Source organism: Monodelphis domestica, chromosome 2 (assembly GCF_027887165.1).
Source record: "Monodelphis domestica isolate mMonDom1 chromosome 2, mMonDom1.pri, whole genome shotgun sequence".
In the NCBI taxonomy this organism is placed as follows: Eukaryota; Metazoa; Chordata; class Mammalia; order Didelphimorphia; family Didelphidae; genus Monodelphis; species Monodelphis domestica.
This window is the reverse complement of record NC_077228.1, coordinates 17,400,404-17,522,299: the sequence shown is the minus strand read 5'-3', so window position 1 is coordinate 17,522,299 and position 121,896 is coordinate 17,400,404. Positions and strand designations below refer to the sequence as shown.

Genomic DNA, 121,896 nt, shown 5'->3' with positions numbered 1-121,896 from the left:
AAATATGGGCAGCCGAAGAGGCCCCGGGGGGTATTTAGGCTGCTGCCTCCTCCTCCTCCTCCTCTGCACATAACTGGCCAGGATCAGGAGAATGGCAGAGAAGAGGACGAGGGTCTGCAGGGAAGGGAGCACGTTTCCTAGAGGGAGCTGCATCCTCCTCCAGCTCCAGCACCAAGGCCAGCCCAGCCAACATAGTTCTTCTACAGCAGCAGCAACAGCAGCAGCAGAGGGGCCACCAGGAACAAGAGTTCCAGGGAGAGATCAAGCCTGAGCTGTGTCAGTTCCCTGGGTTTGCTGAGAGGGCGGGGTTTTGTGAGCCAGCCAGTGAGAGCTCCAGGAAGTGCGAGCCTCTCTTCCGTGCCCCACCCCGCCGCCCTCAGCCAGGACGTGCCTGCAGAGAGTAAAAACACGCCTCCCCAGGAAAGGAAGCCAGGGCTTGTCCCCTGGGAAGTGGAGAGATTACTTGGCAGGAGTGACCAGGGGAGGCACCCACACATGAACGGACCCTCTAGTAGGTCCCATATCACAGAGCCACAGCTTTGGGGCAGGAAGGACCCCGGAGAGTCAGCCTCTGCTTTAGAAGAGAAGAGGAAAAAGTCTAGACAGATCAGGAATCTGACAAGGGCACCCAACTCTGTGTAGGTTTCAGAGCCTGGTTGGAGCCCAGCTCAGCTGACTTCAAGGCAGCCTTCTGCTCCCCAGGACAAGCTGCCTCTGAAAACAGGCTTGAGAACTAAGGTAGAAGGAGCCGGGGACCCGTGAGGGCTACGTGGGGTTTCATGAACTCGACTGGGAGTAAACAATTCCAGCTTTATTCAAATAATTTCATTGAAGTAATGTCTGATTAGAATAAATGGTGATAATTAAAATAAATTCTAATTCAATTAGAAAAATTGAAATGAAATCTGAGCACAATTAGAATACAATTGTCATATAATCAGGAAAGAGGATATAACTCATAAAATTCCAATTTAACAAAAGTAAATTTGAATTTTTGGAATAAATTCATACTTGTATGAGTTTTCTTTTAAAGCTAAAACCCCAGTCATATTGGGTGATGTGTTTTGACAAAAGCTACTTCCACATCTATTGAAATCATCATTTGATTTCTATTAATTTTGTTACTGGCATGATTAATTATGCTCATAGTTTCTCTAATATTGGACCAGCAATGCATCCTTTGTTTAAATCCTCCCTGGTCTTAGTGAATGATCCTTGTGATATATTGGTGTAGTCTACCAGCTGGTATTTTAATTTTAGATCTATATTCTTTTAGTAAATTGGTTTATAATTTTCTTTTTGGTCTTCCTGGCTTAGATATCAGAATCCTGTTTACTTCATAAAGACAATTTGGGAGGAATCTTTCTTTGCCTATTTTTCTCAGTGCTTTATATAGTATTGGAATTAGTTGTTCTTTACATGTTTGGTAGAAACATTTTTGGTCCTGAGGATTTTTTCTTAGGTGTCTCATTGATGGTTTTTTTTAATTTATTTTTTATAAAATGAGGTTATTTAAGTATTCCATTTTCTCTTGTGTTAATCTGAGCAATTTCTGTTTTTGCAAATATTTATCCATTTCACTTAGATTTATTGGCATATAAGTAGGCAAAATAGTTCTTATTTATCGATTTACCTTTTTCTGCGTAGACAGTGAATTAACACCATTCATTTTTGATACCAGTCATTTTATTTTTCTTTCCTTTTTAAAATGAAATTAACAAATGCCTTATTTTCTTCATTTTTTATAAATCAAATTCCTACTCTTCTTTATTAGTTCAAACCTTTTTCTTACTTTTAGCTTTATTAATTTCTCTCTTCACTTTCAATATTTCCCATTTAGTTTTTAGTTGGAGATGTTTGATTTGCTCTTTTCCTAATGTTTTATTTGTACATCCAATTGATTGGTCTGATTTTTCTCTATTTTGTTGATGTAATCCATTAGAGATATGAAATTACCCCCAAGTATTGCTTCGGTTTCAATTCACAAATTTTGTTATACGACCTCATTGTTGCCTTTCTCTTTAATGAAATTACTGACTCATCTCTATCATTTGTTCTTTGACCAACCCCTTTTGTAGAATTAGAATATTAAATTATTTTTTAATTTTAAATTTGGCTTTCATAGCCACTATTTATTTTAATTTTTATTGTATTATTATCTGAAAATGATCCATGAATTATTTCTGCTTTTCTCCATTTTGCCGAGAGGTTTTATGCCTTGTGGCCCCTTACTATACATTTTCTTTAGTGAATCACAATACATTTTGCTCCACCCCCTTACTTTTACTATGTTTTTGTCATCTTCCCTTACATTCATTTCTTGTAAACAGCATATCACAAGATTCTGATTTTTAATCCATTCTCTTGTCTGCTTCTGTTTTTTTTTGGGGGGGGGGCTTCATTGCATACACATTCATAGCTATCAATACCAATTGTGTATTCCCCTCTTTCTTATTTTCCCTTTTTATTCTGCTCTTTCCTTTTATTCTGTCTCTCCTCACAATTTTTTTAACCACTGCCTTTCCCAGTTCACCTTCCCTTTTATCCTCTCCCACACATAACTTTTCTATTCCTTACTTTCTTCTCTAAAGGATATGTTTCTATCCAGAACTGAGTATGGTTTGCTATTCTCTCTGATTCAATTCTGATGATAGCAAGGTTTAAACACTGCCTTTCACCAACCTCATCCTCCTCTCCACTAAAATAGATTTTTCACACATCTTTAGGTAAGTTAATTTATCACATTCCATTTCTTCCTTCCCTCTTCTCTCAGTATAAACCCCTACGATACCCCTCAAATTTTTCTTTTGGATTTCATAGTATCCTAGTCAATTTACTACTACAAACCCCATAGTCGTATACTCCTTCTGATTGCCCAAATAGTGATTTTAAAAATTTAAGAGTTAAGTATTTCAGGTCTCCCCTACAGGCTAAGCATGGGTGGTGTCTCTCGAGGAAGAGCACAGATTTTGTAGGGGACAGGATTAAAGGTAAGGCCAGGTAGGGAGTCCAGACTCAGCTGGGTGTCTGGGGGAGCCTGGAATGTGAATCTCTGAAGCAGGCAAGTGAAGTAAATGAAGAGCTCAGCCCGAGCCAGCTTTTCTCCCAGGCAGACCCTCTTCCCTGAAAGGCAAAGAGATTAGGAATCAGTGAATCCTCCAAAGCATGGCACAGACAGTATGTCAGGGTATTGTCTCAAGGGCCCACATTAGGGAGTCAGATCACCTAAATCAGAGCACTGAGGAGAACCTTCAAGGTCATCTGGCCCAACATCCTCCATTGACCAATCAGGAAACCACTGGTTTTAAGTGACTTGTCCAAAGTCACAACCTAATAAGTGCCAGAGGGGGAATTTGATGCCAAGGCTTCTCAATTCCAAGCCAGTCACCAAACTCTGAACAGTTGAAATAATGCATCTCCAAGCAGAGTTCCTTCCTCTGACACTTACTAACTGTGTGATACTGGACAGTCACCACCTCTTGGTGTTTGAAACCATTGCTTAGGTCTGGAAGAAACAGAGAAGGTACCAGCCTGCCTTGTGAGAATACTGTGTTTGGCAGGTCTTCCCAGGGAGATAAGACTGCAATGGCATTGAGTCTGCTATCTCAGAGCCAGCTTGACTTGAACTACTGACTTGACTGAAGGAGGAGGCTTTGGAAGAAGGAGGCAGAATGTGGACAGACCCCATTAGCTTGGAATTCAGTGGGAACCTTAAAAATTCTCAGACCCTACTTCATAAGGTTGGGTTAAGACCATTCCCCACTTTAAACAATGAAGTAACTTAGATCAGGAATGTGAGACCTCTACTTCACCATACTTAAGCATGCCTAAGGGAAGATAAAGTTATAAACTCTTTGCTGAACAATGAAAGATACTTAAACCCATACTTATAATAAGGCAAAAAGTTCTTAAGCCACGCCTATTTTTAGGACTAATACAAAAGGGTGCTAAGTACCTATAAAGGTCAGGCAACTTGTGAACTTACAAGGAGCAAAGAGGTGAGAACTTACTCAGAGATTCTAGTCTACACAGGTTTGAATTACTCAAAAGATTAGTCTTCTGAGGTGTAAACTAAGAATGGTCTGTCCTTTGAAAAACATCTACTGTGATTGGTAGATGGGAGAACTTAGGGGAGGTGACATAGGAGAAAATTCCCTTCATAAGGAGATGAAAATCTGAGATTAAGAAACAGTCTCTTGAGAGAGGCTCTTGAGGACAGTCTGAGAGAGGCTGTCTCTGGCTGGAACTCCCTCTGAAGAGACTCTGTCCCTCTGAATCCTTGCTTGGACAGATCTTGTGGTGAGTGATAAAAGACTGACTGATACCTCTCTTCCTAGGCTGGCTCATGCCTGCCTAGGCTGGTATAGTCATTTTCTCATTATTTCCTTTTTCTCTCATTCTCTCCTTTTCTTTAATTCCATTTTTGTATTAATTAAAATCTCTATAAAACCCAGCTGACTTGGGTATATTTGAATAATTGGGAATTTTTCCCTGGCAACCACGTTATTTATTGATTTAAAAACAAGACAATGTAGTGAAAACATATTTTCTGCAGTCACAATTTACTCATCCACTCTTATATCTACTACAATTTATATCTTCCACTATTTTAATCATTACAAGTTATGGCCTCAACTATTTTAATTATTACATCAGCCTGGATGATATCTAGGAGCTAATTGCACAATTGGTCACCTGCCAGGGGAGCATGAAGAATACTCCCCACTCCTCCAGCTCTCCCAAAACTCATTATTTCTGATGAGAGCATGTCCCGGTGCAGCCATCAGGAGACTGAGCCTGTGTGCCAACCCCTTCAGTGCCATGACAAGAGCTGGTCTCAGCAGCTGTTTGGTGTCATGGAAAGCAAAGATGGCTTAAGTAATAGTCCTGTCACTTTACAGCACCCCAGAGAGCCCATCCCTGAGGCTGTCCTGGTTCCTCTGAGACATGGCAGGCAAGTCAGCTGCCCTCCCTCTGCCTTCCTCTTTGCATTTGGAGGAAATGATCTGGTAAAGGCTCAAATCTAACTGGACTGAGGGGAAGCCCCTGGAGCCAGGGAGAGCACAGTGTATGACTCACCTGCTGAGAAAGGCAGAAAGGACTCTCTTTTCTTAAATTCACCATTCTCCAGAAAATGTTCTGGGTTGAAGGTTTCAGGGGTAGCCCACTCCTTGGGGTCCCTGTGCAAAGAAGTCATATTGGTCACCACTTTGGTCCCCTGTAAATAAAGAGAAGGGAGTGAGTCCAAGAAACTTTGATTTGGAATGGTCCTGGTCACTCTCTCATTTTCCAGACTAGAGAATGAGGGTCAGAGAGCAAAGGATGTCCAGAGACCACAAAGCTTTCTAATGGCTAGATAGTAATTGGTTATGTGACCCTAGGTAAGTCCCTTCCCTTCCTGCTTTAATTTCCTTACTTGGTAAATGTGGTGATTACAGGTCCCCCAACCCTTGTTGTTGTTAAGACAATGGAGATGATATTTATTATGGGCTACAAATGCTCATCCTATGCTTATTATCATTTCTCTGTTCTCTGTTCCTCACAGTGTCTGACACATAATTATCAACTCAGTAGATGAAAAAAGAAATGAGTCTCAGATCAGAAGACCCATGTTTTATTCTCAGTAGTGTTTAACACCTGGTACACAGAAGGCACTTAATAATCATATATGGAATTGAATTGTGTGGATGATGGAAGGGAATGCATAAGACCTGCTAAGGCTTTATGAACCTCCGAGTTATATTAACATGATTTCTATTCAGTCTCCAGAGCCTAATGTTTCTCCAGTAAAAGTAGCAGCCTGGGTTGGAGCTGATGGCCCAGGAGAAGGTACTCACCAAGCCCCGGTGGCCAGTTGGTTCCCTGATACACAATCTGAAGGTTTCTGTAGTCAGTGTCCATCTGAGTCTACTTGTTCACCTTGCCAGAGACCTCATTGCCATCTCAGGTGATATTGGTTGTTTAGTTGGGACAACCTGGGGAAAGCCCCAGTAGAGCCTCTGTGCTTGTATCATTCTGGTTCCCAGAGCCAGGAAGGTCATCTCCCTACTCTGCTCTCAGTAGGTGTCAAAGATGCCCAGAGAAGCAAGGCAGTCTTTGATGGTGGAAGAGGGCAAGTCAAACACTGGCTATGGCAGATACTCCTTGTGGGCCTGGGCACTGGGGGCGCATTCCTTCTCCTCAGCTTTGCTCTCATTACTGACATGATCCTGAATTCTTCACCCAGTTCTGACATTCTGAGTTCTAACACTCCTCTCTGCTGACATTCTCTCTTCCAAGGCCCTTCTCAGCACTGAAAGACTATTTCCTAGCAGTCCATGTCTGAGGACACTTTCTACACCCAATTTTCTGTTTTATTACTATTACTAATAATAGTTCTCATTCATCGAGTGCCCCTTTTCAGAAGAGTAAACTGAGTCCCAAAGAGGAACATTCAAAATGTAAAAAATGGGACCCAAGTAGATGTCTGAAAACTCAGACTCTGGACACCTAGTCCAAGGCTCTTTCTTGTCAGACTGGGGAAATCAATGACTAAGATTTGAATCCAATGATCTTTCCCTCTGTGTGCCAAGGAAGGCATTGAAAATCGTCCTAGTAAAGCTTAGGGAACCCTCAAAAAATGGAATTAAATTTGTCAAGTGAAATAAAGTTACAAAGCAAATCACTTACATGGCATTGATTTATACACACATGTGCATTCGCACGCACACACAGAAACACACACACACACACAGACACACACACACCCCAGGCTCATGAATGCTAAGGTGAGAACCCTTGTAAAGTTGATGCTTTTTCTTGTACCTTCTTCTATCCCCACCTCCAGGCAGGTGGAAGTCATGGAACCACTATAAGTTCCTGAGAGAAAAAGTCATTTACCTTTGGCATATGGTATCCTGCCACTGTGGTATCAACTGCGGCCACCCTGGGTGGATTGAGAGGAATGATATTGCCCATTCTCTGGACTTCATGGACGGCCGCATTAGTGTAGGGCATATTTTCTCTATCAGCCATGGTGGGCTGCCGGGACTGGCCAACCACCCTGTCAATCTCAGCTTGTATTTTACCTGGAAAAAGAGGAAGACAGTTTCTTTGAGAGTCAAATAATAGCTCATAAGTATAAATTTATAAAGTATTTTATAAATATTCTCTCATTTAATCCTCACAACAATTCCAGGAGATCAATACAATGATTAACTCCATTTTATTTTTTTTCTTTTAATTCTTTTCCTTTTGTCTTGTAATCAATACTGTGTATTGGTTCCAAGACAGAAGATTGGAAATGGCTAAGCAATTGGTGTTAAATGACTTGTCTAGGGTCACATAGCTAGAAGGTGTCTGAGGCCAGATTTGAACCTAGAATCTCCCCTCTCTAGGCCTGACTCTCAATCCACTGAGCTACCCAGCTGACCCCAGAGTATCTCCATTTTAGAGAAGAAGTGGACAGAATTTAAGTAACTTTCTCAATTATTCATTTAGGATATATCTGAGAGTGGATTGGAACTCAGGGCTCTCTTTCCCCACATCCAGTTTTCTCTGATCAAGTGTGAGAAGCACATTTGTACCCATGATTGGATTGGATGGAAGTCTGGCTTGACACTTCACCAAAGGTACAAGACCCTGTGGCAAGTAAAGTGGAGATGTAGTATATTAAAGATAAATAAGGACATTTTTCTTTCAGTGAATACTTTCTGGAAATTGTCACCATGGAAGTCATTCTACAATTGAGCATTTCTATTTGAAATATAAGGGAAATTTTCATGTTTAATAGGACACAAACATTATGAAGTGTTAATTTTTGTCAACACATAGCTTTCTGATGAACAAATAATCATAGTGCCACTAAAATAATTGAAAAAAAAAACAAAAAATCTAATGGGAAAATTTACACTTTTCATTTAATATATTAATTTCTTTTTAAGAGTCTGGATTAGAGAGAAGTTTGTGTTTTCTTGTATCTGGGAGCTGGATCAGACACTCTGCTTTTACATTTCTTTGTCCTTACTTATTCTGAGGGATGTTCTTATTTAGCAAAATGTGATTAATAACTGAAGTGGACAAGGATTCTTTTCCTGTCTATAGGCTCATCAACACTGGAGGATGGAAAGTGGTGGACAGGTTAATAGGCTACCTCCTAATTAGATATTGACCAATTAGCAATATCTTGGGATGTTCTAGTATTTATGGAGTACTTTATGTTTTGAAAAGCGCTTTAAGCACATTAACTTGTCTGATTTTAAGAGCACCCATATGAGAGAAGGGCTATTATTATCATTATTTATGAATGAATATACTGATGTTGAATGGACTTATAGGTTTTGCTCAGGATTACATCATTAGTAAGTGCTTGAGGCAAGATTTGAACTCACATCTTTCTGGCTTCAAATCCTATACTTTATTGTCCTGACCAGCAACTACCATCTGATGGGGGGTTGAAAAAAATTTTGGTGTCAAAAAGGGTGCTCATGATTGTGAAGGATAGGAATCACTGCTCTTTTCCAAAGCCAGTTGAATCAAGATGATGTACGTAAGTTACTTTGCAAATATTATGTCTCTACATGAATAGATCTTTTCTTCTGGGCAGAATCCTAAAAGGATGTATGAAACTTTCATAGCCTGGGACTATCACCATACCTTGAATCTCTGGATAAAAGGCCATATACAGCAGAGCCCACCTTAGAGTGGTTGATGTAGACTCTGTTCCAGCAAAGAAGAGGTCCAGGGTGCATGAGACTAAATTGTTTTCCTTTAAATTAGAGCTGATATTACCCTTAAATAGAAAGGCAAATGCTAGTTGGTTAATTTAAAAAAATTCTATCTCTCTTAGAACATGAGTAACTAACCCCTCAAATACAGGACTGTAAAATATGAGGGGGACAGAATTTATGTTTCCCATTAGCTCCCAAGAATACAGTAAGTGTTCCTAAGAATTAGAGTTCCCATTTCTTTTGGGCTGGGAAAATTACAGAGTATTTCTCCCTCAAAACCCATAGAGAGAGATATTATTCCAACTTTTGGGTAAACATGGTGGCAGTCTAGACATGGCTCGCTTCCCCTCCTCAGACCCAACAATATAGATGACCTCAAAAGACCCCCAATAAACTATTCTCATGAGAATCGAGGGACTCTACAGTAGGGCACAGCTTTGAAGGTACATGGAATTCGGACCTTTCCATACTATAAAGGAGCAAAAATCTCCCAGCTAAACTTGAGCTGATCTACCCTCCCCCACCACACCTATGGAGCCATAGTTAGAGTCAGTGCCCCCAGAATCAATAAGTGAATGAGGGGCACCTCTGGACTGAGGAAGGGGTACCTCTAGGTCTTGGGAGCTAACTAAGACCACCAAGGACATACCCCTGAGACCAGTTATACTCGAAATTCCGGCAGGAGGGTGGGTGAGCTCAGATCTTGGGAATTCAGAAACAGTGCCATAATCAACAACTGTGCACCTCTGTAGTGAGTTAGGGGCATCTCAGTCTTGGGAGCTGAATAAGACCACCAAGGAGCTACCCCTGAGAGTAGTAGCACTCTAAACACTTGCAGGCATGGGAGCGCAGAACATTGGCTCCCATTGGAAGGTAGTGCAGCTGCGGACATTCGAGTGTTTGACTCAGGCAAAAGACTTGCTCCTTAATTCCATAGACAGAGAGCCAGCCCTTCTCACTCATATTTCTGACTGGAAAGGAAAAGAAAAACAACCATAGAAATGGCAAACAGTGCCCAGGAATAAGTTTCCAACACCAAGAAAAGCAAGAGGAAGGGGTTGACTTTGGATAATTTTTATGGAGGAAAAATACAGACTATAGAGGAAATAGCAGAAGAGAAACCCAAATAAATGCTCCAAAACCTTCCAAAAGAAATGGAAATTTTCCACATGCTCTTAAAGATTTTAAATTGGAGGTTATCAAAGGAGAAAGCCTCCTGGAATGAAAAATGGGAAATAATGAAAAGAGAATAGAACAATCTAAGGGAAAAGAACTCCCAATTGGAGAAACAGCTGGAAGCCCCCCAAATCAGGGTAGACCAAACTGAAAAGGAAAACCCATCTTTAAAGACCAGAATTAAGCAACTGGAAGACAACGGTCTTGCAAAACAGCAAGAATTAAAAAGCAAAGTCAAAAGACTGACAAAATAGAAGAAAATATAAAATATCTCACTGACAAGGTGATAGATCAGGAAAACAGTAGAAGGAGAGATAATCTGAGAATCTTTGGTCTTCCTGTAAAGTCAGAAATAACCAGAAACATTGACATCATAATATGAGAAATCATCCAAGAAAACTGCCCTGATGTTTCTTGAACAAGGGAAAAACAGGCATTGAAGGAGTACATCAAACACCCTCTACACTAAATACCCAAAAGACAACTCCCAGGAATTTAATTGACAAATTACAAAGCTTTCAATTAAAGGGGAAAATTGTACAAGAAGCCAAAAAGAGACAATTCAAATACCAAGGAGCACCAATCAGGATCACACAAGACCTGGTGGCTTCCACACTAAAGGACTGCAAAGCCTGGAACACAAAATTCAGAAAGGCAAGAGAACTAGGTCTTCAACCAGGAATCACCTATCCATCAAAACTGACTATATACTTCCAGGGGAAAGTATGGGCATTCAACAAAATAAAAGAGTTTGAAGTATTTGTAAAGAAAAAAAACTTGAACTGAGTGGAAACTTTGCTATCGAAACACAAAGAGCAAGAATAACATGAAAAGCTAAACATGAAGAAATGGAAAAGGAGAAAAATGCTTTTTTTTTATTCAAACTCTCTTCCATAAGGGCTACAATTAGATCAAATTATGCATATTAACACATGGGGAAAATGTTATTTGTAAATCTCAAAAATTGTATTCATAAATATAGTAATTAGAAGAATCACTCATAGGGAATGATTGGAGCATTAAGGGCTATAAGATGATATGTACAAAAAAGAAGAAAAAAAGGGTGGTGGGGAATTGATGATGGTACTAAGAGATACATGAAGAAATAGAAATAAAATAAATAGAATAATCTTTTCCACCCAAAGATACACATGGGAAGTGAAGGGGAAGAATACTTTTATAAGGAGAGGAAGAGAGAGCTAATAGGTAATACTTAAGCCTTACTCTCAGTGAAATAAACTCTGAGAGAGAAGAGCATCTAGATCCATTGGGATCGTGAATTCTATGTTATCCTACAGGGTAAGGGAGAAGAGGAAACTAAGGGGGGTAGGGAGGAGGGAGTAGAAAAAGTGAGGGAAGGAGGGGGGGAAATTAACAGACCCCAAAACATGAAGGAAACAAAAGGGAGGGGGAAGCATATCAAGGGAGGGAATTAAGGGAATTGATTAAAAGTAAATCACTGGAGGCAGAGTCAAGATGGTGGCTGAGGAGCAGCAATAGTTCAGACCTCTGAAAAACCTTCATTACCAATCACAAACTAAATGCTCCTAGAGGACTGAAAATCCAACCTAACAACAAGACAGAGCAGGGGAACCCTTCTGCTGGACTCAATTCAAAAGGTACACACCCCTCCCCCCAGCCAGAATCTGAGAAACATTGGTTCTAAGGGAAAGGCAGAAGGAAGGTCCAAGGAACCCTTCCACCCAACCCAGAGCTCTGAGCCCCCAGAAGCAGAGGGAACCTCTGGGCAAGCAATGGTGCTGGTCTGGAGGGTTTACCTTGTGAGTAGGATTGTGCTAGGCTCAGAGTGTCCAACACAGGCAGCAGGGAAGTAGCCAGAGAGAGATTGAAGAGCTGGAAGCTCCAGCAGCTGGGTCCTTCCATTTAGCTCCAGTCTTACAGGAGGTTTTTGCCTCGGAGCACATCCAGACCAACCCAGTTGAACTTAATCCCTTCAGGAGCCCTCAGAGCTCAGGGAGGTCAGGACCCCTTCCCCCCAGAGAGCTGGGACTCCCTCAAGGACAGGAACCTCTGGGTGGGCAAAGATACTGGTCTAGAGGGTGTTCCTTGCAGGCAGGGCTGTGCCAGGCTCAGAGTGTGGAACTCAGGTGGCAGGGAAGCAGCTGGAGAGAACTGGAGAGAGCCGTGGCAACTGAGAGCTTCCATTTAGCTCCAGCCTTCCAGGAGTTTTTGGCCTGAGAGCACAGACAGCCAAACCCAACTGAACTTAATCTAAACAAAAGCCTCCAGAGGACAGGGAAGCCAACATTCCTCCCCAAGAGGCTGCACAGAGAAATCTGAAAAAGCTTCAAGAGGGAAGACTAACAGAAAGCCCCAAAAGCAAAAAAATAATCAGAGGAGCAAGAGCACAGACAAATATGGGGAGCAAAGGAGGGGTAAACTCGAGGAAACAATAGAAAAAGAAGAAATTACAATAGACAGCTTCTGCACAGGTAATGAGCAATGAGTGAACAAAACAGAGGGGAAAGGATTAGCAAAGGAAAAATCAGAAATCCCAGCAAATTGGATGCAGGCTTTGGAAGAACTCAAAATGCAATTCAAAACACAATTAAGAAAGGCTGAAGACAATTGGGAAAAATTTTAAAAACTAAGATAAGGCATCTTTAAACAGAAAATAGTGTCTTGAAAGCCAAAATCAAACAGCTGGATAATGAGCCAAAGATGAGGTGAAGAAGATGAAAGATGAGAAAAAGGAGATGAACGATGAGGTAAAGAGGATGAAAGATCACCTCCAAAGAAAATCAGCCCAAAATGACAAGGATGACCAAAAAGCCATGGATTAAATCCAGTCTTTAAGAACAAGAATAAAACAACTGGAATTATGTGACCTCACAAGGCAGAAGGATAATATAAATCAAAACCAAAAGAATGAAAAAATTGAGGAAAATATGAAGCATCTCGTTCACAAAACAGAGGATTTAGAAAAACATTCAAAGTGAGACAATTTAAGAATCATTCGTCTACCAGAAGACCATGGTGAAAGAAAAAGCCTGGATATTATACTACAGGAAATTATTTAAGAAAGCTGCTCTGATATCCAAGAAGTAGAGGGAAAAGTGGAGATTGAAAGAATCAACAGATCACCTCCTCTACTAATCCCCAACTGACAACCCCCAGGAATGTTATAGCCAAACTGAAGAACTGTCAGACCAAAAAATATATATATATTACAAGCTGCCAAGAAAAAGTCATTCAGATACCATGGAACCACGGTGAGGATAACACAAGAGCTGGCTGTATCTACACTCAAGGACTGAAAGGCATAGAATATGATATTTTGGAAAGCAAGGGAACTAGGTCTAAAACCAAGAATCAAGTACCCAGCAAAACTGACTATATTTTTACAGGGGAAAGTATGGTCATTCAACACAATAGAATTAAAAGAATTCGTAATAAAAGACCAGACCTGAACAGAAAATTTGATGTTAAAGCACAGAACTGAAGAGAATCATCAAAAGGTAATTAAAAAGAGGGAAAAAACAAAAACAAAACAAAACAACAGAAAAAAAATTTTTAAGAGACTCAGTAAGTTAAAATGACATGTATCCCTATAAGAAAAGAGGTCCTTGGTAACTCTTAAAAACTGTTATTATTACCTGGGCAGCTAAAAGTATCACACTTAGAGGGAACAGTGACAAATGGTATAGGATGAAAGGACAAGACATAAATAGGTATATAGATATATGTATGTATAAATACATACACATGTTTATGTATATATATATACACATAACTATAGTTATGTATATATATACATATATATAACTAGAGCTAAAAAAGAGGTTAATACTAAAAGAAATGAGAAAAGAAACAAATGGGGGTAAATTTAGATGTCACAAAGAAGCTTGTGATGGGAGGGAGGAGAACATCAATACACTGGAAGTGTAAAGAGGTTGAAGATAGGAAATACTCTGCTCTTAAATGCTTTCAATCCATTGGGGCAGAGAATAGATTTGTGCCCTATAGGGGAATAGAAGGGTAAGAAATGGACTGGCGGGGAGGGAAGCAGTACAAAGGAGGGAGGGGGGAGGGGTAATTTTAAGAAGAGTACAGGTAAAATAAGGAGGGGTCAATAAGAAGGGAGAGGGTCAGAAAGGGAAGTAAAATAAGGGTGGGAACTAGGGGGACTGATTAAAAACAAACATTGGTGTAGAAGGAAATCAGGAAAGAAGAAAAGGCAGGACCAGGAGTAGAAATCAAAATGCTGGGAAATACACAGCTAGTAATCATAACTCTGAATGTGAATGGAATGAACTCACCCATAAAATGCAAGCGAATAACAGAATGGATTAAAATCCAAAACCCTACCATATGCTGTCTACAAGAAACACACATGAGGAAGGTAGATAAAAATAGGGTGAAAGTAAGAGGATGGAGCCAAATCTATTGAGCATCAACTATTAAAGAGAAGGTAGGAGTTGCAATCATGATATCGGACAAAGGTAAAATAAAATAAATCTAGTTAAAAGAGGGAGGGAAGGTAATTACAACCTGATAAAGGCAGCATAAACAATGGGGAAATATCTGTACTCAACATGTACGTACCAAATGGCATAGCATGCAAATTTCTAAAGGAGAAACTTGAAGAGCTAAAGGATGAAATAGGTAGAAAAACTATACTAGTGGGAGCCGTGAACCTTCCTCTAATGGGAGCCTGATCCTCTTGAAGGATGGTTCAGTTTTAGGAAAACCATCCACATAATTGACCATATTAACAAGCAAACCAACAAACATCACATGATTATCTCAATAGATGCAGGAAAAGCCTTTGATAAAATACAACACCCATTCCTACTGAAAACACTAGAAAGTATAGGAATAGAAGGGCTTGTCCTAAAAATAATAAACAGTATTTATATGTATATATATATATATATATACATATATATATATATATATATATAAAACCATCAGCAAACATCATCTGCAATAGGGATAAACTATAAGCCTTCCCAATAAGATCAGGAGTAAAACAATAATGCCCATTATCACCTCTATTATTTAACATTGCACTAGAAACACTATCAGCAGCAATTAGAGAAGAAAAAGAAATTGAAGGTATTAAAATTGGCAACGAGGAGACCAAGCTATCACTCTTTGCAAATGATATGATGGTTTACTTAAAGAATCCTAGAGAATCAACCAAAAAGCTAGTTGATATAATCAACAATTTTAGCAAAGTTGCAGAATACAAAATAAACCTGCATAAGTCATCAACATTTTTATATATCTCTAATGAATTTCAGCAGCAAGAATTAAAAAATAATACCATTTAAGATCACCCTAGACAATATAAAATACTTAGGAATGTATCTGTCGAGACAAACATAGAAATTATATGAACACAAGTACAAAACACTTTACACACAGTTAAAACTAGATCTAAACAATTGGAAAAACATTGATTGCTCATGGGTGGGACAAGCAAACAAATTAAAAATGACAATTCTACCCAAATTAGTTTACTTATTTAGTGTCATACCTATTGAACTACCAAAAAAATTCTTTACTGAATTAGAAAAAAAGCATAACAAATTCATTTGGAATAACAAAAGATCAAGGATATACAGGGAAATCATGAAAAAAAATGCAAAGGAAGGAGGACTTGCAGTCCCAGATCTCAAACTATACTATAAAGCAGTGGTCATCAAAACAATTTGGTATTGGCTAAGAGTCAGAAAGGAGGATCAGTGGAATAGACTTGGGGTGAGTGATGTCAGCAAGACTGTCTCTGATAAACCCAAGGACTGACCCCAACTTTTGGGACAAATATCCAATATTTGATAAAAACTGCGGGGAAAAATGAAAGACAGTGTGGGAGAGATTAGTTTTGAATCATTACCTTACACCCCACACCAAGATAAACTCAGAATGGGTGAATGACTTGAACATAAAGAAGGAAAGTATAAGTAAATTAGCTAATACAAAATAGTATACATGTCAGACCTTTGGGAAGGGAAAATTTTTAAATCAAGCAAAATGTAAAATCAATAATTTTGACTATGTGAAATTAAAAAGTTTTTTGTAGAAACAAAACCAATATAACTAAAATCAGAATGGAAGTAACAAATTGGGAAACAATCTTTAAAACCCCCAGGAGAAAACCAAATTAGTGATCCTAAAAATTAAGGGAGAAATTAATAAAAATCAAAAGTGACAGAACCATTGAACTAATAAATAAGACTTGAAACTGGTATTTTGAAAAAAACAAACTAAATAGACAAAATACTGGTCAATCTAATTTAAGAAAGGAAAGAAGAAAACCAAATTAACAGTATCATATATGAAAATGGGAACCTCATCTCCAATGAAGAGGAAATTAAAGCAATCATTAAAAACTATTTTCCCCAATTATATGGTAATAAATATATGCCAATCTGGGTGATATGGATGAATATGTACAAAAATATAGATTGCCTAGATTAACAGAAGAAGGAATAGAATTCTTAAATAATCCCATATCAGAAAAAGAAATTGAAACAGGCCATCAAAGAACTCCCTAAGAAAAAATCCCCAGGGAGTGATGGATTCCTTAGTGAATTCTATCAAATGTTCAATGAACAGCTAGTAAGAGTCTGAGGGCAAATTTGAACTCAGGAAGATGATGAAGTCCAGAGCTTTATCCATTCTGCAACCTAAGTTCCATTTCAAATGATACACACTTGCAACAAACACACTGACCATATATTTAATACCTCTGATTCAAATCCAAGTGATACTTGAAGTTAAATCCTTCTAAAATGTACCAACATCTGCTCACCTGACTTCAATCCATGACATTTTGTGTCAAATAATTCCACTCAGAGTTATTCCTCCATTATTTCCAACTGAACTTTGCCTCATAATATTCTTCCACCTTATTCTGCCTTTTGTGAAGAGGAAGAGACAGCTAATCTTTCCTCCTCACTGATTTGAGTTGTGAAAAAATAGCTACTATGTTTCTTGAAGACTTCTATTATCTAGACTAAACATATCCTTTTGCTTTAACACAAACCTCATAGGACATGATTGGAAAGGCCCCCATCATGCTGGCTTCCCTTCTTTCAATCTTCTCCAGTCCCAAAATGGAACACAATTCATGTGTGGTCTACTGAATATTTCAGAGTGGATATATAGATGCTTAAGGAAACATTCAGCTCTTAGACATTTGGGGACTTTGACATTAATAATGTCCAATACGATGGTGAAAAGAATATTTGTCCCATAAATTTAACAGCAGATACTGGTTCCATCTCTACACAAATTCTCAGAGATATTATATTTTGATAGCCTGTATAATCAATAATTTATTTTATGGTATTTTAGTGTTTACAAAGAATATATACACAATAGAAAAAACCATAACAAAGTTCATTTGGAAGAACAAAAGATCAAGGATATATAGGGGAATCATGAAAAAAATGCAAAGGAAGGTGGCCTTGCAGTCCCAGATCTCAAACTCTCTTATAAAGCAGTGGTCATCAAAAGAGTTTGGTACTGGCTAAGAGACAGAAAGGAGGATCAGTGGAATAGACTTGGGGTCAGTGACATCAGCAAGACTGTCTCTGATTAAACCCAAGGACCCCAGCTTTTGGGACAAAAATGCAATATTTGATAAAAACTGTGGGGAAAAATGGAAGACAGTGTGGGAGAGATTAGGTTTGGATCAACACCTCACACCCTACACCAATATAAACTCAGAATGGGTGAATGACTTGAACATAAAGAAGGAAACTATTAGTAAATTAGGTAATCACAGTCTAATATACATGTCAGACCTGTGGAAAGGGAAAGACTTTAAAACCAAGGAAGACATAGAAAGTGCCAAAAAATTTAAAATAAACAATTTTGATTACATCAGATTATAAAGTTTTGTACAAACAAAACCAATGCAACCAAATTGAGAAGGGAAGTAACAAATTGGGAAACAATTTTCATAACAAAATCCTCTGACAAAGGTCTAATTACTCAAATTTATAAAGAGCTAAATGAATTGTACAAAAAATCAAGTCATTCTCCAATTGATAAGTGGGCAAGGGACATGAACAGGCAGTTTTCAGCCAAAGAAATCAAAACTATTAATAATCACATGAAAAAGTGTTCTAAATCTCTCATAATCAGAGAAATGCAAATCAAAACAACTCTGAGGTATCATCTCACACCTAGCAGATTGGCTAATATGACAGCAAAAGAAAGTAATGAATGCTGGAGGGGATGTGGCAAAGTCAGGACATTAATTCATTGCTGGTGGAGTTGTGAATTGATCCAACTATTCTGGAGGGCAATTTGGAACTATGCCCAAAGGGCGATAAAAGAATGTCTGCCGTATGATCCAGCCATAGCACTGCTAGGTCTTTACCCCAAAGAGATAATAAAGAAAAAGACTTGTACAAGAATATTCATAGCTGCTCTCTTTGTGGTGGCCAAAAATTGGAAAACGAGGGGATGCCCTTCAATTGGAGAATGACTGAACAAATTGTGGTATATGTTGGTGATAGAATACTATTGTGCTAAAAGGAATAATAAAGTGGAGGAATTCCATGGTGATTGGAGCAACCTCCAGGAAGTGATGCAGAGCAAGAGTACCAGAACCAGGAAAACATTGTACACAGAGACTGACACACTGTGGTACAAGAGAACGTAATGGACTTCTCCATTAGTGTCAATACAACATCCCTGAACATTCTGCAGGGATCCAGGAGATAAAAACACTATCCACAAGCAAAGGACAAAAGGTGGGAGTAAAAACACCGAAGATAAGCAACTGCTTGACTACAGGGGTGGAAGGTACAGGAACGAGGAGAGACTCTAAATGAACACCCTAATACAAATACCAACAACATGGAAATGGGTTTGAAGCAAGGACACATGTGATACCCAGTGGAATCATGCATTGGCTAGGGGAAGGGAGGGGGGAGGAGGGGAAGATAAGAAAAGGATCTTTGTTTCCAAGGAATATTGTTTGAAAATAATCAAATAAAATAATGTTTAAATTCGAAAAAAAAAAGAATATATACGCAATATCTCTATGGAATTGAGGGCACACAGGATTTTATAGATGAGTAAAGTAATATGCAGAGAGATGAATTAGTAGGGTTGAAATATCAGGGCCAATAATTAATCTCAATCGGAGTAGGGTACTACTTAGGAAACAGAAAGAGCTGGGTTCAAATCCCACCTCAGATTCCTATTAGCTTTGTGGGCAGGGTCATTTGATTAATTACTTTGTTCTTCAGTTTCTTCATCTATAAAGGCAGAGGGCTGAATTAAATGAGCTCTAGAATCTTTTCGATATCCAAATAAAAACTGGATTTTCTAGAACCACCACAACCTACATACAATTCCAAACAACCCCACCACCATACATACACTCCACTTAACTTATATAAAATTGAAATTTTATTTTTATTCAGGACATCCTCAGGTTGTCTATGAGGAAAGATGCTCAAGTTATGAGGCAGATGTAAATTTTGAACATATTAACCTATTTGTCCCTCCCCATTTAAGGCCTTGATTTTTTTTCCAGCACATTGTGCATGTTTTCTTGTGTTGTCTCCATTACCTTGGACAGCTCCTTCAGGTAAGCATCAATGAAGTCCTGGGCTTCCTCAGAGTTTTGATCTTCCTTGTGTTGTTTGATCATATGGGCCACAAAAGACTCTAGTTTCTGGAATTCTCTAAAGAGTTTTTTATGAGCTCCTGGCAAGCATTTCATTATCCTAGGAAAGCTATCGAAGAACTAAAAAATATAAAAGAAAAGAGAAGAAGGAGAAATGAGTGCCCTTTCCTTTTGAGCTGTGTTATGCCTTCAAATTTCTTATTCTAAGTCTGGCTTGGGATTTTACTTTTTTAGTGTGTCATCAAATTTAACCTTCCAAACTCATCCTCCTTTTAACTGCTGCTGCATATCCCATAGTATTAGACTCATAACCTCCAGCTTGGCATTTATCCAATTATGGTTTTCATATACCAGACCCCTTGGCCATGTATTGATGCACCTAATTGACTTTTTTGGTAAGGATTACTCACTGATCAACTGGGAGGCAGAATGGATGGTGTGCTGGAGTAAAATTCAGGAAGATGTGAGTTAGAATTTCTCTTAAGACACATTTACTGTGAGAAAAATCATTGCTTTATTCCTCCCTTTGTTTCCTTTTCTTTCAAATGGGGATAATAAGAACAAGTAGCTGAATGGGTTTTTGTGAGCATGTTGAGTAATCAGCTAGTTCACAAATATTTATTAATCATTTAGTATGTGTAACATCGACTATGTGCCAGCCACTGGGCTAAATGCTAAGGAAGGGAAAAAATACACACCCAGTAAAAGATTGGTCCAAAATGATAGTGATGGGAATGAGCTCATATTCTAATTGGTAATCCAACAGGTTAATAAGTAGATTCTTGTGAGATATATGTAGGATACTTGAAATGGAATTTCAGAGGGGAAGGCAAAAAGTACTAGAGACATTGGGAAATGCATCTTGCATTTGAACATGAAATTTGAATTGATTTTTTTTTATTCAAGTTACAAATTTACTCATAATTTTTCCAATGTTACATGATTTATATTGACTAACAACCCTCTTCCTTCCCCCCTCCCAGAGTTGACAAGCAACTCCACTATACATGTATTATCACTGAAATCTATCACGCAAGATCTATTTTTATACAATTCATTAATTTAAGAGAGTAATCTTATAAAATCAAAACCCCAAATCATATACCAAAAGAAACCAATGGTAAATCATGTTTTCTTTTAGATTTCAAATCAAACAATCCTTTCAATGGATGTGGATAGCATTCTTTCTTATAAGATCCTATGCATTGTCTTGGAACATTGCATTACTTTTAAAAGCAGTTAATCATATTTGATAATCCCATAGTGTTTCAATTACTATGTCCAGTGTTCTCCAGGTTCTGCAGGGAGGTCTTTTCAGTTCTTCTATAAATCACGCAGTTCTTTCCTTTATAGAATAATTGTATTTCATCACCATAGGCTGTCACAATTTGTTCAGCCATTCCCAAATCAATGGATACCTCCTTTTTTCCAATTTTTTTTTTGCCACTACAAAACCACAGCTATAAATATTTTTGTGCAAACAGGTCCATCTCCATTTTTTCATCTCTTTCTGATACAGACCTAATAGTGGTATTACTGGAACAAAAAGCATGCATTCTTTTAAAGTTCTTTGGGGGTACCTCATAGTTGTATTGATGTGCATTTGTTTAATCTACAGGGACTTGAACATTTTTAATAGGATTATTGACATATATTTCATGTAAAAACTGCCTATTCATATCCCATGACCATTTTAGGAATGACTTGGTTCCTTACAAATTTGACTTAGTAATCATATATTTGAGAAATTAAACCTTTATCAGAGAAACTTTTTATAAAATATTCTTCCAGTTTGTTGCTTTCCTTCTAATCTTGGTTACATTAGTTTTGTTTGTATATAAGCTTTTTAATTTAATATAATTAAATTATTCATTTTACATTTCGTAATGTTCTCTGAATCTTGTTTGGTCTTAAATTCTTCCCTTCTCTATAGATCTGACAGGTAAATTGTTCTATGTTCACCTAATTTACTTATAATATCATTCTATATGCTTAAGTCTTATACCCATTTTGAACTTATTTTGCTAGAGTGTATGAGATATTGATCTAAACCTATTTTATACCATGCTGTTTCCAATTTAGCCAGTAGTTTTTGTCAAGTAGTGGATTCTTACACTAAAATCTGGGATCTTTGGCTTTAGCAAACACGGCATTGCTGAGGTCATTTACTCCTAGTCTTTTCTATTGATCTATCCTTCTATATCTTAACAGTACCTGCCTTATTTGATAATCACTGCTTTGTAGTATAGTTTAACATCTGGTAGTGCTACGCCACAATCTATTATATTTTTTCATTATTTTCCTCAATATACTTGGTATTTTGTTCTTCTAAATGAATTTTATTATTTTCTCTAGTTCTATAAAAAGATTTTTTGGTAATTTGAGAGGTATCACACCAAATAAGTAAATTAATATGAGTAGGACTGTCATTTTTATTACATTAGCTTATCCTACCCATGAGCAATTAATGTGTTTTTTTTCAATTGTTTAGATCTAGTTTTATTAGTGTGGAAAGTGTTTTGTAATTGTGTTTATATGATTCCTGTTTGTTTTGGGAGATAGATTACCAAATACTTTATATTCTCTAGTGACAGAGGCATAAGAGATTTTAGACCCACTAATGAAAGCAGCCACAAAGGACATATTTTCAAGTCTGACTCAGATTGGGCAAGGCCATCTCAGGCTACAAGTTGCAAAAATAACTTTTGATAAAATCATTCCTCAAAATTAGTTGAATAAATCTGGCACAATAAAGCTTTAGGGTATGAAAGGATATCTGAGGCTTATGAATATATACCTTGAGCTGGGGTTAAAAATATTCTTGTATAAGATAAACCAAAGAAGTCTTTGTACCTTGAATATAGAGTGGTTTCAGAATTTGCTGCCACTTAGCTGCCATTTTCACTGGCCAAGATGTGGAGATGAAAAGGAAAAGAATTCTAGTCATGAGGAATAAGTGCAAAGACTCCAAGTTTGGAGAAAATATATGTAAAACTTTTTACAAATCTTTCATATCAGCACTTTAGAAATTATCTTTCTCTCTCACTGTCTCTTCTTTCTGTCTCTCTCATTCTGTTTCTCTAGAAGTCTTTGTATCTCTTCTCTCCCTCTTTGTTCTTTCTTTTTCTCTCTCTCTATCTTCTGTCTCCATTCTCCTCCTGTTGCAGTGCTGTGGATAAAACCCTGGTTTCCTTCAAAACTATGCCTAAGTGATAGCTTCTAAATGAAGCCTTTCCTGGTCCTTCTGGCTTCCAATTCCTACTCTACCAAAATGATTCCCTTATTTTTATTTGTATTTACACTTACTTGAGAGCATGTTTTCACCATAAGCAGAAGAATGTAAATCCCCCAAGGTCAGAATCTACTTCACCTTTGTTATTATATCTCTATCACCTCACACAGTCCCTGACATAGAGTAGGCGTTTAATAAATGTTAATCAATTGATCATTTAGCAAAGGATGTGAGAAAAACATTACTTGAACAGTGTTCTAGAAATGCTTAGATCCCTCAGGCATGGTCTTTCACATCATTGTTTCCAAACATCCTTTTCTTTCTTCATTTCTTTTGCTAGTCCCTTTCTATGCTTAGAGTCTCAGCTCTTGCCAGCCTCTCACAGGCTTGCTTGTTTCTTTTCTTCTGAAAGGAGGACAGCACCCATCAGACAATTTACCTCTGTTCAGTAAGGATGATAGTCTATTTACCTGACACTCCCAACTGGTTTGAAGCACCGAGATTTGATTCAAGCTCTTCAGTAGCTCCTGAAACTGAGAATCATGGTATTCAAAACGATTCCCAAAAGTGACAGAACAGATGATGTTGGAAACAGCATTGTTGATATGAAAGTGTGGGTTAAAGGGCTTTCCTGTGGAATAGAAAAAGAATGGGCCACTCATTGTGTCACTCATGCATGTTAGAGGAGCCCTGCATCACTTTCTAACTTTTTCTCTTCAACCATTTTTCCTCCACACCCACTTCCTCCCACACATAGCTGTTTTGTTATTATTTTCAACAATCACAGACTGCTTAAAAAGTTTGAGAAAAAAGAAGAGAGCATGCCCATTTTAAAATGTTTTTGTCAAGGCTTGGGATTTACTTGGACTATATTGTTTCAACCTAGGTTACCTGTGTGAGTTTAGATGAGTTACTTTCTCCCTCTTTGCCTCTATTTATTAATCAGCAAAATGAGGTCTAGACCATAAGACTTCTGAGGTGTCTGTCAGATATAGAATCTCTATCTAGGATTCTGTGTCTGATAGATCATGTCTGTAGTTTCATAAAATTTTTTCACCTATGTGTAATATTTATCAGTCAATATGTGCCTGTCTTTCAACTCACATATGTGAGCACAAAAAAATACCCATCACCATATGGATCTGTAGGCAACTTGCATTCATGAGTGTAGACATTACAGAGTTGATATTATAATTAGAAATACTGAAATGAAAAGAAGATTTATGAGAAGGTAAAACAGGAAGGGCACTAATATGAGGTATTATGTAGAATACCAGATCTGAAGCTTGGAAGTTCTGAATTTCAAACCTCCCTCAGGTATTTCCTGGCAGGGTTGATCTTGTTTAGAGTGTCTTCTCTTGGTTGGTTATTTCCAGCTATATCTTAATTGGACATGGACATTTGCATGTTGTTTCCCCTGAGATATTTGCAAGGAGAGTCACAGTCTTTTTCCTTTTTTTAACATTTATATAATTTGGTACAGGAATTTGAATATAGTAGGCACTTAATATTTACCCACCCAGTAAGTGATCTTAAGCAAGTGACTCAATTGCTCTACTCCTTTGTTTACCCATTTATTCAAGGATAAGGTAGGTGGGACTTGATGTTCTTTAAGGTTCATTCTTACTCTAAATCTGTGATAATAAGAGGAAATAACAGAAAAGCCAGAGAAATGCAAAGTGGAGGAGGAAGGGAAGGAGGAAAAAGAGAAGGAAGAAGCAAAGTATGAAGAAGAAAATACAATAGCCACAACAACATTGTGAGAAAAGATAACTTGGAAAATTGTAATAACCTGCACCAAGAAAATCACAATCACAGTTGCTGAGGGCTGTGATGGTGTGAGTTATTCCCTTCCTAACTAGAATGTAATCGATTTATGCTAGTAAGACACATGTTTCTGGTCATGTAAGAATTTATTTTGCTGAGTATGTGTATTTGTTATGAGAGTTTTATTTTCCAGTCAGAAGAAGAAGTAAAGAAAACAAATTAGTAAGTAATTGAAAATAGCATGACATATATATCTATTTATTATGTGAATGAATATATAACTATATATAGGTAAATATGTACCTATATAGTCCAAAAAAGAAAAGAGCAAAGAAGGTAGAAGAGAAAAGTAGAAAGGGAAGAACAAAAGGGAAGACATCTAGAACAGGAAATGAATCATTGAGTGGAAAGGAAGAAGAAATAAAAAGATTAAAAATCACAGCAGAAGAGTATAGAGGAATGGGTATGAGTACTTGTTTGTGTGTTTATACAGAGTTTTGAGTGACCAATCAAGGTAGAACTTCATGTGTGCCATTTTAAGAAATGAGAGATCAAATAGTTGGTGAGCTCCCATAGATGACTATAACGGCATTAAAGAGAATGGACGTTCACATAATTCCTTTCCAATCTTACTGCCTTAATTCTTCCTAGATCAATGTGCTGTGTTGCTGAAAACCTTCTCTAAATTGGGGCATTTTGTCTTTCTCTAGTCTCAGTATGATCTGTCTCTTCCTACTCTCCTCATCCCCAGTTATAGATTCATTAACGATGATGAATGTTGGAGGAGATGTGGCAAAATGGGGAATGTGAACTGATCCAGTCATTCTGGAAGGCAATTTGGAATTATGCCCAAAGGTCTATAAAACAATGCATACTCTGATCCAGTAATAAAATGGCTAGGTATGTACATTGCAGAGATTTATTTGTTTTATTTTTTTAAACCCTTTCCTTCTGTCCTGGAGTCAATATTGTATATTGGCTCCAAGGCAGAAGAATGGTAAGGGCTAGGCAATGGTGGTTAAGTGACTTGCCCAGGGTCACACAGCTGGGAAGTGTCTGAGGCCATATTTGAACCTAGGACCTCCCATCTCTAGGCCTAGCTCTCAGTCCACAGAGCTACCCAGCTGCCCCCAAACTGCAGACATGGCACCTACTTGTATACAAATATTTACAATTTTTTTTTTGTCAGAACAAAGAATTGGAAATTAAAGGGATGCCTAACAATCAGGGAATGATTGAACAAATTGGAGTATAATATAGTGATGGAATAGTATTGTGATATAAGGAATGATGAACACAGTGATTTCAGAAATAGCTGGAAAGACCTTCATAGACTAAAGCAGAGTGAAATAAGCAGGACCAGGAAAACACTATAAATAGGAATAGCAATATTATGGAATGATCAACTTTGAAGGACTTGGCTATTATTGGCAATGCAATGATCCAGGACAATGCTGAGGGACTTATGACAAGGAATGCTATCCACTGCTGAGAAAGAACTTTTGGAGTAGGAATGCAACTGAAAGCAGAGGATTTTTGATTGTTTATACAATTGTATACATATCTTACATGATAATACATGTATATCCCAGATATAATCAAGTTCCAGGACTGGGAGGGAAAAGATAAGGGAGGAGGGAGGTGTGTTCAGTTATATAACTTAGAGAAATTTGTGTGGAAATGTTTTAACACATGTAATTGGGAAATAAAGAAATAAAAATATAACTGGGAAAAAGACATATCTCTCTCTGATATATGCTCACCTTTTTCTTCTCTAATAGCCTCAATGAAATATATGGCCTCTTCTTGTATCCGGAGTTCCAGGGTCTTCTTTCCCAAGCCAAAATTTTTTAGGGTCATTATGGTAAATCTTCTTTGATCTTTCCACTCTTGACCATTAGATAAAAATAAGCCTAAATAATAATAATAGTAATAATAATAATAATAATAATTTATCTTAATCCTTCAAAAATCTATAATTTTATTGATGTGGAAATTAATTCATCTAACAATGGAATTTAATTTAAAACATTTAAAAAAGAAAAAAAGAAGTATTATGTGCTCAACACTTTGTTGATTATATAAATAGAAAAGGTAGAGCTGTGTTTTGAAGACATGGCACATGTGCACCAGTGAGCTGGAGGGTGCTGCTCTGTTCCCCTTCTTCACCACACCTGGGGAAAATGTTCACATGCTGTGCCCCTCTAACCATCAGCCTAATAAGAGCACTTCCTCCATCCACTATCTGGGGTAATGAGGGGGGCCAATAGACAGCTTGCAGGTGTATTTTGGGTACATGAGCTCTAAAATGATCTCCACTGCTGGTCTAGACAGTCTGTGCTCCTGAGAAACTCAAACACAAAGTGGGGAGAAAATAAAAACAGGTCTCTTCACTTATAGAACTCATGGAAAAACCTAAAAGTCCCAATGATAAAGTAGAGGAAGATAACAATATCCAGGGATGCTTAGTTTCTATAATCAGTCTATGGACCTTGTGGTGTATGAAGATGATTTTCTAGTTTTCTTAGTGGGAGAAGCATGGCTGCTGGAGTTTCCCCTTTGAAGAAGAAAACGACAGGAACCCAAGTCTTTATATGGATGATGAAATCCACTGAGAGGGCCCTATGCCATCTCTTGTTCCCCCTGCTAACTTCAGCAGTGTAATGGGCTAATGATGTGTAGGATCCCATGGCCTGATGTTCTTGGAAGTGTCATAAACAACCTCATTATCTTCCCTTTTCTCAATAATATGGAACTGATAGGTGCCTTCCACATTGCTGACAGCACAGTACCAGTCAATCCTCAGTCTCTCTACTCATGAATGAGTGGTGGTAGAAGAGGGATACTGGGATCTGTCTTTCCCATGAAGAACTTGGTGATCAAGGTCTAGTATTTGGGGGGGTACCCTTCATTGAGTGTCCAAGAGAGGCATGTTGCATTTTAATGACAGGTGAGAGGTTAAACTGTTTCTGTATAACTATCCAACCTCCCTAGGAAAAAGAGGATAGTTATTCCACAGAGGCCTTTAAAAGGGAAGAGAAGAGAGAAAGAAAAGGAATAATCACTTTCTACATCCCTACTGTGTGCTAGATACTGTGCTAAGTAAGCACTTTACAAATATTATCTCAATAGATTCTCACAGCAATCCTAGCAGGCATTTATTTCCTTCTGCAGTTGAGGTAAATGAGATTGAAACTTCTACAAAATCACACAGGTTAGAAGTATGTGGGGCTAAATTTAAACTAAAATAATCTTTAATTCAGACCAATCTTTTCTTTGGGGAAAATGCCTTAGGACTCAGGCCTTAGGACATGTGGCAAACAATGAAATTGAAGAGGAATATATTTTCTATATTGCATGAAAACACTCTCTTTTGAATTGAAAGTCCTTGAAAACCCATGCCCCTTCTACTTGTCCAGTCTTCTTATACCTTACTCACCACCATGTACTCAGTGAAGCAGTGACACTGGCTTCCTGGCTTTTTCCTGAAGATACTCCATATTTCAATTCTGGGCATTCTCTCTGGCTGTGGCCCATGCCTGGAATGCTCTCCCTCCAAAATTCTACTAAGAGGATTCTCTGTCTTTTGAAATATCATTAAAACCTCCCTTTCTTCACTGAAGTCTTTCTGAGTTCTTAATTCTAGCACCTCCTTTCAATATTGTGTTGTTTTTCCCATCTATAGCTTCTTTGTCCATAGTTCTTCACATGTAGTTTCTTCCTTTAGAATATGTTTCTTGAGGGCAGGGAATGTCTTGTGTCTTCCTTTGTTTTCTTTGAAATCAGCAAATGCCTGGCACATAGAAAGCTCTTAATAAATGTTTAATAATGACTGATTGAAAAGACTTTAAGTGGTACTGGCTATGTTCTGTTGACCAAGATACAACATGGCAATTGGTGGAGAGGCTCATTGTCAAAAAGTTGACTAGCTGTTGAACTCTTGGGGTTCTAAGGAAGTCCTATATAGGCATTTCAAAAGCTTCTTCTGCTTCTGTGAAGGAAACAACTGTTGGGATGATGTTCATGGCTCTTTTAAAAGTATTTAAGTCGATATTGAAGCATATTAGCTCAGTAGATAGATAGAGTATTGATCCTGGAATGAGGAGAAGCTGAGTTCAAATCTATCCTCATATACTTACTACCTATATGTCTCTGAGCAAGTCACTTAATCATATTTGGCTCAGTTTCTTCAACTAGAGACGGAAATGACCAAGCACTCCAATATCTCAGCCAAGAATACCCTAAGGAATCAGGAAGAGTCAGACATGACTATGTTACAAACATTACAAAAATAAAGTTGAAATGGTGTGGGGGATCCACAAAGGTAGAGTAGAAGTAGGGAAAGCTTGGAACACTATGAGTGTCGTCTCCAACCAACCTTAAAATATTGTTTCAAAGCAAATAATAGAGTGAAAAATCCAATAAGGTGACAGAGACAAGCAAGTTTCATGAACACAAACAAACAAACAACTTGAAAGGTGGGTAGAAAGGGTCTGGTCACCAGGGTGAGAGGATATAGAAGTCCAGAGGAAATATTCCCTCCCACATATCTATTCTTCCAGGTTCTGAACTTGAGCCCAAGCCAATGCCAAAACCCTGAGTCACTACCCAAGACAAATTCAATGGAACCCTCACAGAAACTCCTTAAGGTTCCAAGTCCCAGACTAGTTTTTAGGGAAGGCCCAGACATTAGCTCCCTGTAGTCCATGGAATAGCTAGCTGTTACAGGATTAGAAGGAGGTTATGAGCCCCTGTCCAAGCCCAAACCAAGGTCCCAAGCTCAAGTAGAAGGCAGATATTAAGGGTAATACCTAGTGCAAACCCAAGAGGAGGTTAGAAGCCTTGTTCAAGCCTACAGTGAGATCCTGAAGCCCAGATCAACCCAGTCCACATGACTTGGCTTATGTAAGCAAGTTAAAAGTTAATGACTTCATGACATAACAAGAAAAAATAATATAAAATCAAGAGAATGAAAAAAAGAAGAAAATCTGAAATATTTCATTGATGAAACAAGTGATCTGGAAAATAAATCCTAGAGAGATAATATAAGAATTATGGGATTACCAAAACTCATAACACAAGAAATAAATTAAAATAAAAACTTTTGTGGTATTATTGAACAAGAGAGAAAATACAAATTGAAATAATCCATAATTACCTCCAGAAACAATTCAGAAATGACAACCCCCAGGAATATTATAGCTAAATTCAAGAGCTCCAAATCCAAGAAAATACTGCAAATAGCTCAAAAACCATATTCAGAAACCATGGAGCTATAGTAAGGATTATACAGGAATTAGTAGCCTTGATTATTAAAGATCAGAAGGGCTGGATTTTGATATTCTGGAAGGCAAAATATCTATGTTTATATCCCAACATCGTTTATCCAGCAAAATTGAGTATATTCTTTTGGGAGGAACTGTTTACTTAATGAAATAGAGGATTTTGAAGTATTCTTGATGAAAAGACCAGATCCTAATAGAAAATTTGATGCTGAAGCCCAAGACCATAGAAAGAAGTCTAAAAACATGAGTAAAAAAGAGAAAACTTAAGGAATTCAATAATATCAAACTGTATGTTTTCCTCCATGGAAAGACGTTATTTGTAATTGTTAAAATTTTTATTTGTAGTAGAGCAGATAGAAAGTGTATACATAGAAATAAGGTTAGAAGTAAGCTGATTAGAATCCTATGAAATGGGAAAAATCAATTACAGAAAGGATTACAGAAAGAATAATGGAAAGTGAGCTGTGGATTGGGTTAAGTTATTTCACCTAAAGTGGTGTGAAAAATGGACAGTGGAGGGTGATAAAAGTTTCAAACCCTAGAACTAAAGTTATAGTCTGGGAAATTGATGGAGTCTCAAGCACAGCAGAGAAGGGGACTCAGGAGATGTTCTGGAATTTTGGGAGAGCAAGAGTTTCTGTCAGAGAGAGGCAGTTAACTCTCAATCCTAAAACAGTCTAATGAGAGGGTTGGTCAAGACTTTGCTCCTGAGGAAAGATTTACATCTTTTTCCTGGTGATTTGGACCCCTTTCCCTGCCATCGATTCCCAACTGAAAGAGCAGTTGGAGATGGTAGCCAAGCAGCTGACAAGATCACCTCATAGCTCCTGATTCCCTGGGTCTGACCTGTGACCGTGGACCAAGACCATAGCCATCCAAGCCTGAATCTCTATAAGGTAAGTCTACACAACTCATCAGCTTTTTAATATATTTCCAATAAAGTTCAGCAGCAAGAGATTGAAAGAGAAATTATGTTTAAAATAACTCTAGATGATATAAAATACCGGGGAATGTAACTTCTAAGACAAATCCAGGAATTTTGTGAATACAGATACAAAATACTTATTACAAAAAGTCACATCCAAACAACTGGAAAAAAATTAATTGCTCATGGGTAGGTTCCACTAGTATAATAAAAATGACAATTCTACCTATGATAATATACTCATTAATGTCGTAATATTATCAAGATATTATTTAATAGAATAAGAAAAAATAACAAAATTCATCTGGAATAACAAAAGGTCAAGAATATTGAGAGAATTAATTTTAAAAATGCAAAGTATGATGGACTGGTCATACCAGATCTTAAACTGTACTATAAAGTAGTAATCATCAAAAGAGTCTGGTTTTGGCTAAGAAATAGAATGGAGGATCAATGGAATGGATCAGATACAAAATATAAAGGTTACATGAACTTAGATAAACCCAAAGACTCAAGATTTTTTAATAAGAAATTACTTTTTAACAAAACTTTTAGGAAAATGGAAAAACAGTATGACAGAAAGTAGGTATGAACCAACATCTCACACAGTATGCTAAGATAAAGTCAAAATGGGTATATGATTTAGCTATAATTTAGGGGGACAAAGAATAATTTACCTAGCAAATATCTAGAGAAGAGAAGAATTTATGTCCAAAAAAGAGATAGAGAGCAGGATATGATGTAAAATGAATAATTTTGATTATATTAAATTAAAAAGTTTTTATGCAAACAAAACTAATATAAAAAAGAGTAAAAGTTAAATGACAAACTTGGGGAGAAATCTTACAATAAATTTCTATGATAAAGGTCTGATATCTCATATTCATAGGAAAATAAGTCAAATTTATAAAATTACAAGCCTTTCCCCAATTGGCAAATTGGCAAAGGAACATATAAAATGTGCTTAAATCATTCTCAATTGGAAAAATGCCAATTAAAACAACATTGTGATACTACCTTGAACTTATCAGATTTGCCAATATAACAGTAAATAAAAATGACAAATGTTGCAAAAGACATGGAAAAATTGGGACACATGCATTTTGTTCTAATTGTGAAATGATCCAACAATTCTGAAGGAAAATTTACAACTATATCAAAAAGGTTATAAAAGTTTGCACACCCTTTGATCCTGTAATACCACTATTAGGCCTATATTCCAAAGAGATAATAAAAATGAAGAAACAACTCGTTTTCTATAAAATATTTATATATGCTCTTTTTGTGGTTTCAAAGATTTGGAAACTAAGGAGATGTCCCTCAACTGAGGAATACCTGAACAAATGGTGGTACACATTAGTATTGAAATACTATTATGGCATAAGAAATGATGAGCAAGAAGATTTCACAAAAGCCTAGGAAGATCTGTATGAACTGATTTAGAGTGAAAGTAGAGCCAGGAGAACATACACAGTAACAGAAATATTATACAGTGATTAATTGGGATAACTTAGCTAATATCAGGAATGCAATGCCTGGGAAAATCCTGAAACACTATGATAGAGAATGCAATTCAATAACAGAGAAAGAAGTGTTGGAGTGGGATAGATGCGGGTCAAAGGATATTGTCTTTCATATCAGAGTATTTATGGATTGATTTGGTGGTCTTGTTTAGAGGATAGAGCTTTGGTCTTGGCCTTAAGAAGTTGGAGATTTAAATCTTGCAGCTGAACTTTACTTGCTATGTGACTTTATAAAATTAACTTGACTTTGGTTGCATCATTTGTCAAATGACAGAGGGCCTTGAAGTTTCTTTGCTGACCTTTCTCTGAACTTTCCAATCATAACAGGGAGGAGAGGGAAACAGTACCTGAAACACTTTGGCTAAAATGTAGGGTACCAGAAGATGATCTGTCACAGATAAAGATGGAAAGTATGGGTGGAAGGCCATCAAAAAGGCCCAGAATCAAGGACACTCAAAATTTTGAAACTAGTTGTACCATTGTGATCATCTAGTCTATCAATACCTACCTTCAAATGGGCCCTTTCTACTCTTGGTAATTCTTCTACTGCACCCTTAATGATTCCCTATCAATGTCTTCACAGTGACTTCCAAATCTTTTTTTCCCCTCTCCTCCATTTTTGAGCTGTACACCAAACCAAACTTAAGGGAGATGCCCAATCCTTAAGAGATTAATTTTCCCATGGTTTCCTGTTTCATGTCTTCATTCCTCAAGTCATAACATTAACTTTCCTTTCTTCTGAATAACAAGACAAACACAGATATCTCAAATCCATGTTAACTCCTGCTCCTTTTACCTGTCTCCATCTATCTCAAGCAAGACTTTGACCTCAGAGTTTGATTTTATTGATTTCTTCTCTAGTGCAGATTACTATGCTGTCACCTACACCACTATGTGTGTCAAAAGGCCTAAAAGCAGAATTATAAATGTACATATAGGCTACATCAAAAGGACAAAAAAACCCAATTCATATGAAGGAAGGATTCCAGAGTAGGAAGCAGCATTGAAGGTACATGGAATTTGGGCATTTCCATAATATAATAGGGTGAAATAACTTCCACAAAAATGTGAGCTGATCTACCCTCCCACTCCCCACCTACGATTCCAGTGCACTAGATTCAGAGCCCTCATGCACAAGAATAAGTGAGAGATCCAGGGGGTACCTCTAGGTCCTTGGCAGCTGACTAAGACCACCAAAGGCCTACTTGTGAGAGAAGCTAGACTTGAGACCCCAGGAGGTGGAAGAGCATAGACCTCAGGCATGGAGATAGAGTAGAGAAGTGCTGCAAACACTAGAAAACAGAGAGTCTTGAGAGGTGGCCTCAGGCAAAAACCTCATTCCTTAGTTCCATACACAGAGAGTCTGCCCTCCTCACTCAGACCCCTATTAGTTTTTGAGATTCTGTCATTCTATGTCATATCTATGCTACCAAGCTGTAAACTTCTCAAGGTTAGAACTGTATTATTCATCTTTGTAATCCCAACTGTTTCTAGAATATAAAGACACTCAAAAAATATCTTTTGATGGAAAAAAGAATCATAAATGGATAGGTTTTCAGAGTTGGAAGTATTCTATGAGAAATTGCAGTCAAATGTGAACCCAGAAAAGAACACCAACAAAATATAATGAGTAGCATTTGCTTTAAGATTTCCAATAGTGATGCAGAGCGAGAGGATCAGAACCAGAAAACATTGTACATAGAGACTGATACACTGTGTTACAATTGAACGTAATGGACTTCTCCATTAGTGGCAATGCAGAGACCCTGAACAATCTGCAGGTATCTAGGAGAAAAACACTATCCACAAGCAGAGGACAAACTGTGGGAGTAAAAACTCCAAGGAAAAGCAACTGCTTGCATATAGGGGTTGAGTGGATATGACTGAGGAGAGACTCCAAATGAACACTCTAATGCAAATACCAACAACATGGAAATGGATTAGAATCAAGAACACATGTGATACCCAGTGGAATCGTGCATCAGCTATGGGAGAGGTGGGGGGGGGGAGGAAGAGAAAATGCTCTTTGTCTCCAATGAATAATGTTTGAAAATGATCAAATAAAATGTTGTTTAAAAAACGACTTCCAATAAGGAGATCTACAAACTCTTCAGGAAAAATATTCTATTTTTTGATAGCTCTAATTTTTAGGAAGTATTTCCTCATTTGCTGTAAATTTTCACCCGTCTGTAACCCTCATCCTTTCTAGCTGGTTAGTTTTTTATAATTTGTTGTGAGGAGAACAAGTCTAATTCCTTTTCTATTAAGAGGTATTTAAGCCTTTGAAGAAATCTCTCATGTCTCTCCCCTTTCCCATTGAGTCTTTTTGTTCTCAAATTGAAAATCTTAGACTTTTTTAACTGATATTTTTTTAGTTTTATTTTTTATTTGAAAACTTTTATTAATTAATTAATTTAGATTTTTTACATGGTTATATGATTCATATTCTTTCCCTTCCCTCCTTCTACCCCCTCTCACATAACCAACAAGCAATTTACATGTGTCATTGAATTTAATTGATCTTCTTAAAGGATGAATTTGAACCCTTTGAAATTCTTGATACTCTCCCATTTAAACTGCTCACCCTCACCCCACTCTTAGACATGAAAGAAGGAAAGGGGAAAGGTCTATTTCTGATATTATGGGTTTTAATTCTCCTAATAGGATTGTGAATCTTAAAATTTCTCAGACTTGTGAATCTTGGAAATTCTCAGACTACCTTAGAACATTTGGTTAGGACCATTCCCCATTTTAAAACAATGAAGTGACTTTGGTCAGGAAGGTGGGAACTCTAGCACTACTACAACCATACTTGGGTATGCTTTAGGGAAATATAAAGTTGTAAACTCCTTACTGAACAATGAAAAGTCCCCAACTCATACTTAAAGTAAAGCTAAAACCCTTAAGCTGGGTCTATTTTTAGATCTAATACAAAAAGGTGCTAAGTACCTATAAAGGTCAAATTAATCACTAAAAGGTCAAGCAAGCTTAGCAAGAGGTGTGAGGTTTTGGCCTACCCAGAGAAGGTTCACAAGATGTGAATTGAGAATGGTCAGTCCTTTGGAAAACGTCTACTGTGATTGTTAGACGTTGAAACTTAGGGGAGGTTACATAGGAGAAAGTTCTCTTTAAAAGGAGGTCAGAAGGCCTCTGAAAGTTAATTCAAGTTTGGAGCTGAATTGGAGGTCAGAGGAGGCTGCTGGGGCTCTGAGAGAGTGCAACTTTGTTAGCTGAGTTGGAGCTCGGACTAGTTGGAGTAGCTGGGTCTCTCAGAACACTAGAATCTTGCTTGGGACAAAATCTTGTGGTGAGTGGATTAAAGACTGACTGGTCTCTCTTAAAGCTCAGGCCTAGGCCAATGGCCTAGGGCCCTTTTCCCATTATTTCCTCTTTCTCTCTCCCTTTCCTTAATTCCTTATTTGTATTAATTAAAATCTCCATAAAAACTCAGCTGATTTGGGTATTTCATATTTGGGAATTTTTCCCATGGCGACCACTTTATTTTTAACATAAAACCAAGACACAAAAATTTATCTTTACCAGTGTGGCCAAAACCTTACCGTTTGGTCATTTACATATTTTCGTGGTCACAGTTTAAGAAAACCACTCTTTATCTGTAACAGGATGAAGGTGAGAGGTCAGAAACTTCTCAATAAAAACTGGAGATATAAAAGGTTAACCATAATTCAAAGAACTTACCATTAATTTTAAAGCTGTAGGATTGCAAAGGTAATCTGGGGCGATCAACAAACACGTGGCCTTGGTTGACTAAGACTTCCTTTATCAGTGGCAATCCACTAACAATTATTGTGGGATTACCCAGCAGCTTCATGGAGAAAATATTTCCATATTTCCTGACATACTGAAAAAAGATTAGTTTAAGTTGATAACTTCCATTGCCTTTCAGGCTATTTTTTATCTGTACTATCAGACATTGTAGGATTGTGAGACATCAATACCAATGAAGTCCACTCGATTCAGTCTGATCCAATTGCATTTCATTGAGTTTAACTCAACCCACCAAACATTGATTCATAAGACCATGTGTAATAGATGCTATTTCTAGAAGATTTATGTTAATAGGACAGGGACACAGGAAGCCAGCTAAGGCAAAGGCTGGATTTTGAACCCCTTCCCCCCACAACACTTTCTGTCTTTCTGTCTGTCTCTTAGTTAACTCCAATGGCTCTCCTCAGAATGGTAAACTTTAAGAGTTTCTCCAAGGACTATTCTCACAATTTAGATCTTTACTAAAAGGGTTTGTATTCTTAAGGTAGAGGAAATCAGGGAAATGGAGGAGGTGAGAGGGGAATAAGGTTTCCCTATTCTGTCATGGTTTCCTGTTGATTGAAAGATTTTCACATGGTGTTCAATTCAGGAAATAGGGTTATTTTCTCTATGGGGAGATATTAATAACAAAAGTGACAAAGTTTCTTCAGAGCTAAGCTCCCAAATCGTCGTAGTACTCAGTAAATGAGTAATCATGAATCAAGAGCAATTCTCTCTGTTACCTCTTCCAACAGTCAAAAGGGAAGAAATGAGATAGTTCAAGCCCCTGGGCTTCTCAACTGCCTCCTGACCAGATCCTATTATAATCTTCTCTCCCTCTGTTGATTGGCAGTTCATTTAACATTCCATTTCTTGCTTTTCCTTGAAAAAACCCTCTTGTGCTGTAATCTTTTCCTTACACATAACCCTGGTGTGGTGCTGGGAGCTGAGCAGGCAGTCACAAAACCTACATCATCCACACCCTCAAAGAGCTGACATAGGAAGGTATTAATCTCCTCATAGATAAATAAACAGAGAGTACATGCAAAGGAATATTAAGTGATTTTATGTGAGACTAAGATCTGGGAAATAGCAAGAGAGATTTCTGCAATTGTAAAGCACGTTGAGAATCTTAAAATTCTACAAAAATTCTAACTATAATTATCAGAAATTAATTATTAATTTATTTACCAACTTACCAATTGATGTCATTTATTATTAATAATCATCAGTTTTTATTTGTTTAACTTAATAGGAAGGAACACTGCTTGGAAGGTGGCAGTGCCAATATTTTAGCTAGAGTTGAACAAGTAGACTAGGGATCAGCAGACTCCTGGCATAACTTGTTCAAAGTCCTAAGATCAGAGACCTGGAGCACTGATTTTTTTTTTAGCCCTTACCTTCTATATTAGAATCAGTACTGAATATTGGTTCCAAGGCAGAAAAGTGGTAAGGGCTAGGCAACAGGGGTTAAGTGACTTGCCCACGGCCACACAGCCACACAGCTACACAGCTAGGAAGTGTCTGAGGGCAGATTTGAACCTAGGACCTCCCATCTCTGTTTCTGACTCTCAATCCACTGAGCCACCCAGCTGCCCCCACTGAAGCACTGATTCTTAACCTTTTTTTGTGATGTTGTCCATTTGGTAGTCTAGGGAAGCCTATGGATCCCTTCTCTGAAGAAAGTTTCTAAATGCATAAAAGAGAATATATAACATCATAAAGTAAACCAAATGTATTAAAATGTAGTTATCAAAAATAGATTTTAGGAAATGCTCAATGGTCCCAGATTTAGAGCCTGGGATTCAAATGTTTGAAGGAACCGAAGAGGCTTCATACAACGATTTCTGCCTGTCAGTCAATTAATGAATATTTTTAAAAAGTCTACTGTATGCCACACTATGCCTAGTGCTGAGGATACCTAAAGAGCTATCAGGCAATCCCTTCTCTCAAGCAGCTCCCCTCTCATTTTATAGACAATAATAATATCTTATGTATAATATAAACCTACATAACTATCCCTATCTCTTTCCCATTCTATCTCTCTGTCCATCTATCTCTCCATCTGTTTTCTGCATGTCCATAAATGTCTAATGTGCTCCAAGCATTGTGCTAAGCCCTTTAAATGATTAAATCATTTGATCTCCACAACACTGGGAGGGAGGTGCTAGGATTCTTCTTCTTTTTGAACAAAAGAGGAAACTTAGAAAAGCAGAGGTTCAGTGACTTTGCATAGTGATGATGATGATGACAATACCGTCATTCCTCTTTTGCTTTAAAGTTACAAAGCACGTTTTATATATCATCTCATTTGATCAGGATGACAGTTCAGAAGGGATCTCAATGACCATCTGATCCGAGTCATAAGGAAAAAAATTACTCCACAATGACTCATCCCAGAAGTGATGAACATCTGAGTTTCTCCGAGTTCCAAAGGAGGTAAATGTCCCCCACCCCCACCCCCCGGGGCTCTAAAGCAGATTTTTTTCCCATCATAAGAGGCTGCTTCCAGGTAGAGTCGAGCAGGGATGATCACAGGCAGGTTTGTAGCCACCCAGTTCCTCTGCCACCTCACAGCTGGTGGATTCTTACACTCCCCTCGCACTCCTTACCTCCTGGATGCTGATATGGGGTTTTTTAATGTCTATCTGAAAGACGTTGGCAAATATGGGCAGCCGAAGAGGCCCCGGGGGGTATTTAAACTGCTGCCTCCTCCTCCTCTGCACATAACTGGCCAGGATCAGGAGAATGGCAGAGAAGAGGAGGAGGGTCTGCAGGGAAGGGAGCACGTTTCCTAGAGGGAGCTGCATCCTCCTCCAGCTCCAGCACCAAGGCCAGCCCAGCCAAGAGAGTTCTTCTACAGCAACAGCAACAGCAGCAGCAGAGGGGCCACCAGGACCAAGAGTTCCAGGGAGGTATCAAGCCTGAGCTTTGTCAGTTCCCTGGGTTTGCTGAGAGGGCGGGGTTTTGTGAGCCAGCCAGTGAGAGCTCCACGAAGTGCGAGCCTCTCTTCCGTGCCCCACCCCGCCGCCCTCAGCCAGCACTTGCCTCCAGAGAGTAAACACAAGCCTCCCCAGGAAAGGAAGCCAGGGCTTGTCTCCTGGGAAGTGGAGAGATTACTTGGCAGGAGTGACCAGGGGAGGCACCCACACATGAACGGACCCTCTAGTAGGTCCCATATCACAGAGCCACAGCTTTGGGGCAGGAAGGACCCCGGAGAGTCAGCCTCTGCTTTAGAAGAGAAGAGGAAAAAGTCTAGACAGATCAGGAACCTGACAAGGGCACCCAACTCTGTGTAGGTTTCAGAGCCTGGTTGGAGCCCAGCTCAGCTGACTTCAAGGCAGCCTTCTGCTCCCCAGGACAAGCTGCCTCTGAAAACAGGCTTGAGAACTAAGGTAGAAGGAGCCGGGGACCCGTGAGGGCTACGTGGGGTTTCATGAACTCGACTGGGAGAAAACAATTCCAGCTTTATTCAGAAAATTACATTGAAATAATGCTATAGTCTGATTGGAATAAATTGGGATAATTAAAATAAATTCTAATACAATTAGAAAAATTGAAATGAAATCTGAACACAATTAGAATACAATTGTCATATAATCAGGAAAGAGGATATAACTATCATAAAATTCCAATGTAACAAGAAAAAATTGGAATTTTTGGAATAAATTCATACTTGTATGAGTTTTCTTTTAAAGCTAAAACCCCAGTCATATTGGTTGATGTGTTTTGACAAAAGCTACTTCCACATCTATTGAAATCATCATTTGATTTCTATTAATTTTGTTACTGGCATGATTAATTATGCTTATAGTTTCTCTAATATTGGACCAGCAATGCATCCTTTGTTTAAATCCTCCCTGGTCGTAGTGAATGATCCTTGTGATATATTGCTGTAGTCTACCAGCTGGTATTTTAATTTTAGATCTATATTCTTTTAGTAAATTGGTTTATAATTTTCTTTTTGGTCTTCCTGGCTTAGATATCAGAATCCTGTTTACTTCAAAAGACAATTTGGGAGGAATCTTTCTTTGCCTATTTTTCTCAGTGCTTTATATAGTATTGGAATTAGTTGTTCTTTACATGTTTGGTAGAAACATTTTTGGTCCTGGGGATTTTTTCTTAGGTGTCTCATTGATGTTTTTTTTTTTATTTATTTTTTTATAAAATGAGATTATTTAAGTATTCCATTTTCTCTTGTGTTAATCTGAGCAATTTCTGTTTTTGCAAATATTTATCCATTTCACTTAGATTTATTGGCATATAAGTAGGCAAAATAGTTCTTATTTATCGATTTACCTTTTTCTGCGTAGACAGTGAATTAACACCATTCATTTTTGATACCAGTCATTTTATTTTTCTTTCCTTTTTAAAATGAAATTAACAAATGCCTTATTTTCTTCATTTTTTTATAAATCAAATTCCTACTCTTCTTTATTAGTTCAAACCTTTTTCTTACTTTTAGCTTTATTAATTTCTCTCTTCACTTTCAATATTTCCCATTTAGTTTTTAATTGGAGATGTTTGATTTGCTCTTTTCCTAATGTTTTATTTGTACATCCAATTGATTGATCTGATTTTTTCTCTATTTTGCTGATGTAATCCTTTAGAGATATGAAATTACCCCCAAGTATTGCTTCGGTTTCAATTCACAAATTTTGTTATACAACTTCATTGATGCCTTTCTCTTTAATGAAATTACTGACTCATCTCTATCAATTGTTCTTTGACCAACCCCTTTTGTAGAATTAGAATATTAAATTATTTTTTAATTTTAAATTTGGCTTTCATAGCCACTATTTATTTTAATTTTTATTGTATTATGATCTGAAAATGATCCATGAATTATTTCTGCTTTTCTCCATTTTGCCGAGAGGTTTTATGCCTTGTGGCCCCTTACTATATATTTTCTTTAGTGAATCACAATACATTTTGCTCCACCCCCTTACCTTTACTGTGTTTTTGTCATCTTCCCTTACATTCATTTCTTGTAAACAGCATATCACAAGATTCTGATTTTTAATCCATTCTCTTGTCTGCTTCTGTTTTTTTTTTGGGGGGGGCGTCATTGCATTCAGATCCATAGCTATCAATATCAATTGTGTATTCCCCTCTTTCTTATTTTCCCTTTTTATTCTGCTCTTTCCTTTTATTCTGTCTCTCCTCACAATTTTTTTAACCACTGCCTTTCCCAGTTCACCTTCCCTTTTATCCTCTCCCACACATAACTTTTCTATTTCTTACTTTCTTCTCTAAAGGATATGTTTCTATCCAGAACTGAGTATGGTTTGCTATTTCTCTCTGATTCAATTCTGATGAGAACAAGGTTTAAACATTGCCTTTCACCAACCTCATCCTCCTCTCCACTAAAATAGATTTTTCACACCTCTTTAGGTAAGTTAATATATCACATTCCATTTCTTCCTTCCCATTTCTCTCAGTATAAACCCCTACGATACCCCTCAAATTTTTCTTTTGGATTTCATAGTATCCTAGTCAATTTACTACTACAAACCCCATAGTCGTATACTCCTTCTGATTGCCCAAATAGTGATTTTAAAAATTTAAGAGTTAAGTATTTCAGGTCTCCCCTACAGGCTAAGCATGGGTGGTGTCTCTCGAGGAAGAGCACAGATTTTGTAGGGGACAGGAGAAAAGGTAAGGCCAGGTAGGGAGTCCAGACTCAGCTGGGTGTCTGGGGGAGCCTGGAATGTGAATCTCTGAAGCAGGCAAGTGAAGAAAATGAAGAGCTCAGCCCGAGCCAGCTGTTCTCCCAGGCAGGCCCTCTTCCCTGAAAGGCAAAGAGATTAGGAATCAGTGAATCCTCCAAAGCATGGCACAGACAGTATGTCAGGGTATTGTCTCAAGGGCCCACATTAGGGAGTCAGATCACCTAAATCAGAGCACTGAGGAGAACCTTCAAGGTCATCTGGCCCAACATCCTCCGTTGACCAATCAGGAAACCACTGGTTTTAAGTGACTTGTCCAAAGTCACAACCTAATGAGTGCCAGAGGGGGAATTTGATGCCAAGGCTTCTCAATTCCAAGCCAGTCACCAAACTCTGAACAGTTGAAATAATGCATCTCCAAGCAGAGTTCCTTCCTCTGACACTTACTAACTGTGTGATACTGGACAGTCACCACCTCTTGGTGTTTGAAACCATTGCTTAGGTCTGGAAGAAACAGAGAAGGTACCAGCCTGCCTTGTGAGAATACTGTGTTTGGCAGGTCTTTCCAAGGAGATAAGACTGCAATGGCATTGAGTCTGCTATCTCAGAGCCAGCTTGACTTGAACTACTGACTTGACTGAAGGAGGAGGCTTTGGAAGAAGGAGGCAGAATGTGGACAGACCCCATTAGCTTGGAACTCAGTGGGAACCTTAAAAATTCTCAGACCCTACTTCATAAGGTTGGGTTAAGACCATTCCCCACTTTAAACAATGAAGTAACTTAGATCAGGAATGTGAGACCTCTACTTCACCATACTTAAGCATGCCTAAGGGAAGATAAAGTTATAAACTCTTTGCTGAACAATGAAAGATACTTAAACCCATACTTATAATAAGGCAAAAAGTTCTTAAGCTGTGCCTATTTTTAGGACTAATACAAAAGGGTGCTAAGTACCTATAAAGGTCAGGCAACTTGTGAACTTACAAGGAGCAAAGAGGTGAGAACTTACTCAGAGATTCGAGTCTACTCAGGTTTGAATTACTCAAAAGATTAGTCTTCTGAGGTGTAAACTAAGAATGGTCTGTCCTTTGAAAAACATCTACTGTGATTGGTAGATGGGAGAACTTAGGGGAGGTGACATAGGAGAAAATTCCCTTCATTAGGAGATGAAAATCTGAGATTAAGAAACAGTCTCTTGAGAGAGGCTCTTGAGGACAGTCTAAGAGAGGCTGACTCTGGCTGGAACTCCGTCTGAAGAGACTCTGTCCCTCTGAATCCTTGCTTGGACAGATCTTGTGGTGAGTGAGAAAAGACTGACTGATCCCTCTCTTCCTAGGCTGGCTCATGCCTGCCTAGGCTGGTATAGTCATTTTCTTATTATTTCCTTTTTCTCTCATTCTCTCCTTTTCTTTAATTCCACATTTGTATTAATTAAAATCTCTATAAAACCCAGCTGACTTGGGTATATTTGAATAATTGGGAATTTTTCCCTGGCAACCACGTTATATATTGATTTAAATATAAGACAATGTAGTGAAAACATATTTTCTGTGGTCACAATTTACTCATCCACTCTTATATCTACTACAATTTATATCTTCCACTATTTTAATCATTACAATTATGGCCTCAACTATTTTAATTATTACATCAGCCTGGATGATATCTAGGAGCTAATTGCACAATTGGTCACCTGCCAGGGGAGCATGAAGAAGACTCTCCACTCCTCCAGCTCTCCCAAAACTCATTATTTCTGATGAGAGCATGTCCCAGTGCAGCCATCAGGAGACTGAGCCTGTGTGCCAACCCCTTCAGTGCCATGACAAGAGCTGGTCTCAGCAGCTGTTTGGTGTCATGGAAAGCAAAGATGGCTTAAGTAATAGTCCTGTCACTTTTCAGCACCCCTGAGAGCCTATCCCTGAGGCTGTCCTGGTTCCTCTGAGAAATGGCAGGCAAGTCAGCTGCCCTCCCTCTGCCTTCCTCTTTGCATTTGGAGGAAATGATCTGGCAAAGGCTCAAATCTAACTGGACTGAGGGGAAGCCCCTGGAGCCAGGGAGAGCACAGTGTATGACTCACCTGCTGAGAAAGGCAGAAAGGACTCTCTTTTCTTAAATTCACCATTCTCCAGAAAATGTTCTGGGTTGAAGGTTTCAGGGGTAGCCCACTCCTTGGGGTCCCTGTGCAAAGAAGTCATATTGGTCACCACCCTGGTCCCCTGTAAATAAAGAGAAGGGAGTGAGTCCAAGAAACTTTGTTTTGGAATGGTCCTGGTCACTCTCTCATTTTCCAGACTAGAGAATGAGGGTCAGAGAGCAAAGGATGTCCAGAGACCACAAAGCTTTCTAATGACTAGATAGTAATTGGTTATGTGACCCTAGGTAAGTCCCTTCCCTTCCTGCTTTAATTTCCTTACTTGGTAAATGTGGTGATTACAGGTCCCCCAACCCTTGTTGTTGTGAGGACATTTGAGATGGTATTTATTATGGGTTACAAATGCTCATCCTATGCTTATTATCATTTCTCTGTTCTCTGTTCCTCACAGTGTCTGACACATAATTATCAACTCAGTAGATGAAAAAAGAAATGAGTCTCAGATCAGAAGACCCATGTTTTATTCTCAGTAGTGTTTAACACCTGGTACACAGAAGGCACTTAATAATCATTTATGGAATTGAATTGTATGGATGATGGAAGAGAATGCATAAGACCTGCTAAGGCTTTATGAACCTCAGAGTTATATTAACATGATTTTTATTCAGTCTCCAGAGCCTAATGTTTCTCCAGTAAAAGTAGCAGCCTGGGTTGGAGCTGATGGCCCAGGAGAAGGTACTCACCAAGCCCCGGTGGCCAGTTGGTTCCCTGATACACAATCTGAAGGTTTCTGTAGTCAGTGTCCATCTAAGTCTACTTGTTCACCTTGCCAGAGACCTCATTGCTATCTCAGGTGATATTGTTTGTTTAGTTGGGACAACCTGGGGAAAGCCCCAGGAGAGCCTCTGTGCTTGTATCATTCTGGGTCCCAGAGCCAGGAAGGTCATCGCCCCACTAGGTTCTCAGTTGGTGTCAAAGATGCCCAGAGAAGCAAGGCAGGCTTTGATGGTGGAAGAGGGCAATTCAAACACTGGCTATGGCAGATACTCCTTGTGGGCCTGGGCACTGGGGGCGCATTCCTTCTCCTCAGCTTTGCTCTCATTACTGACATGATCCTGAATTCTTTTTTTTTTTTAAATGGAAGTATTTAATAGGACATATTGTAGAGCAAATGATAACTTCTTGTTTACACTTTTAATCTTGGCTGCATTATTTTTGTTTATACAGTTTTAAATTTAATATAATGAAAATTGCCTATTTTATACCTCATAATGTTATCTATTTCTTATTTAGTCATAAATTCTTCCCTTATCAATAAATTGATCTGAAAGGTAAACTATTCTATGCTCCCTTAATTTGTTTATGATATCACATGTCCATTTGGACCTAATCTTAGGAGAGCTTATGACATAGTAGAGTGAATTGTCTGATTTTGAGCAAGGTGAAAGCTTAGTGTCAACATCTGTGATTTCTGTGATATACAGTATAAGAGAGAAAACTATGAGACTGGGACTAAATTAATTTGACTTAATCTAAGACAGCAGGAGAAAAAGAAGGAAAAATAGGAGAGATACATTTCTTACTGCTCCATTTAGCCACCAATAGGACACCCTAGCCATGCTCATAAGTCTATCCAGCAACAAAACTGAAAGAGAAGAGCTTTGATATCTTTTCTTGCCTCAGTTTATCAAACTTTTTCTTCACCTACTAACTCACAAATCTCATCTCAGGAGCCAACTGTGGCTTTCTATTTTGCCTAGGCTGTCTGGGGGCATTCCAGGGGGCAATATAAGAGACATGACCCTGTCCTCATCACATTATCTCTCAACTCTATTGTTGTCTTTTTCCTACTTCCATTCTATCCTCACAATATTCCACCACACAATCCTCCCCTCTAGTTCAGGCTCACCCAAGATAAGCTGCTGGAGAAAGGGAGGTTAAATTTCCTTAAAAAAATAGCAAGACTGGAGCTACATGTGAACATATTTTCAGATAGCTTGTATTCTTAAGGTTTCTCATCTGTGTGGACTCCCTGAGGATGAGCAAGATTGGAGCTCTGACAAAATGTCTTTCCACACTCTTGGCATTCATGAGGTTTCTTGTCAGTGTGGACTTTCTAATGTACAGCAAGTTCTAAACTGTCTGAATGTCTTTCCACATTGATTGCATTCATAAGGTTTCTTCCCAGTGTGACTTTTCTGATGATGAGCAAGATGGGAGATCTGTCTGAATGTTTTTCCACACTGGTTGCATTCATAAGGTTTCTCTCCAGTGTGGATTCTCTGATGTTCAGCAAGATTGGAGCTCCGTATAAAAGTCTTTCCACATTGCTTGCATTCATAAGGTTTCTCCCCAGTGTGGATTCTCTGATGAACAACAAGATGGGAGCTCTGACTGAATATCTTTCCACACTGCTTGCATTCATAAGGTTTCTCCCTAGTGTGGACTCTCTGATGTAGAACAAGAGAGCAGCTCTGACTGAATGTCTTTCCACATTGGTTACATTCATGAGGTTTCTCCCCAGTGTGGATTCTCTGATGTACAGCAAGATGGAAGCTCTGATTGAATGTCTTTCCACATTGTTTACATTCATAAGGTTTCTCCCCAGTGTGGATTCTCTGATGTACAGCAAGATGGGAGCTCTGACGGAATGTCTTTCCACATTGCTTGCATTCATAAGGCTTCTCTCCAGTGTGGACTCTATGATGTACAGAAAGTTCTAAGTTCTGTCTAAATGTCTTTCCACATTGATTGCATTCATAAAGTTTCTCACCAGTGTGGATTCTCTGATGTCCAACAAGACTAACCCTTTGTATATAAGCCTTTCCACATAGATTACTTTGACTAGATTTTTCCTTAGTGTGCCTTCTTTGATGTTCAATATGAGATAAATTTTGAGGTACAACAAAGAATTCTCTGAAAGCAAAGTTATCAGGACCATCACTCATTAATTTTTGTAGGTCCACAGGAAGGCTCACCTCTGTTGGATTTGCCTTCATTTCAGGTCTGATCTCTTCTCCTGGGGAGTAGCTCCTCAGGCCTTCTTGCTCCAGCATCCATGGGGCTTCCCTCTGCTCCAAATAAGAGATCATGTCTTCTGGAGGAGCTGGAAGCCCCACAGAAAGCAGGTTCCTGATATTCTCCAGCATCACCTCCTTGTACAGCTCCTTCTGGGGAGGGGACAAGAGTCGCCACTCCTCCCGGGTGAAGTCCACAGCCACATCCTTGAATGCTACCTCCTCCTGGCCTGGCAGTCTGTCCCTCTCCAAGGCCATCCCTGGCACTCCAGGCTCCCTAGGCTTGAGTTGTGAGGCGCAGGAACTTAAGAGACAGGTTAAGAAGTCCAGGGAGGAACATCTTTGGAACTGGAGGAGGAGGAGGTGGGACTCGGGGCGAGTTCTTTCTCCTCAGCTTTGCTGTCTTTACAGCCATGATCCTGAATTCTTCACCCAGTTCTGACATTCTGAGTTCTAACACTCCTTTCTGCTGACATTCTCTCTTCCAAGGCCCTTCTCAGCACTGACAGACTATTTCCTAGCAGTCCATGTCTGAGGACACTTTCTACACCCAATTTTCTGTTTTATTACTATTACTAATAATAGTTCTCATTCATCCAGTGCCCCTTTTCAGAAGAGTAAACTGAGTCCCAAAGAGGAACATTCAAAATGTAAAAAATGGGACCCAAGTAGATGTCTGAAAACTCAGGCTCTGGACAAGGCTCTTTCTTGTCTGACTGGGGAAATCAATGACTAAGATTTGAGTCCAATGATCTTTCCCTCTGTGTGCCAAGGAAGGCATTGACAGTCGGCCTGGTGAAGCTTAGGGAACCCTCAAAAAATGGAATTAAATTTGTCAAGTGAAATAAAGTTACAAAGCAAATCATGGCATTGATTTATACACACATGTGCATTCGCACGCACACATAGAAACACACACACACACACACACACACACACACACACACACACACACACACACCCCAGGCTCATGAATGCTAAGGTGAGAACCCTTGTAAAGTTGATGCTTTTTCTTGTACCCTCTTCTATCCCCACCTCCAGGCAGGTGGAAGTCATGGAACCACTATAAGTTCCTGAGAGAAAAAGCCATTTACCTTTGGCACATGGTATCCTGCCAGTGTGGTATCAACTGTGGCCACCTTTGGTTCCATGAGAGGAATGATATTGCCCATTCTCTGGACTTCATGAACGGCCGCATTAGTGTAGGGCATATTTTCTCTATCAGCCATGGTGGGCTGCCGGGACTGGCCAACCACCCTGTCAATCTCAGCTTGTATTTTACCTGGAAAAAGAGGAAGACAGTTTCTTTGAGAGTCAAATAATAGCTCATAAGTATAGATTCATAAAATATTTTATAAATATTCTCTCATTTAATCCTCACAACAATTCCAGGAGATCAATACAATGATTAACTCCATTTTATTTTTTTCATTTAATTCTTTTCCTTTTGTCTTGTAATCAATACTGTGTATTGGTTCCAAGACAGAAGATTGGAAATGGCTAAGCAATTGGTGTTAAATGACTTGTCTAGGGTCACATAGCTAGAAGGTGTCTGAGGCCAGATTTGAACCCAGAATCTCCCCTCTCTAGGCCTGACTCTCAATCCACTGAGTTACCCAGCTGACCCCAGAGTATCTCCATTTTAGAGAAGAAGTGGACAGAATTTAAGTAACTTTCTCATTTATTCATTTAGGATATATCTGAGAGTGGATTGGAACTCAGGGCTCTCTTTCCCCACATCCAGTTTTCTCTGATCAAGTGTGAGAAGCACATTTGTACCCATGATTGGATTGGATGGAAGTCTGGCTTGACACTTCACCAAAGGTACAAGACCCTGTGGCAAGGAAAGGTGGAGATGTAGTATATTAAACATAAATAAGGACATTTTTCTTTCAGTGAATACTTTCTGGAAATTGTCACCATGGAAATCATTCTACAATTGAGCATTTCTATTTGAAATATAAGGGAAATTTTCATGTTTAATAGGACACAAACATTATGAAGTGTTAATTTTTGTCAACACATAGCTTTCTGATGAACAAATAATCATAGTGCCACTAAAATAATTGAAAAAAAACAAAAAATCTAATGGGAAAATTTACACTTTTCATTTAATATATTAATTTCTTTTTAAGAGTCTGGATTAGAGAGAAGTTTGTGTTTTCTTGTATCTGGGAGCTGGATCAGACACTCTGTTTTTACATTTCTTTGTCCTTAGTTATTCTGAGGGATGTTCTTATTTAGCAAAATGTGATTAATAAATGAAGTAGACAAGGATTCTTTTCCTGTCTATAGACTCATCAACACCGGAGGATGGAAAGTGGTGGACAGGTTGATAGACTACCTACTAATTAGCTATTGACCAATTAACAACATCTTGGGATGTTCTAGTATTTATTGAGTACTTTATGTTTTGAAAAGCACTTTAAGCACATCAAATTGTCTGATTTTAAGAGCACCCATATGAGAGAAGGGCTATTATTATCATTATTTATGAATGAATATACTGATGTTGAATGGACTTATAGGTTTCACTCAGCATTACATCATTAGTAAGTGCTTGAGGCAAGATTTGAACTCACATCTTTCTGGCTTCAAATCCTATACTTTATTGTCCTGACCTGCAACTACCATCTGATGGGTGGTTAAACAAAATTTTGGTGTCAAAAAGGGGTGCTCATGATTGTGAAGGATAGGAATCACTGCTCTTTTCCAAAGCCAGTTGAATCAAGATGATGTGCGTAAGTTACTTTGCAAATATTATGTCTCTACATGAATAGATCTTTTCTTCTGGGCAGAATCCTAAAAGGATGTATGAAACTTTCATAGCCTGGGACTATCACCATACCTTGAATCTCTGGATAAAAGGCCATATACAGCAGAGCCCACCTTAGAGTGGTTGATGTAGACTCTGTTCCAGCAAAGAAGAGGTCCAGGGTGCATGAGACTAAATTGTTTTCCTTTAAATTAGAGCTGATATTACCCTTAAATAGAAAGGCAAATGCTAGTTGGTTAATCTAAAAAATTCTATCTCTCTTAGAACATGAGTAACTAACCCCTCAAATACAGGACTGTAAAATATGAGGGGGACAGAATTTATGTTTCCCATTAGCTCCCAAGAATACAGTAAGTGTTCCTAAGAATTAGAGTTCCCATTTCTTTTGGGCTGGGAAACTTACAGAGTATTTCTCCCTCAAAACCCATAGAGAGAGATATTATCCCAACTTTTGGTTAAACCTGGTGGCGGTCTAGACATGGCTCGCTTCCCCTCCTCAGACCCAACAATATAGATGACCTCAAAAGACCCCCAATAAACTATTCTCATGAGAATGGAGGGACTCTACAGTAGGGCGCAGCTTTGAAGGTACATGGGATTCGGACCTTTCCATACTATAAAGGAGCAAAAATCTCCCAGATAAACTTGAGCTGATCTACCCTCCCCCACCACACCTATGGAGCCATAGTTAGAGTCAATGCCCCCAGAATCAATAAGTGAATGAGGGGCACCTCTGGACTGAGGAAGGGGTACCTCTAGGTCTCGGGAGCTAACTACGACCACCAAGGACATACCCCTGAGACCAGTTATACTCGAAATTCCGGCAGGCAGGTGGGTGAGCTCAGATCTTGGGAACTCAGAACCAGCGCCATAATCAACAACTGTGCGAAGGGCACCTCTGTAGTGAGTTAGGGGCATCTCAGTCTTGGGAACTGAATAAGACCACCAAGGAGCTACCCCTGAGAGTGGTAGCACTCTAAACACTTGCAGGCATGGGAGCGCAGAACATTGGCTCCCATTGGAAGGTAGTGCAGCTGCGGACATTCGAGTGTTTGACTCAGGCAAAAGACTTGCTCCTTAATTCCATAGACAGAGAGCCAGCCCGTCTCACTCAGATTTCTGACTGGAAAGGAAAGGAAAAAGAACCATACAGATGGCAAACAGTGCCCAGGAATAAGTTTCCAACACCAAGAAAAGCAAGAGGAAGGGGTTGACTTTGGATAATTTTTATGGAGGAAAAATACAGACTATAGAGGAAATAGCAGAAGAGAAACCCAAATAAATGCTCCAAAACCTTCCAAAAGAAATGGAAATTGTCCACATGCTCTTGAAGAATTTAAATTGGAGGTTATCAAAGGAGAAAGCCTCCTGGAATGAAAAATGGGAAATAATGCAAAGAGAATAGAACAATCTGAGGGAAAAGAACTCCCAATTGGAGAAACAGCTGGAAGCCCCCCAAATCAGGGTAGACCAAACTGAAAAGGAAAACCCATCTTTAAAGACCAGAATTAAGCAACTGGAAGACAACGGTCTTGCAAAACGGCAAGAATTAAAAAGCAAAGTCAAAAGACTGACAAAATAGAAGAAAATATAAAATATCTCACTGACAAGGTGATAGATCAGGAAAACAGTGGAAGGAGAGATAATCTGAGAATCATTGGTCCTCCTGAAAAGTCAGAAATAAACAGAATCATTGACATCATAATATGAGAAATCATCCAAGAAAACTGCCCTCATATTTCTTGAACAAGGGAAAAATAGACATTGAAGGAGTACATCAAACACCCTCTACACTAAATACCTAAAAGACAACTCCCAGGAATTTAATTGACAAATTCCAAAGCTTTCAATTAAAGGTGAAAATTCTACAAGAAGCCAAAAAGAGACAATTCAAATACCAAGGAGCACCAATCAGGATCACACAAGACCTGGTGGCTTCCACACTAAAGGACCGCAAAGCCTGGAACACAATATTCAGAAAGGCAAGAGAACTGGGCCTTCAAACAGGAATCACCTATCCATCAAAACTGACTATATACTTCCAGGGGAAAGTATGGGCATTCAACAAAATAGAAGAGTTTGAAGTATTTGTAAAGAAAAAAAACTTGAACTGAGTGGAAACTTTGCTATCGAAACACAAAGAGCAAGAATAACATGAAAAGCTAAACATGAAGAAATGGAAAAGGAGAAAAATGTTTTTTTTTATTCAAACTCTCTTCTATAAGGGCTACAATTAGATCAAATTATGCGTATTAACACATGGGGAAATGTTATTTGTAAATCTCAAAAATTGTATTCATAATTATAGTAATTAGAAGAATCACTCATAGGGAATGATTTGAGCATTAAGGGCTATAAGATGATATGTACAAAAAAGAAGAAGAAAAGGGTGGTGGGGAATTGATGATGGTACTAAGAGATACATGGAGAAATAGAAATAAAATAAATAGAATAATCTTTTTCACCCAAAGACACACATGGGAATTGAAGGGGAAGAATACTTTTATAAGGAGAGGAAGAGAGAGCTAATAGGTAATACTTAAGCCTTACTCTCAGTGAAATAAACTCTGAGAGAGAAGAGCATCTAGATCCATTGGGATCCTGAATTCTACGTTATCCTACAGGGTAAGGGAGAAGAGGAAACTAAGGGGGGTAGGGAGGAGGGAGTAGAAAAAGGGAGGGGAGGAGGGGGGGGAAATTAGCAGACCCCCAAAACATGAAGGAAACAAAAGGGAGGGGAAGCATATCAAGGGAGGGAATTAAGGGAATTGATTAAAAGTAAATCACTGGAGGCAGAGTCAAGATGGTGGCTGAGGAGCAGCAATAGTTCAGACCTCTGAAAACCCTTCCTTACCAATCACAAACTAAATGCTCCTAGGGGACTGAAAATCCAACCTAACAGCAAGACACAGCAGGGGAACCCTTCTGCTGGACTCAATTCAAAAGGTACACACCCCTCCCCCCAGCCAGAATCTGAGAACCATTGGTTCTAAGGGAAAGGCAGAAGGAAGGTCCAAGGAACCCTTCCACCCAACTCAGAGCTCTGAGCCCCCAGAAGCAGAGGGAACCTCTGGGCAAGCAATGGTGCTGGTCTGGAGGGTGTACCTTGTGAGTAGGAATGTGCTAGGCTCAGAGTGTCCAACACAGGCAGCAGGGAAGTAGCCAGAGAGAGATTGAAGAGCTGGAAGCTCCAGCAGCTGGGTCCTTCCATTTAGCTCCAGTCTTACAGGAGGTTTTTGCCTCGGAGCACATCCAGACCAACCCAGTTGAACTTAATCCCTTCAGGAGCTCTCAGAGCTCAGGGAGGTCAGGACCCCTTCCCCCCAGAGAGCTGGGACTCCCTCAAGGACAGGAACCTCTGGGTGGGCAAAGATACTGGTCTAGAGGGTGTTCCTTGCAGGCAGGGCTGTGCCAGGCTCAGAGTGTGGAACTCAGGTGGCAGGGAAGCAGCTGGAGAGAACTGGAGAGAGCCCTGGCAACTGAGAGCTTCCATTTAGCTCCAGCCTTCCAGGAGTTTTTCGCCTGAGAGCACATACAGCCGAACCCAACTGAACTTAATCTAAACAAAAGCCTCCAGAGGACAGGGAAGCCAACATTCCTCCCCAAGAGGCTGCACACAGAAATCTGAAAGAGCTCCAAGAGGGAAGACTAACAGAAAGCCCCAAAAGCAAAAAAATAGTCAGAGGAGCAAGAGCACAGACAAATATGGGGAGCAAAGGAGGGGTAAACTCGAGGAAACAACAGAAATAGAAGAAAGAAATTACAATAGACAGCTTCTGCACAGGTAATGAGCAATGAGTGAACAAAACAGAGGGGAAAGGATTAGCAAAGGAAAAATCAGAAATCCCAGCAAATTGGATGCAGGCTTTGGAAGAACTCAAAATGCAATTCAAAACACAATTAAGAGAGGCTGAAGACAATTGGGAAAAATTTTAAAAACTAAGATAAGTCATCTTTAAACAGAAAATAGTGTCTTGAAAGCCAAAATCAAACAGCTGGATAATGAGCCAAAGATGAGGTGAAGAAGATGAAAGATGAGAAAAAGGAGATGAACGATGAGGTAAAGAGGATGAAAGATCACCTCCAAAGAAAATCAGCCCAAAATGACAAGGATGACCAAAAAGCCATGGATTAAATCCAGTCTTTAAGAACAAGAATAAAACAACTGGAATTATGTGACCTCACAAGGCAGAAGGATAATATAAATCAAAACCAAAAGAATGAAAAAATTGAGGAAAATATGAAGCATCTCATTCACAAAACAGAGGATTTAGAAAAACATTCAAAGTGAGACAATTTAAGAATCATTCGTCTACCAGAAGACCATGGTGAAAGAAAAAGCCTGGATATTATACTACAGGAAATTATTTAAGAAAGCTGCTCCGATATCCAAGAAGAAGAGGGAAAAGTGGAGATTGAAAGAATCAACAGATCACCTCCTCTACTAATCCCCAACTGACAACCCCCAGGAATGTTATAGCCAAACTCAAGAACTGTCAGACCAAAAAAAAAGATATTCCAAGCTGCCAAGAAAAAGTCATTCAGATACCATGGAACCATGGTGAGGATAACACAGGAGCTGGCTGTATCTACACTGAAGGACTGAAAGGCATAGAACATGATATTTTGGAAATCAAGGGAACTAGGTCTAAAACCAAGAATCAGCTACCCAGCAAAACTGACTATATTCTTACAGGGGAAAGTATGGTCATTCAACACAATAGAATTAAAAGAATTCGTAATAAAAGACCAGACGTGAACAGAAAATTTGATGTCCAAGCACAGAACTGAAGAGAATCATCAAAAGGTAATTAAAAAGAGGGAAAAAAGAAAAACAAAACAAAACAACAAAAAAAATTTTTTAAGAGACTCAATAAGTTAAAATGACATGTATCCCTATAAGAAAAGAGGTCCTTGGTAACTCTTAAAAACTGTTGTTATTACCTGGGCAGCTAAAAGTATCACACTTAGAGGGAACAGTGACAAATGGTATAGGATGAAAGGACAAGACATAAATAGGTATATAGATATATGTATGTATAAATACATACACATGTTTATGTATATATATATATATATACATAACTATAGTTATATATATATGCATATATATATATATATAACTAGAGCTAAAAAGAGGTTAATACTAAAAGAAATGAGAAAAGAAACAAATGGGGGTAAATTTAGATGTCACAAAGAAGCTCGTGATGGGAGGGAGGAGAACATCAATACACTGGAAGTGTAAAGAGGTTGAAGATAGGAAATACTCAGCTCTTAAGTGCTTTGAAATTGATCCAAAGAGGGAAGAACAATCCAATCCATTGGGGCAGAGAATAGATTTGTGCCCTATAGGGGAATAGAAGGGTAACAAATGGACTGGCGGGGAGGGAAGCAGTACAAAGGAGGGAGGAGGGAGGGGTAATTTTAGAAAGAGTACAGGTAAAATAAGGGGGGGGGGTCAATAAGAAGGGAGAGGGTCAGAAAGGGAAGTAAAATAAGGGTGGGAACTAGGGGGACTGATTAAAAACAAACATTGGTGTAGAAGGAAATCGTGAAAGAAGAAAAGGCAGGACCAGGAGTAGAAATCAAAATGCTGGGAAATACACAGCTAGTAATCATAACTCTGAATGTGAATGGAATGAACTCACCCATAAAATGCAAGCGAATAACAGAATGGATTAAAATCCAAAACCCTACCATATGCTGTCTACAAGAAACACACATGAGGAAGGTAGATACAAATAGGGTGAAAGTAAGAGGATGGAGCCAAATCTATTGAGCATCAACTATTAAAGAGAAGGTAGGAGTTGCAATCATGATATCGGACAAAGGCAAAATAAAATAAATCTAGTTAAAAGAGGTAGGGAAGGTAATTACAACCTGATAAAGGCAGCATAAACAATGGGGAAATATCTGTACTCAACATGTATGTACCAAATGGCATAGCATGCAAATTTCTAAAGGAGAAACTTGAAGAGCTAAAGGATGAAATAGATAGAAAAACTATACTAGTGGGAGCCCTGAACCTTCCTCTAATGGGAGCCTGAACCTCTTGAAGGATGGTTCAGTTTTAGGAAAACCATCCACATAATTGACCATATTAACAAGCAAACCAACAAACATCACATGATTATCTCAATAGATGCAGGAAAAGCCTTTGATAAAATACAACACCCATTCCTACTGAAAACACTAGAAAGTATAGGAATAGAAGGGCTTGTCCTAAAAATAATAAACAGTATTTATATGTATATATATATATATATAAAACTATCAGCAAACATCATCTGCAATAGGGATAAACTATAAGCCTTCCCAATTAGATCAGGAGTAAAACAATAATGCCCATTATCACCTCTATTATTTAACATTGTACTAGAAACACTATCAGCAGCAATTAGAGAAGAAAAAGAAATTGAAGGTATTAAAATTGGCAACGAGGAGACCAAGCTATCGCTCTTTGCAAATGATATGATGGTTTACTTAAAGAATCCTAGAGAATCAACCAAAAAGCTAGTTGATATAATCAACAATTTTAGCAAAGTTGCAGAATACAAAATAAACCTGCATAAGTCATCAACATTTTTATATATCTCTAATGAATTTCAGCAGCAAGAATTAAAAAATAATACCATTTAAGATCACCCTAGACAATATAAAATACTTAGGAATGTATCTGTCGAGACAAACATAGGAATTATATGAACACAAGTAGAAAACACTTTACACACAGTTAAAACTAGATCTAAACAATTGGAAAAACATTGATTGCTCATGGGTGGGATGAGCAAACAAATTAAAAATGACAATTCTACCCAAATTAGTTTACTTATTTAGTGTCATACCTATTGAACTACCAAAAAAATTCTTTACTGAATTAGAAAAAAAGCATAACAAAGTTCATTTGGAATAACAAAAGATCAAGGATATACAGGGAAATCATGAAAAAAAATGCAAAGGAAGGAGGACTTGCAGTCCCAGATCTCAAACTATACTATAAAGCAGTGGTCATCAAAACAATTTGGTATTGGCTAAGAGTCAGAAAGGAGGATCAGTGGAATAGACTTGGGGTGAGTGATGTCAGCAAGACTGTCTCTGCTGAACCCAAGGACTGACCCCAACTTTTGGGACAAAAATCCAATATTTGATAAAAACTGCGGGGAAAAATGAAAGACAGTGTGGGAGAGATTAGTTTTGAATCATTACCTTACACCCCACACCAAGATAAACTCAGAATGGGTGAATGACTTGAACATAAAGAAGGAAAGTATAAGTAAATTAGCTGAATACAAAATAGTATACATGTCAGACCTTTGGGAAGGGAAAAAATTTTAAATCAAGCAAAATGTAAAATCAATAATTTTGACTATGTGAAATTAAAAAGTTTTTTGTAGAAACAAAACCAATATAACTAAAATCAGAAGGGAAGTAACAAATTGGGAAATAATCTTTAAAACCCCCAGAAGAAAACCAAATTAGTGATCCTAAAAATTAAGGGAGAAATTAATAAAAATCAAAAGTGACAGAACCATTGAACTAATAAATAAGACTTGAAACTGGTATTTTGAAAAAAACAAACTAAATAGACAAAATACTGGTCAATCTAATTTAAGAAAGGAAAGAAGAAAACCAAATTAACAGTATCATATATGAAAATGGGAACCTCACCTCCAATGAAGAGGAAATTAAAGCAATCATTAAAAACTATTTTCCCCAATTATATGGTAATAAATATATGCCAATCTGGGTGATATGGATGAATATTTACAAAAATATAGATTGCCTAGATTAACAGAAGAAGGAATATAATTCTTAAATAATCCCATATCAGAAAAAGAAATTGAAACAGGCCATCAAAGAACTCCCTAAGAAAAAATCCCCAGGGAGTGATGGATTCCTTAGTGAATTCTATCAAATGTTCAATGAACAGCTAGTAAGAGTCTGAGGGCAAATTTGAACTCAGGAAGATGATGAAGTCCAGAGCTTTATCCATTCTGCAACCTAAGTTCCATTTCAAATGATACACACTTGTAACAAACACACTGACCATATATTTAATACCTCTGATTCAAATCCAAGTGATACTTGAAGTTAAATCCTTCTAAAATATACCAACATCTGCTCACCTGTCTTCAATCCATGACATTTTGTTTCAAATAATTCCACTCAGAGTTTTTCCTCCATTATTTCCAACTGAACTTTGCCTCATAATATTCTTCCACCTTATTCTGCCTTTTGTGAAGAGGAAGAGACAGCTAATCTTTCCTCCTCACTGATTTGAGTTGTGAAAAAATAGCTACTATGTTTCTTGAAGACTTCTATTATCTAGACTAAACATATCCTTTTGCTTTAACACAAACCTCATAGGACATGATTGGAAAGGCCCCCATCATGCTGGCTTCCCTTCTTTCAATCTTCTCCAGTCCCAAAATGGAACACAATTCATGTGTGGTCTACTGAATATTTCAGAGTGGATATATAGATGCTTAAGGAAACATTCAGCTCTTAGACATTTGGGGACTTTGACATTAATAATGTCCAATACGATGGTGAAAAGAATATTTGTCCCATAAATTTAACAGCAGATACTGGTTCCATCTCTACACAAATTCTCAGAGGTATTATATTTTGATAGCCTGTATAATCGATAATTTATTTTATGGTATTTTAGTGTTTACAAAGAATATATACACAATAGAAAAAACCATAACAAAGTTCATTTGGAAGAACAAAAGATCAAGGATATATAGGGGAATCATGAAAAAAAATGCAAAGGAAGGTGGCCTTGCAGTCCCAGATCTCAAACTCTCTTATAAAGCAGTGGTCATCAAAAGAGTTTGGTACTGGCTAAGAGACAGAAAGGAGGATCAGTGGAATAGACTTGGGGTCAGTGACATCAGCAAGACTGTCTCTGATTAAACCCAAGGACCCCAGCTTTTGGGACAAAAATGCAATATTTGATAAAACCGTGGGGAAAAATGGAAGACAGTGTGGGGGAGATTAGGTTTGGATCAACACCTCACACCCTACACCAATATAAACTCAGAATGGGTGAATGACTTGAACATAAAGAAGGAAACTATTAGTAAATTAGGTAATCACAGTCTAATATACATGTCAGACCTGTGGAAAGGGAAAGACTTTAAAACCAAGGAAGACATAGAAAGTGCCAAAAAATTTAAAATAAACAATTTTGATTACATCAGATTATAAAGTTTTATACAAACACAACCAATGCAACCAAATTGAGAAGGGAAGTAACAAATTGGGAAACAATTTTCATAACAAAATCCTCTGACAAAGGTCTAATTACTCAAATTTATAAAGAGCTAAATGAATTGTACAAAAAATCAAGTCATTCTCCAATTGATAAGTGGGCAAGGGACATGAACAGGCAGTTTTCAGCCAAAGAAATCAAAACTATTAATAATCACATGAAAAAGTGTTCTAAATCTCTCATAATCAGAGAGATGCAAATCAAAACAACTCTGAGGTATCATCTCACACCTAGCAGATTGGCTAATATGACAGCAAAAGAAAGTAATGAATGCTGGAGGGGATGTGGCAAAGTCAGGACATTAATTCATTGCTGGTGGAGTTGTGAATTGATCCAACTATTCTGGAGGGCAATTTGGAACTATGCCCAAAGGGCGATAAAAGAATGTCTGCCCTATGATCCAGCCATAGCACTGCTAGGTCTTTACCCCAAAGAGATAATAAAGAAAAAGACTTGTACAAGAATATTCATAGCTGCTCTCTTTGTGGTGGCCAAAAATTGGAAAACGAGGGGATGCCCTTCAATTGGAGAATGACTGAACAAATTGTGGTATATGTTGGTGATGGAATACTATTGTGCTAAAAGGAATAATAAAGTGGAGGAATTCCATGGCGATTGGAGCAACCTCCAGGAAGTGATGCAGAGCAAGAGTAGCAGAATCAGAAAAACATTGTACACAGAGACTGACACACTGTGGTACAAGAGAACGTAATGGACTTTTCCATTAGTGTCAATACAACATCCCTGAACATTCTGCAGGGATCCAGGAGATAAAAACACTATCCACAAGCAAAGGACAAAAGGTGGGAGTAAAAACACCGAAGATAAGCAACTGCTTGACTACAGGGGTGGAAGGTACAGGAACGAGGAGAGACTCTAAATGAACACCCTAATACAAATACCAACAACATGGAAATGGGTTTGAAGCAAGGACACATGTGATACCCAGTGGAATCATGCATTGGCTAGGGGAGGGGAGGGGGGAGGAGGGGAAGATAAGAAAAGGATCTTTGTTTCCAAGGAATATTGTTTGAAAATAATCAAATAAAATAATGTTTAAATTCGAAAAAAAAAGAATATATACGCAATATCTCTATGGAATTGAGGGCACACAGGATTTTATAGATGAGTAAAGTAATATGCAGAGAGATGAATTAGTAGGGTTGAAATATCAGGGCCAATAATTAATCTCAATCGGAGTAGGGTACTACTTAGGAAACAGAAAGAGCTGGGTTCAAATCCCACCTCAGATTCCTATTAGCTTTGTGGGCAGGGTCATTTGATTAATTACTTTGTTCTTCAGTTTCTTCATCTATAAAGGCAGAGGGCTGAATTAAATGAGCTCTAGAATCTTTTCGATATCCAAATAAAAACTGGATTTTCTAGAACCACCACAACCTACATACAATTCCAAACAACCCCACCACCATACATACACTCCACTTAACTTATATAAAATTGAAATTTTATTTCTATTCAGGACATCCTCAGGTTGTCTATGAGGAAAGATGCTCAAGTTATGAGGCAGATGTAAATTTTGAACATATTAACCTATTTGTCCCTCCCCATTTAAGGCCTTGATTTTTTTCCAGCACATTGTGCATGTTTTCTTGTGTTGTCTCCATTACCTTGGACAGCTCCTTCAGGTAAGCATCAATGAAGTCCTGGGCTTCCTCAGAGTTTTGATCTTCCTTGTGTTGTTTGATCATATGGGCCACAAAAGACTCTAGTTTCTGGAATTCTCTAAAGAGTTTTTTATGAGCTCCTGGCAAGCATTTCATTATCCTAGGAAAGCTATCGAAGAACTAAAAAATATAAAAGAAAAGAGAAGAAGGAGAAATGAGTGCCCTTTCCTTTTGAGCTGTGTTATGCCTTCAAATTTCTTATTCTAAGTCTGGCTTGGGATTTTACTTTTTTAGTGTGTCATCAAATTTAACCTTCCAAACTCATCCTCCTTTTAACTGCTGCTGCATATCCCATAGTATTAGACTCATAACCTCCAGCTTGGCATTTATCCAATTATGGTTTTCATATACCAGACCCCTTGGCCATGTATTGATGCACCTAATTGAATTTTTTGGTAAGGATTACTCACTGATCAACTGGGAGGCAGAATGGATGGTGTGCTGGAGTAAAATTCAGGAAGATGTGAGTTAGAATTTCTCTTAAGACACATTTACTGTGAGAAAAATCATTGCTTTATTCCTCCCTTTGTTTCCTTTTCTTTCAAATGGAGATAATAAGAACAATTTGTAAATGTTACAATAAATGTTCAATCAAAAGTTCTGTCCAATCAATCACATCCGAAGTTCATTCTTGATCTTCTTGATGAAGTGTAGGTTTTTGGCATCTTTCTGCAACAGTTCATTCTCTGGATATAAAAGTTTCAAGCTTCTTTCTTGAAGATCTTTTCTCGAACAAAATCAAAATCTTTAAAATTTTTATAAAAGTAATCTCTTAAACAAAAGTCTTGGATTTTTATAAAAATACAATCTCAAACAAAAAAAAATTCAAAAATTCTTAGATTTTAAATTAAAATACAATCCCCCCTGAAGTAAGTATTTAAAAAAAATATCAAGTTTAGCTCAGAATGCAATGTTCAGTTATGGGGGTGTATGTGTCAATTATCAAAAGAATAGAAAAATAATCAAAAACATAAGAAAATTTCAAAATAGACCTTGTATAGGTCCAGTTTAAAGTAATTTCTATCCCACAAGTATGTAGGACAGAATGCAATAATGTTTCACTTAGCCATTTGTAGCCAAGACTACAGGAAGTTGCCATAATATAAGAAGAAAAGAATTAGAATTCTATTTTGATGGGGAAATGTCATTCCCTTGTCTGATTTTTCCTCAGGGATATAGGGAGCCAGCATGATAGTCAAGCTTTTTACTTGTTTGAGTACTTCGAAAAGAGTGTAGATACAAGGAAGTCCTACGACTTAAACATAAGTTAAGCGTCGCAACCTCGAGTCTCACTTTAATATTTCTAGTGTGCTCTATTGGCACTATTCAGGTTTAGTCTGTGCTCCTTGTTTTTATCCCTTTTCCTGGAATCAGACACAAACATTAATCACAGTCCTATAATATTTTATCAATAAATGGCAGGTTCCCATAGTTTAAAGCTTTTAGGCATATATTGATATTATAGCAAGAGTATATATATTAACTTGTATTACTGCAGGGAAAAAATATTAATTAATTATGTGTACCTTCAGTACAAAAATGAGAAAAAAATCAAATATTCTGATCAAAAAATAAAAGAAAAGAAATAAGAAAAAATAAGAAAAAAATCAGTAATTCAATATATTCTTGAAAAAAAACCAGCATCCATTTGTCTATGGCTTATTATCTCCAATTCTTATGAAAAGATAAAGTCACAATTCATATGATAAGATAGAGTTAATCAGTCTCAGCAGAAGATGCTTTCTTCACATGTGAGCAGTGAATCCAAGAGTCTCTTTCTCCAATCTTTATAGATGTTGGAGTAGTTAATAATATTTGGAATGGTCCTTCCCAGGAAGGTTCAGTTGCTCCAGTTCGCTTGAAATTCTTGATATAAACTTTATCTCCTGGGTTCAGGTCATGCAGAGAAAAGTCTAATGGTCCAGCTTGTACTGCAGCTCCGGATTCATGAAGTTCACGTAGTTTGTGCTGTAACTCCTGTATATAGGAAGCAATAGTAATATCTCCCCCTAATAGCGATGTATAAGCCGGGGAGAAAGGCTTAGCCTGTATAGGCGGATGTCCAAAAAGCATCTTAAATGGTGAAATATGTAAGTCTCCTCTAGGCCTGCTTCTAAGATAAAATAGGGCCAGAGGGAGAATTTCAGGCCATTTTAAATGGGTCTCAGTGCATAATTTGCCAATCATAGTCTTAAGTTCTTTATTCATCCTCTCCACTTGGCCTGAGCTCTGGGGGTGATATGGAACATGGAATTTTGGAGTTATCCCCAAGCAAGAATATATTTGATTTAAGACAGAATCGGTAAAATGACTCCCTCTATCGGAGTCAATATGTGCTGGTAGGCCAAAACGAGGAATAATTTCTTTTAAAAGTATCTTTGCAACAAAATCTGCTGTGGCTCGGGTCGTAGGAAATGCTTCCGGCCATCTGGTTAGTTGATCTACAATTTGATGTCACAATTTGTTCAGCCATTCCCAAATCAATGGATACCTCCTTTTTTCCAATTTTTTTTTGCCACTACAAAACCACAGCTATAAATATTTTTGTGCAAACAGGTCCATCTCCATTTTTTCATCTCTTTCTGATACAGACCTAATAGTGGTATTACTGAAACAAAAAGCATGCATTCTTTTAAAGTTCTTTGGGGGTACCTCATAGTTGTATTGATGTGCATTTGTTTAATCTACAGGGACTTGAAAATTTTTAATAGGATTATTGACATATATTTCATGTAAAAACTGCCTATTCATATCCCATGACCATTTTAGGAATGACTTGGTTCCTTACAAATTTGACTTAGTAATCATATATTTGAGAAATTAAACCTTTATCAGAGAAACTTTTTATAAAAATTTCTTCCAGTTTGTTGCTTTCCTTCTAATCTTGGTTACATTAGTTTTGTTTGTATATAAGCTTTTTAATTTAATATAATTAAATTATTCATTTTACATCTCGTAATGTTCTCTGAATCTTGTTTGGTCTTAAATTCTTCCCTTCTCTATAGATCTGACAGGTAATTTGTTCTATGTTCACCTAATTTACTTATAATATCATTCTATATGCTTAAGTCTTATACCCATTTTGAACTTATTTTGCTAGAGTGTATGAGATATTGATCTAAACCTATTTTATACCATGCTGTTTCCAATTTAGCCAGTAGTTTTTGTCAAATAGTGGATTCTTACACTAAAATCTGGGATCTTTGGCTTTAGCAAACACGGCATTGCTGAGGTCATTTACTCCTAGTCTTTTCAATTGAACTGTAATGAATAAAATTTAGGGGAGAGGGGGAGACTGAGGCAGGTAGAAACTAGTTTCTCTCTGCAAGGAATATATATTTTTTAGAGGTTTATTAAAGGTTAAAGATTAAGAATATACAAGTATGAAACATGTGCCTAGGCCAGAGGCCTAGACAAAATAACCTCACATCATGGAAGAGACCTCTCTGCTCCAAAAAGGAAGTCCAAAAGGGCCGAGCCCTTCAAAAGCCTTTGCTTAAATATCTTCTAGATCTCGGCCCAGGTGAGATTACAAGGCATTCTGGGGAAGTGGAGCAAAGGCTCATGGGGATTGTAGTCCTGTATTCGAGTCTATTTTTTACATCCCCCCGTGTGATCATTTGTGGAAAAATTAATTTTTCCCCAAAAGGATCATAAAAACATAATAAACTTAAAAGATTACAATAGTATGAGGATAAGAGAAAAAAGAATAAAACCAATAATTTCTGAACACATTGACAAAAAGCCGTTAGGGGGCAGTCCCCTTTGGCATAAAAGTATACATACAAATAAATGTTCAATCAACCACACCCAAAGTTCAATTTTGTGCAACTTGTGGTCTGGAGGCTTCTTCATGGTGGCTTCTCCAACAGTTCAGTTTCTGAATTCAGGGAAGTAGCATCTTCTTTACCTAAAATTCTTCTCAAAAAGAATTTAAACTTTGCAATTTGAATAATGATATTTTTTACATTCCCCCGTGTTGTGGGTGATTGAAAGATTCAGAATCAGTTAGGGATGCATGGCTGAGGTATGAGGTATATGAATCAATTGGCAAGAGATATTAAAAAGACACCAGAAAATCCAAAAGAAAAGAAAAATTTCTGGATGAAAATATAGACTATCAAAGTCTTATGTGTAAAAATTCCAAGTAGAAGAAAAATAAATCTATAACAGGTCCTTCAATCAGGGCCCAATCAAAATGATCTAAGCAATGAGGCATTTACCCAGTCAGTGCCAGGACTACAGAAAGGTACCACACTATGAGAGGCAGAAAAGGGGACCAGAGTATATAAGCCAAGGTTCCGGGAGCCAAGTTTGAGGTACTTGGTAGAATGTGGAACAAGGAAGACCTGCTTTTAACACATGTTAAACAGCCGCAACCTCGAACCCCAAACACGTTCAAGCCCTCTTTGTCTAGGCTCAAAGTGAAATCAATTTCACCAGGATTGGTTGGTCTCTTTGACCTTATGCTCTATTGGCACTATGCAGTGGCTCTTTTGTGTATATCTTGTCCTAGAATCAGACAGAATCATTAAGCAAAGTCCCATAATTTATTTAAATAATTAGTGGCATCATTTTTATAGTCACAAGCTTTTTAGGGCATGCATTAGCAAATGTATTTCAAACTTGTAGCACTGAAAAGTCAAAAAGTTAAAGAAAATCTTAATACTGGTGACATGTGCTTCAAATATAAAAAGGAGAGAAAAAATAATAAAAAAAACTGAAAAAGTATATTGCACATGCAAGAAAAATATAATAAAAAAAGAGCTTTAAAAAATTCAAAAATATAGCTTATAACCATTGACACTCTGTGTCAGTTAAGAAAATATAAAATGCAAGGCTTTCTCACCAAAAAATGAGATCCATTTCCTCTTTGTATCTGGCCATGATCACTGTGAGTAGAAGGCAAATGAATTGAACAAGGTTAACAATTTTTTCATCTTTAAAAATACAGTAGTACAAATATGTAGATATCAAAATCCCCCAAATTCTCAATAGCCCAATTAATTACAATAGCAAACAAACACACTTTCATATTTCACATAAGTTGCTGTATGACATTTTTAAAACCTATGAATTGATGGACATTTGTCACAATTTTTACAAACATAGCAATCCTTCAATCTTGGTATTTAAACATATTTTTTAAACAAAGTAAAACTCATCTTGGGTTTAGAACATAATCAAGAAATCTATATATCATTCTGGTAGAAGTAAAATAGTGAGCTGAAGAGCATAAATAAAGGGGTGCTCCTTGTTCTTGGAGGCTTTTCCCAAGGGTACAAATGCCCTGAAATTAACTGCCCAACTTCCATTCACATGTGGGAAGGTTGGGGGTTATAAAATACATTTCACTTCAGCTACTAGAATGGGCCTTACCTCGTGGTAGGGGCAGGCAAAAATAACCAGACTGTTAAAAAAAATTCCAAAATCATATTTAAAAAACCCTTAAAATCAAATCATTTGAGGTATTTAGCACATTAAAATTCCAAAGGTTGTTAATACAATTATAACCAGTTCTGAAGTCCATCTATCCTCAGCAAAATAGAAAAAAGCTGTTTTTTCATATATGGGCTTATTCACAACAATATTTGTTCAACAGTTATAGGGGAAAAACAACAGAATTTCAAAACTCAGTACATTGAAAATAAATTCAATCAACCTTCAGTTCAAGCAGAATAATATTGAATCCAGTAATATATGAACTTAAATTCACAAAGTTAAACCATAACAAAACAATGCAATAGAATACAACGATTTTTTTTTTTTTATAAACCATTGGAGTCTGAAATGCCTTAGAGCCTTTAGTCTCTTCAAAGTTCCTTGGGTTGTTTTTTCTTGTTTGTTTGTTTTTAACTATCCATTTAAATGTCTATTGTCCGAAGGTAGAGTAGTAAAGGCTAGGCTAAGGGGTTCAAGGGATCCGTCCAGGGCCCCATAGCTGAGAAGCATCGGAGGCCAGATTTTAACTAGAGACCTCCCGTCTCTGGGCCTGGCTTCCAGTTCCCTGGGCCACCCATTTTCCTCCCCAAAGTTAAAGTTGAATCTTTGGGCTGAGTCTGCTCCCAGACAGGCAGGCAAAATCAATGAAATTGCCAGAAGAGTCAAAAATCCTTTTAAACAGCCCATTGCTTTTTAGGTTTCTGTTTGAAAAGTCTGTTTCTTCTCTCTAGTCTTTTCTCTCTTTCCCCTCTCTGATCCCGCAGTGGCCAATACCCCCAGCCACGTGGAGGCTTAGCCTAAGGGAAAATCTCCTTTCCCTCTGGTCTCTCCCCTCCGCCCACGTGGCCAATACTGTTACCAGCTGGTCGCAATGAGTCCTGAGCGATCTGCTCCAAGGATCTGGGTGATGAGCCGGCTGGGTCGGGCTCCTGGGTCTGGGGCACAGAAATAGGCAGGCAGCGGGCGGTGAGAGGCCAGGAGCAGGAGCGGCTGCGGGGGTGGGCAAGGCCGGGACCAGGTACCAGGTGAGGATGATCAGGGCTGCAGGCTGCAGGCAGGAAGCGGCGGGGCCGCTTTCTAGGTACTAGCTATTAAAACTGAATTTAAGATCAGAAAAGAAATCAGAAGACTGAAAGTTCTTTATCCCTTCGTGGTCGCCATAACTGTAATGAATAAAATTTAGGGGAGAGGGGGAGACTGAGGCAGGTAGAAACTAGTATCTCTCTGCAAGGAATATATATTTTTTAGAGGTTTATTAAAGGTTAAAGATTAAGAATATACAAGTATGAAACATGTGCCTAGGCCAGAGGCCTAGACAAAATAACCTCACATCATGGAAGAGACCTCTCTGCTCCAAAAAGGAAGTCCAAAAGGGCCGAGCCCTTCAAAAGCCTTTGCTTAAATATCTTCTAGATCTCGGCCCAGGTGAGATTACAAGGCATTCTGGGGAAGTGGAGCAAAGGCTCATGGGGATTGTAGTCCTGTATTCGAGTCTATTTTTTACAGATCTATCCTTCTATATCTTAACAGTACCTGCCTTATTTGATAATCACTGCTTTGTAGTATAGTTTAACATCTGGTACTGCTACGCCACAATCTATTATATTTTTTCATTATTTTCCTCAATATACTTGGTATTTTGTTCTTCTAAATGAATTTTATTATTTTCTCTAGTTCTATAAAAAGATTTTTTGGTAATTTGAGAGGTATCACACCAAATAAGTAAATTAATATGAGTAGGACTGTCATTTTTATTACATTAGCTTATCCTACCCATGAGCAATTAATGTGTTTTTTTTCAATTGTTTAGATCTAGTTTTATTAGTGTGGAAAGTGTTTTGTAATTGTGTTTATATGATTCCTGTTTGTTTTGGGAGATAGATTACCAAATACTTTATATTCTCTAGTGACAGAGGCATAAGAGATTTTAGACCCACTAATGAAAGCAGCCACAAAGGACATATTTTCAAGTCTGACTCAGATTGGGCAAGGCCATCTCAGGCTACAAGTTGCAAAAATAACTTTTGATAAAATCATTCCTCAAAAGTAGTTGAAGAAATCTGGCACAATAAAGCTTTAGGGTATGAAAGGATATCTGAGGCTTATGAATATACCTTGAGCTGGGGTTAAAAATATTCTTGTATAAGATAAACCAAAGAAGTCTTTGTACCTTGAATATAGAGTGGTTTCAGAATTTGCTGCCACTTAGCTGCCATTTTCACTGGCCAAGATGTGGAGATGAAAAGGAAAAGAATTCTAGTCATGAGGAACAAGTGCAAAGACTCCAAGTTTGGAGAAAATATATGTAAAACTTTTTACAAATCTTTCATATCAGCACTTTAGAAATTATCTTTCTCTCTCACTGTCTCTTCTTTCTGTCTCTCTCATTCTGTTTCTCTAGAAGTCTTTGTATCTCTTCTCTCTCTCTTTGTTCTTTCTTTTTCTCTCTCTCTATCTTCTGTCTCCATTCTCCTCCTGTTGCAGTGCTGTGGATAAAACCCTGGTTTCCTTCAAAACTATGCCTAAGTGATAGCTTCTAAATGAAGCCTTTCCTGGTCCTTCTGGCTTCCAATTCCTACTCTACCAAAATGATTCCCTTATTTTTATTTGTATTTACACTTACTTGAGAGCATGTTTTCACCATAAGCAGAAGAATGTAAATCCCCCAAGGTCAGAATCTACTTCACCTTTGTTATTATATCTCTATCACCTCACACAGTCCCTGACATAGACTAGGCATTTAATAAATGTTAATCAATTGATCATTTAGCAAAGGATGTGAGAAAAACATTGCCTGAACAGTGTTCTAGAAATGCTTAGATCCCTCAGGCATGGTCTTTCACATCATTGTTTCCAAACATCCTTTTCTTTCTTCATTTCTTTTGCTAGTCCCTTTCTATGCTTAGAGTCTCAGCTCTTGCCAGCCTCTCACAGGCTTGCTTGTTTCTTTTCTTCTGAAAGGAGGACAGCACCCATCAGACAATTTATCTCTGTTCAGTAAGGATGATAGTCTATTTACCTTACACTCCCAACTGGTTAGAAGCACCGAGACTTGATTCAAGCTCTTCAGTAGCTCCCGAAACTGAGAATCATGGTATTCAAAACGATTCCCAAAAGTGACAGAACAGATGATGTTGGAAACAGCATTGTTGATCTGAAAGTGGGGGTTAAAGGGCTTTCCTGTGGAATAGAAAAAGAATGGGCCACTCATTGTGTCACTCATGCATGTTAGAGGAGCCCTGCATCACTTTCTAACTTTTTCTCTTCAACCATTTTTCCTCCACACCCACTTCCTCCCACACATAGCTGTTTTGTTATTATTTTCAACAATCACAGACTGCTTAAAAAGTTTGAGAAAAAAGAAGAGAGCATGCCCATTTTAAAATGTTTTTGTCAAGGCTTGGGATTTACTTGGACTATATTGTTTCAACCTAGGTTACCTGTGTGAGTTTAGATGAGTTACTTTCTCCCTCTTTGCCTCTATTTATTAATCAGCAAAATGACGTCTAGACCATAAGACTTCTGAGGTGTCTGTCAGATATAGAATCTCTATCTAGGATTCTGTGTCTGATAGATCATGTCTGTAGTTTCATAAAATTTTTTCACCTATGTGTAATATTTATCAGTCAATATGTGCCTGTCTTTCAACTCACATATGTGAGCACAAAAAATACCCATCACTATATGGATCTGTAGACAATTTGCATTCATGAGTGTAGACATTACAGAGTTGATATTATAATTAGAAATACTGAAATGAAAAGAAGATTTATGAGAAGGTAAAACAGGAAGGGCACTAATATGAGGTATTATGTAGAATACCAGATCTGAAGCTTGGAAGTTCTGAATTTTAAACCTCCCTCAGGTATTTCCTGGCAGGGTTGATCTTGTTTAGAGTGTCTTCTCTTGGTTGGTTATTTCCAGCTATATCTTAATTGGACATGGACATTTGCATGTTGTTTCCCCTGAGATATTTGCAAGGACAGTCACAGTCTTTTTCCTTTTTTTAACATTTATATAATTTGGTACAGGACTTTGAATATAGTAGGCACTTAATATTTACCCACCCAGTAAGTGATCTTAAGCATGTGACTCAATTGCTCTACTCCTTTGTTTACCCATTTATTCAAGGATAAGGTAGGTGGGACTTGATGTTCTTTAAGGTTCATTCTTACTCTAAATCTGTGATAATAAGAGGAAATAACAGAAAAGCCAGAGAAATGCAAAGTGGAGGAGGAAGGGAAGGAGGAAAAGAAGGAGAAGGAAGAAGCAAAGTATGAAGAAGAAAATACAATAGCCACAACAACATTGTGAGAAAAGATAACTTGGAAAATTGTAATAACCTGCACCAAGAAAATCACAATAACAGTTGCTGAGGACTGTGATGGTGTGAGTTATTCCCCTCCTAACTAGAAGGTAATCGATTTATGCTACATAGTAAGATACATGTTTCTGGTCATGTAAGAATTTATTTTGCTGAGTATGTGTATTTGTTATGAGAGTTTTATTTTCCAGTCAGAAGAAGAAGTAAAGAAAACAAATTAGTAAGTAATTGAAAATAGCATGACATATATATCTATTTATTATGTGAATGAATATATAACTATATATAGGTAAATATGTACCTATATAGTCCAAAAAAGAAAAGAGCAAAGAAGGTAGAAGAGAAAAGTAGAAAGGGAAGAACAAAAGGGAAGACATCTAGAACAGGAAATGAATCATTGAGTGGAAAGGAAGAAGAAATAAAAAGATTAAAAATCACAGCAGAAGAGTATAGAGGAATGGGTACGAGTACTTGTTTGTGTGTTTATACAGAGTTTTGAGTGACCAATCAAGGTAGAACTTCATGTGTGCCATTTTAAGAAATGAGAGATCAAATAGTTGGTGAGCTCCCATAGATGACTATAACGGCATTAAAGAGAATGGACGTTCACATAATTCCTTTCCAATTTTACTGCCTTAATTCTTCCTAGATCAATGTGCTGTGTTGCTGAAAACCTTCTCTAAATTGGGGCATTTTGTCTTTCTCTAGTCTCAGTATGATCTGTCTCTTCCTACTCTCCTCATCCCCAGTTATAGATTCATTAACGATGATGAATGTTGGAGGAGATGTGGCAAAATGGGGAATGTGAACTGATCCAGTCATTCTGGAAGGCAATTTGGAATTATGCCCAAAGGTCTATAAAACAATGCATTCTCTGATCCAGTAATAAAATGGCTAGGTATGTACATTGCAGAGATTTATTTATTTTATTTTTTTAAACCCTTTCCTTCTGTCCTGGAGTCAATACTGTATATTGGCTCTAAGGCAGAAGAATGGTAAGGGCTAGGCAATGGTGGTTAAGTGACTTGCCCAGGGTCACACAGCTGGGAAGTGTCTGAGGCCATATTTGAACCTAGGACCTCCCATCTCTAGGCCTAGCTCTCAGTCCACTGAGCTACCCAGCTGCCCCCGAACTGCAGAGATTTTTAAAAAATCATGGCACCTACTTGTATACAAATATTTACACCTTTTTTTGTCAAAGCAAAGAATTGGAAATTAAAGGGATGACTAACAATCGGGGAATGATTGAACAAATTGGGGTATAATATAGTGATGGAATAGTATTGTGATATAATGAATGATGAACACAGTGATTTCAGAAATAGCTGGAAAGACCTTCATGGACTAAAGCAGAGTGAAATAAGCAGAACCAGGAAAACACTATAAACAGGAATAGCAATATTATGGAATGATCACTTGGCTATTATTGGCAATGCAATGATCCCGAACAATGCTGAGGGACTTATGACAAGGAATTCTATCCACTGCTGAGAAAGAACTTTTGGAGTAGGAATGCAACTGAAAGCAGAGGATTTTTGATTGTTTATACAATTGTATACACATCTTACATGATAATACATGTATATCCCAGATATAATCATGTTCCAGCACTGGGAGGGCAAAGATAAGGGAGGAGGGAGGTGTGTTCAGTTATATAACTTAGAGAAATTTGTGTGGAAATGTTTTAACACATGTAATTGGGAAATAAAGAAATAAAAATATAACTGGGAAAAAGACATATCTCTCTCTGATATATGCTCACCTTTTTCTTCTCTAATAGCCTCAATGAAATATATGGCCTCTTCTTGTATCCGGAGTTCCAGGGTCTTCTTTCCCAAGCCAAAATTTTTTAGGGTCATTATGGTAAATCTTCTTTGATCTTTCCACTCTTGACCATTAGATAAAAATAAGCCTAATAATAATAATAATAATAATTTATCTTAATCCTTCAAAAATCTATAATTTTATTGATGTGGAAATTAATTCATCTAACAATGGAATTTAATTTAAAACATTTAAAAAAGAAGAAAAGAACTATTATGTGCTCAACACTTTGTTGATTATATAAATAGGAAAGGTAGACCTGTGTTTTGAAGACATGGCACATGTGCACCAGTGTGCTGGAGGGGGCTGCTCTGTTCCCCTTCTTCACCACACCTGGGGAAAATGTTCACATGCTGTGCCCCTCTAACCATCAGCCTAATGTGAGCACTTCCTCCATCCACTATCTGGGGTAATGAGGGGGGCCAATAGGCAGCTTGAAGGTGTATTTTGGGTATATGAGCTCTAAAATGATCTCCACTGCTGGTCTAGACAGTCCGTGCTCCTGAGAAACTCAAACACAAAGTGGGGAGAAAATAAAAACAGGTCTCTTCACTTATAGAGCTCATGGAAAAACCTAAAAGTCCCAATGATAAAGTAGAGGAAGATAACAATATCCAGGGATGCTTAGGTTCTATAATCAGTCTATGGACCTTGTGGTGTATGAAAATGATTTTCTAGTTTTCTTAGTGGGAGAAGCATGGCTGCTGGAGTTTCTCCTTTGAAGAAGACAATGACAGGAACCCAAGTCTTTATATGGATGATGAAATCCACTGAGAGGGCCCTATGCCATCTCTTGTTGCCCCTGCTAACTTCAGCAGTGTCATGGGCTAATGATGTGCAGGATCCCTTGGCCTGATGTTCTTGGAAGTGTCATAAACAACCTCATTATCTCCCCTTTTCTCAATAATATGGAACTGATAGGTGCCTTCCACATTGCTGACAGCACAGTACCAGTCAATCCTCAGTCTCTCTACTCATGAATGAGTGGTGGTAGAAGAGGGATACTGGGAACTGTCTTTCCCATGAAGAACTTGGTGATCAAGGTCTAGTATTTGGGGGGGTACCCTTCATTGAGTGTCCAAGAGAGGCGTGTTGCATTTTAATGACAGGTGAGAGATTAAACTGTTCCTGTATAACTATCCAACCTCCCTAGGAAAAAGAGGATAGTTATTCCACAGAGGCCTTTAAAAGGGAAGAGAAGAGAGGAAGAAAAGGAATAATCACTTTCTACATCCCTACTGTGTGCTAGATACTGTGCTAAGTAAGCACTTTACAAATATTATCTCAATAGATTCTCACAGCAATCCTAGCAGGCATTTATTTCCTTCTGCAGTTGAGGTAAATGAGATTGAAACTTCTACAAAATCACACAGGTTAGAAGTATGTGGGGCTAAATTTAAACTAAAGTAATCTTTAATTCAGGCCAATCTTTTCTTTGGGGAAAGTGCCTTAGGACTCAGGCCTTAGGACATGTGGCAAACAATGAAATTGAAGAGGAATATATTTTCTATATTGCATTAAAACCCTCTCTTTTGAATTGAAAGTCCTTGAAAACCCATGCCGCTTCTACTTGTCCAGTCTTCTTATACCTTACTCACCACCAGGTACTCAGTGAAGCAGTGACACTGGCTTCCTGGCTTTTTCCTGAAGATACTCCATCTTTCAATTCTGGGCATTCTCTCTGGCTGTGGCCCATGCCTGGAATGCTCTCCCTCCAAAATTCTACTAAGAGGATTCTCTGTCTTTTGAAATATCATTAAAACCTCCCTTTCTTCACTGAAGTCTTTCCGAGTTCTTAATTCTAGCACCTCCTTTCAATATTGTGTTCTGTTTTTCCCATCTATAGCTTCTTTGTCCATAGTTCTTCGCATGTAGTTTCTTCCTTTAGAATATGTTTCTTGAGGGCAGGGAATGTCTTGTGTATTCCTTTGTTTTCTTTGAAATCGGCAAATGCCTGGCACATAGAAAGCTCTTAATAAATGCTTAATAATGACTGATTGAAAAGACTTTAAGTGGTACTGGCTATTTTCTGTTGACCAAGATACAACATGGCAATGGGTGGAGAGGCTCATTGTCAAAAAGTTGACCAGCTGTTGAACTCTTGGGGTTCTAAGGAAATCCTATATTGGCATTTCAAAAACTTCTTCTGCCTCTGTGAAGGAAACAACTGTTGGCATGATGTTCATGGCTCTTTTAAAAGTATTTAAGTCGATATTGAAGCATATTAGCTCAGTGGATAGATAGAGTATTGATCCTGGAATGAGGAGGAGCTGAGTTGAAATCTATCCTCATATACTTACTAGGTATATGACTCTGAGCAAGTCACTTAATCCTATTTGGCTCAGTTTCTTCAACTAGAGACGGAAATGACCAAGCACTCCAATATCTCTGCCAAGAATACCCTAAATGGAATCAGGAAGAGTCAGACATGACTATGTTACAAACATTACAAAAATAAAGTTGAAATGGTGTGGGGGATCCACAAAGGCAGAGTAGAAGTAGGGAAAGCATGGAACACTATGAGTGTCGTCTCCAACCAACCTTAAAATATTGTTTCAAAGCAAATAATAGAGTGAAAAAACCAATGAGGGGACAGAGACAAGCAAGTTTCATAAACACAAACAAACAAACAAACAACTTGAAAGGTAGGTAGAAAGGGTCTGGTTACCAGGGTGAGAGGATATAGAAGTCCAGAGAAAATATTCCCTCCCCCATAACTATTCTTCCAGGTTCTGAACTTGAGCCCAAGCCAATGCCAAGACCCTGAGTCACTACCCAAGACAAATTCAATGGAACCCTCACACAAACTCCTTAAGGTTCCAAGTCCCAGCCTAGTTTTCAGGGAAGGCCCAGACATTAGCTCCCTGTAGTCCATGGAATAGCTAGCTGTTGCAGGATTAGAAGGAGGTTATGAGCCCCTGTTCAAGCCCAAACCAAGGTCCCAAGCTCAAGTAGAAGGCAGATAGTAAGGGTAATACCTGGTGCAAACCCAAGAGGAGGTTAGAATCCTTGTTCAAGCCTACAGTGATATCCTAAAGCCCAGATCAACCCAGTCCACATGTCTTGGCTTATGTAAGCAAGTTAGAAGTTAATGACTTTATGGCATAACAAGAAAAAATTATATAAAATCAAGAGAATGGAAAAAAAGAAGAAAATCTGAAATATTTCATTGATGAAACAAATGATCTGGAAAATAAATCCTAGAGAGATAATATAAGAATTATGGGATTACCAAAACTCATAATGCAAGAAATAAATTAAAATAAAAACTTTTGTGGTATTCTTGAACAAGAGAGAAAATAGAAATTGAAGTAATCCATAATTACCTCCAGAAATAATTCAGAAATGACAACCCCCCAGGAATATTATAGCTAAATTCAAGAGCTCCAAATCCAAGAAAATACTGCAAATAGCTCAAAAACCATATTCAGAAACCATGGAGCTATAGTAAGGATTACACAGGAATTAGTAGCCTTGATTATTAAAGATCAGAAGGGCTGGAATTTTATATTCTGGAGGGCAAAATATCTATGTTTATATCCCAACATCGTCTATCCAGCAAAACTGAGTATATTCTTTTGGGAGGAACTGTTTACTTAATGAAATAGAGGATTTTGAAGTATTCTTGATGAAAAGACCAGATCCAAAGAGAAAATTTGATGTTGAAGCCCAAGACCATAGAAAGAAGTCTAAAAACATGAGTAAAAAAGAGAAAACTTAAGGAATTCAATATCAAACTGTATGTTTTCCTACATGGAAAGATGTTATTTGTAATTGTTAAAAATTTTTATTAGTAGTAGATCAGATAGAAAGTGTATACATAGAAATAAGGTTAGAAGTAAGCTGATTAGAATGCTATGAAATGGGAAAAATCAATTACAGAAAGGATTACAGAAAGAATAATGGAAAGTGAGCTGTGGATTGGGTTAAGTTATTTCACCTAAAGAGGTGTGAAAAATGGACAGTGGAGGGTGATAAAAGTTTCAAACCCTAGAACTGAAGTGATAGTCTGGGAAATTGATGGAGTCTCAAGCACAGCAGAGAAGGGGACTCAGGAGATGTTCTGGAATTTTGGGAGAGCAAGAGTTTCTGTCAGAGAGAGGCAGTTAACTCTCAATCCTAAAACAGTCTAATGAGAGGGCTGGTCAAGACTTTGCTCCTGAGGAAAGATTTACATCTTTTTCCTGGTGATTTGGACCCCTTTCCCTCCCATCGATTCCCAACTGAAAGAGCAGTTGGAGAAGATAGCCAAGCAGCTGACAAGATCACCTCACAGCTCCTGATTCCCTGGGTCTGACCTGTGACCGTGGACCAAGACCATAGCCATCCAAGCCTGAATCTCTATAAGGTAAGTCTACACAACTCATCAGCTTTTTAATATATTTCCAATAAAGTTCAGCAGCAAGAGATTGAAAGAGAAATTATGTTTAAAATAACTCTAGATGATATAAAATACCGGGGAATGTAACTTCTAAGAAAAATCCAGGAATTTTGTGAATACAGATACAAAATACTTATTACAAAAAGTCACATCCAAACAATTCGAAAAAAAAATTAATTGCTCATGGGTAGGTTCCACTAGTATAATAAAAATGACAATTCTACCTATGATAATTTACTCATTAATGTCATAATATTATCAAGAAATTATTTAATAGAATAAGAAAAATAACAAAATTCATCTGGAATAACAAAAGGTCAAGAATATTGAGAGAATTAATTTTAAAAATGCAAAGTATGATGGACTGGTCATAAGAGATCTTAAACTGTACTATAAAGTAGTAATCATCAAAAGAGTCTGGTTTTGGCTAAGAAATAGAATGGAGGATCAATGGAATGGATCAGATACAAAATATAAAGGTTATATGAACTTAGAGAAACCCAAAGACTCAAGATTTTTTAATAAGAAATTACTTTTTAACAAAACTTGTAGGAAAATGGAAAAACAGTATGACAGAAAGTAGGTATGAACCAACATGTCACACAGTATGCTAAGAAAAAGTCAAAATGGGTATATGATTTAGCTATAAGTTAGGGGGACAAAGAATAATTTACCTAGCAAATATCTAGAGAAGAGAAGAATTTATGTCCAAAAAAGAGATAGAGAGCAGGATATGATGTAAAATGAATAATTTTGATTATATTAAATTAAAAAGCTTTTATGCAAACAAAACTAATATAAAAAAGAGTAAAAGTTGAATGACAAACTTGGGGAGAAATCTTACAATAAATTTCTATGATAAACGTCTGATATCTCATATTCATAGGAAAATAAGTCAAATTTATAAAATTACAAGCCTTTCCCCAATTGGCAAATTGGCAAAGGAACATATAAAATGTGCTTAAATCATTCTCAATTGGAAAAATGCCAATTAAAACAACATTGTGATACTACCTTGAACTTATCAGATTTGCCAATATAACAGTAAATAAAAATGACAAATGTTGCAAAAGACATGGAAAAATTGGGACACATGCATTTTGTTTGAATTGTGAAATGATCCAACAATTCTGAAGGAAAATTTACAACTATATCAAAAAGGTTATAAAAGTTTGCACACCCTTTGATCCTGTAATACCACTATTAGGCCTATATTCCAAAGAGATAATAAAAATGAAGAAGCAACCCATTTTCTCAAAAATATTTACATATGCTCTTTTTGTGGTTTCAAAGATTTGGAAACTAAGGAGATGTCCCTCAACTGAGGAATAGCTGAACACATGGTGGTACATATTAGTATTGAAATACTATTATGGCATAAGAAATGATGAGCAAGAAGATTTCAGAAAAGGCTAGGAAGATCTGCATGAACTGATTTAGAGTGAAAGTAGAGCCAGGAGAACATACACAGTAACAGAAATATTGTACAGTGATTAATTGGGATAACTTAGCTAATATCAGGAATGCAATGCCTGGGAAAATCCTGAAACACTATGATAGAGAATGCAATTCAATAACAGAGAAAGAAGTGTTGGAGTGGGATAGATGCGGGTCAAAGGATATTGTCTTTCATATCAGAGTATTTATGGATTGATTTGGTGGTCTTGTTTAGAGGATAGAGCTTTGGTCTTGGCCTTAAGAAGATGGAGATTTAAATCTTCCAGCTGAAATTTACTTGCTATGTGACCTTATGAAATTAACTTGACTTTGGTAGCATCATTTGTCAAATGACAGAGGGCCTTGAAGTTTCTTTGCTGACCTTTCTCTGCACTCTCCAATCATAACAGGGAGGAGAGGGAAACAGTACCTGAAACACTTTGGCTAAAATGTAGGGTACCAGAAGATGATCTGTCACAGATAAAGATGGAAAGTATGGGTGGAAGGCCATCAAAAAGGCCCAGAATCAAGGACATTCAAAATTTTGAAACTAGTTGTACCATTGTGATCATCTAGTCTATCAATACCTACCTTCAAATGGGCCCTTTCTACTCTTAGTAATTCTTCTACTGCACCCTTAATGATTCCCTATCAATGTCTTGACAGCGACTTCCAAATCTTTTTTTTTTCCCCTCTCCTCCATTTTTGAGCTGTACACCAAACCAAACTTAAGGGAGATGCCCAATCCTTAAGAGATTAATTTTCCCATGGTTTCCTGTTTCATGTCTTCATTCCTCAAGTCATAACATTAACTTTCCTTTCTTCTGAATAACAAGACAAACACAGATATCTCAAATCCATGTTAACTCCTGCTCCTTTTACCTGTCTCCATCTATCTCAAGCAAGACTTTGACCTCAGAGTTTGATTTTATTGAGTTCTTCTCTAGTGCAGATTACTATGCTGTCACCTATACCACTATGTGTGTCAAAAGGCCTAAAAGCAGAATTGTAAATGTACATATAGGCTACCTCAAAAGGACAAAAAAACCCAATTCATAGGAAGGAAGGGATTCCAGAGTAGGAAGCAGCATTGAAGGTACATGGAATTTGGGCATTTCCATAATATAATGGGGTGAAATAACTTCCACAAAAATGTGAGCTGATCTACCCTCCCACTCCCCACCTACGAATCCAGTGCACTAGATTCAGAGCCCTCATGCACGAGAATAAGTGAGACATCCAGGGGGTACCTCTAGGTCCTTGGCAGCTGACTAAGACCACCAAAGGCCTACTTGTGAGAGAAGCTAGACTTGAGACCCCAGGAGGTGGAAGAGCATAGACCTCAGCCATGGAGATAGAGTAGAGAAGTGCTGCAAACAGTAGAAAACAGAGAGTCTTGAGAGGTGGCCTCAGGCAAAAACCTCATTACTTAGTTCCATACACAGAGAGTCTGCCCTCCTCACTCAGACTTCTGACTAGAAAGGGAAGGAAAAGCCAGCATAGCGATGGCAAAAAATCAACTTCCCAACACAAAGAAGGACCAGAAGAAAAATTTGACTCTGAATAATTTTTATGGAGAACAAATCCAGACTATGGAGGAAATAGCACAATAGGACCTTCAAATAAATGTACCAAAACTTTCCAAAAACAATGGAAATTGTCCAGAAGATCTTGAAGAATTTAAATCAGAGCTTGTCAAAAAGATGAAAGAATACTGACAAGAAAAGTGGGAAATAGTTAAAAAGAAAATAACAGTTTAAAAGACAGGAACTCCTAATTGCAGATAGCAGCCCAGAAATTATATGAAATAATAAGTAAATTAGAGACCAAAATTAAACAGCTTAAACCCATGAAAAGCAGGATAAAGCAAACTGAAAATGAAAATCAAGGAATTTTAGCAGAAAATCAAAAGATTACGGTGGAAAACCAGTCTTTAAAGATCAGAATTTTGCAAGTAGAAGCTGATGATTTCACAAAATGACAAGAATTAATAAAGCAAAATCAAAAGATTGACAAAATAGAAGGAAACATGAAATATCTCACTGAGAAGATGACTGCCCAAGAAAACAGGTCAAGAAGAGACAGTTTGAGAATCATTGGTCTTCCTGAAAACTGTGAATGTCAAAAATTGTAAAGGTTTAAACTGTAAAGGGGTTGGCCCAAACTGTAAAAGATAGTTTTTAGTGTTTTGACTTAAAATCTAAAATAAGTGGTTGCTAAGGGAAATTCCCAAATATGAAAATACCCAAGTCAGCTGGGAACTACTCAGACTATACCTTAGAAGAATCTGAGTAGTTTTAAGATTCACAAAAGCCGAAAATAAACAGAAACCTTGACATCATACTTCAAGAAATTATCCAATAAAACAGGCCTGGTGTTCTTGAACAAGAGGGTGAAATCAACAATGAAAGAGTTCATAGAATACTCTCTACACTAAATCCTCAAAAGACAACTTCCAGGAATATAATTGCCAAATTCAAGAGCTTCCAAGCTAAGGAGAAAATTTTACAAGAAGCCAAAAAGAGACAATTCAGATACCAAGGAGCACCGATCAGGATTATACAAGATCTGGCAGCTTCCACACTAAAGGACTACAAGGCTTGGAGTATGATATTTAGAAAGGCAAGACAATTGGGTCTTCAACAAAGGATAACCTACCCATCAACGCTGACTATATACTTTTAGAGGAAAGTTTGAGCATTCAACAAAATAGAAGATTTTAAAGTATTTGTAAAGAAAAGCCCAGAACTACGTAGAAAGTTTGATATCCAAACAGTAAGATCAAGAGAAATATGAAAAGGTAACTAAGAAAGACAGGTGATAGGGGGAAATGTTTTTCTTTATTTAAATTTTCATATTTAAAGGCTTCAATAAGATAAAATTTTATATTAATATATGGGAAAATGTTATTTGTAACAGTCAAAAATTATATTCACTATTATAGTAATTAGAAGAATCATTCATAGGTAACGATTGGGGTAATAAGTGGTCTAAGATGATATGCAAAAAAGGAAAAAAAAAGGGGAGTGGGGAATAGAAGATGGCACCAAGAGAAACTTGAAGGAATAAGATAGATAGAATAATCTATATCACACAAGGAGGTACATGGGAAGGGGAGGGGAAGAATAATATTATAAGAAGGAGAGGAAGAGTGTGCTAATAGGAAATACTTAAAACTTACTCTCAATGAAATCAATTCTGAGAGGGAAGTGCATCTAGATCCATTGGGGTATAGAATTCAATCCCACCCTATAGGGAAAGTTAGAAGACAAAAACTAAGGGGTGGAGGTTGGTCAGGGAGCACAAAAAAGAGGGAAAGAGGTGGGGGAGGGAACGTAATAGACACTAAAATAGACACATTCGTAAAAATCAGCAGTTGTACCAAAAGGCTTCTGAGGTCCCTGCTACCTCTTGATCTACATCTCTATGATGCCAAGGACTAGTTTAAACGTGATTTACTTCATAAAACCATTTGAATCTCCTTCAACAAGACAGTAAATCTTTTTCATCTGAAATCCCTATAGAGGATTTGTATACTCCTTTATATCACTTAATCTATTTTGTATAGTAACTTGTGTATGTGTGTGTGTGTGTATACATATATATATATGTATACATATGTATATATACACATCTACATCCACACACAAAAGGTCAAATATGCAATACTATGTTCATTTTGGGATTCCACATATTAGGAAAAGCAATAATGAGTTGGAAAATGTCCAGAAGAGTATAAATAGGATCATGATATGACAGAAACCATGCCACATCAGCATAAACTTGGGAAGCTTAGCTGGGAGAAGAGAAGACTATCTTCAATTATTTGAAGGAATCATGGGGACGAGGGATTATACTTTTTTCTAGTTAGCATCACAGAGCAAAAACAGGATCAGCATTCAGTAGCTGCAAAGAGGCAGAGCTGGATACACTTAGTATATGTAGTGCTATATCTAAAAAAATCAAAAACAATCAGAGTCTTTAAAGTAGAATTCCTGCCCAGGAAGTGGTGATGAGACCACCATTAGTGGCTGGAATCTATAGGTGAAGGCTGGATGACCCCTCTTAGAAGTTAGGGCAGACAGCATTCCTACGGAGACACCTTTTTAGACTAGATGACTTCAGAGACCCCTATTAGTTTTTGAGATTCTGTCATTCTATGTCATATCTATGCTACCAAGCTGTAAACTTCTCAAGGTTAGAACTGTATTATTCATCTTTGTAATCCCAACTGTTTCTAGAATATAAAGACACTCAATAAATATCTTTTGATGAAAAAAAGGATCTTAAATGGACAGGTTTTCAGAGTTGGAAGTATTCTCTGAGAAATTGCAGTCAAATTTGAACCCAGAAAAGAACACCAACAAAATATAATGAGTAGCATTTGCTTTAAGATTTCCAATAGTGATGCAGAGCGAGAGGAGCAGAACCGGAAAACATTGTACACAGAGACTTATAAGCTGTGGTACAATTGAACGTAATGGACTTCTCCATTAGTGGCAATGCAGTGACCCTGAACAATCTGCAGGTATCTAGGAGAAAAACACTATCCACAAGCAGAGGACAAACTGTGGGAGTAAAAACTCCAAGGAAAAGCAACTGCTTGCATATAGGGGTTGAGGGGATATGACTGAGGAGAGACTCCAAGTGAACACTCTAATGCAAATACCAACAACATGGAAATGGATTAGAATCAAGAACACATGTGATACCCAGTGGAATCGTGCATCAGCTATGGGAGAGGTGGGGGGGGGGAGGAAGAGAAAATGCTCTTTGTCTCCAATGAATAATGTTTGAAAATGATCAAATAAAATATTGTTTAAAAAAAGACTTCCAATAAGGAGATCTACAAACTCTTCAGGAAAAATATTCTATTTTTTGATAGCTCTAATTTTTAGGAAGTGTTTCCTCATTTGCTGTAAATTTTCACCCCTCTGTAACCCTCATCCTTTCTAGCTGGTTAGTTTTTTATAATTTGTTGTGAGGAGAACAAGTCTAATTCCTTTTCTATTAAGAGGTATTTAAACCTTTGAAGAAATCTCTCATGTCTCTCCCCTTTCCCATTGAGTCTTTTTGTTCTCAAGTTGAAAATCTTAGACTTTTTTAACTGACCTTTTTTTAGTTTTTTTATTTGAAAACTTTTATTAATTAATTAATTTAGATTTTTTACATGGTTATATGATTCATATTCTTTCCCTTCCCTCCTTTCACCCTCTCACATAACCAACAAACAATTTACATGTGTCATTGAATTTAATTGATCTTCTTAAAGGATGAATTTGAACCCTTTGAAATTCTTGATACTCTCCCATTTAAACTACTCACCCTCACCCCACTCTTAGACATGAAAGAAGGAAAGGGGAAAGGTCTATTTCTGATATTGTGGGTTTTAATTCTCCTAATAGGATTGTGAATCTTAAAATTTCTCAGACTTGTGAATCTTGGAAATTCTCAGACTACCTTAGACCATTTGGTTAGGACCATTCCCCATTTTAAAACAATGAAGTGACTTTGGTCAGGAAGGTGGGAACTCTAGCACTACTACAACCATACTTGGGCATGCTTTAGGGGAATATAAAGTTGTAAACTCCTTACTGAACAATGAGAAGTCCCCAACTCATACTTAAAGTAAAGCTAAAACCCTTAAACTTTGTCTATTTTTAGATCTAATACAAAAAGGCGCTAAGTACTTATAAAGGTCAAATTAATCACTAAAAGGTCAAGCAAGCTTAGCAAGAGGTGTGAGGTTTTGGTCTACCCAGAGAAGGAGATAACAAGATGTGAATTGAGAATGGTCAGTCCTTTGGAAAATGTCTAATGTGATTGGTAGATGTTGAAAGTTAGGGGAGGTTACATAGGAGAAAGTTCTCTTTAAAAGGAGGTCAGAAGGCCTCTGAAAGTTAATTCAGCTTTGGAGCTGAATTGGAGGTCAGAGGAGGCTGCTGGGGCTCTGAGAGAGTGCAAGTTTGGTAGCTGAGTTGGAGCTCGGACTAGTTGGAGTAGCTGGGTCTCTCAGAACACTAGAATCTTGCTTGGGACAAAATCTTGTGGTGAGTGGATTAAAGACTGACTGGTCTCTCTTAAAGCTCAGGCCTAGGCCAATGGCCTAGGCCCCTTTTCCCATTATTTCCTCTTTCTCTCTCCCTTTCCTTAATTCCTTATTTGTATTAATTAAAATCTCCATAAAAACTCAGCTGACTTGGGTATTTCATATTTGGGAATTTTCCCCTGGCGACCACTTTATTTTTAACATAAAATCAAGACACAAAAATTTATCTTTACCAGTGTGGCCAAAACCTTACAGTTTGGTCATTTACATATTTTCGTGGTCACAGTTTAAGAAAACCACTCTTTATCTGTAACAGGATGAAGGTGAGAGGTCAGAAACTTCTCAATAAAAACTGGAGATATAAAAGGTTAACCATAATGCAAAGAACTTACCATTTATTTTAAAGGTGTAGGATTGCAAAGGTGATCTGGGGCGATCAACAAACACGTGGCCTTGGTTGACTAAGACTTCCTTTATCAGTGGCAATCCACTAACAATTATTGTGGGAGTACCCAGCAGCTTCATGGAGAAAATATTTCCATATTTCCTGACATACTGAAAAAAGGTTAGTTTAAGTTGATAACTTCCATTGCCTTTCAGGCTATTTTTTATCTGTACTATCAGACATTGTAGGATTGTGAAACATCAATACCAATGAAGTCCACTCGATTCAGTCTGATCCAATTGCATTTCATTGAGTTTAACTCAACCCACCAAACATTAATTCATAAGACCATGTGTAATAGATGTGATTACTAGAAGATTTATGTTAATAGGACAGGGACACAGGAAGCCAGCTAAGGCCAAGGCTGGATTTTGAACCCCTTATCCCCACAACACTTTCTGTTTGTCTGTCTCTCTCTTTGTTAACTCCAATGGCTCTCCTCAGAATGGTAAACTTTAAGAGTTTCTCCAAGGACTAGTCTCACAATTTAGATCTTTACTAAAAGGGTTTGTATTCTTAAGGGAGAGGAAATCAGGGAAATGGAGGAGGTGAGAGGGGAATAAGGTTTCCCTATTCTGTCATGGTTTCCTGTTGATTGAAAGATTTTCACATGGTGTTCAATTCAGGAAATCGGGTTATTTTCTCTATGGGGAGATATTAATAACAAAAGTGACAAAGTTTCTTCAGAGCTAAGCTCCCAAATCGTCGTAGTACTCAGTAAATGAGTAATCATGAATCAAGAGCAATTCTCTCTGTTACCTCCTCCCAACAGTCAAAAGGGAAGAAATGAGATAGTTCAAGCCCCTGGGCTTCTCAACTGCCTCCTGACCAGATCCTATTATAATCTTCTCTCCCTCTGTTGATTGGCAGTTCATTCAACATTCCATTTCTTGCTTTTCCTTGAAAAAACCCTCTTGTGCTGTAATCTTTTCCTTACACATAACCCTGGTGTGGTGCTGGGAGCTGAGCAGGCAGTCACAAAACCTACATCATCCACACCCTCAAAGAGCTGACATAGGAAGGTATTAATCTCCTCATAGATAAATAAACAGAGAGTACATGCAAAGGAATATTAAGTGATTTTATGTGAGACTAGGATCTGGGAAATAGCAAGAAAGATTTCTGCAATTGTAAAGCACGTTGAGAATCTTAAAATTCTACAAAAATTCTAACTATAATTATGAGAAATTAATGATTAATTTATTTACCAACTTACCAATTGATGTCATTTATTAATAATAATAATCAGTGCTTATTTGCTTAACTTAATGGGAAGGAACACAACTGGGAAGGTGGCAGTGCCAAAGATTAGTGATCAGCAGACACTTGGCAAAATTTGTTCAAAGTCCTAAGATCAGAGACCTGGAGTACTTAATCTTTTCTTTTCATCCTTACCTTCCATCTTAGAATCAATACTGGATATTGGTTTTAAGATAAAAACAGTGATAAGGGCCAGTCATTGGGGGTTCAGTGACTTGCCCAGGGCCAAACATATAGGAAGTGTCTGAGGGCAGATTTCAACTCAGGACCTCCCATCTCTGGGTCTCTCAATCACCTGAGCCACCCATCTGCCCCAACTGGAACACTGATTCGTAACCCTTTTTGTGGCATTGTCCATTTGTAGTCTAGGGAAGCCTATGGATCCCTTTTCTGAAGAAATCTTCTAAATGAATAAAAGAGAATATATAACATTATAAAGGAAACCAAATGTATTGAAATGTAGTTTTAAAAAATAGATTTTAGGAAATGCTCAATGGTCCCAGATTTAGAGCCTGTGATTCAGATGTTTGAAGGAACCTTAGAGGCTTCACACAAAGATTTCTGCCTGTCAGTCAATTAATGAATATTTTTAAAAAGTCTACTGTTTGCCACACTATCCCTAGTGCTGAGGCTACCAAAAAATCCATAAGACAGTCCCTTCTCTTAAGTAGCTCCCCTCTCGTTTTGTAGACAATAGTATCTTACACATAATATAAACCCATGTACCTATCCAGATCTCTTTCTCATTCTATCTCTCTTTCCATCTGTCACCTGCATGTCCATAAATGTCTAATGTGCTCCAAGCACTGTGCTAAGCCCTTTAAATGATTAATTCATTTGATCTTCTCCACAACACTGGGAGGGAGGTGCTAGGATTCTTCTTCTTTCTGAACAAAAGAGGAAACTTAGAAAAGCAGAGGTTCAGTGACTTTGCATAGTGATGATGATGAAAATACCCTCATTCCTTTTTTGCTCTAGTTACAAAGCACGTTTTATATTTCATCTCATTTGATCAGGATGACAGTTCAGAAGGGATCTCAATGGCCATCTGATCCGAGCCATACAGAAAAAATTACTCCACAATGACTCGTCCCAGAAATTATGAGCATCTGAGTTTCTCAAAGTCCCAAAGGAGGTAAATGTCAGAAGGAGGGGAACCCAGGCCCCCAAGGCTCTAAACCAGATTGTTTTCCTATCTTTAGAGGCTGCTTCCTGGTAAAGCCTGAGCAGGGATGATCACATGCCGGCTTGTGGCCCCCCAGTTCCTCTGCCACCTCACAGCTGGTGGATTCTTGCCCTCCCCTCACACTCCTTACCTCCTGGATGCTGATATGGGGATTTTTGGAGTCTATCTGGAAGACGTTGCCAAATATGGGCAGTTGAAGAGGCCCCCGGGGGGGGGTAGTTGGGGTGCTGCCTCCTCCTCCTCTGCATATAACTGGTCAGGATCAGGAGAATGGCAGAGAAGAGGAGGAGGGTCTGCAGTGAAGGGAGTATGTTTCCTAGAGGGAGCTGCATCCTCCTCCAGCTCCAGCACCAAGGCTAGCCCAGCCAAGATAGTTCTACATCAGCAGCAGGAGCAGCAGCAGTGAGGCCAACAGAAACAAGAGTTCAAGTGAGAGACAACCCTGGAGCTGTGTTTGTTCCTTGGATTTGCTAAAAGAGGGTTTTTTTTTTTTTTTGAGACTGCCAGTGAGAGCTCCAGGAAGTGTGAGCTTTATTATATTCCTATGAGTGTAATTTTAGGTTTGATTTGTTTAATATCATAGAAACTAGGAAGAATTATTTTAGCGACCTAGAAAAAATGATAAAATTAATCTGGAAGAAATGAAGATCAATACCATCAAAAGGTTAAAAAAATTGAGCATTTATCATTTTCCAGTTTTTTGACTCTAAATTCACTTGTGTACAAAGTGTTTTGCAATTATGTTCCTATAATTTCCATGTGTCTTGGCAAGTAGCCTCTAAGTTGTGTTATATTGTTTAGAAGGAATTTAAATGAAATTTCTCTTTCTGTTTTTGTTACTAGACTTTGTTGGTATTCTATAAAATTTTTATGATTTCTGGGTTTATTTTGTATCCCAAAATTCTGCTAAATGTAATAATTTTTCCAATAATTTATCTGATTCTCTAGGATTCTCTAAGTACAAAATCATATCTGTCTGAAGAGTGATAGCTTGATTTCCTCATTGCCTATTTTAATTCTTTCAATTTTTTTTCTTCTTATTGCTAAAGCTAGCATTTATAGAACAATTTTAAACAATGAGTATTGTTGTTTCATCACTGATCTTATTGGAAAAGCTTCTTGTTTATCTTCAATGCAGATACTATTTGCTGCTGGTTTTTTAAAAAAAATTAAATTAACTAACTAATAATATTTTTCCATGGATACATAATTCCTGTTCTCTCCCTCCCTTCTTCTCTATTCCTCCCCCAGACTTGACAAGAAATTCCATTGGGTTTTACATATATCATTGTTCAAATCCTTTTTCTATATTTTTCATATTTGTATGAGTGTTGTTTTAAAACTAAAATCCGAAATCATATTGGGTGATATGTTTTGACAAAAGCTTTTTCTACATCTATTAAAATAATCATTTGATTTCAATTAGTTGTTTTACTGACATGATCAAATATGCTGATATTTTCTCTAATATTGGTCGAACAATGTATCCTTAGTATAAATCCTACCTGCTCATATTGAAGGATCTTTGTGATATATTGCTGTAGTCTCCTTTCTAGCATTTTATTGAAAATTTTTAGATCAATATTCTTTATGTAAATTGGTTTGTAATATTCTTTTATCTCTTTTTGGTTTTCCTGGCTTAGGTATCAGCATCCTTTTTGTTTCATAAAGTCAATTTGGTAGGACCCATTCTTTGCCTATTTTTCTTAATACTTTATTTAGTATTAGAATTAGTTGTTCTTTACATGTTTGGTAGAAACCTTTTTGGTGCTGGGAATTTTTTTCTAAGTCAGTTCATTGATGGTTTGTTTAATTTATTTTTCTAAGATGAGATTATTTAAGTCTTCTATTTCTGCTTTGATTAATCGGGGCATTTGCTATTTGTGCAAATATTCATTCATTTCACTTAGACTGGCAGATATATTGGAATATAATTGGGCAAAATAAGTCCTAGTTATTGATTTAACTTTCTCTTCATAGACAGTGAATTCACACATTTCATTTTTGATACCAATAACTTTATTTGGCTTTCCTTTTTTAAATGAAATCAACAAATGCCCTATTTTCTTCATTTACAAAAAATAAATCAAATTCCTCACCTTCTTTATTAGTTCAAACATTTTCTTACCTTTAGTTTTATTAGTTTCTCTCTTGACTTTCAGTATTTCACATTTAGTTTTTATTTGCAGATAATTTGTGCTTTTCCTAATTTTTTTAGCTGTAAATCCAATTGATTTATCTGATTTTTCTCTATTTCGTTGATGTAAGGCTTTAGAGATATGAAATTGTCCCCAAGTATTACCGTGGTTTAAATTCACCATTTTTTTATAATGACTCATTGTTGTCTTTCACTTTAATGAAATTATTTACTCATCACTATCATTTGTTTTTTGACCCACCCCTTTAATAATATTAGAATATTTAGCTATTGATTAATTTTCACTTTGGCATTAATGGCCTCTCTCAGTTTTAATTTTTATTGTATTATGATCTGAAAAGGATACATTAATTATTTCTGATTTTCTACATTTTGTGGAAAGGTTTTATGCCCTAACATATGGTCAGTTTTTGTCTACATGCCACATAGTGTTAAGATGAATGTACATTCCTTTTGATTCGCATTCAGTTTTCTCAAGACTTCTGTTAAATATAAATTGTTAAAAAACACTTTTCACCTTATTAAATTATTTCTGATTTTAGTTAAATGTATTTATTTAGGAGAGTGGAACTTTGAGGGTTCCTACTAGTATAGTTTTATTTCCTATTTTGTCCTATATTTTGTTTAATTTATTCTTTAATTTTTTGAAAACTATTCCTTTTGGAACATAGATGTTTAGTTTTCTCATTATGTCATTGCCTACAGTAGTTTTTATCAAGATGTAATTTCCTTCTTTATCTCTTTTAATTTGATCTTTTTCTGAGATCATTATTACTACTACTATATATTGCCATTTCCCCCCCTTTTTTAAAACCCTTATCTTCTATTTTAGAATCAATACTGGATACTGATTTTGAGGCAGAAGAATGGTAAGATCAGTTAAGAGGGGTTAAGTGACTTGCCTAGGGTCACACAGCTAGTAAGTGTCAGAGGCCAGATTTGGACTCAGGAACTCCCATTTCTGGGCCTGGTTCTCATTCTATTGAGTTGACTTTTGGTCCTTTACTACATATTTCTTTAGCTGAAGCACAACAAATTCTGCTCCAGCCCCTTATCTTTACTGTGCTTTTGTCATCTTCCTTCACATGTGTTTATTGTAAACAATATTTCATAGGATTCTGATTTTAATCTACTCTCTTGCCTGCTTCTTTAGTTTTTTTTTTTTGGGGGGGGTGGGTGAGTTCATTGCATTCACATCCACAGTTTTGAATACCAACTGTGTATTTTCCTCCATCTTATTTTCCCTTTTTATCCTGCTCTCTCCCTTTACTCTGTCTCTCCTCACATATTTTTTTTCTTTTAAGCACTGCCTTTCCCACTTCACCCTCCCTTCTATCCTCTCCCACACATAACTTTTCTTATTCCTTCCTTACTTCTCTAAAGGATATGTTTCTATCCAGAACTGAATATGGTTGCTATTCTCTCTAATTCAAATCTGATGATAGCAAGGTTTAAACACTGCCTTTCACCAACCTAATCCTCCTCTCCACTAAAATAGATTTTTCACACCTCCTTAGGTAAGATAATTTATCCCATTCTACCTCTTCCTTCCCACTTCTCTCAGTATAATACTCTATATTACTTCTCAAATTTTTGTTTTAGATATCATATTATCCTAGTGATTTTACTCCTACATCCTCCATTGTTGTATACTCCTTCTGATTGCCCAAATAGTGATTTTAAAAAAGTTAGGAGTTATGAGTATTATATCCCATAGAGAATTTTTTTAAAAATTCACTTATTTGAATCCCCTAAGTTTTTCAATTTCTTGTGTATCTTTCTATGCTTCTCTTCAATAATGAGATTTATTTACCTGTAGTCCTTTTATCAGGAATGCTTCAAAATCTTCTGTTTAATTAAATGACCATCCCACCCCCTAATAGAACATACTCAGTTTTTTCTCTTTTTTTTCCATTTGAATAAGTTTATTTAGTCAATTTAGAACATTATTCCTTGGTTACAATAGTCACATTATTTCCCTCTTTCCCCTCCACCCATTTTTCTCCCAGCCAACACGCAATTCCATTGGGTATTACATGTGTTCTTGATCAGAACCCATTTCCATGTTGCTGTTTACACTAGGATGTTCATTTTGAGTCTACATTCCCAACCAAATCCATTCGACCCATGTATTCAAGCAGTTGGTTTTTTTTCAGGGTTTTTAGTCCCACAGTGTTTCCTCTTGTGGTGGATAGTGGTTTTTCTCATAGGTTCCTCCGAGTTGTTCAGGGTCTTTGCATTGTCACTAATGGAGAAGTCCATTACATTTTATTGTACCACAGTGTATCAGTCTCCGGTTTACAGTATACAGTGTTTTTCTGGTTCTGCTCTTCCCACTCTGCATCAATTCCTGCTTGGGCTGCATCCCATAAGGTTTAAAAGGATGTCTCACATTGTCATTTTCTTCAATGAAATTATTAATTGTATCTATGATTTGTTCTCTAACCAATTTTGGAGTATAATATTATTTAATTCCCAATTAATTTTTGATTTGGCTCTCCATGTACCCTTACTGATCATTATTTTTCTTGACTTATGATCTGAAAATGTTGCATTTATTATTTTTGCTTTTCTGCATTTGTATGCCATGTTTTTATGACATAATGTATGGTCAATCTTTGTGGAAGTGCCATGTGCTGCTGAAAAGAAGATGTATCCCTATTTATTTTTCTCTAATTTTTCTAAGAATTCATTCACCTCTTTCTTATTTATTTTTTGATTTGATTTATCTAAATTTGATAGTGGTTGGTTCAGGTCTCCCACTAATATTGTTTTACCTCCTTCAATTCTCTTAGTTTCTCCATTAGAATTTTGGTGCTATTCCATTTGGTGCATACATGTTGATTAGTGATATTTCCTCATTGTCTATAATCCCTTTTATCAGGATGTATTTACCTTCCCTATCCCTTTTAATCAGGTTGATTTTTGCTTTCGCTTTGTCATATATCATGATTGCAACTCCTGCCTTCTTTCTATCAATTGAAGCCCAATAGGCCTTACTCGAACCTTTAATTCTGACCTTGTGAGTATCTACCCACTTCATGTGTGTTTCTTGAAGACAACATATGGTCAGGTTTTGGATCCTACTCCACTCTGCTATTTGTCTGCATTTTATGTGTGGGTTCATTCCATTCATGTTCAAAGTTATGATTGTCATTTGTGAATTCCCTGGCCTTTTGATATCCTCCCCTAATTCTGAACTTTCTTCTTTTGCTATAACCTTTTAAACTAGTGATTTACTTTAAATTAATCCCTCTAGTCCCCTCCCTTGATATGCTTCCTTTTCTAGTCCCTCCCTTTTTGTTCCCTTCTTGTTTGTTTTTTTCTTTAGGGTCTGTTAATTTCCCTTCCCCCTCTCCTTCCCTCTCTTTTTATACTCCCTCCTGCTTTCCCTCCCTTAATTTTCCCTACTCCCTTACCCTGTTGGATAAGATAGAATTTAAGATCCCAATGGATCTAGATGCTCATTCCTCTCAGAGTTGATTTCATTGAGAGTAAAGTTTAAGTAATACCAATTAGCACTTTCTTCCACTACTTCTTTTTTTTAACATTATTTTATTTGGTCATTTCCAAACATTATTCACTGGAAACAAAGATCATTTTCTTTTCCTCCCCACCCCCCCTCCCACCACCTTTCCCTCTCCCATAGCCGATGCACGATTCCACTGGTTATCACGTGTGTTCCTGTTTCTGACCCATTTCCATGTTGTTGGTATTTGCATTAGAGTGTTCATTTAGAGTCTCTCCTCAGTCCTATCACCTCCACCCCTGTAGTCAGGCAGTTGCTTTTCCTCGTTGTTTTTACTCCCACAGTTTATCCTCTGCTTGTGGATAGTATTTTTTAGATCCCTGCAGATTGTTCAGGGACATTGCATTGACACTAAGGGAGAAGTCCATTACCTTCTACTGTACCACAGTGTATCATTCTTTGTGTTTAATGATTTCCTGGTTCTGCTCCTTTCACTCTGAATCACTTCCTGGAGGTTGTTCCCGACTCCATGGAATTCCTCCACTTTATTATTCCTTTTAGCACAGTAGTATTCCATCAACAACAGATACCATAATTTGTTCATCCATTCCCCAATTGAAGGGCATCCCCTCATTTTCCAATTTTTGGCCACCACAAAGAGTGCAGCTATGAATATTCTTGTACAAGTCTTTTTCCTTATTATCTCTTTGGGGTACAAACCCAGCAGTGCTATAGCTGGATCAAAGGGCAGACAGTCTTTTATCATTCTTTGGGCATAGTTCCAAATTGCCCTCCAGAATGGTAGGATCAATTCACAATTCCACCAGGAATGAATTAGTGTCCCTACTTTGCCACATCCCCTCCTGTAGCAGTCCAGCCCATAGGTATTATGGAGAGACAAGGATTGTGAGTGAGCACATGGCCATCCTGCGCATGGCAATGAGCTCTATTGCCAGCATGGCTGAAGTTTAGGCGCGAAACCTTGCTTTCCTTTGTCTCACTCACCGGAGGATAATAACCCCACCTTCACCTTGTCATAAGTTGCAATTATCCAATGGCAATACGCCAGGTAACTCATCCATATGTATTGAGGTATCATGTAACTGATCAATATGTATTGAGCTCATTTGTATATCAAAGAGAATAAATTTGGGAGACACAGCCAGCCCGCCCACTGGGAGGACACCGACAGGTTTGCAAAGGAGCAACTTCTCCCCTTTCTCTCTCCTCTCTATCTTTCTCCCTGAGGCCTAATCTTTAGGCCAGGCCTTCCTTCCTTCCTCTCTCTCTTTCTTCTAATGCTAATACCTAGCATTATCTCCCTCCTTTAGTTTCTGATCTCCTTTCCTACTGACCAGTGCAGTGTTAAATTGAGACCATTGGGTGGTATAGCCTGAATTAGTAACCACCAGTGGTCGGAGCAGGCTGTGGCTCACAAAAAATATAATTGATTGCTGACTCGATTATTTACAACTCTAAAGTCGGCTCGTTCACGCCCTTTGCGGGATCTAAAACTTCTATCCTGTTTCTATCTTCTCTCCTTGCAACCTCTCCTGGGCCGGGAGGTTGTATCTGACGCCCAATGTGCCAAGTCTCGAACCTGGTACTTTCTTGTGGCATTCTATCCTTGTTTCTCACAGCAGTTGGGAGGGCTAGCCCCAAGACGCGAAGGATTTCTCAGGCTAGGCGGAACAGAGTGAGAGGATGATCCCTTCAGGTCTGGCCAACAGAAAGTGAGTCGTTCTCAGAGATGGGCTTGACCATTTCCTCCCAAGAAGGTTACATACGACTCCTCATGTCGTTAATTGAACAGGGAGGTTGGAAGGTCTCCAAAGCTCAGATCAAAGCCTTGCTAAAGGTAATTCAAAAGGCTTTCCCAGGATTTCCATCTATGGGGACGCTAGAGGTGGCGCAATGGGACTGAATCGGTCAAGCTTGAAAGACTATCAAAAGGAAGGTAACAGAGTCAGGAAAACGGTATTTGACACCTGGTCAATTATCAGAACTATTCTAGAGGATCTGGCTATTCAAATCTCTAATGCAGGGGAGAAGGAAACTCCACAGACTCAGGAATTAAAAAAGCAGGATCTCAAACCCACTGCTCCTGAGGCAACTGATGGGGGAGGGGAAGGAGAGTGTTCAGGGTGGTCTAGGGATCCTCCGGAGGCCCCAGGCTATACTTCTAAGGGGAGTGAAACAAAAGAATCATTTGCAACTCCAAAGCTATATCCCTCTTTAGACACTCAGGCTCCTCCCCATTCCCCTCCTCCCCCAGACTACAGATTGGCTTCACGAGCCTCTCTCGTGGCCACCCCGCCCCCACCGTGCTCGCCTGAGGTTTCTAAACCTGATTCACTCAGGAATGAGCCAATCTCGCCTACTCAAAAAGGCCAGGAGGACATTTATGCTTTCCCAGTCAGGTATATAGAGGCCCCTGAGGAGGCCAACAGACACATTGCTCAGCATAAGCCCACAGACTGTAAGGTCTTGAAAATGCTCAGAAGCAGCGCATTGAGAGACGGGGCAATCGCTCCATTCACATTAGCGCTCCTCAGCAATCTGACCCAGCAGACACTCACCCCGGGTGACTGGCACCTGGCAGCCGAGGCCGCCCTCAGCGGAGGTGACTATTGGACCTGGAAACTGAAATTCCATGACCTATGTTCCCTACAGGCCCCCGAGAACAGGCAGATAGGAATCAACGTGCCCTTTGAACAATTGGTGGGGCCAGGAGAATTTGAACCAATTGCCAGGCAAATGACAGCGACAGAGCAGGTTTTTAGCCAGATAGCCAGCGCTGCCACTAAGGCATGGAGAGCCCTACCCGGGAAGGATTCAGAGAGCCTGTACACAGAGATCATCCAGAAGCAGAACGAATCTTTTGCTGACTTTGTGGATAGGCTCAGGACAGAAGTCCGCAGACATATCCCTCACGAAGATGCAGCTAAGGTTCTCATTAGGGACCTTGCTTTGTTAAATGCTAATGAGCAGGCCAGAAGAGTCTTAGCTCCCATTAAAGCTACCCTGACAGGTTTTTTAAGAGCGTGTCAAGACATAGGCATGGGGGAGACACGAAGCAGCCGAGAATGCCTAAAGGGCAATGCCATGCGTGCGGCAGGAGAGGCCACTATCGCAGAGCATGTCCAAATAAAAGAACAGGAAAGGCCCCGGATATCTGCCCCAAATGTGGAAAGGGCAGGCATTGGGCTTCCGAGTGCAGAGCTGGCAATAGGCGACGTCTTCCCAACACAGGGCCTAACACCCAGTTAAACTAGACTTCGGGCCAGCCTTGAGCCCAGGAGTAAATCAGGGCACAACCCTGAGGTGTTCTTTTCGATTCCCTACAATGGCAGCCGAAAGCCTAGTATTAAAGGAGAACTCAGAGCCTACTTGGATTCCAGCTAGCTTTCCTTTTCCAGTACCTCAAGGTGCTAAAGGGTTAATACTAGGCAACCCTGACCTCATTTAGGTTTAGAAATCTTTCCCACATTGTTTCGGGACAAGGAGACCAACGGGCTCCAAGTCCTGGCTGCTGCAGAGCCAGCATTTCGCATTTCAAAGGACACTAATCTAGCTTACCTGACCATATTCCCTGAGGCTGATTTCTCTCTAAAGAGCAAGCTTCAAAAAAGCAGCTCTGACCCCACAGCTCTCTATTGTTTTGGTCTCAAAAAGTGACTCAGGATAGGATGGGAATGTCTTTGTGTGTAGAAGACAGGGTTATCTCAGGCATCCTGGACTCTGGAGCAGACATCTCGGTGATCTCTGCTGCAGATTGGCCGGAATCATGGGAAGTCATTGAACCTCACCAGAAGTTAATGGGCATAGGTACGCCTGAGCACATTCTCCAATCAGCTACTACTTTATCGTGGTCTGAAAGTGAAGGACCTAGAGGTATATTTACACCTTATGTGCTAGATATTGCCCAATCTCTTTGGGGCAGGGAGGTCATGTCCGCGATGAACATAACATTGACCACATCGGACAAAATGCACTCAGAATTTGTGGGTGCAGCACGCGTCGCCCTGCTATTCGCTGACCCTATCACATGGTTAAATTCCAAACCCATTTGGATTAACCAATGGCCGATATCTAAGGAGAAATTAGTCCATTTAGAGGCCATCATACAGGAACAATTAAGCTTAGGTCACATACGAGAATCAAACAGTCCCTGGAACACCCCGATTTTTCTGGTGCCAAAGAAGGCAGGGAAGTGGAGGCCAGTCCATGATCTTAGGAAGATCAATGAGCAGCTAGTGGACATGGGGACAAGGCAACCGGGATTACCTTCCCCGGGTCCGATTCCCATAAACTGGAAGCTGATAGTTATAGATTTGAAGGATTGTTTTTTCAATATCCGCCTGTCCCCCCAAGACTGTCACAGATGCGCATTCTCTGTACCCTCCATCAATTAAAATACTCCTTTCAAAAGATTCGAATGGCTCTGTTTGCCCCAGGGCTTGTGTGTAAGCAGCTGTTTATGCCAGAAATATGTAGCTTATGCCCTAGAAAAGGTTAGGCGTAAACACGCGAAATATCACATAATCCAATATGTGGATGACATTCTGTTAGCGGCGCCATCTAGTGGCGAGGTGGAGATATTGCTCGCAGACGCCACCAAAGCTTTAAGGGCTGCAAATCTGGTGATCTCTAAGGAAAAGATTCAAACCACGCCCCCTTACAAGTACCTAGGAACGCTAGTGTATGATCAAGAGATCTGACCACAGAAAATGGAGATTCGTAGAGATTCCCTGAATACGTTGAACGATTTCCAGAAATTGTTAGGTGATATTAATGGGCTCAGACCTTTCCTCAAAATCTCTACAGGACAGTTAGAAAACCTCTATGCCACTTTGAAGGGAGACGCTGCTTTGTCTTCCCCTAGAACACTTTCTCCCAAAGTGGAGGAGGAGTTAAAGGTAGTGGAAGAAGCGGTGTCAAAAGCCAGATTGTATAGAATTGATCCATCATTACCCTTAATAGCATCTGTTCTATAGACGAGGTACACTCCCACAGGTGCTTTGCATCAGGGTCAGCACATCATGGAATGGATTCACTTAGCCAATCAGCAAACTAAATCCCTCACTAGCTATCTAGAACTTATCATTTTACTGAGAACTCAGATCAGAAAAAGGGCAAGACAGTTAACTGGCATAGATCCTAGTACGATTCATGTTCCCATAACAAGAGAGCAAGTTCAGAATTTATTTGCACAGTCTTTGCCATGGCAAGTTGCTTTTGCAGACTATACAGGACAGATTGATAATCACATTCCTGCTAATAAGATGCTGCAGTTTGTAAAATTGACTCCTATTATTTTTCCAAGAATGACATACATGCATCCTCTTGTAGATGCTGTGAATGTTTTGACAGATGCACCGAAGCATGGGCGAGCAGGAGCTGTAGTCCAGGATAGCACAATGTTATTAGACACTACTTATGGCTCTCCACAAAAGGCTGAATTAGCTGAAGTTCGCAGTGTACTAAGGGATGTAGTACAAGCTTGTAATATAATCTGTGATTCCTTATATGTGGTTAATTTGGTTAATTCGCTGGAAACAGCAAAGATTAAACCTGTACCTGATGAAGAGTTATATCTCTTGTTCAGTACCACCCAGATGGTGATATGGCAAAGGCAGAACAAATTTTTTATAACACATATTCGTTCACATACTAACCTCCCTGGTCCTCTCTCGGAGGGAAACGCTAAGGTGGATACCTTAGTGACATCTGCTTTTCAAGATGCAGTTAGATCACATTCTTTATTGCACCAAAATGCGAAATCTCTCAAATGCCAATTTGACATGACTAAAAGACGGGCACAGGAGATAATCCAGCCATGCAGCTTGTGTGCCCAGTTCTCCTCTACACCTCTTCCCCCAGGAGCTAATCCCCGAGGACTCAAAGCGAACCAGCTTTGGCAGATGGATGTGACTCAATATGCTCCTTTTGGAAGGTGGAAGTATGTGCATGTGGCAATTGACACATACTCAAGGGTCATATGGGCCACGGCACAAATGGGAGAGAAAGTTTCTCATGTCATTGCACACTTGCTGGAAGCATTTGCTCATTTGGGCATTCCAAATCAGATAAAAACTGACAATGGTACTGCATATACCAGCAAAAGATTTGCAGAATTTTGCAAATTGTGGAATATAATCCATAAAACTGGCATTCCAGGTAACCCACGGGTCAAGCAATAGTGGAGAGAGCTAACAGGATTCTCAAGAACCAGATACAAAAACAAAAAGGAGAGTACCTGACAATCTATGAGGGTGATATCTCCAAACCCAAACCTATTATTCCTAACAAATTGTTAAGGATGGTACTTTTAATTCTCAATCATTTCTCCATCCCAGAAAGGCTGAATGCTACACCTATGCAGACGCATTTTGAGTGTCATGATACAATGGACACGGTGCAGCAGCCCTGGGTTTTTTGGAGATTGCCAGGAGACAAAGATTACAGAGGTCCGAACAGACTAATAACAATGGGTCGAGGATATGCTTGTGTTTCCACAGATAATGGAGAGATCTGGACTCCCAGTAAGCACCTCAAACCGTGGAAGGGACCGCTTCCAGATGCACGGGGAGCAGAGCAGCAGGCTCACCAGTCTAGCACCGCACCGGCTGCCTGAGACCAGGACGAGAAGCAGACGAGCATCGCTGCTGTCTCCAGTCAGCTACCTGATGGTCAAGCGCAGGGCACTGGGATCGAAGGCAACACTGGTGAATGCACGCACTCTGAACACTGACATTACATTTACTCTGATGACATTCACTATTTTGACTTTGCTGAACATCTGTCATGCTGACGTCTACTGGTCAATCGTGCCCAAGCCTCCTATTTTGAGAATGTTAACTTGGATGGACAAGCCCCCTCTGGTAGATGTTAACAACACAGACTGGCTACCACACCCTATTCTAGCCAAACGTGTTCCTCTGGAATCTGAAGGGGCTCTGTACAATTATTCAGGATCTACTGTGTATCCTCCATTCTGTATATCCTTTAGAAATTTGTTTATTGGTCATTCTTTCTGTGTACCACGCAGACATCAAGCGTGGATTGTCAAAAATGCCACTGACAACAGTTATGTAGGGGTTGGCATGAGTGTGATAGGAATGGGGGATGAGTCTCCACGTAATGCGTTTAAATCTAAACACCCTGCTAACAAGTACCTATGTCGAAATCAGATAGGTACGGTACAAAAGGACATACCATGGACAGAGTGTTCTGTCCGAGTTCCCAGAAAGGTTAAGATGCCAGCGACCACAGATTTTAATGTTTACAATTGGGCACACAGGTTACGTTGTGGTCGCTCTGAACAACTGATACGGGTAGACAAATACACTGACTATGAGAAATGGCACCTGCCATGTCAGGATTTTCAGAAAATGGAGGACTTACTAGAAGTGGACATGGCTGGTTCTAGACTTGCTATTGAAGCAGGTCCCATACAGAACACTCAGTGGAAGATAGCGGCTGCCACGCAGCCAATATACACCTTTAAGGTCAAGGTGAAAAACTCAGGACCTGATTTTGAGTATGACAGTCACGTTCATGTCACTGCGTGTGTTTTTGCTCCTTATGTAATGCTAGTGGGTAACAGCCTTCGAATTTCTAAGAATGAGCGAGGTCTATATGAGATCAACTGCACAAGATGCCGCCTACATCAATGCCTTAGTCCTAAACACCAAGATTCATATGTTGCCATTATGTATCATCCGCCTTTAATGTGGGTACCTGTCAACTTGACAGAGACGTGGGCATCTACGCCTACTGTACACATTGTTCAAAAGGCATTTAACATGGTTATACACAGGTCCAAGAGAATGGTCTTGGCAGTTGTAGGAGCCGTAGTCTCAGTAATTGCCATGATCAAATCACTAACCACGGCAACATTGGCATTAACTTCCTCTATCCAGAATCATGAGTTCATACAGGAAGTGGTGTCTAACTCTTCCAAATGATGGCACACTCAGCAGAGTATTGACTTAGCTTTTAGAGATGAGCTGGACAGTCTAAAAGATGCTGTGTTTTGGTTAGGTAAAGAGGTTGAAGCTTTACACACAAGAATTACTTATCCCTGTCATTACAATCAAACGGGTTATTGTAGTACTCCGTTGCCATATGATAATGTGTCATATGAATGGCAACTGGTCGTTCAGCACATCAAGGGTACTTGGGGAAGTCATAACAGCACCTTGGACATTATTAAGTTGCAACAGCAGATCAACAGATTAGACCAAATTGTATATGAGAATGAAGCTGCAAACATAGCTGCAAATTGGGAAGCAACTTTATCTTCCCTGGATCCCCAAAATTGGTTTGGTAGAGCTAACTTAACCAGCATTGGTACTATCATTTTGTTCATATTATTGGCTATTGGTTTGATTATACTTTGCAGCAGAAGCTGCAAAAACAGAGCCTACATTCAAGGCATACTGCCAGAATTGGCACGGTCTTATCACACTCGGCAATTGGTGCCTGAAAATGTTGAATTGAACACGACCGATCTGTGAAAGACCAGCGTATCATGATATTTTGCATTCCAATCTTTGCTATATACTGAGAATGTGAAGGCATGTTTTCTGTGTCACATGTCTGTCCCTCCTGAATTGTTCAGAGAGGATGTTTTTCTTTAAAGGGATCTTTCCCAACACACAAACAAAAAGAAAAGGGAGAGGAATCTTACAGAGATCAGTATTTTACTCTAAGATCAGTATTTATATTTTTAGAGGACACTTTTTAAAGTCACTTTTGATTAATCAAACTTTATTTTTTCTTTTACACTATTAATGCCAGAACTTTGAGTACAAAGAAGGTACTGTTAATGCTCTGATCCAGAATTATGAAGGTGCAAAGATTTCTAGAATTACAGTCACCTTACAGTCGGTAAACATGAGAACATGACAGCAATTGTTAATTTTCAGTTGACCATTCTGGAGAGTGATGTCTGATTGCATGCAACGGGAATCATAATGAATCTTTCATTATGGACCAGACAGCCTCAGCCACGATTATACACTTTCCATATGAAATGGAGGTTTGAGGTTGGGGAATGCAGAGACATAGCGCACTGACGCCCTCAGTCGCTGGATGGCCTGGCATCATCCTACCAACCAGTTTCTTAGGTGGCGGGCATCTGGCAGTGAGCACGAATAGATCCCAAAGACGCAGAATCAGTTCAAGAGAAGGAAAGCATTTATCCTTCAGGTCCAGAGGAGGTCAGTTTGCTAATCATGATGAGATCTGACAGCTTCTCATGGTTCTGAATGGTGAAGAGTGACGTGGTTAACTGAAGCATCTATCTTGTCAGCCAGAGAACTTCTACCTCATGAAACCAGGATCAGTGTTATGGAAATTATTTCTCTTTTTGACATTTTTATATCTTATATAGTTATTTTGTTAAGCAGAGAGATAGAAAGAAAGTTCACACTTGATTTTTATATTTGAGTTTTATAATCTGGTTTGGTTTTCTCACTTTGAATCGTTGTGATTGTGTACCAGTGTGTTTATACTTAACGTGTGTTGGGTTACATTTTGATATTACACTATTCATTTCTGTGTAAAACAAAAAGGGGGAGATGTAGCAGTCCAGCCCATAGGTATTATGGAGAGACAAGGATTGTGAGTGAGCACATGGCCATCCTGCGCATGGCAATGAGCTCTATTTCCAGCATGGCTGAAGTTTAGGCACGAAACCTTGCTTTCCTTTGTCTCACTCGCCCGAGGATAATAACCCCACCTTCACCTGGTCATAAGTTGCAATTATCCAATGGCAATACGCCAGGTAACTCATCCATATGTATTGAAGTATCATGTAACTGATCAATATGTATTGAGCTCATTTGTATATCAAAGAGAATAAATTTGGGAGACACAGCCAGCCCGCCCACTGGGAGGACACCGAGGTTTGCAAAGGAGCAACTTCTCCCCATTCTCTCTCCTCTCCATCTTTCTCCCTGAGGCCTGGTCTTTAGGCCAGGCCTGCCTTCCTTCCTCTCTCTCTTTCTTCTAATGCTAATACCTAGCATTATCTACCTCCTTTAGTTTCTGATCTCCTTTCCTACTGAGCTAGCATTATCCTCTGACCAGTGCAGTGTTAAATTGAGACCATTGGGTGGGATAGCCTGAATTAGTAACCACCAGTGGTCGGAGCAGGCTGTGGCTCCCAAAAAATATAATTGATTACTGACTCGATTATTTACATCTCTAAAGTCGGCTCTTTCACGCCCTTCGCAGGATCTAAAGCTTCTATCCTGTTTCTATCTTCTCTCCTTGCAACCTCTCGCGGGCCGGGAGGTTGTACCTCCAGCATTCATTACTTTCCTCTGCTGTCATGTTAGCCAATCTGCTAGGTGTGAGGTGATACCTCAGAGTTGTTTTGATTTGCATCTCTCTGATTATAAGAGATGTAGAGCACTTTTTCATGTGCTTATTAATAGTTTTGATTTCTTTGGCTGAGAACTGCCTGTTCATGTCCCTTGCCCATTTATCAATTGGAGAATGGATTGATTTTTTTGTACAATTGATTTAGTTCTTTGTAAGTTTGAGTAATTAAATCTTTGTCAGAGGTTTCTATGAAGATTGTTTCCCAATTTGTTGCTTCCCTTCTGATTTTAGTTACATTGGTTTTGTTTGTACAAAACCTTTTTAATTTGATGTATTCCAGATTATTTATTTTGCATTTTGTAACCCTTTCTAAGTCTTGTTTGGTTGTGAAGTCTTTCCCTTCCCAAAGGTCTGACATGTGTACTATTCTGTGTTCGCCTAATTTTCTTATAGTTTCCTTCTTTATGTTCAAGTCATTCACCCATTTTGAATTTATCTTGGTGTAGGGTGTGAGGTGTTGATCTAAACCTAATCTTTCCCACACGATCCTCCAATTTTTCCAGCAGTTTTTATGAAATAGTGGATTTATGTCCCAAAAGCTGGGATCTTTGGGTTTGTCATATACTGTCTTGCTGAGGTCACTTATCCCGAGTCTATTCCACTGATCCTCCTTTCTGTCTCTTAGCCAGTACCAAATTGTTTTGATGACTGCTGCTTTATAATATAGTCTGAGATCTGGGACTGCAAGGCCCCCGTCCTTTGTATTTTTTTTTTTATTATTTCCCTGGATATCCTTGATCCTTTCTTCTTCCAAATGAACTTTGTTATGGTTTTTTCTAAATCAGTAAAAAAATTTTTTGGAAGTTCATTGGGTATGGCACTAAATAGATAGATGAGTTGGGGTAGGATGGTCATTTTTATTATATTAGCTCATCCTACCCATGAGCAGTTAATGTTTTTCCAATTGTTCAAGTCTAGTTTTAGTTGTGTGGAGAGTGTTTTGTAGTTGTGTTCATATAGTTCCTGTGTTTGTCTCAGGAGATAGATTCCCAAGTATTTTATTTTTTCTAAGGAGATTTTGAATGAGATTTCTCTTTCTAGTTCTTGCTGCTGAGCTGTGTTGGAATTTTATAGAAAAGCTGATGACTTATGTGGGTTTATTTTGTATCCTGCAACTTTGCTTAAGTTGTTGATTATTTCGATTAGCTTTTTGGTTGAATCTCTAGGATTCTTTAAGTAGACCATCATGTCATCTGCAAAGAGCGATAATTTGGTCTCCTCCTTGCCTATTTTAATGCTTTCAGTTTCTTTTTCTTCTCTAATTGCTACTGCTAGTGTTTCTTGTACAATATCAAATAATAGAGGTGATAATGTGCATACTTGTTTTACTCCTGATCTTAATGGGAATGGATCTAGTTTATCCCCATTGCAGATATTAGTTGATGGTTTTACATATATATACTGTTTATATTATTTTTAGGAACGGCCCTTCTATTCCTATGCTTTCCAGTGTTTTTAATAGGAATGGGTGTTGTATTTTATAAAAGGCTTTTTCTGCATCTATTGAAATAATCATGTGATTTTTGTTGGTTTGTTGTTGATGTGGTCAATTATGTGGATGGTTTTCCTAATATTGAACCAGCCCTGCCTCCCTGGTATAAATCTTACTTGATCATGGTGAATGGTCCTTCTGATCACTTGCTGGAGTCTTTTTGCTAGTATCCTATTTAAGATTTTTGCATCTATATTCATTAGGGAGATTGGTCTATAATTTTCTTTCTCTGTTTTTGGCCTGCCTGGCTTTGGAATTAGTACCATGTTTGTGTCATAAAAGGAGTTTGGTAGAACTCCCTCTTTGCTTATTATGTCAAATAGTTTGTATAGTATTGGAGTTAGCTGTTCTTTGAATGTTTGATAGAATTCACTGGTGAATCCATCAGGCCCTGGGTATTTTTTCTTAGGAAGTTCTTTGATGGCCTGTGGGATTTCTTTTTCTGATATGGGATTATTTAAGAAATCTATTTCTTTTCCTGTTAGTCTAGGCAATTTATATTTTTGTAAATATTCATCCATATCACCTAGGTTGGTATATTTATTGCCATATAGTTGTGCAAAGTAGTTTTTAATGATTGTCTTAATTTCCTCTTCATTGGCGGTGAGATCCCCCTTTTCATCCTTGATGCTGTTAATTTGCCTTTCTTCTTTCCTTTTTTAAATTAGATTGACCAGTATTTTGTCTATTTTGTCTGTTTTTTCAAAGTACCAGCTTCTAGTCTTGTTTATTAGCTCAATAGTTCTATCACTTTCGATTTTTTTAATTTCTCCCTTAATTTTTAGGATCTCTATTTTGGTTTTATTCTGTGGGTTTTTAATTTGTTTGTTCTCAAGTTTTTTGATTTGCATTTCAAATTCCTTGATCTCTGTCCTCCCTAATTTGTTAATATATGCACTCAGGGATATGAATTTTCCTCTAAGTACTACCTTGGCTGCATCCCATAAGGTTTGAAAGGATGTCTCGCCATTGTCATTTTCCTCAACAAAATTATTAATTGTTTCTATTATTTCTTCTCTAGGTAACCGATTTTGGAGTATCATATTATTTAATTTCCAATTAATTTTTGATTTGGCTCTCCATGTACCCTTACCGATTAATATTTTTATTGCCTTGTGATCTGAAAAGGCTGCATTTATTTTTTCTGCTTTTCTGCATTTGAGTGCCATTTTTCTGTGACCTAGTGTATAATCTATTTTTGTGAATGTGCCATGTGGTGCTGAAAAGAAGGTGTATTCCTTTTTGTCCCTATTTATTTTTCTCCATTTGTCTATTAACTCTAATTTTTCTAAAATTTCATTCACCTCTTTTACCTCTTCCTTGTTTATTTTTTGGTTTGATTTATCTAAATTTGATAGTGGTTGGTTCAAGTCTCCCACTAATATGGTTCTGATTTTTAATCCATTCTCTTGTCTGCTTCTGTTTTTTGCGGGCAGAGGGGTTCATTGCATTCACATTCACATGCCAACTATGTATTCCCATACAACTTATTTTTTTTAATCTGGCTCTTTCCTTTTACTCTGTCTCTCCTCACAATTTTTTTTTTATTTTGTTTTCAATCACTGCCTTTCCCAGGTCACTCTCTCTTTTATCCTCTCTCACACATAACTTTTCTTATTTCTCACTTTCTTCTCTAAAGGAAATGTTTCTATCCAGAACTGAGTATGGTTGCTATTCTTTCTGATTCAATTCTGATGATAGCAAGGTTTAAACACTGCCTTTTACCAACCTCATCCTCATCTTCACTAAAATAGATTTTTCACACCTCTTTAGGTAAGTTAATTTATCACATTCCATTTCTTCCTTCACACTTCTCAGTATAAACCTCTATAACACAACTCAATTTTTTGTTTTGGATATCATATTATCCTACTCATTTTACTACTACAACCTCCATTGTTGTATACTCCTTCTGATTTCCAAAATAGTGATTTTAAAAATTTTAGAGTTATAAGTATTCCAGGTCCTTCCCCACCCCCTCGACAGGCTTTCCTACAGGTTAATCTTGGGCTCTGTCTCTCGAGAAAGGGCACAGATTTGGTAGGGGACAGGAGAGATGGTCAGGCCAAATTGGAAGTCCAGACTCAGCTGGGTGTCTGGGGGAGCCTGGAATGTGAATCTCTGAAGCAGGCAAGTGAAGAAAATGAAGAGCTCAGGCTGAGCCAGCTGTTCTCCCAAGCAGACCCTCTTCCCTGAAAGGCAAAGAGATCAGGAAACAGTGAATCCTCCAAAGCATGGCACAGACAGTATGTCAGGGTAGTATCTTAAGGGTCCACATTAGGAAGTCAGATCACCTAAATGATAGAACTGAGAAGAACCTTCAAGGTCATCTGGCCCAACATCCTCCATTGACCAATCAGGAAACCACTGGTTTTAAGTGACTTGTCCAAAGTCACAACCTAATAAGTGCCAGAGGGGGAATTTGATGCCAAGGCTTCTTAATTCCAAGTCAGTCATCAAACTCTGAACAGTTGAAATAATGCATCTCGAAGCAGAGTTCCCACCTCTGACACTTACTAACTGTGTGATACTGGACAAGTCACCACCTCTTGGTGTTTGGAACCATTGCTTAGGTCTGGAAGAAGCAGAGAAGGTACCAGCCTACCTTGTGAGAATAATGTGTTTGGCAGGTCCTGCCAAAGAGAAAAGACTGAGATAGGCATTGAGTCTGCTATCTCAGAGCCAGCTTGACTTGAACTATTGACTTGACTGAAGGAGGAGGCTGTGGAAGAAGGAAGCAGAATGTGGAGAGACCCCTTTAGCTTGGTATTCAGGCTGGATGACATCTAGGAGCTAATTCCACACTTGATCACTTGTCAGGAGAGCATGAAGAAGACTCCCCACTCCTCCAGCTCTCCCAAAGCTCATTATTTCTGATGGGAGCATGTCCCAGTGCAGCCACCAGCAGACTGAGCCTGTGTGCCAACCCCCTCAGTGCCATGACAAGAGCTGGTCTCAGCAGCTGTTTGGTGTCATGGAAAGCAAAGATGGCTTAAGTAACAGTCCTGTCACTTTTCAGCACCCCTGAGAGCCCATCCCTGAGGCTGTCCTTGTTCCTCTGAGAACAGGCAAGTCAGCTCCCCTCCCTCTGCCTTCCTCTTCATTTGGAAGAAAAGATCTGGTAGAGACTCCAATCTAAGTGGACTGAGGGGAAGCCCCTGGACCCAGGGAGAGCACAAGAGCAAAGACTCCGAGCTCAAGGGACCTCAGGAAGCATCTACTGGAGCTCCTCATTTTATAGAAGTTTAGTTTTAGGGAAGTTAAGTGACCTGATTATGTGTCCCATCATTCTCCTGTTTGCAGTAATAGACTCACAGATCTTCCAGAATAAGGAAGGGACTTAGAAGGGCCTCCTGCGCATGGTGCATGGATTTGGAAGGAACCAGAGAGCCCAAGAGGAGCAAGTGAGGGGGAGGGACTGCCAAGGCAGGAAAAAATCAGGAAGAAGACATGAAATCAGGAGAAGAGAACAAGGTGTGGATAGGAAAGCACCTAGACCTGGAGGATAAGGTGGTGGAGGGGAAAGGCCGGGTGAGACCAGGTGATGGAGAGTGTTCAGTCTCGGGAGAGTTTATGTTTGGTTCTAGATCTAATGGGGAGCCATCAGTACTCACTGAGCAGAAGGAAGCCAGGGGGTAATGTGGTCAGACTCAACCCACACTGTGGGAAATTCATTTTGGTATCTGGGTTGAGAATTGATTAGTAAAGAGAGTGAGGGGAAGCAGGGGACCACTTTGGAGACTAGAGCATTGGTCCAGGCTGGAAAGGATGGGAGTTACTCCCAAAGGGATGAGAGCATATTGGAAACTGTAAAGTGTTCTGTGTGTGTGTGTGTGTGTTTACACATGCAGATATATAAACATATACATGCACATACATATGTGTACCTTTTACAAGCCCAAGTTTATGAGGGAAAAAAATAAATAGGATGTGATGTCTTGGGGAAGGGATGGATCATCTCATCCATCAGATAAGGACAGACTCCCACAAATGCTACACTCAACAAGCAACCACCCAGCCTCCACAATGGATGAATGGTGTAGACCAGATTGTTAGTAGGTGTCTTCCTTGAAATGTAGAGCAACAAAGGGATACTATCTTTCTCGCACACTTTAAAGATTTAAAATGTTTCATTTTCTTGTGATACATTATCCTGACCAGCGAATCATACTAATTCATTCATTGACATGAGATTGTGAGACTTAAGGGTGAGATTTGCAGAGTATTTCAATCCTAGGAAGGTTAATGCCCTCTGGCGAAGGGCTGCCTTCCCCATGTGTATGACTCACCTGCTGAGAAAGGCAGAAAGGACTCTCTTTTCTTAAATTCACCATTCTCCAGAAAATGTTCTGGGTTGAAGGTTTCAGGGGTAGCCCACTCCTTGGGGTCCCTGTGCAAAGAAGTCAGATTGGTCAGCAGCCTGGTCCCCTGTATATAAAGAGAAGGATCTGAGTCCAAGAAACATTGAGGAGGAATGGTCCTGGGCACCCTCTCATTTTCCAGACTAGAGAATGAGGGTCAGAGAGCAAAGGATGTCCAGAAACCACAAAGCTTTCTAATGGCTAGATGGTAATTGGTTATGTGACCCTAGGTAAGTCCCTTCCCTTCCTGCTTTAATTTCCTAACTTGGTAAATGTGGTGATTACAGGTCCCCCAACCCATTGGGCTCATCCTATGCTTATTATCATTTCTCTGTTCTCTGTTCCTCACAGTGTCTGACACATAATTATCAACTCAGTAGATGAAAAAAGAAATGAGTCTCAGATCAGAAGACCCATGTTTTATTCTCAGTAGTGTTTAACACCTGGTACACAGAAGGCACTTAATAATCATTTATGGAATTGAATTGTGTGGATGATGGAAGGGAATGCATAAGACCTGCTAAGGCTTTATGAACCTCCGAGTTATATTAACATGATTTTTATTCAGTCTCCAGAGCCTAATGTTTCTCCAGTAAAAGTAGCAGCCTGGGTTGGAGCTGATGGCCCAGAAGAAGGTACTGAACAAGCTCAGGTGGCCAGTTGGTTCCCTGATACACAATCTGAAGGTTTCTGTAGTCAGTGTCCATCTGAGTCTACTTGTTCACCTTGCCTGAGACTTCATTGCCATCTCAGGTGATATTGGTTGTTTAGTTGGGACAACCTGGGGAAAGCCCCAGTAGAGCCTCTGTGCTTGTATCATTCTGGGTCCCAGAGCCAGGAAGGTCATCTCCCCACTCTGCTCTCAGTAGGTGTCAAAGATGCCCAGAGAAACAAGGCAGGCTTTGATGGTGGAAGAGGGCAAGTCAAACACTGGCTATGGCAGATACTCCTTGTGGGCCTGGGCACTGGGGGCGCATTCCTTCTCCTCAGCTTTGCTCTCATTACTGACATGATCCTGAATTCTTCACCCAGTTCTGACATTCTGAGTTCTAACACTCCTCTCTGCTGACATTCTCTCTTCCAAGGCCCTTCTCAGCACTGACAGACTATTTCCTAGAAGTCCATGTCTGAGGACACTTTCTACACCCAATTTTCTGTTTTATTACTATTACTAATAATAGTTCTCATTCATCCAGTGCCCCTTTTCAGAAGAGTAAACTGAGTCCCAAAGAGGAACATTCAAAATGTAAAAAATGGGACCCAAGTAGATGTCTGAAAACTCAGGCTCTGGACACCTAGTCCAAGGCGCTTTCTTGTCTGACTGGGGAAATCAATGACTAAGATTTGAGTCCAATGATCTTTCCCTCTGTGTGCCAAGGAAGGCATTGAAAATCGTCCTAGTAAAGCTTAGGGAACCCTCAAAAAATGGAATTAAATTTGTCAAGTGAAATAAATTTACAAAGCAAATCAATTACTTGGCAATGATTTATACATGTATGTGCATGTGCACATGCACACACACACACACAGATACACATACCAGGCTTATGAACTTTAAGGTGAGAAACCTTGTTGTAAAGTTGATGCTTCTTTGTTTTGCCCTCTTCTAACCCCACCTCCAGGCAGGTGGAAGTCATGGAACCACTATAAGTTCCTGAGAGAAAAAGTCATTTACCTTTGGCACATGGTATCCTGCCAGTGTGGTATCAACTGTGGCCACCCTGGGAGCATTGAGGGGAATGATATTGCCCATTCTCTGGACTTCATGGATGGCTGCATGAGTGTAGGGCATATTTTCTCTATCAGCCATGGTAGGCCACCGGGAGTGGTCAACTACCCTGTCAATCTCAACTTGTATTTTACCTGGAAAAAGAGGAAGACAGTTTCTTTGAGAGTCAAATAATAGCTTATATGTATATAGTTATAAAATATTTTATAAATATTATCTCATTTAATCCTCACAAGAATTCAGGGAGTTCAATACAATAATTATCTCCATTTTATTTTATTTCTTTTAAACCTTTTCCTTTTGTCTTGGAATCAATACTGTGTATTGGTTCCGAGGCAGAGGATTGGAAACGGCTAAGCAATGGGGGTTAAGTGACTTGCCTAGGGTCACATAGCTAGAAGGTGTATGAGGCCAGATTTGAACCTAGAATATCCCCTCTCTAGGCCTGACTCTCAATCCACTGAGCTACACAGCTGTCCCCAGAGTATCTCCATTTTAGAGAAGAAGTGGACAGAATTTAAGTAACTTTCTTAATTATTCATTTAGGATATATCTGAGAGTGGATTTGAACTCAGGGCTCTCTTTCCCCACATCCAGTTTTCTCTGATCAAGTGTGAGAAGCACATTTGTACCCATGATTGGATTGGATGGAAGTCTGGCTTGACACTTCAACAAAGGTACAAGACCCTGTGGCATGGAAAGGTGGAGATGTAGCATATTAAAGATAAATAAATACATTTTTCTCGTAAGTAACGCTTTCTGGAAATTGTCACCATGGAACTCACTCTACAATTGAGCATTTCTATTTGTAATATAAGGGAAATTTTCATATTTAATAGGCCACAAATATTATCAAGTTATGGTCAATACTAGCTTTCTGATGAACAAATAATCATAGTGCAACTAAAATAATTAAAAAAACAAAAAGTCTAGTGGGAAAATTTACACTTTACATTTATTATATTAATTTCTTTTTAAGAGACTGGATTAGAGAGAAGTTTGTATTTTCCTGTGTCTGGGTGCTGGGTCAGAGACTGCTTTTTATATTCCTTTTCCTTAGTTCTTCTGAGGAATGTCCTTCTTTTAGCAAAATGTGATTAATAAATGAAGTGGACAAGGATTCTTTTCTTTTCTATATGCTCATCAATACTGGAGGATGGAAAGTGGTGGACAGGTTGATAGACTATCTCCTAATTAGCTATTGACCAATTAGTGATATCTTGGGATATTCTAGTATTTATGGAGCACTTTAAGTTTTGAAAAGCACTTTAAGCACATCAACTTGTTTGATTTTAAGAACACCCATATGAGAGAAGGACTATTATTATCACTATTTATAAATGAATATACTGCTATTGAATGAACTTATGTTTCACTCAGGATTACATCATTAGTAAGTGCTTGAGGCAAGATTTGAACTCACATCTTTCTGGCTTCAAATCCTATACTTTATTGTCCTGACTAGCAACTACCCTCTGATGGGGGGTTGAACAAAATTTTGGTGTCAAAAAGGGGTGCTCATGATTGTGAAGGATAGGAATCACTGCTCTTTTCCAAAGCCAGTTGAATCAAGATGATGTACGTAAGTTACTTTGCAAATATTATGTCTCTACATGAATAGATCTTTTCTTCTGGGCAGAATCCTAAAAGGGTGTATGAAACTTTCATAGCCTGGGACTATCACCATACCTTGAATCTCTGGATAAAAGGCCATATACAGCAGAGCCCACCTTAGAGTGGTTGATGTAGACTCTGTTCCAGCAAAGAAGAGGTCCAGGGTGCATGAGACTAAATTGTTTTCCTTTAAATTAGAGCTGATATTACCCTTAAAACAGAAAGGCAGATACTAGTTGATTAATTTAAAAAAATTCTGTCTCTCTTAGAACACAAATAACTAACACCTCAAATGGAGGACTGTAAAATGTGAGGGGGACAGAATTTGTGTTTCCCATTAGCTCCCAAGAATACAGTAAGTGTTCCTAAGAATGAGAGTTCCTATTTCCTTTGGGCTGGGAAACTTACAGAGTACTTATCCCATAAAACCTATATAGATAGTTATCAACCTTATTTAATGTAATGAAAATCAAATTTATCTGCCACATTTCTGTCTTTCTTTTCTTTTCCCTCCTTTTTCTCTTTCTCATTAACTTTCCCTTCTTTCTTATCCTTCCTTTTTCCTCTATCTCCTCTCACTTCTCTTCTACTTTCTCACCATTTTCTTTTTTAGTCTCCTCATTATGAATTTCCTAATTTTTATTTACTTCCCTACTAAAGACCTACCTATATGACTATGAGTAGCTGTTGATATTTCTTCTGATAGAGATAAAGTTGATTGCATAATGAAGAATATAACAGCTAGCATTTATATAGAGTCTTCTACATGCCAGGCAGTGTAAGACTGGTTTTAAAAATATTTTCTCATTTGATACTCACCACAGCCCTGTGAGACACATTTCTATTATTACCTTCACTTAGCCATTGAGAAAATTAAATCACACAGACATTTAATGTCTTGCCCTGAGTCATGTACTTAGTTTCAGAACAGATTTGAACTCAGTTCTTCCTGACTCCAAGCCCAATGCTATGTTCGTGTAGTATCTAGTGGCTTAAATGAACTTCCATTAGTTCCAAGTTCATCCCTCAACTGTTTTATACTTTTAAAATACAAACATATAGATATATTTTTGTTTTCCATAACCTTGCTCTATGATTACTGGGCAAATCCCTTAATCTCTTTTGATTTCTGTTTCTTAATTTATAATTGGAGATAGTATCTGTGCTGGTTGTCTCATTTCATTGCTTGGAGTGAAAAACAGAAGCAAGAAATAAACCCAATGACAAAAAAATACCATTTTGTAAGCTTTGAATACATAAGCATACCAGTAGCAATTGTTGTTACTTATTGATTTCTTCTTTTAACAACAAGAAAATAAAAAGTATTTTAATGCTTTATAATTCATTTGTTTCTTTTCCCAGAGTCTTGTGAGGTAGGGAGTGCCAATAATATTGTACCCATTTCACAAAAGAAGTGGTTTATTCCCAGGGAAACATGACTAATAAATTTAGTTCCTCAAGTTCAAATATGCATTGAGCATTCTTGAATGAAAGAGAACATTACAAAATCTTAAAGGGAGCCACAATGCTGTCAAATTCAAGCAGAATTGATCCCTGCAGTCCCCATATTGACTTAGAAACCTATATATTGACAATATGCATATTATATTTTATTCTTGATTATTTTCTTAAATATTTATTATTTGCATTTTAAATGATTCTGCAATATTCAGGAGTGTTGGGAACTCAATAACTGCCCTCTTATTTGACTGCTTGACAGATTCCTAAAGTTAATTCTATTTTGACTCAATATGTAAGACTGATCATTTAAGTTACTTACATAGTGCTTTAAAACATGAAAAAAAATGATTGTTAACATTTAGCTGTTTTCACTTATGTTCAACACTTTGTTACTCCATTTGGCGTTTTCTTAGCAAGAATACTGGAGTGGTTTGTCATTTCCTTCTCTATTTCAAGAAAGGTTGAAGAAACTGATCCAAATAGAGTGAAGTGACTTGTCCAAGTTCCCTGAGCAGTAAGAGTCTGAGGACAGATTAGAACTCAGGAAGATGATGAAGTCCAGAACTTTATGCACACTGCAACCTAGCTGTTCCATTTCAAATGATACACACTTGCAACAAACAAACACTGACTATATATTTAGCACCTCTGATCCATGTCCAAGTGATACTTGAAGTTAAAACCTTCTAAAATATGCCAACATTTGCTCACTTGTCTTTAATCCATGACATTTTGTGTCAAATAATTCCACTCACAGAGAGGTATTCCTCCATTATTCCCAACTGAACTTTGCCTCATAACATCCATCCACCTTATTCTGCCTTTTGTGAAGAGGAAGAGACAGCTAATCCTTCCTCCTCATCACTGATTTGAGTCATGAAAAAATAGCTACTATATTCCTTGAAGACTTCTATTGTCTAGACTAAACATATCCTTTTGCTTTAACAAAAGCCTCTTAGAACATGATTGGAAAGGCCTCCATCATGCTGGGTTCCCTTCTTTCAATCTTCTCCAGTTTATGAAAATTCTTCCCCGAATGTGACCCCTAAGAGGGAACACAATTTATGTGTGGTCTACTGAATATTTCAAAGTGGATATATAGATGCTTAAGGAAACATTCAGCTCTTAGACAGTTGGGGACTTTGACATTAATAATGTCCAGTACGATGGTGAAGATAATATTTGTCCCATAAATTTACCAGCAGATACTGTTCTCATCTCTACACAAATTCTCAGAGGTATTATATCTTGATAGACTATATAATTGATAATTTATTTTTATGCTGTTTTATTGTTTACAAAGAATATGCACAATATTTCTATGGAATTGAGGGCACACAGGATTTCATAGATGAGAAAAGTATAGTTCTGAGAGATGAATTAGTAGGGTTGAAATATCAGGGCCTAGACTTAATCCCAATCTGAGTAGGGTACTGCCTAGGAAACAGAAAGAGCTGGGTTCAAATCCCACCTCAGATTCCTATTAGCTTTGTGGGCATGGTAATTTGATTAATTACACTGTTTCTCAGTTTCTTCATCTATAAAGGCAGAGGGCTGAATTAAATGAGCTCTAAAATCTTTTCTATTTCCAAATAAAAACAATTTTCTAGAACCACCACAACCTATATAAAATTCCAAACAACCCCACCACCATACATACACTCCACTTAACTTATATAAAATTGAAATTTTATTCCTATTCAGGACATCCCCAAGTTGTCTATGAGGAAAGATGCGCAAGTTATAAGGCAGATGTAAATTGTGAACATATTAACTTATTTCTCCCTCCCCATCAATGGCCCTGATTTTTTTCCAGCACATTGTGCATGTTTTCTGTGCTGTCTCCATTACCTTGGACAGCTCCTTCAGGTAAGCATCAATGAAGTCATGGGCTTCCTCGGAGTTTTGATCTTCCTTGTGTTGTTTGATCATCTGGGCTACAAAAGACTCTAGTTTCTGGAATTCTCTAAAGAGTTTTTTATGAGCTCCTGGCAAGTATTCCATTATTCTAGGGAATCTATTGAAGAACTAAAAAAAATATTAAAAAAGAGAAGAAGGAGGGATGAGTGCCATTTCCTTTTGAGCTGTGTTATGCCTTAAAATTCTAAGTCTGGCTTGGGTTTTTTGCCTTTTTAGTGTGTCATCGAATTTACCCTTCCAAACTCAGCCCCCTTTTAACTGCTGCCTCTTCTCCCATAGTATTGCTTGACATGCAACCAACTCTTTTTTCATATACTAGCCCTTTGGCCATATATTGGTGTACCTAAATTTCCTTTTCAATATTGTCACCAGTCATTCCCCTTTCCTAGTTAGTTTCACAACATTTAAGGAAAGAAAAAAAGAATATATTCTTTTGGGGAGAAATTGCTAGCACTTGACTTTGTGTTTTCCCAACAACCATACAGAAATCTCTTCTCTTAAACGTCTGTTTTGCTCTTCTTAGAGAATAATGCTATTTACCATTTTCCTTATTTTCTTTCATAGACAGACCCTTGAGGAGTTAATTGAAATGTTGGGCAATTGACTTTTTTTGTAAGGCTTACTCACTGATCAACTAGGAGGCAGAGTGGATGGTGTGCTGGTGTAAAATTCAGAAGATGTGATTTAGAATTTCACTTGAGACACTTATTCACTGCAAGAAATATCATTTATTTCTTTCTCCCTTTGTTTCCTTTTCTTTAAAATGGGGATAATAATAGCAACTAGCTGAATGGATTATTGGTAGCATGTTAAGTAATCAGCTAGTCTACAAACATTTATTAATCATTTAGCATGTGTAATATGTAATATGTGCCAGGCACTGGGCTAAGTGCTAGGGGAAAAAAGGAAAGAAAAAAAATACCAGTCCCAGTGTGATACTGGTCCAAAATGATGGTGATGGGAATGAGCTCATATTCTAATGGGAAACCCAATAGATTAATAACTAGATACTTGTGAGATATATATTGGATAGTGGAAATGGAATTTCAGAGAGGAAGGCAAAAAGTGCTAAAGACATTGGGAAATGCATCTTGCATCTGAAGGTGAAATTTGAACTGATTTACTGTTTTTATTCCAGTTACAAATTTACTCATAAGTTTTCCAAGTTTAAGTGATTTATATTGACTACCTCCCCTCTTCCTTCCCTACTTACCAGAGTTGACAAGCAACTTCACTAGGATATACATGTATTATCACTGAAATCTATCACACAAATCACACAAAACCTATTTTCATACAATCCATTAATTGTAAGAGAGTAATCTTATAAAACCAAACGCCCAAATCATATACTGAAATGAACAAATGACAAATCATATGTTTTCTTTTAGATTTCTACTCCAACAGTCCACTCTCTGGATGTGGATAGCATTCTTCCTTATAACATCCAATGCATTGTCTTGGATCTTTGCATTGCTTTTAAGAGCAGTCAATCATATTTGATCATCCCACAGTGTTTCAGTTACTGTGTCTAGTGTTCTCCTGCTTCTGCTTATTTCACTCCACATCAGTTCATGTAGATCTTTCCAGTTCTCATAGAAATCAAGCAGTTCTTTCCTTATAGCACAATTGCATTTCATCACAATCAGCTGTCACAATTCCTGGGACAGGAACAGCTATCAGCCATTCCCAATTCAATGGATACCTCCTCTTTCCAATTTTTTTTTGCCACCACAAAACCACAGCTATAAATATTTTTGTACAAACAAGTCCATCCCCCTTTTTTTCATCTCTTTCTGATGCAGACCTAATAGTGGTATTGCTGGATCAAATGGCGTACATTCTTTTAAAGTCCTTTGTGGGTACTTCAGAGTTCTATTGATATGCATTTGTCTAATCTAGAGGGACTTGAAAATTTTAATAGGATTATTGACATAGATTCTTCATATCCTATTCATATCGCATGATCATTTTAGGAATGGATTGGTTCCTTACAAATTTGACTTAGTAATCATATATTTGAGAAATTAGGCCTTTATAAGAGAAATTTTTTATAAAAATATTTCCCAGTTTGTTGCTTTCCTTCTAATCTTGGTCACATTAGTTTTGCTTGTATATAAACTTTGTAATTTAATATAATTAAAATTATTCATTTTACATCTTGTAATGTTCTCTGAATCTTGTTTGGTCTTAAATCCTTCCCTTCTCCATAGTTCTGAGAGATAAATTGTTCTATGTTCACCTAATTTACTTATAATATCACTCTATATATTTAAGACATATACCCATTTTAAACTTATTTTGCTATAGAGTATGAGATATTGATTTAAACCTCTTTTATACCAGGCTATTTCCAATTTTGCCAGATGTTTTTGTCAAATAGTAGGTTCTTACACTAAAATCTGGGATCTTTGTCTTTAGCAAACATGAGATTGCTGAGGTCATTTACCCCTAGTCCTTTCCATTGATCTATCCTTCTATATCTTACCCAGTACATGACTAATTTGATAATCACTGCTTTGTAGTATAGTTTAAGATCTTGTACTGCTGGGCTATAATCTATTACATTTTTTTCATTAGTTCCCTTAATATCTTGTTATTTTTTCTAGTTCTATAAAGAAGTTTTTTGGTAGTTTGAGAGGTATGGCACCAAATCAGTAAATTAATATTAGGAGGATTGTCATTTTTATTATATTAAATTATTATATTAAATAAATATATTAAATTAAATTATATATAAATTATCCTGCTCATGAGCAATTACTATTTTTCCAATTGTTTAGATCTCGTTTTATTAATGTACAAAGTGTTTTATAATTGTGTTTATATGATTCCTGTTTGTCTTGGGAGATATATTACCAAATATTTTATATTGTCTAGTGACAGAGGCATAAGACATCTTAGACCCACTAATGAAAGCAGCCACGGAAAACATATTTTAAAGTCTGCCTCAGATTTGGAAAGTCATCTCAGGCTACAAGTTGCAAAAAATATCTTTTGAGAAAAGTATTCCTCAAAAGTAGTTGAAGAAATCTGGCACAATGAAGCTTTAGACTATGAAAGGTTATCTTAAGTCTATGACTAAACCTTGAGCTGGGGCTAAAAATATTCTTGTATAAAATAAACCAAAGAAGTCTTTGTACCCTGAATATAACAGCCTGTGGCATCATAGCACAACTGTGCTCCATCTTTCCTGCACAGCTGTGTCTCTCCCCTTTCTCTTTATGAATCACCTATCATTTTTCTGTGTATTGCTTAAGCAGAAAATTCCTATTTATACTAGACTCAATCCTCAATAAAAGAAGTCCATGGTATCACTCACTGCTCCCTCAATTCTGTCAATTCCTTTATTCCACAGACATTTATGATCCCTTCTCAAGATCCAGTCTCTGAAAAGATCAAGACCCTTATATTAAAGAGTGATTTTAAATGTAGTTTCTCTTTCTAACTCTTGCTGTTGATTTTTTTAGAGATAAATAGAAATACTGATGATTTATGTGGCTTTATTTTGTATATTGCAACTTTGCTAAAGCTATTGATCATTTCCACTAGTTTATTAGTTGATTTTCTAGGATTCCCTAAGTATACCATTATATCCTTCACAAAGAGTGACAGTTTAGTTTCCTCGCTGCCTAATTTAATTCCTTCAAGTTCTTTTTCTACTGTAATTGGTAGAGTTAAATGTTTCTAGTCAAAGTGGTTATAATGGTCATCTTTGCTTCACTCCAGATCTTACTGGGATGGCTTCTGACTTATCCCCATTAGAGAGTATACATGCTGATACTTTTATATAAATTCTACTTGGTGTTTTGAGAAAAGATTCTTTCATTCCTGTCCTTTCTAGTGTTTTCAATGGTAATGAGTGCTGTATTTTGTCTTGAGCTTTCTCTGCATCTATTGAGATCATCATGTAATTTCTGTTAGTTTGATTATTGAAATGGTCAGTTAAGCTGATAGTTTTTCTGGTATTAAACTAGCCTTGTATTCTTAAATAAATCCCACCTAGTCATAATGAATAATCCTTGTGATATATGGATGTAGTCTCATTGCTAGTATTTTATTTAAGATTTTTGCATCTATGTTCATTAAGGAGACTGATCTACAATTTTCTTTCTCTGTTTTTTATCTTCCTGGCTTAGGTATAAATACTATATTTGTGTCATAAAAAGAACTTGGTAAGACTCCTTTGCTTATTTTGTCAAATACTTTGCATATTATTGGGATTAATTGTTCTTTATGTGTTTGATTTAATTCATTTGTGAATTGATCTGGTCCATCAGATTCTTCCTTGGGGAATTAATTGATGATTTGTTCAATTTCTTTTTTTGAGGTCAGATTAATTAAGCATTCTATTTCCTCTTTTGTTAATCTATGAAATTTATATTTTTGTAAATATTCATCCATTTCACTTAGATTGTCATATTTAATGTCATATACTTGGACAGAAATTCTCCTAATATTAGCCTCAATTTCCTCTTCTTAAAAGGCAAAATCACACTTTTTATAATTGGTATTGGTAATTTGATTCTCTTATTTCTTTTTTTAAATCAAGTTAACCAATACATTATCTATTGTATTTGGTTTCCCCACATAGAAACAGCTTCTAGTCTTATTTATTAGTTCAATAGTTCTGTTGCATTCAATTTTATTAATTTCTACTTTGAGTCTTAGTATTTCAAGTTTTGTCTTTAACTGGGGATTTTTAATTTGTCCTTTTTCTTGTTTTTTGGGTTTTTTAATTGCATGCCAAATTCATCTCTCTCTCTCTCTCTCTCTCTCTCTCTCTCTCTCTCTCTCTCTCTCTCTCTCTCTCTCTCTCTCTCTCTCTTATCTTGTTCATATTAGCACTCAGGGAAATAAGTTTACCCCCAAGTATTGCTTTGGCTGTATCCCATTAATTTTGATAAGTTGTCTCCTCATTGTCATTCTCTTCAATAAAATCAGTGATTGTTTCTATGATTTGTTCCTTGATCCACCAGTTTTGAAGAATTAGATCATTTAGTTTCCAATTGATTTTTAATTTGCATCTCCAGAAAGCCTTATTGATTATAATTTTAATTGAATTATGATAAAAAATGCATTTATTATTTCTGCTTTCATGCCACTTGTTTGCAATGTTTTTATGCCCTGGTATATGCTCCATCTTTGTAAATGTACCATATGTTGCTGAAAAGAAGGTACATTCCATTTTACCCCTATTCAATTTTCTACAAGTAGCTATTAATTCTAACTTTTCTAAAATTTTATTCATTTCCAATAATTTTACTTTTTTTGTTAAATTTATCTAGTTCTGATAGGGGAAGTTTGAAGTCTCCCCCTAGTATACTAAGTTATAATTTTACTACCCATTTCTTCCTTTTTCTCCTTTAGTTTCTCCTTTAAAAGTCTGGATGCTATATAATTTGGTGAATATATGTTAAATATTGATATTTCTTCATTGTCTATACTGATGTTTATCAAGATGCAATTACCTTCCTTATATCTTTTAATCAAATATATTTTTGTTTTAGTTTTGTCTGAGATCATGATTGCTACTCCTAACATCTTTGTGTAGATGAAACCCTATTAATTCTACTCCACCATCTGACCTTTACTTTATGTGTATTTAGCTGCCTGAATTGTGTTTCCTGTAAACAATATATGGTAGCATTCTGGTTGCTTCCATTTTATGGGTGAGTTCATCCTATTTACACTTACTGTGATGATTACCATCTGTTTATTCTCATCCATTTTGATTTCCTTTTTTAATCCATGCTTTTCTACTCTTATTCTTTCTCTCTACTCTAGTATTTTTCTTTTAATCATTCCCCCCTTTTTTCTTATATTACTCCCCTCCCTCCACCACTCCCTTTCTTGTTCCCTTTCTACCTCTCTAAAGGGTTAGATAGAATTTTATACCCCAATTAATCTGCCTGTTCTTCCTTCCCTTAGCCAATTCCAAAAAAGTAACTTTTAAGTATCACCGTATCATTTCACTTATCCTCCCCTCCATCCTTATAGTATTCTTTCCCCCATCCCCTGTGCCTATTAATGTGATTGTATCAAAGAAGCTCATCCCCATATTACTATTTTAATTATTACATGATATAATTCACTTCATTTTACATCTCTCTTCCTATATCTCATAGTACAATCCTCTTTTTCACCTCTAGGATTTTTGACATATCATCCTAAAGAATTTACTACTACACACTCTTTGTATACTTCTTTTAATTACTATGATAATAATAACAAATTTTAAAAAGTTATAGATATCATCTTTCCATATAGGAATATAAACATTTTTTACCTTATTGAAGCCATTATTTTTTCTCTTTCTTATTTATATTTATTTTATGTTTATTTTGAATTTTGTATTTGGACAGGAAATTACCTGTCTAAGTCTCATCTTTTCTTCAGGAATACTTAGAAATCTATTTTTTAAAATGAT

The 121,896-nt window shown here is 37.9% G+C and overlaps 2 protein-coding genes and 1 pseudogene across 7 annotated transcripts; 1 reads left to right on the top strand and 2 right to left on the bottom strand.

Annotated features, from left to right (window-relative positions):
* Positions 1 to 796: 796 nt before the first annotated feature.
* On the bottom strand, positions 797 to 38,813 carry LOC103098058 (cytochrome P450 2J4-like). Its single transcript, XM_056815043.1, has 9 exons — positions 38,616 to 38,813; positions 35,935 to 36,097; positions 26,266 to 26,415; positions 23,206 to 23,366; positions 19,447 to 19,623; positions 8,635 to 8,770; positions 6,880 to 7,067; positions 5,080 to 5,218; positions 797 to 3,123 (listed from the first exon to the last, which is right to left on the bottom strand). The coding sequence occupies exons 1-9, from the start codon at positions 38,811 to 38,813 to the stop codon at positions 2,924 to 2,926; spliced, it is 1,512 nt and encodes a 503-aa protein (XP_056671021.1). The 3' UTR covers positions 797 to 2,923.
* LOC103105830 (endogenous retrovirus group K member 6 Env polyprotein-like) lies at positions 34,626 to 102,685 on the top strand. 6 transcript variants are annotated; one of them, XM_056815044.1, is made up of 4 exons: positions 34,626 to 35,542; positions 38,323 to 38,442; positions 48,475 to 48,605; positions 99,016 to 102,685. In XM_056815044.1, the coding sequence occupies exons 3-4, from the start codon at positions 48,576 to 48,578 to the stop codon at positions 100,462 to 100,464; spliced, it is 1,479 nt and encodes a 492-aa protein (XP_056671022.1). In that variant the 5' UTR covers positions 34,626 to 35,542; positions 38,323 to 38,442; positions 48,475 to 48,575; the 3' UTR covers positions 100,465 to 102,685. The 6 variants fall into 6 exon arrangements, with proteins under 6 accessions (XP_056671022.1, XP_056671025.1, XP_056671024.1 ...); XM_056815047.1 differs by lacking the exon at positions 38,323 to 38,442; XM_056815046.1 differs by lacking the exons at positions 34,626 to 35,542; positions 38,323 to 38,442 and adding an exon at positions 38,856 to 39,398.
* On the bottom strand, positions 41,132 to 87,214 carry LOC103092020 (cytochrome P450 2J4-like; annotated as a pseudogene).
* Positions 102,686 to 121,896: the final 19,211 nt, after the last annotated feature.

What these genes read in the sequence shown, in the direction of transcription:
- LOC103098058 (XM_056815043.1), bottom strand. Translation starts at nt 38,813, where the DNA reads ATGCAGCTCCCTCTAGGAAACGTGCTCCCTTCCCTGCAGACCCTCCTC. An exon ending in GGCTATTAGAGAAGAAAAAG is followed by an intron (nt 23,367 to 26,265) that starts GTGAGCATATAT and finishes TCTATTCCACAG; the next exon opens with GAAAGCCCTTTAACCCACAC. An exon ending in CAGGATACCATATGCCAAAG is followed by an intron (nt 5,219 to 6,879) that starts GTAAATGACTTT and finishes CTTTATTTACAG; the next exon opens with GGGACCAAAGTGGTGACCAA.
- LOC103105830 (XM_056815047.1), top strand. Translation starts at nt 48,576, where the DNA reads ATGGAAGTCTGGCTTGACACTTCACCAAAG. An exon ending in GGCTTGACACTTCACCAAAG is followed by an intron (nt 48,606 to 99,015) that starts GTACAAGACCCT and finishes GTGTTTCCACAG; the next exon opens with ATAATGGAGAGATCTGGACT.